The sequence below is a fragment of the Uloborus diversus genome, chromosome 10, assembly GCF_026930045.1.
Source record: "Uloborus diversus isolate 005 chromosome 10, Udiv.v.3.1, whole genome shotgun sequence".
Lineage (NCBI taxonomy): Eukaryota > Metazoa > Arthropoda > Arachnida > Araneae > Uloboridae > Uloborus > Uloborus diversus.
The window spans coordinates 27,917,659-28,061,837 of NC_072740.1; the positions used below are offsets into that span (position 1 = coordinate 27,917,659).

The 144,179-nt window shown below is 31.7% G+C and overlaps 1 protein-coding gene across 3 annotated transcripts; it reads right to left on the reverse strand.

Moving 5' to 3' along the window:
- Positions 1-6,012: 6,012 nt before the first annotated feature.
- On the reverse strand, positions 6,013-103,356 carry LOC129231859 (tripartite motif-containing protein 2-like). Of its 3 annotated transcripts, none has more exons than XM_054866240.1 (7): positions 48,688-48,901; positions 32,066-32,245; positions 26,833-28,330; positions 21,124-21,474; positions 8,553-8,707; positions 7,555-7,695; positions 6,013-6,353 (listed from the first exon to the last, which is right to left on the reverse strand). In XM_054866240.1, the coding sequence occupies exons 1-7, from the start codon at positions 48,712-48,714 to the stop codon at positions 6,201-6,203; spliced, it is 2,505 nt and encodes an 834-aa protein (XP_054722215.1). In that variant the 5' UTR covers positions 48,715-48,901; the 3' UTR covers positions 6,013-6,200. The 3 variants fall into 3 exon arrangements, with proteins under 3 accessions (XP_054722215.1, XP_054722216.1, XP_054722217.1); XM_054866241.1 differs by lacking the exon at positions 48,688-48,901 and adding an exon at positions 42,429-42,449; XM_054866242.1 differs by lacking the exon at positions 48,688-48,901 and adding an exon at positions 103,159-103,356 and having other exon boundaries at positions 6,015-6,353.
- Positions 103,357-144,179: the final 40,823 nt, after the last annotated feature.

Here is a 144,179-nt window from a genome sequence, read left to right on the forward strand (position 1 = left end):
AACAAATTATTTGAATTATAAGCGGTTCTGTTTGTTTTTCTTACACTCTTTAATAATCAAAGTCATATCATTTGTTTTTATACTTTTTAATACTGTTTTGTTGTGTCTGTAGTAAAAGTTCTTTTATACAAGGACTAGAAAAGTATTTTTAGGGGGTCTGACTTATTTGTTTCAAGTTATTAGCCCCTCCTTATATTTCATTTTTGAAAGCTCTGAATTGTTTTGCCTTGCAATTAAATATGCTCTTTTCAAAAGCATGACTTATATGAACATTTTTTATATACCAATGTTTTATCACAAAAAAAAAAAGAAAAGAAAAAATCTACAGATGAAATAATAAAAAGTAAGAATATGATTTACAGTTATTTTCTCTAAGTTATCAATTTCTACAACCTGTAAAAACAACCATAAAACTGAAAATACAGACAAGGTGGACCATGTTAACTTTATCTTATGTTCTTATAAATTATCAGCGAGTGATTCATCTATGTGAACATTCAAGGTAAGTTATTTTGTGTTCTTGTCTAGTTTAAAAGTTTTGTTTGGACATTTTAAAAGTTCAAATTCCACATGTTTAGTGCTCTTATATTCATAAGAACTACATTGGTTTTTTAATCTCCTGTTTAATTTTTTGCTAAAAAAAACCTAGTATAGTTTGTTATATTTAATTTCTATCAAAGTATGAAGTATTTCAGTAGCTTTGTTTTTGGGTAAAATACTAATAACTAAAGAAACAATTTTTTGAGGTACGAATGTTAGTGCTGCTCATTAGGTTTAGCCCTTCACAACTACTCATTTTGCAAAATTACAGAACTAGGTCTGTTAAAAAAAATCTATTTTTTTTTTGTTCTGATTTCTTTTTTCTTTTTTTTTTTTTAATTCTCTTTGTTAGGTTAACATTATCAACATTCAAAATAAGTTGAATGCTGGCATAGTTTTGAGGAAAGTTGACATGGAACAAAATATTTTAGGTATGCATGTAATTGATTACAGATCTAGTACATTTAGTTTTGAAGGAAAGTCAGTCAAAAAATAGTTTTAAAGAAAATACATTGATAGGAATTTCACAAATTCATCTAAGAAATAGTACACAGGAAATGTTTTCAAGCAACTAAGATGATAAACATTCATTGCATTGGTTCACTATGTGTGTTGCTGTTATGGTTTAGTTTTGCTGCTGTATTCAGTGCATGCCTGACTTATTCTGATTTTTTACCCAAGGAATGTTATGTGTAGGAGTTTTAGTTTTAGATAAATAAATTTTATGATGATGCTAAAGAATTTTGCATCTGCAATTGTAACAATTAATATGGTTGCATTGAAGCGTTGTTGGATCACTCATGAGAACTTGTCTTCTATAGGTTATTTTCTAAATTTTTTAAATTTTAAATCCAAGTACTTCTATGTTCCATGTTTTTTTTAAAAATAGTTTAATGTCTTTTTTGTCCACGATACACAGGCCACAATTGTGAAGTAGGAACTGAATGTAGATTGCATATTACCATTAAACTATTTTTAAAAATGTATAATATGTTGGTGAAATGCCATTACCGTCCCTGTCAGACATTTGTCAACTTCACAATGTGTTTAATGCAGCATGGAAATGCTGTAAAAATAATTGCTTTCATGTTATGGTATACAGATGACTGTCTGCTATTAATTATAGCCAAGATTCTTCAAATATTTTGTGTATTTTGTTAATACATAATTTTTTATATGCCTTCCATTTTTATTCAACAACTACTTTCCAGATACAAGAAGTGTCAGTAAAAATTATATATGGAACTGATTACTACAGAAGTAAATTCGAGAGAATTAAGAACATCTCTCTTGACAATACAGTAATATTTAATTTTTGAATCGTCTTTTGAAATATCTGAATGTAATTTCATCTTTAAAACTCAGTGTATGATGTCATAATTTCAATTTACTGTCCTACTAATTATCTTTCAAAAAATTGTAGATTAATAAAAACCTTTTACTTTTTCTAACTTATATATTACATGATGTATGGAAAACTAAAGAAAACAAGTAAAATAGATTTCTATGTGCTAGATCTCAAATGCTTTGCAAATATTTTCTCCTTCATTACTAATACCTTAATTTCACCACAATTCTAGAAATGTTTTTTATCAATTTATTATTCAGCATTTTTGTTCTATCTTTTCTCTTAAGGTGCCCATGAGTTTTCTTCTATTTTTGATTAATATAATATATATGTATATATATATAAAAATTGCCTCATAGTTCTTAAACTCATTTTCAAGTAAGAAGAAAAAAATGATTTTTTTCATGCTCTTAAATGCAAAATAGCTACCAAAATTTTCCTAAATTTGTTTTTGCTGATAGTTAATTTGAATAGCTAAATGTATTATCTAGCAGTAAAAAATTATATTGTTGACACAATATAAATTTTTATTTCATACTTGCTTCTCTTAAAATTTGAATGTTGAAAAAATCAGTTATATCATTTGTCTTCCAAGCACTGATTGCAGTATTGCTTGGTTTCACCAGAAAGTCTGAAATCATACTATTGTATTTCCCAGTTTATGTTCTTAATGTTATGAAAGCTTTTACAGTTTTATTTATGGCTGAAATCTACTTGTGAATTGTTCAACTTTCTTTTAATTTGAAGATTTTCATTTTTTAACTTTCAAAGTTTATATACAAACTTAAAAAGTTCACATAAAATTAAAGGATTTAATAGGTAAGTTCAATTTTCCTTCATAATCAGTACCATAAATGCCTACTACTTTGGCCCAAATTAAGAAAAGGTACAACGTTCTCTGTAAACCTTCAGAAAGCAGTTTTTAAACATATTTTGGCAGAATCAGTTAGAGAGCAGTGGCAAGGACTCAGTAGTGTGTGTCCAGCAGTTTGATTGCTCTCCACAAGGAGCAACACGACTGGTTTGGTGTTCCTTGTGCTAACATGTGTTTTTATAACCTCTCAGACTTTTACATGCAGAAGCAGTTCTAGTATATCAGCTGAAAGTTTGTTAACTACCTATTTATGAACACTATTCAATACTTTATGTAGTAGCATAGTTGTACTTCTCATTTCTGTTAAGGTTTTTATTTTAAAATTTCACAGTTACAGCATATCTCCTCACCTAAAAATTTTGACCTGCTTTGGCCCAGCATTAAACTTAAAAAAAAAGCAGAGAAATTTGAAAAAGAAAAGAAAAGCTAAAAGTAAAACTCTTAACAGGAAAAACAAGAAAAATCCAGGAATTCTCAGCAACGGATTGCCACTGAGCGATTACACTCAACTCCTCAAGGCTCAGTTACATGGCTTTTATTTTAAGATAAAGATGAACTAAAATTTGCAGGAGGTTTAGAAAACTTTGAGCTAGTTGCATCTACTTTGTTTAATGCGTTAGAAAGTTTATGGAATTGTGTTATTGTAGAATGGAATGAGCTCTATTGTCCAGGGATAGCTGTTTATGCTAGAGAAGAAGCTTGAGAGCATGAAACAGACCAAAAACTTTTGGAAGTGACTGAAAATGTAAGATCCTTTGTTTTACGAATAGTATTATCTTGATGAAATTATTAAACCTCCAAAACTGATGAAAAGAGGACTGTTGTCCATCGGTAATTTCTGAAACAATAACAAGGCATGCACACACATTTTTAAAAAATTTTTAATTTCCTCAAAACAAATATGTGTGACTCAAACCTCTTGTAAAATGTATTTTTGTTTCAAACAAATAGTTTTCCCCATGAACACACCTCTTTCTTTGGTTCTAGTTAGTTCTACAATGGTTTTACATGGGGAAAACCTTTTTGGATCAAAGTAACCCAAACATAAGGGGGTGACTTTCGCCCAAATAAAAGACAATTAAAAATGGTCAGAATACTTTGAAATAAAGTGATCAGTATTCAAAAATTAAATTAAGAGAACTCTAGATGTGTGAAAAAGGTTTCCATAGCTTGGAAATATGAATAGTTACAAAATTATTGTGTGTGAGAGAAAAAAAATAAGAAAGTTTCCAGAATGTGGGCTAAAGTAGCCCGCGTTAAAGGTATTTAAAAGTCTCTTGCTGGCATTTCATTTTGTTCTAAAAAATATTAGTTTTAATCCCATTGCTTTTGTGTATAATAACCCTCTGACTTTATGCCTTGATTTGTATGGGTTACATAAATGTAGCAAATTTCGCTTATCCTTCAAAATTTGTGGATGTTCTGCTGTTTTAGCGTTTAAGTATCAGTAATTCATTTTAGTTTTTAATCAAGTTTTGGTATATAGACGGAGGATGTTTTCTGCAAAGAAATACGCTATATTTTTAAATTTCTAAACATACATGTAGATTTCGAAGCCAACAGGATTAATGTGAGCATAGATTTCTTTTCTGTGTTATGCTTTTATTGTAAAAATTGTTTTGAGATAACCGTTTAATAGAAAGATGTTTTAAAAGTATTTTTTTAGTTAGTACGTGTGTATTTTTGCTATACTTTAATCAAATACTTTTTGCATCAAATAATCTTCTGTGATTGCCTCATGCTTATTTTATGTGTCTGGCACGGTAATCGTTTAGATGAATTTTAGATAGATGAATAAGCGTACATTTCTGAATCTGTGATACATCTTTTTATATCTGTAAATATACATGTTATAGAATCTCTTGTAGTCTTTGTTCATGTAAATAGCATTTTTCACATGCATTGATTTTCATCAATAAAAATGATCAACTATGCAATTTATTTCATGTATGTGAAGAAAAAATCTCAGCATATTTTTTACCCTTTCTGCTCTCATAAAGGTATTGAATATTTGCAAGTATTTTGTTGCGTCAAAAAAAGTTTTTGTTCTGTAAATTCTTCAAAAGTTCTTTTCACCTGTCTTTAGTAGTTAAATTGCTACTTATCCTTTAATTTTCATAGTAAAATATAAATGATTTAGTTGCTTTTTTTTATGCAATATTAACTACTCTGAGTGTGAAATAGTACTTAATTGATATCAGTTATTGTAATCAGTTATCAATCTGTATTTACATCATTGCCTCAGAACAGCAGTGGATATCTTACTGTTGTTTCTGGGATTACTGCCGTGTGCAGGAAAAAGGCAGTAACTGCAAATTTTTCATTTTTAATTTTTTTTGCATTTTTGTCATCTATTATACATTATCTTTATTGTACAAGCTGACTTATTTGGTTTCCGCTGAAAAAAAGATGCAAACAAGACGTCTAATACCAACATTTCCCTATCGTTAGCATTGAATCCAGAACGCGTTTCTTCAAATATCTCGAAAACTCATTTCTGCAGATACTGCAGTTTTTACCTGCACACGGCAGATTAGATGTCTAATGGTTGCTCTGAGGTGACGATATATACATGTACAATGAGGCTGAGTAACATTGTGAACACTTTTTCACATATGTATATTATTGTTTTCTATATTTTTGCTATATATTTGCATTTATTATATTACTCATCTCAAAAGAAAGATGATGTTCAAATGAACATTAACATAATAAAGTTATCATCTCAAATTAGTTGACTTTTGTTTATGTCTAAAATTTATATTAATTGGCTAGAATTACATTAAAAAGTAAATAGTATTTAGGAAGCTCTGCCCCTGCTTGTTACACTCGCCAAAGGTATATACCACCTTTAATTAACTCTTTTTCAGTTTCATAGCATGTTTATTTTTTAATTTATGTTTCAACTTATAAAAAAATCATATGGTAGTTTTTTGGCAAAACCGTGACATTAATTGAAATGGCATGTATAATTTCAAAATGTTATCTCAACCGGTTACAAAATTAATAAAATGAACAAACATTTTTTGCATTATTGCTTTTTTTTTTAATTTTCAAATTTTGAAATTTATGTTTCATGAAAAAATCTAAAGTGATTGGAAAACTGAAGGTCTTTTTTGATTCAGTGCTGGAAAGTACATGATAACGGTTTAACAAATTCAAGTAACATGACACTACCAAACTTTTGCAGGTTAGTTCTTTTAAAAAAATGTATTTTTGATTTTTAAAAATATGCAAAAACTTTAGCAAAAACATTTATTACTTTCAGCTTTGGAATTGTTGCATTTGTATTTGTGAAATTATTTCATTCATCACTTGTCATGTTTTATATTTTAATTGTGTCAAAACATACATTTTAGATGACATATAATCCATTGCGAGTCATAGGTGAAGTTGTAGCCTTTTTTTACTTTTCGGGGTTTCATCTTAAATTGGATGTTATTGAAGATACTTGTAAACTTTGAAACAATGATTTCCGGAATCAGATACAACCACATTTCCATCAGATGTCAAAGCAAGCCCTTGAGGTCCATATAGAGGATCACCAAATGTGTTAATGAAGGAAAGGAATGAACCATTCATATCAAACACCTGTTGAAGAAAAATGAAATAGTTTAATATTTTGAAAAACAATGATAAAGTGAACTAAGGAGCGAATACATACACAACTAATTTGTGTACAATAAATTTTACACACAGCAAGAGATAAACCATAGGTGCTGATATGTAAAATTTTAGAGGGAGGGGGCCAGTAACGGATACAGAGGAGGGTCACAGGGGTCATGACCCTGTGACCCTACCCCAAACCGTCAACAATATTATCTGTCCACATTGTGTTCAAGCACTTTGTACATAAATTGTAAACAATTAGTTTATCTTTTTAATTCATTACTTATTTTTGAAAATAAATATTTGAACTACCGTTTCTTTGCTTATGAAGTCAATTTGCAACGTTTATCCCCAATTAGGGGCCTTATTCCTGGCCAAGTTAATGCTTTTTATTGAACCCCAAGCAGTTTCAGAAATTTTTTGTACCCAAAAACCCTAGGTTCGTTCATAGGGGCAGGGTTTTATTCTTCAGCATGACCCCCTCCCTAAAATGGTTTCCTGTATCCGCCTGGGGGGAGTGGTGGGGTCTAAGAAAAGTTATGTGTTTCAAAGCTTTATTTTAAGGAAACAAATTTTGCGTTTTTTTTCTGTTTACAAAGTAATAAAAGAAAATTAAATTCGTGAAAACTTTCTGTTTTAAAAGTCAGACGGCCTTTTTATTTTTATAAGCGAATTCATATTTTATTCACATTGAAAATACATTGTTATAAATCTAAAAGCAAAATTGTTCAGATTAAAATTATAAAAAAAATTTAAAATAAGGAAGATTTTAATAACATCCATTCATTAATGGCTTATGTTGAAATGTTTTGAATGATAATTATGCTCAAATTTAATTAAAAAATTTACAGTACCAATGCCTAGAAGCGGCTCGAGCCCCTCTCTGCTCCCCTTATGGATGGACAGGGATACAATTCAAAACTCAAAACAATGGCAAACGGTAAACTCCACATGGTAGATTTTACTTGAAAACATCGTGATAAAATCATAAAAAGTGCTTCGTATTGGTAGGTAATTTACTTATTTATCTCTTTCAGGAAATAGTTATACAACTTAGCTACTACTTTCCAAAGGTTTTTCTTTTTTTTCCCCGGTACTGCTATAGTGGTATCACCTAGTATCAAGTTGCTTTGTTTACCTTTGCTATCACTTCTCATGAAACGGACATATTCTTTTTAATTACCTGTATTCTGCAGTTTCCCCAATCTGCAACAATGATATTGTCTTGTGAGTCTATGGCAACACCAGTTGGAGCATTGAACTGCCCATTGCCTTCCCCATTTGATCCAAATGATGATAAGAATCCTCCTTCAGAGTCAAAGATCTAGAATAAATAAATAGATAAAAATTAAATGAAGTAAGAAAGAAGCATTTATGGATTTCCAACTACCACTCATTTAAACTTCTACAAAACATAAGCAGCTGACTATTAGTTCACTGTGAACATTAACTAATATTTTTTGCAATGATTAAAACTAAAGAAACTCTTCAGTTTTATGCAATGAAGGATTTGTACGACGAATGGAAAGTTTATTAAAAATGAAAGAATGGTTTTCTAACTTACAGGGAGGTTAAATGTTAAAAACACAATCTACTTGAGTGGATGTTATTTTGTAATGTTTTTTGAAGTTTTTTTTAAACATGAACGCATTAAGCGTTGTATGTATAGTTTCAATTGTAAAAAACTAAGGTATAACTCTCAGTTTAATTGTTTTAATATATTCAATTGCATTGTATAGGAAGAATTATCTTTTTGTGCACTCTTTTCGTTGATGTAAAAATATTTTTATATTTGAGTGCATATAACACTGCACTTAACGCCTCATTGTAATTCGTATTGTAACAATAAATTTTGTCAGACGTTAGTTATACTTCACCCAGATCTAGCATAACAGTATAACTTGGCAAAGTAGTGAAAAAGAAAACGTGAGGGGGGGGGGGGCAGTGCAATGAAGTCAAAATCTGAGGACTCTGTGGCAGAAGCTTTGTTTCGTATGCGTGAGTTAAACGTTGTCTTCAGAATTATTTTCTTCTCTTAGTGTAGTAACTTTTTCCTGTGTTTGTCCAATGGCAAAGCCAATTTGTACATGGTTCTCCATGTACGTGAACCTGATTAGCTTCTGTATAAATAAAAAAAATTTAAAGTTCTTTGTAAATGAGAGCACACATTAGAAAAAGTACCTTTACGCAGTGGCTATGAAAATCAGAGACAACAATCTGGTTTCTACTATTGACGGCTGCATAGTGGGGACCAGTAAAACGGCCAGGCTCTGAAGGACGACTCCCAAACTTGTAAAGAAGTTTACCATTCTCTTGAAAAACTAAAACATTGTTCCCTAAAAAAGAAAGGGGGAATTTTGAATTTAATATATCATCTATTTCATATGAACTCATTTTCATATGCAGTAAAATAACTGTAATAATCTTTTTCAAATAAACAAATAAAAAAGACACTATAAGAAAACTTTTTTTTTTTTTTTGTATTATTAAAATGAGATTTTTTATAGAACTTTGACAGAAAATAGTGAAATTAAATGATAGTAAAACAGTCGACAGGGTGGCGTATTGGTAAGGGATTGACGCCTGATGCTTAAGTTTGTGGGTTCAAACCCGGTGGGTTTTCAAGCTGCTGAAAATCGTCAGCTTCCAATCGTACGATTATGCGACTTGTGATCCTTTGAGCATCTATTTGGCATGACTGTTTTCGGATAAATTAAAATGCTCAGTTCATTTTGCATCACATTGAGAACCTCCATCTTGTGCTAAAAAAGGCATGAAAATTCTCAAGTGGTTAACCATCTGCGATGTTTCAACATGTAAGAATGTACGAGGAGACTAGTCCACTAGGTTTTCAAAAAGTGAGGAGCCAGTATACAACCTTATCTATATACATAAAAAAAACAAAGAATATGTGTGTATATATGTATGCTTCCAATATAAATCCAATTTTCATCGGATCTGGACCAAATTTTGCAGGGAGATACTTGGGCACCTGAAAAAGAACGTAGGGGGGTTTTCAAACGCTAAAAAAGAACCGAGCCGTTCTAATTTTAATTTTTGGGCCCGAAAATGGCATTAAATGGCTCTTTCTCTCTTACCCGAAATATTTATCCGATCAGTTCTAATTTAGCGCCATTTGAAAGCCCACGAAAAATACCCCTAAAATTGATTTAACTTCTTCGAATTTCAAAAAAAAAAAAAAAGAACAAGACTGTAAAATCACCGGGGAAAAATTTTAAAGCATTTTTAAGCCTAATTGAACAGAATTTCATTTCGGAAAATTATCGTTTGCGCGAACTTAATTTGCGCGTTTAAATTAGCGTGAAAACAATTCAGAAGGTTGCCACTTTTTTTTTTTTTTTTTGTCTACTGTAACTAGATAAAATTTTGTTTTCAGGTAAAACTCACGCCTTTTGATTGTTATTTGGCGATTTATCTTCTTTCTGTTTCTTTATACTGCCAGCAGAAGATAATCAGATACGTTGCGTTTAAATTTTTCGGGAATTTTTGATTTGCCGTTTTCTTTCTTTGAGAATGATTATTTTGACAGGGAATTTTACATTATTTTTTGCTCTAATTGAAGCCTGATTGTTGAACATGCATCACTTGACATAACTTTTATTTTCGAGGTAGACCGTGTAAAGCCAGGCAACGCAGCTAGTTGGAAATAAAACACAATATTAGAGTATAACAAAGTGTCCGGTAGCTAGTTTTAATGGTTTTTTACCCAAATTCCTTCTATTTAACATGAAGTCATACTCATAGTCATCCTAAGCATTACCACATGACGCGGCAGGAATGTTTAAACACTTCAAATGTCGGGAATCGAACACTTGCAATATCACCTAGAGATGGTACCGACCTGAACTGTGTGAATGAAAAGCAGATGACCTAACCACTAGACCACATAGAAATTATTATTTTTAATAATAGCATTCGGATTTTGAGGAAGACTCTGACATTCTGACAGCAAATGCTTACATACGGCTAGCTGAGGAATTTATACAGATATCTAAAGGTCCGTCCACCAATGATGTCACGCTTCGAAGGGGGTGCGGTCGTAAAATTGTGTCAGTTTGTGACAAGGAGAGGGAGGGAGTAATAAACAGTGTGACGTCACGCATTTTTTTAATAACAATGTGCTGAAGCAAAACAGTTTGACATGTGGCAAATTATTACACAGGGGAAGGGAGGTCATTTTTTTTTTTGGAAAAAAAGTGTGTCATCATTTATGAACAGCCCCTAATATCACTTTGCCACGTTTATAGATATAAGTGGGAAATTTTTGAGTCACGCGAAATATGTATATATTTCCAGCATGATTTAATGTTTTCTGAATCCTTGTTACTGTTAACGACACAGATAACTGTCATTCGAATTGCTATAGTTATATATAATATGATAACAATATATGAAAGAATTATTTACTACAATTGACCCTTCTGAGGTTATTATCATTACTTCAATATATGAAACGGAATTTATAAGCGCAGTGAGGCCTCGGTAGCGCAGTTGGTTGGCGCGTCATTGTAGTAATCCCGTGATGGTGGGTTCGATTCCCGCCCGTTGCCCCCTGGTTGTAACTTCCTTCTCTGTGCTGTTAATTTTGTCCTACACTATGTGCCTGTATTGTACTATCTGTCATATTGGACGTGAGTTCATAAACGGGTCCTGTAAGTACACGAACTCGAAATGTATGTTGTCAATAAACCAAACAATAAGCTCAGTGTTACACACCGCAATGATTTTCGGGTTTGCCGAATTAGATTAATTAATCCTTTGTAAATTTCATCGAAATCATTTTGAATGACATGAGGCGTATTGATGTATTTGTGTGGGTAATGTATTCAAGGTCGTATCCTTTACAGCTGATTAATTTACAAAGCTGCTATGTTTCAAGAAATACATGGAATTATTTTCACGAATGTATAAGAAGTTAATTTGTGAATATATGTTCAAAAACCTTGTACAGTTTCATATGTGTTAATAGGAAATTTGGAATATACGATTTGTTCATGAACTGAAAAAAGAAATTTGTTAGTTAATAGTCCCACGTAAATAAGCCGGTTGTATTACTTTTTCCGTTGAGAACTTAAAAGTGAAATCGGGCATCTATATTTAATTAATTTCAAGTCATGCGTCGAGCGTTATAAATGTTATGTTTCACACACATGCATGGATCGGGCGAAGTCAATTCAGTTAACTCTCTTTCAGTATAAAATCGATTTATCCTATTCTTATACAAACCTTTTTTTCCTCAAAAAAAATTGATAAATAAATAAAATAAATAAATACAATAAATAAATAAAAAATATGTAAAATAAATAAATAAAATAAATAAATACAATAAATAAATAAAAATGTAAACATAAATAAATAAATGGAGGGGAGAGGAGGTTACTTAAGTTTAAGATCGCATCTCACCCCATTCAAATTCTGAATGATCCTCATGTCACTGCTGATGAAAAACATTTTCACCTATGGTGTTTAAAAAGGGAAGTTTAAAAGTTATATTAAATGCGTGAAAGCTGAAATGAAAGTTCAGTTAATTCTTATGCAATCAAAATTTGATACGTGATAATTTCACAAATCATTTTCGAAGTATACTTCATTCAAGCGGTTTAAGGTTTAGAACATTAAATTACAATTAGGTATACCCTCTCTGAAATCCTTTTAAAGGTTGTTTAAAGAGTTGTTTAATGTGAAAGGCAATTTTTATATTGCCTGCAATGATAACATTTTATTAAAAATTCATCGTTGTAAAGTATCAAAATAATTTTAACCATTAATGTTTTAATTTGTATTCCAGTGTCATTTTAGATCTAAAGACGTTCATTTTAATTACACTTGAAACCATACAGATTGTTCACGAATTGAAAGCTGAATAGCAGCTGCATGAAGATTGTATCTACGTACATTGCAAGAACTATATAAATAACTAGTTGAAAAAAACTATTCATTATGTACGAAAAATCACTCAAATGTGGATCATTCCGCTTCAAATCACCCAAATTTAAAAAGTCAGCCGTGCCGTCATGTCTCAAATTTTGTCCATTATTTTTTTACGAGTAGATATCTATGAGACAAACTCAAATTATTTTTTTTAGATTTTTGAATAAAAGTTAAATTTTGAAGATTTTTTCAAAAATTTGATTTTCGATCACTTTTCGGATACACCATTTTCTTATGAATTTAGAAAAATCTCCCTAATTTCTTTGTTTTTGAATCAATTCAACAGATTTAGGTATCAATTTCTAGTTAAAATTTTTTTCTTTCAGTGTAAACACCAGAAAGTACCTTATAAATAGTAGAGTGATACCACTCATCATCTCAAGTCAGATTTTTTGTTTAAGAGTAGTAAAAGTGTTCACGTCTACAGCTCTTTGGAAAATTCGATTTTTTAGTGAAAAATAACTTAAACATCGTAAAATAAATGCTACTGTTTGAGTTTTTTATTTTAAATTGCAGTGTCATTCGTATTCAATGTCAAAAATTCAGTGTTTTAGGTCGTAGGTGTATTCACTACGTTCAACATAACGCAACCAATTTGGAAATGAAATCGTTGGGTGTGTGACAGTTTAGAACAGTGAGTAGTACATAAGAAGTTAGCCGATTCATTAAGATTGGCTTGAACGTAGCCATTTTAGAAATTTGTTTAGTGTGTGCTTGATTTTGCTAATTATTAACTATTACAAATGAAAGAAAAAAAAACTGTCCCTCTCCCCACCACTTTTTGTTTTGTTTTTCTTGTAGACTGGGTTAGAAAAATTTTATACTGGCAAATTTTTAAAACGCGCCTCAGATTCCATGAACGTTCATTTTACTTTTATTAAAGTAGTAGACGCGTATAATTTTTATAATTTAGTAGCATCTTCGTTTGTAATTTACTGTATGATCTTTTTTTATTTTTTACGTCTGCGGTTTGTTCTTGGGATGTTTTTTCTCCTTGAAATATCGTAAATTGAACCACTTTGCTCTTTTTTGTAGAGTATGAGAAAAAAACCTTTTGTATAGTGAAATGCAAGATTTTAAAAAGATTTTATTTCAATTAATATCCTTTTATGCACTGAACTGTTATAGAAAAAAAGCTAACTTAAGTATTTTAAATAATTTTTAGCGTTGTTTCTTTAGGTAAAAAAAAGTCTCTAGCTTTTAGTATTTTTGAAGTGTATATTCGTGATGTTTCTTGTTGTGTTTAAATGTTTTTTTTTTAACCCACACTATGCCACACCACATATTTGCTTGGAAAAATCTTCACCAAGAAGGATATACGACGTGTGTACCTAGTTGATGAAATAGAGCTGGTATACATTCGATTCTTGGTAACTCCTTTTTTGAAAACAACACTAAAAAACCAGAAAGGATTAGTGGAGCATATGACATTAGTTACGCGAGTATTTTGTATATAACACCTCAGGCGTAAAAATTAATGCAGTGGGAACACTTTTTTTTTTAAATCAAGCAGTATGTTAGTTTTTTATATGGTATTTTTATATCGCATTTTTACAGCAAGGCTATAATATATGTTTCGAGCGCTAATGATTCGCACAGGTCAGCTAGTTTTTATTGTTTCTCAAATTTGTTTCTATGCAGGAACGCCGAAACTTCTTTAATACTTTATCACACTTCATAAGTACTGTTTTGAATATTTTTTTCACCACTATCGACGAAAAATAAACAAGCAAGTCAAATGTTGACTGTTATTAAAAAAATTAAACTTAAACAGCATGAATTTTTAATTTCTTCTGTAGGAAAATAAACAGACCGTCTACGTTTCGGTTGTTTTGTCGAAAAACGATTTATTCTGTTTTTATTACGCATTGCTTTGCTGCATAGCATCCAGAACCATTAGAGGGTGGTGCTAATAATGCAAAAGTCGTGAGTTCGAATCCCCATGGGTCGTAAAATGTCATTTCAATGACTTATTTTCTTTAGCAGAATTCTAATCAAAAATTCCACGATTTTTTTTTATAAGAAGTCATTGCGGGATTCTGAACTGCAGTTCTGTTGTTGTTAAAATCAGGTAAAATAAAACATTAATTTTTAACATGGTAAATGGCAGAGTAACCTTTTAAAAATATCTTAACAGAATAGAGGTATCGATGTCAATTTGTTTTGTTACTTTATTGCACATTGCTTTGATGTATAGCATCCGAGATGACGACCTATCAAATCAGTTGGTGAGAACTTTCCTTCAAGAAACGTGACCATGGGCTCGATCCTCCCATGGGTCAGAAAATGTAGCTTTTGAATGGTCAATTTTCCTCAACTGAATTCTGAACCAAATTTACATGAATTTATAATCTTAACTCATTAGGAGCAGGATTTTGAACCACAGTTGTGTTGTTGCATTAAAATCAGAAAAGAACACGGTTATTTTAACGTGGGAAGTAACAGTATCACATATACATTGGACTCGCGCTACAACTGGAATTGACTTACGCGGAATGACTATAGCGAATTTTTCACGAGAAATGAATTATAGAGCTAACGCGAATTTCTCGCCCGCAGCACGAAAAGTTTCGGAATGGAATCGCGCTGCATAAGTATTGGCTCCGTTATTAGCTACTATATTGGTTTCATTAATGGCCTTCCGTCCCTTTAGCATCACTGAAAGCGGAAGTTCAGATACCGTTCTAGCCTGAACATCGCTTTCTCATTCTAAATCTTAAAGTTAAACCTAAGAACTCTGCTTCATCTTAAGCTAGGGAAGAGAAAGTTTCTTACAAATAAAGAAAGAGTGAAGATCCCTGACATGCATGACAAAACTTATAACGATATAGTCAGCGACACAGCACCAATCTTCATCATCTTCTTTTTTTTTAAGTATAACTATTATTACTCTATCTGTACAGTAGTACAATGTTGCTGCCTTTCATTATTATTATTGTGTGCTATACATATGGTATTGCACTTGAAGTCTCCCTCTCTTCCATTTATCAATTTAATGCATCATAATAGTATTTTGTATTGAATCAGGCAGTTAATTTTTTTTTTCTTTTTTTTTTAAGTTAGTTCTTTGTGTGGAAAACGTTGACACTTGAGGAATACTTCAAAGCAGTTTGAGGGGTATTCACAAGTGTCTGAAATACTTGTATATGTTTATCAAAACGTCGTAAACATACCCTTTTTTACAACGCGAAATTTCGACTCACGAGGGGTCTTGGAACGCTTCCCTCGTGTAAGTCGAGACTCTATTGTATGTTATTTCTCAAAAAAAAAAAAAAAAAAAAAAGGGGGGAGGGGGAGTGGGGTGCGCTCTAACTTAAATAAAACTTCGTCAAACTTCAAAAGTAGGACATCATTGGAAAGATTTTTTCGCCACTATCCACGAAAAATAAACAAGCAAGTCAAATTTGTTATTCAAAGAATGACACGTAAGCAGCAAGATTTGTGAGTATCTTCTCTCGAGCGTGAATACTTAGCCCGGATCAGTCCCATTACGGGACGCGGGAGCGTCCCGCCCCGCCAAGGAAACCAAACGTCAGCAGCCAACAGAAGCAAATCCACCGCCAAAGACGAAAGGAAATAAAAGCGACCAAGACCAAGATTACACGACAGAACAAGTTGGGGTTTTTTGGGTTTTTCACCCCTCTGTATCTCAACCCTATGAAGGCCCCCGGAGTTGATTTTTGGTACACTCAATCTCTAGTGGCCCCTGACGCCGTAAACCAAAATACAATTCCCTGGACCATCAGGGGGAGGAGGTATTAAAGTTATAAAATCGCTGTTTAAAAAAGTTTTCGCTTTCTTTGACAGGGCTACAGCCCAGACGAAAAAAGGAATCAAGCTGAAATTTCGCACACACATTCCTTGTGCCCTACTGATGTGCCTTTTGTGCCATTTGACCCCCTCCCCTTCCCCCTCGTTTTTACCCCCCAAATTGTACCTTCCCGGGGTTCTATCACAGCCCCCCGGGGGGCTACGGTAATGATTTTTTGTATACATATTCTTGGGGGGCCATTGAGTACATATACAAAAATTCACCCCCCAGGGACATCATGGGCCGGAGTAAGTGAAGTTTGAAAATCACTAATTTTCCCTAAATTATTACGTACTTACTCTCAGTTCATAGGGTTTGTTTATCTCGGACTGCAATTGCAAGGTTAGAACAGATCTAACAGTTATTCCAAAGTTGTCTTAGGAAATAAAATTCAATCAAGACTAAAACATATCCAACAGTTGCAACTAGACGTTAAATCGCGGATATCACAAATTTGCCACAGCGACTGCGCATGAGTGCAGACTTAGCTCATTGGGCTTTCTGTTTTCAGATTCTATGTTGTTTGCTTATACTTAAGCAGAGAAACAAAATAATGAATGAGATTAGAATGCTGCCCCCCCCCCCAAAGTTTTGCCGATACGAAATTTCCTTCCCCCTGTTTTTCAGTTTTTATATATTTATGGAGGGAAGAAATTTTAAATGTCGGCGCGAAACTGGGGTTAAACCATTACAATATTTTACGTGACAAATTATAGGAAACTGTACGCATATGAATACGGCACATATAACTTTTTAATTGAAAGCGAAAAATAGCACTTTTTTATTGGTTTGCTTATTTTCTAAATTAATGGATTTTTCACAAACAACACATAATGAATTGAAAATATATGAATTACGTGTGTGGATATCCGTGCTTTGCAGTAATTTGTTAGCTGAAAAAATTTTTGCAATTAATTTAAGCAAGACTTTAAATGAGCTTAGTCCGCGCGCAACATGCGCATTCGCAATGGCAAATTTGGGATATCCGCTATTTGACATCGAGTAAAGTTGTATAGATCTTCTGACACATTCAAATTTAAAATATTTAATGGCTTAGTTTTTTTTTTTTTTTTGCTTGGTGATAACATGCGTTATTTCGTTTTTTAAATGAACTTTTAAACAAAACTAGGTATTAAACAAGACAAAGACTTCTATCAAGAAAAAGATAAATCACCAAACAATTAAAATTATCCCATAAAACGTAAAATAATCCACGATTTGAGAAAAAATGTAATTAAACAAAAAGTGAAAAGCTAGATTAAAATAGCCCTCAAGCTGTAAAACATTTAAAGAAACCTTCATGAAAATGTTGAATAATCTGTCAAATAAAGAAACTGTAGTAGAATTTATTGCGAAGTTGTAAAATGCTCGAAAACAATATAATTTAAAATATAGTATTTTATTATCCAAGAAGTTTTCTTTGAAACAGAGAGGATACAAGAATTGCAATAAAATTTAAACCGTCCAATTCTCGCAAAATGAACGTAGAATCTTAATAGTCAGAAAATAATTTGACGTAAAATTAGGCTAGCCATTATTGTTCCTTAAAAACACAAAACAGCGTTGTTTCAATTGAAAATTTTCTGACTTGAAGTTCTTGATTCTAAAAATACAGACAAAGTAGTAATATCAATGCAAAAAGATGTGATATCTCATCAAAAACAACCCTGTTGTAAAAATGTCCCCGCCAAGAAAACCTTTAACTTTTCCGCACAAAAAAGAAAACCTGCATCCTAAACCCAAAAACCCTCAGCCATAAAAAGTTATGATATCTAGTTTGCCCGCCAAGTATCTACCAAACTATCATCCTCCCTCTTCTCCTTTTTCATCACAGCTACTTCCATTAGAACCTCCTCCCACCTTCAACTCCTCAGAAATATGGATAGATCTTTTAAATTGTTTATCTTGTTTGGCGGGAAGCTTTTTAAAGTGGTTGCTTGGTGAGCAAAAAGCTTCCCGCCAAACAAGATAAACAATTTAAAAGATCTATCCATATTTCTGAGGAGTTGAAGGTGGGAGGAGGTTCTAATGGAAGTAGCTGTGATGAAAAAGGAGAAGAGGGAGGATGATAGTTTGGCAGATACTTGGCGGGCAAACTAGATATCATAACTTTTTATGGCTGAGGGTTTTTGGGTTTAGGATGCAGGTTTTCTTTTTTGTGCGGAAAAGTTAAAGGTTTTCTTGGCGGGGAAATTTTTACAACAGGGTTGTTTTTGATGAGTAAAACTTAACGAGAGGCAGCCCTACGATCCTAACGATACCTAATCATATTCATAAACTTCGCTTTCGAAATTGAAACACGTGAGAGTAAAAATAATTTGAATCTGTCGCACACAATGAACAGACTATGTTTTTATCAATGAAACATATAACAAACAAAAAAGTTTCAATAATATGAGCACTTGCATCATTTTAATTAAGGGGTCTAAGGACCTTTAACCTTCAAAATTTTTGATTTTCTGGAAAAAATATATGTTATGCACAATTTTATTCTGAACAACTTTATACCTTATTTATTACCTTACGCTAAAAACTTTTCAAGTTACCGTAAAAATATGTAAACTTTCCCTATAGAGATTTATGTTAACAGCAGCTGTTTGAGCCGTTTTCTCGTTTTGCGCGCATGATATCTCAAAAAGTTTCTTATATATTTCCATAAAACTTTTCATGCATTTTTGTCTAGTATATTTTTATGATTTGAACCTAAATTTTAACTCAGAATGAAAGTTAATATTAAAAAAAAAATTTTTTTGCACAAAACTTTGGAAATTTTAGATATTAACTTATAAAATTTCAAAAAAATAAATAAATAATTAAAAAAAAAATTTTGGTTTAGGTCATAAATATAAACCAGATAAACATACATGAAAAGTTTTACGGAAATATATTAGAAACTTTCTCAGATATCTGCGCGCAAAACGAGAAAACCGAAGAAACCGGCACCTAAGAAAAAGACGCTTAAACAGCTGCTATTAACATAAATCTCTATGGGGAAAGGTTACGCATTTTTACGATAACTTGAAAAGTTTTTTGCGTATGGTAATAAATAAGGTATCAAATTGTTCAGAATTAAAATATGCATAACATATATTTTTTGTGGAAAGTCGAAAACTTGGAAGGTTAAAGGTCCTTAGACCCCTTAAGCAAGGGAAATACAGGGTGGTTATAATTAAAATCACCCTATTTAGACCCCTCTAGTGACCGTTCTACGCATCGGGTTTCGATGAAACTTGGAATATAGATTATATAGACCATGGGGAGTAGGATTATGCAATAAAAAAAATTAGTTCAAAAATCTACCACCAGGGTAGAAAAGGGCGCATGAATCAAATAAGACGGAGACTGTGACACAAAATCAATTTTATTTACAGAATTTGTTCAATGTGCATTCCATCTGCGTCAATCACGTGCTCAAAACGTGTTATAGCATGAGCCACAGTTGCACGAAGGGTTTCCCTATCAATAGCATGAACATGGCGCCTTATGCTGTCCTTTAATTCATGCACCGTCCGTGTATGCTTCCACCATAGACCCGATCTTTCAGGAAGCCCCACAGCCAGAAGTCACACGGATTTAGATCCGGTGATCGCGGGGGCCAAGCTGTAGGAAAATGCCTAGAAATTGTCCTGTCATCACCGAAATGCATACGAAGCAGTGCCTTTACTGGACGAGCAATGTGAAAGGGTGTACCATCTTGCATAAAGACAGTTGAGTCCAAACACACTGGTTGTTGCAAAGCAGGAATGACTTGCTGCTCAAGAAGTGCGCAATATCGGGGACCTCTGACGGAACACCTTTTAGGACCTAGGAGCGAGGTCTCCTCAAAGAAATAGGGACCGAGGATGAAATCACCAGTGAAACCACATCATATGGTAATGTAATCGAAATGCAGTGACTGTTCATAATCAACATTGTTGTTGCCGGAAGTTTTACGTATGTAGAGCGCAGCCTATTGTCGATTTTTGAACTATTTTTTTTATTGCATAATCCTGCTCCCCATGGTCTATATAATCTATATTCCAAGTTTCATCGGAATCCGATGCGTAGATTGATCACTAGAGGGGTCTAAACAGGGTAACTTTAATTATAACCACCCTGTATAAGAATGTCTCTTATTTCGTGTTACCACTGTTACCAGGAAATAAAAAACCTACGATTGTAATAATTTTTTAAAAAACTAATAATAACAACAATAACAACATGAATTCATATATAACATTATAAATATCTACGATTTACCGTCATTTAAAATAACAAACAGAAATTTTGAAAATCTTTAGGAATAAAAAAAATTGCATTCATTACGGCAACATTATTTTCAACTTCCGGCAGTTGAAAATAGGCAAATAAAAAAAGTTACACTTATAAACATGGGTATAATTTTCAACTCTTAGGAAAAGTGTTCGGAACGGTATGTTAAAAGTTGCTAATCCAAAAAAATTATTAATTAGTAATAGCACAGGAAGTGAAAAAGAGCAATATCTATATTTTTAGCGAGCTTTGTTCTATGATGAGACTGCGTATTGTTCTCTCACCATTTTCAAACCTACCCCAGGCATTTAGATTTTCTTGTGGCAGCACTACCATTTGACGCCCAGTTTCCCTACCAGATGGGGGCAGCTGATTTCATTTCGATGTAAAATTGCCCTAGAATTAGGAATTTGATTTTGCCAAGCTTATTCAAGGTCAAAATCAAGGGATCTTTTTACGTGCCGCATAATTATGCGATTTGAACGCTGAAAAATTTTAGCAGCTTGAAAATCCATGGAGTTGACCCGGGTTTGAACCCGTGGCATTAGGCATAAGAGACCACCGCTTAACCACTACGCCACTCTGTCTACAGCGAGGTCGAATCGGTATCCAGTTTTTAAAAATGCTGTCTCTTATTTCCTCTGTCTTTCTTAAGCCAAAACTCTAAGAAGAAATGAATTACTGCGTAAGATTTTTTTTTTTATTTTGATTTTTAAATAAAATAAAAGATTTCCTTACCTTTGTTATCCACTACGATAATATGTCCATTCTTATCTACGGTCACTCCTTTTGGTCCCAGAAGCTTTCCAATTCCAATACGTGAAACATATTTTCCGTAAGAGTCAAATATGCTCACCCATTTGTTTTCGTAGTCAGCAACTACATAATTTCCATTAGGTAAGATAGTTACTCCCGTTGGACGTTGCATTTGTCCCGGGGATCGTCCTCTGGCTCCAAATCTTAAACGAAATTCCCCAGTTCCTGAAGCAAACACTTGAACACACTGGTTATTGCTGTCCGCAACGACGATCTTCCCGTCACTCGTGCAACAAACTCCTTGAGGATTCGTAAATTCACCTCTTCCACGGCCTGTAAAAATTATTTTACGAGTTACACAGATGAAGTGAAATGTTAAACTCATTAGGGACATTCCCCGGAAAAACGGACATGTGTCCCCTACGTGAAAGCTCATGCATATCATTAATAATGATACTGTAAAAGGGTAATGAACAAAAATCTGTATAAAGAAAAAAATGCCGCCCGCCTTGTCTTGTGGTCAGAGAAGTCTGACTGCGGATGGGGAGGTCCTGGGTTTGAATACCGACTCGGGCATCGATGTACTTTCTCTCGCCAGTTCTTGTGCTTTCTTTGTGTTAATGTGTTGTTATGCTGTGAATGGTTGCCTACCCTATAAACAGGTCTTAATGGCGTATGCGTGCTCTGGAAGTCGGGTTTCATACGAAAATACGGTATAGTTAGAAAAGTGAAGCAGCGCTCCCCAAATTGCCATTCTAGCTGACAGGACACAAGATAACAATGAAAATCTGTGATTTAAAAAATCACAAACGTATGTGTGATTTTTTTTAATATAACATTTTGTTCATTACTCTTTAAGATTATTATTTTTTATTCAAATATACAAGCTATCAACGGGACTACACGGCGGCTTTTTCGTTGAATGGCCTGTTAACAAATTGTTGACGCGTCATTTAGTACTAAATTCAGTTTCCTATCATTAAGTTATGTTCCTGAAAGTCTAAATTCTTGTTTCAAGCCGTGATCAAAGTCATCAACAGATAATGTTTTTAATTATTTGAAAGAAAAAATTAGAATAAATTAAAGTTATTAACAAAAGAAATAATGAATATTATAAGAAAGAGCGGGGAAATAAAGCTTATACGGGGGTAGTAGGAGATAAAGTGAGAACAAATAATGTACTCGTGTTTTGAGCTTATTTTTCACAGAATTCTAAAGAACCCGTTTTCTCTAAGTTTTTGACAAAAGGGAGGGGGGGGAGAGAAAATGTAATTTTAAGGCATTCTAGTCACAAAACGATTTAAAAACAAAAATATTTTTAGAAGAAATAAATGAATGTTACTTCTCATAAGGGTTAATCGAAAAATAAACTGTGTCACTAAAACATATTAGTTCTTACGTTGGGGGAAAGCGAAATAACAAGAGACATAACGTGTATTGAAAGAAAAACTCAATAAAATTAAAAAAACGAAAAATATCAGCATCAATTTTAAAAAGAAATATATTTTTCAAATAATGCTTCTCGGTGCTGAAAAAAGAGCGCTTTCTCCGTGTCTTCTTCATGAAAGAAAAGAAAGTTTCAAGATAGTCATTGAGCTTTTTTTTTTTAACTGTTTTAATTATTTCTTTGCCGTTTTTTAATTTTTTTTTTAATTTTTTTTTTTAATTTTCAATGTCTTCTTCCAAAAGAGTTTATTAGAGACATTTCCAAAAGTTTCAGCAAAGTCAGCTATTGAAAAGTTAGAACACTCATTTAAATGAAAGAACAATCAACTGAACTAAAGCATAAAATTTTCAGGCCAATGAAAAATTAGAATAATCATTCGAATAGAAGAGTAATCAATACAGCTAAAGCCCTACAAACATTTAAGTAATTATCTTCATCACGGTTACGAAGCCACTTAATCAATGCAAAAACGCTCTACGCAGATTATGAGTAAACGTTTATTAACCAGGGCAGCGGAGTCGTAGGGAAAAAGACCAACTCCAACTCTTTAAAATTTTAGAACCTTTGACTCCGACTCTTTTACATCACAATCAGTACAATTCCACGACTCCGACTTTTACTCCCCAGTTCTGGCAGAGTTAAGGACTCAGAGGGAAACTGGCCGACTATGACTTTTGAAATTTTAAAGTTCCCGACTCCGACTCCCACTCTACGACTCCAACTCATTCAGCCCTGCTATTGACTCTATTCAATTGAATCATTTAGTAAACAATTTTATTCCACTTGGCCAGTATCCGATAGTAGAAACCGCGCGACGCTCGTCGCAGGTTGTTGAGGAGATCTGCTGACTATTCCTGAGTTAGAAAGATTTTTTTTTCGCTTTGTTGAATTTAAAGTAAAATAATTCAGTTCGTAAAGATACAAAAAGAAAAGTAAAAGCAAAAAAGGTACTTTAATCTATGGAGTCCTTTGTGTCTGAGCGGTTAAAAGCGCGTGCTCCAGCAGCTGCCTGTTCAAGTTTTCCATTATTTTTTAAATTTGAGCTCACGTTTCACTCAATTTTAAATTTCGCATTTTTTTCCCGATATGCCTTGGTGATAGTTTATAACAAGTATTATGACTAATCTAATGCTGATTCAACTTGCAGAATATTCGGGAGTTTTTTTTATCTGGGTCGCAGACAGCTGAAAGAGAAAGTTACATTATTGGAGAAAAAAGTAACCGCGTAAAAAAAGGTTTTAGAAAATTTTTGATGGCTCTGTATGGTGGTTAAAGTGGTGTACTTCCAATACATGAAATACTGCGGAAGATAGAGGCTTTTGGCTGTCAGCGGATATATTACTTGTAGATCTAATTCACATTTAAAGAAAAACTAGACTTCAGTTTCAATAGTCTATCCGAAATCTCAGGTTTATTCTTTTATAAGTATAGCAAAAAAATGGAGAAAAACGGAAAAGTATTTCACTCAACCGAGATTACGAAGGTTTACGAAATAATTTACCAAACTAAAGTCATAAAACTAGCAATACGACGAATGCTAGTTTTATCACCTTGGTTTGTTAACGTCGACATAAATCTTCACCTTAAATGGAGAATATAAAGACATTTTGACCTTTTGATTTTTTTAAATGCCCATTGACTTTATCTAAATGGGTGCTGATTTCAAATGTTGAAAGCATCGAATGGATGAAAATATTTATGGCCTTGATTAAAGAAAAGAGCTGCTGAATGTTAATGATGTTACTTATCGTTGAGGAATTAATCAATGTTTTATGGACTCATTTCTTCGAAACACCTATGCATAAAACAGATGTTTTTTTTTATTTCCTTTTTTTTATTTTATAGAGGAAACACGTGGAACAATTTTTCTTTTCTAAAACATTCTTTGATTTAATTTCATACATTCACTACCTTGATTTTTGCATGTAATTTTTTGAAAATATCTTCATTATTGACAGAACGGAAAAATAGTCCATTAAATATATCTGAAGAATTGTTGAGAATAATCGATGGCTTTTATTTCCCCTTTTTACTGTGCAATATTGATCGAAACACCTTCACAAGCTCTAAAACTTTTTTTTTTTAATCTGTGACAAATATTTTTGTTGACACTTAGAGGTTTCCTATCAGAGAAAATTCAAAGATGTATTTTTTCAAAATAATTCCAACCTTCCCAAATTTTATCGTAGCAAAATTTACTACCGAAACTAAATAGTATACTGATATGGAGTTACCAGCGAGGACCAAGATGGGCCCATTGTCACTTTGACATCCCGGCCCCCTCCCCCCATAAAATTTTTTAAGCTAAAATTACTCCAACTCCTCCCCCCCCCCCGACTCTTAAGGACCGGGACTATAGTTTCCGACTAGTCTGACACAGCCTCTCGTCAGCCCTGTCAAGAAGTGATTTCCATGTTCATCGTACGAATGAGCAACAAGCAATTACATGTATGAATTTGAGTCAAAAATGGTAACTATTTAATGTAATGAATTTCATAAATAACTTTAATTTGCAGGTAATGTATTTGATACTTTTGGTATAAACACACACACACTTGGAGAATGAGCGGCTAATGTTTAGTTTAGAAAAACTTTCACTAAATCAGAAGTCCGAACATTTATTCCCGTTTTTGAGTTTCTTGTCTCGAAATTAAGAATGTGTCGTTCATGAACGTGAACGGGTCAAAAAGACCTAATCCTTAGAATGAACGTACCAGTACAATCTCCTAAAAAATGAACGAGCGTTCTTTTAAACGGTTAACAGTTTGGAACATTGCACTGATGCATTTGGTAAAATCGTTCTTTTTTTTCTTTAGAATCATCTTAAAACTTTTAACGACCAATCTCTCTTAAATTTCCTTTTTTTTAGCGTAATAATTTTTTTTTCTGTATAATATGTTCATTTATAACCATTTTTATTTTCTGCTTCATTCGTCACTCTTTAATCGTTGCAGTTCATTTGCAGTTTTTAATGTGTCCGTTAGCTTATTTGGGCTACTAACAAAATGTTCGAATATTCCACTTTCTTTCCTACTCTAATTATTAGAATAAATAAATATTCCCCCCTCCTCCCATTTTATTAAGAATTGTCCTCGGATATTTTCCTATGGATACTTTCGTATACCTTTGAAGCTCCATAATATTTTGCTGAGTACTTTGCTTTATTCAGTTCTGATGCCCTGAGTGAGCTACCGATATATATTTTGTTATTTTAGATTAAATTTGCAATTTTTTTTTCTGACAACCAAAAATTATATTTACAGATTTATTTTTTTGTTTTTATTAAATGAAATTTTTTAGTATTTAAATTTTTACGAGATACTGAAATTGAACTTGCGACTTTTGCAATGAAAAAGCAAGTATTTTACCACTTGGCCACCGAGAAATATCTTACAAAACGAACTATAGTTGCTTAATGCATTTAAACCTAAAAGAAATGTTTTTGATTAAATTTTTACTGGTATATTTTCCTACTTTTAGGTTGTATTAGTCGCTGTTTCTTAAAAGAATATTACTGATCAAATGAAACATTTTTTTATGTATGTGGGTAACTCTGGCAACTCACTAGCAACTTTTAAAACAAATTCCGTTGTTTAAATGAACAAGTTCAATGAACGGGTAAAAGAAATGGACGATCCTCTGATGAACGAATCATTAAAGAGTATAATATTGCCCACCTCTTTTCGAAACCCATTAAATTGTTGCGCACATCACCCCCTTCCCCCATTCCCAGTGATCCCCCCCTTTTTATACTTATGTAATAAACTGCTGGAATTAAAAGAATTTTTCAGAATTTAATTGTATCTAACAAAATAAATAAATAAATAAAAAAGAAAAGATATAAAATTAATAATTACTCCTGTTGAATTGTATTTGCTGAATTTATCTTCGATGAAGCTTAATAAATTGAGATTATTTGAGGCAGTGAGAAGCAAAGGGATGTAAGTGGGTTTTATAAAGTTTACAGTAAAACGTGTTTAAAGTTCCTGTCCTCGATAGGTTTTCATTGAAATTTATTTTCTGTACAGTGCTGTATAGCAGCACCTATTACCAGGGCTACTAGTACCATCTCTTGCCCCAAAACAGAAGAGATGTTCACTTACCATTTGTACTGGTTATCTCCTTTTTTATTTTTGGCACTTACATCCCTTTGGATTTCACTACCTCATTTTGTGATACGTTCAGAATGTAAAAATGAATACATCAAAATCAATTTTAAAACTGCGAAAAAAATTTAACTGTACCTCTATTTCCTATTTTTAAAATCAAATCATCTTCTATAGCATTGTTTCGTAACCTAGAGCCACTAGAACGGTTGCTGGAGGAAGATTTACTTGTTCTTTGCCTTACTCCAGTAGTGCGTGGGATTTTAGAGCTCACTGGTCGATCACTTGACGAAGACTCTTCTTCTATATATGACTTTACAATAAAAGGACTTCCATATATGTGCTGTCCTAGGAACTTGATACTCAATTGATATGTACCTTCCTTGGGTACAGTATAGTGCATATCATAGCTACCATTTTTTTGGTCCACAATTTTAGGCTTGTTTGAGAAAGAAAGTTCTGAGGAAGTTAGCTCTGCTTCAAATACATTGCCAGCATTTCTAACAATGTCTCCTCTTCGGTCTTTAGCGGTGATAACAACTAGTGTTTGCTTGTTGACTCCACATAACTTAAGACCTTCTCCAGCAGCGGTACATTGATGAGCTACTGCACTTGTTGTTGTCACACTTCCCACACTTAAAATGGCTAATTTTGCAGCATCAAACCCTTCTGACCTGTAAGTAAGAAAATCATTTTCCTCTGGCATTTTTTGGATGCGCATGTCTGCAAAGTCTTCAAGCTTTTCCGCCATTTGTTTGGTAACCAGTATGACCTCAGTTTCACTTCCGTAGCACAAAGCATTTTCCGTAAATTCGGAACTGGCCAATATGTTGGACAAGCACATATCCAACACATTCTTTTGTTCTTCTAATACATTGCGCTTCTTTGATGCTAGTTGATCCAGTTCATGTATTAGTTCATTCTTTCGTTGCTGAACAGCTTTCTCTAAATTATCAAAACAGTCAATAATCATTTGGGTATTTTTGGCATGCTTGTTTGCCAACGAAAATGAAACACTGCTTACGGATTCAATAGCTTCCTTTAACTCGGGTACATGTTCATAAGCTTTTTTCAAGAGGTCCCGTAAACTGTTCTTCTCGTCTTTTACAGCTTCAGTGAGTCGAGCGGTTATGTGTCCAGCGTGTTCGATGTCAGTACATGTAACACAAATTGCAGTTTCGCACTCTTTGCAATAAAAGCGTAACGATTGGTTTATATGCTTAAGGCAAGTAAGTAAATCTTGTTTATCAGCACCATTTTCTTTACCTGCCGAGTGGTTATTAATCCTATTATCATCCTCATTAAATAAGCAATTATCACCTAAAGCTACAAGGGAGTGCATGCTGGCATTCGGATCCTCTTGATGTTTAGTAGCACATCGTTGGCATAAGTATTGGTTACATTCCAAGCATTTGGATACTCCACAGCTCGATTTATATTGGCAGTTTCCGCAAACTGAAGTTTGTTCTAGAACACCCATCAAATTGTTTATGAGAAAATTGTTCTGTAGGCCTGAAACGCCTTGTTTTGGAAGTATAGACTGCTGTCTACAAAGAGGGCACGAAAGAGTTAAGCTTTCAGGAGGTGTATATTGTAAAAGGCAGCGTTCGCAGAATGTGTGTAAGCACGGGAGCATCTGAAAATACAAAGAAATTGAGTTAAGTTTCGGCAAAAGGATAATTATAAGATGAAGAATGAGCACTTGTTTGGAAACAATTAAATTCAAACATTTCTCTTAATCAACTGTGGATAACAATGGCGCAACGAAGGGGTGGTTTTGGGGATGAAAACACCCCTAAAGCCATTGGTTTTAACATAAATGCAAATTCTAATACAGTAGTTTACGCATATAAAACGGCTCTTTTGATCAAAAAAAAAAAATCCCTTCAGAACGTTATTTTGATTTAAAAAAAAAAAAAAATCCCTTCAGAACGTTATTTTGATTTTAAAAAAAAACCCCTTCCACTTGGTACTTTTGATCAAAAAAACCCCCTCCAGAAGGTATTTCTGGCTGCGCTAGTGGTGGATAATATATTTAATAATTAGAAAACTTTAAAATCTGTAATCGTATAAGAAGGTATGCAAAACAAATGATAACAATGCAAAAAACTTAAATTTTTTAACTTTATATTTACTAAGAAATCGACGACCTTTTGGGGCAACAGAATGCAAATTATGAAGAAATCTTAATAAATTGATATTGACCACGATTTGACCATAATTAAATGAAACCCATCTCTTTTTACATCTCCGTACTTAAATAATAGATTGAAGTGCAAATAAAAAAAATATCAGTAAAAGCAACAGACATTAGATGGATTATCTAGACCAGCGCAATAGTGAAAGAACGAGCTGTTCCTCACTTTTTTAATGTCAATGAAGAGATACGTGAAAATGAGTTATGTAGCTAAAGTGTTTAAAAATACATTCCACGTGAAAAACATTTTTATTACTATTATTTTAAGTTTTACACATATTTTTTCCTTGATTTATTTTTGATTTTAAAATTCACTTGGTTTATCTAAAAAGTATGTTAGCTTTCATTTATGTTTCCACGTCAATTTGAAGTGTAAAAGTTAATGACGGTGAGTTACATCAATTTATGGATTTTATAGATAGGGCAATTATTGATCACTTTCATTTCATATTATAAATATGATCAGAAAAAGATGATGTATACGTAATTTCAGTTGCGTTGGGTGATAGTTAATGTTAGTTAACTGCAAACAATATCAAAACGTTAAGAACACTGGAAAAAATAAGCGAAAGGTTAATGAACAGGTTTCAAAGACATTTGGATATTTTAAGGTGTTGAATTTTTTCTTTTTTCCAAAAAATCATCTTGTCTGCTGCTTAATGAGAACTTGTGGGGTTTATTTATTTTATCTGCTCTATCATTTATAAATCACTGCTATACCACTTTAAAAATGCATTTACACACAAAAAAAAAAAAAAAGAAAAGAAAAGAAAAAAAGAAAAAAGGTGAGTATCATTTACCCCAGAAATGATGAAGAAATGATCCGATCCAGAGGCAATTTCTGTTCACTGAAAGTTATTTACACCCCATTTTTTTCTGGTGCTTTTTTTTTTTTTTAAATTGTCGTTTTTGAAATGAAATAATTGATGTTAATCATTGTTTTGCGTTCTCACGTTCAGGAAACGTGTTATAGTTGTTAATAAAAGACAAAAACCTGAAATTTTTCGAATTAAAAGCAATTTTAAATCAAAAACAACAGAGGGTGCCCATATTTACCCTTTTTTTATAGACACTGACTGGAATAAATTTTATACCGCTGCAAAATTTAATTAAGCCACCACCAAATACGGTGCTATTGGAGTAAATAGGGGAAAGCCATGAACAGCGAATTGCACAAAAAGACAAACCATCTAGGATGATAACGATATACTTAAAAAATGATACACTAGTATATTATATTTTATTTATGAAATTCTAAGTTTTTGCACCATTATGACAAAACTTCTTTATAAATAACGGAAATACGTGCTCTAAATTTACACATACAGGCATTTAAATTCATAACTATGAATATGTGTGTAGTTGAGACTGTAGTTAAGACTTAATTTTGAGCATATTCTGCGTATTTTTATGATCAAAAATCAAACAGCTTTGCAGTTTTCTAAAGGCATGCCAAATTGAGTAATTTCATTCACAGGAGCTTTCCAATAATTAAAACCTTCAAAACCGAGATATAGTCTCATAGCAAAATAATTTTAAAATGACTGAAAAAGAAAAATTAAGAAAATCCAATGAAAATGGATTTGGTGATTCTGGTTTTAGCAATAATGGCCATTCCTTTTTCAAATTCATCTCCACTGAGTATTTTCATTTATAACTAGTTCAATCCGCATACTAACACATGCATGAGCATGCGCACCCAAGTCAGTGAAAAATTATTCACAGGCAGCTTATTATTTGGGAGTTGTCCATAAATGATGTCACACTATTTCAACATTTTTGACCCTCCTTTCCAGAATGCACTAAGTGTCACACTTCACTACACTCTACTATCCTCTCTATCCCCACCCCTTGTCACATGTCACGCATTTTTCATAAACATATTTTTATTAAAGAATGTGTGTTGTCAAACTTCTAGTTACCCTCTCTTTGCCCCTTGTTCGTGAAGTTGTGACAAACTGTCGCAACTTCACGAACCCCCCTTCTCCCTTAAAGCATGACATCATTTGTGGACAGCATTTTATGTTTTTTTTCCAAATTGTATCGATGAATTGCAGCTGCTAAATTTTAAGTAATTGCCCCAACTACACGTGAAACGCATGTTCTATTTATTAACGCCTATCTAATATATTTTCTAGCGAAGAATGTTTAAATAAATTAAAATAGCACCATTAGTTGTGGCGAAATGAGCTGCGAATAAACGCTGGTGGAGGAAATGGCAAGAGTTAATGCCTTTACAAGACAATAACCTCTGTGTTGCAATAGCTTCTGGAAAGAAGTTCATTTCTCATAGCAAAAACCTACGCGGTTCACCGGTCATAACATGCAAAAAAAATAATAATGCGTTTACTTTATTACTGAACAGGTTGAAGAGTTAGTTCTCCGTGAAAAAAATAAACGCACAAAATAGAAAACGTTTTGCGTGGTGTTTTATTTTGTCTTAAGGTGAAAATGAAAACGAGCGTCTTTTTATACCCTAAAAGAGCACCTGAACTCGTTTCGGTGGTTTGTTACCTTATAATAGATAGCTTGGGGGTTACCTTGAGACAGGCTATGTGACAATTGGGACCGTACCGTTTGAAATTTTTGACTAGTTTAAATATTGCACCATTTTTGTGCTTGTTACGGTTTAGGAATGATTGTATCGGGTGCCAGGCAAGTGTTGCTACATATTTGGTCATTACTTTTTTTATTTTGATGCATTTGTCATTCTGACATTAAGACTGCTATCTTTTTATTGTTATCATAGCAAAAATCAAGCAACAGGTTATTAGGAAACAAGCCTTACAATGAAAATGTATTCACTTACACTTATAGTGTACAAAAATATTTAGTTTCTTGGTGTGGGGTAAATTATCAAGGATTTGGCGAAGTTAGAATATGCTTGGAAAGTTATAAATTATTTTCATCACAAAACATCACTTCATAGAGAAACACAAACCACTAATCTTCCAAGATGAAAATCTGTTGTTTTTTGGAAATTCCGAAGGAAAATACTCAAAAGCTCGAAAGAAGAAGTCAAAAAAAAAAAAAAAAAAAAAAAAAAGAATGGAACTTTATTTTATAGAAAACATTTCATGCTTTGAATAATATTCACAAAAAACAGGAATGATTTATCAAAAAATAAGAACTATAGCAGGAAATACGTTTCAACACTTCTGATTTTTTGCTTACCTTGGGATTGACAAATCTCCCCATACAGATGCCACAGTTTAAGAACTGCGCTTCACCACTGTCCCTCGAAGAAACCAGACTCTCTGTATCATCGTCTGCCATACCTTGTTTAGATGACCAGTGATCGAGAATAAAATCACAGTATCCTACCCCAGGTTGGAGAGGGTGGCAGTCGCCAAGCTGAATAATAAAAAAAAGTTGATCGTAAGTACTTTAAGGAATTCTCAACAAGTGAAGATTCAAAATATCCCTTAAAGAAACATTAACGCATGAGATGACAGCGGTGCCCCCACCCAGGAAGGGTCATAGCGCAAGCAGCGCCATTGAAATTTTTAGGGAGGAGGTGTTTTGGGAGGTATTTTTCACCTTTTTGGGGGAGGGGCTCTTACTGTTTTGTGGGGCTGCGCGATATTTAGGTGGGCCTCCCCCCTTGTACTTAGGGGGTAGGGGCACCCCTGGAGATGAATAGTTTTGGCAATTGACTAATGCTAGATCACACCGATTGCGACAAAAATAATTTTTGTCTCAGACATTCTGGACAGTTGAGTCTGCATACTTACCACGCCCCTATCGTTGCTAATCACTTTTACCCATTGGTTTTCACTTATTCCATTACTAAAATGAACTTTTACCCAGAAGAACACAATTTATTGATTTACCAAGAGTCTATTGTAACAATCGTACTTTTTTGCTACTGAAATTGGTATGAAGCCATCACTGCTTGTTAAGATTTTTCTTGAACAATAGCATAGCAATTAATATTAAAACGTACTTTTTTACTTTATTTATACATTCTATATTAAAATACCTGAAAGTTTTAGTTATGCGTAATCGTCATTAAGAGATGACTTTTTATTTTTATCCTGTTACTTCACGTGAAATAATGAAATTTTGTAAATTGAAAGGTGCATTTTGTTGAGTTTCAATAGCAAATTTTGTAAGTCGCGATATGTTTAAAGCATAAATTAGGGAGTTGAATCAAAAGCAACTGATTTAAGACTTCGGGTAACCCGGGGTAAGGGGTAGATAGTTTGTTCATGTGCTGACTTCTAAAACGGTTTACTCAATAAATGTTGAAGAAAGGAAGTTTATTTAAGCGTCTTATCTGATTAATGTAAGAACTAATCAGCATTTGAAACAAGCATTTGATTTCAAAATTTAGATGCGAAAGAATCACTAAGAAAAAGTTTTTTTAATGGGGGGGGGGATCTGAATATTGTATGGAATTGGGCACAAGGATAAGTTCCAAATATTAGTACTTCAATCAAACAACATATAATATTGACTAAATAAATTATCTGTTAATCTTCATAACCCTTATTCATTCACATATAACCCTGTTATCAGCTGAAGACTTGAACCACTCTTGCTTTAACGAGCAAAATACTCGCCAGCTGTTTCACAAGCCCACGATTCTTAAACTCACATCAATTATCAACTTTTTTTCCGGCTTAAAAAATTATCAGCTTTGCTTTACACCAAACTTTCGTAACAATTTCACTCAGTTTTCAACAGTTCTTTTAATGACTATTCAGAACATGCTATTGGAAACGGACGATCCTTAAACCCCTACACAAAATAGAGTTCCCAAGACAGTACCGATTTCATATGCATACATAATATATATTGCATTTTATGCATGTATATATTATTCTAATTAGCTGAAATATAAATGGAAGTAGTACACCCACTAAAAGGGTGAAAAAATTTGACGTCAACTTATTAAAGAGTATCAAAGAGAGCGCGTAGAAATCTCCATATCCCCCGCTGTTCCCTTTTCTCAACTTGATGTTATTATCGAAGATTCCAATTTACTTAACCACGGAGAGCATCCAGGTGTTACATTCAAGGATATCGTCTTCGTTCATAGATTGTCCAGCTATGGGTGAAATATTTACTTGATTCCAATTTTTAGCGTCACTCCCTTCGTTGCGTATAACGTAGCAAGCAGGTGGTATGGTGTGACTGCGTAGAATGAACAGCGTAGGTATAGTTCAGGATATTACTTAATTTTTTTTATAGCCGTACCAACGAGGCAAATAAAGGGTGCATCCATACCAATTTTGGTTTGGGATGCGCATCGGATTTGTATCCACGAAGTGTGGGAGGGTTGAACCAAAGCTTAATTTTATTTGGATAGGGATAAGGGGGCACATGTGAACAGTTTTTTTTTATTTCTTTATTTTTCAAAAAATATTAGCAATTTCTCAGAAGGAAATTGTCCCCATGATTGAATAGTCTTTTCCTTGTATCATGTAATTTTTTGAATTGAAAACAAATACAGGCGTCCCTCGTAAACAACGGTACTTGTACAACACGGTTTCGATATTACACGGTACGAGACTTGAATTTAGAACTTCTGGTTTTGATATAACACGAATGTCATCTTTAAAAAAGATGAAATTTCATTTTTGTTTAATACATTCTGTTAATGGTTGAAAACTCTAATAAGTTTTTACTTTGTTTTTATGAAACTTGGTTTCGAAATAATATGGTATACATCCCTTGATTTACATTATTTCTAAGTCTCGTGTAGCACGGTTTCGATACAACACGATGCACATTGACACGATTTTTACTTTCTACATGGTTAATTAGCGTAAAAAATAAGTTAAAAAGTTATTTTCAAAAAAGTCTCGTATAACACGGTTTCGATACTACACGGAACGAATTAACCGTGTTATACAAGGGAAGCCTGTATATATATTTCTTTACTTCATGGTATTTTATAAAAAAAAATCCTCCATTGTTCACGTCTGTCCATGGGGCATATGCAACAAATGTTGTATTCGAGTGCCACACACACACACACACACACACACACACACACACACACACACAGAGAGAGAGAGAGAGAGAGAAAGACCGTAAAATGAGGTCCAAAACATTTCTTTCCTTTTTAAACATGCCATTGCAATTTCTCACTGTCAAGTGGTAATATTCATACAATCACACTGACAAGAACGCAACGTTTAAAATAAGTAGCATTATGCACTGAAACACTTGTCAGTAAATCTTCTGAGTCAGAGACAGAATATATGTTATCATAAAAATCGGTACGAAAACTTAATTTTTTTTTCTTTGTCAGTTTTATCGAGGTCAAACTTAATTAACGCCTTTTTTTTTGCCAGACTGGTACAAATTATTTGACAACTGCACGAATATGATTTTTCATTTTGAGAATGTGGGCCTGAGACGAAGCATCTTCATTTTAGCTATATCACATTTCCTTTCAGCTAAGTTTAAAATGAAAATGAGGCACAAAAAATTCAGAAATTGATTATTTCATTTAAGAAAACTTTCGTAATTTTTTACAGAAGGAAAAAAAAACTTTAAAAGGAAGTAAATTAGTCACACAAGTTTCGTCTCTGTGAGGTTTAATAATGCTTAAGAAACTGAATATTGCATTTATAAGCTATTGGAGTTTGATGAAGAACAAATATAAATTTCGGTTGATTATTTCGTTGTTTTCAAGATTTGGTACTTTTTGATTTCTTATTTAAAAAGACAAGCCTAGAAAGAAAAAGTTATTATTTACTGCAAAACAATGTATAAAGTATTGAAGAAAAAAAAAGTTTTTTTTAATGAATTTTAAATTTTGAAGAATTTTAATTAAGTGGAGTAATTGCAACATGTAACGGAGCTTAGGCACGTAATCCACGACATCGTGAAGTTAAATTTTTAACCAGGGTAAGTGAAAGGAAATATTGAAATTTTATTTTTCATTCAGACGTTCTATTTAATCTTCAAATAAATTAATGTTATTAAGTTGCAACAAATATACATTTCTTTTTCTACCCCGTATGCCTCTTTTTACCCCCCTCTCCCCTACAGTTTTTTGGGCCAATATCTTTGTAACTTTAACTTGAGTTTAATTTAACTTTTGAGAATCAAGAACTAATTTTATTTAATACTAGGGTGCAGATGAGCAAAATAAAAGGTAAAAGATGGTAATTCATCCTTAAATACAAAAAATTGCTACAAATTGCAAACACGTGTTTCAGGGTTTTAAGGAGCCCCTTTTCTAGGCAAAATAAGTGAGCTTATGGATGAAAAGGCATTCGACAAAAGCTAACTTTTGTTATCATTGAAGATCTCAATTATTACCCATGATAAAATAACTGCAGATTTTCTTACCAATGATTCACATATTTCATTTCATATTATTAATATTTTTATTATCATGGTAAATAATTTAAGTGATGTGCAATGGCGCAAGAGTGTCATAGCGCGAAACTACGAAATCATTAAATTATTTCTAAGTCGGTGATTGCTGATGATGAAAACTACGAGGAGGAACCCTTTTGTTAATAATACATTATTATGTAAATGCTTACTTATAATTCAAATTAAAAAAAGTTTCACGCATTATTTTATCTGATTTATTCGAAAGTAAAACCACTACTATGAATACAAACATTGCTGTTTGAAGACCATTAATCATCGCAAAGTAACTAAAAACGATGATAATTACTCGTCATTATGAACAGAAGACTTGAAAAATTATGCAGTTAATTTCACTTAGAGAGCTCATGAGGATTCAGAAAAAAAGTCAAAGAATAAGAAGTTGAACTGCCTCCTCCTTTTGTCGCTCCATACATCATGTTCTCAATATGGTATCAAATCGACATTTTTCATTCTTGCTTGACGGTTCCGCCTAATAGTGACAGCTAAGGCCAGGATGGGATAGCTTAAAAATATGTAGGTCAGTAGTTTTAAACATAATTGTCTGTTTTGAGGAAAGTAAACTAAAGCGGGAAGGATTTGATTTATAAGCGATGATTTGTGCAATGGTTTAGCCCTCAAGAAATAAGAGGGAAAGCATTTGCAGTGATGCTCCGATCTATCGTTCCCGGATCCATCGTTTTCCCACATTGATCGTTTTATTTCTGCGGTCCACGCACAAATTATATATAAGTAACGTTAATGAGAAACCCGCATGTAACGTTATTTGAAAAGTTGTTTTCCCTTGTTCATCGTTGTAAAATAAATCTTTTCGAGTTAAAAAGCCAAAAAGGACGATTTTTTTACCTTCAATTTTTCAAAAATCATGGCTTTTTTAACTGTCAAAACCATTATACACGAAAATTTGCTTTTGAATTTTAAGGTATGATTGAAAACCCTTACAGTTACTGTTTTCTCAAATAAGTCACACTTAATTTTATACAACATCAATTAATTTCTGTTTCAGTTTCAAAAGCAACACATTATTTATTAGAACACAGTAAAGAATAAATAGATACACAAATCATGAAATTTAACAATAAAAAGTACTGGCATATATGCTGCCTTGGGCAGGTAAACGGCAGTATCTACTGAGGTGAGTTTTCGAGATTTTGAAGAAACGCGTTTTGGATTCGCTAGCAAAATCATTTTTTTCCCTTTCAAACAAATGTTTGACATCTATTTCAACTTGTTCAAGCTCATTTGACTGATTAGAACATAATTCATCAGTAGAGTTAAATAATGTTTAGATGTTTGAGGTGTTATGTGGGTTACACGTGCAAACTGATATTTTAATTGTTTAGCATATATTTACTGCAGTTATTGTTTAAATCTATCACTCATAATATGATAAATTTTACTATGTTAACATGGTTTGAAATGTTTTAAGTTAATATCAACTAAGTAAACAACAGTTATTTTGATTTCATTGTGTTTATAGTGTCATATGGATACTTGATGCTTGGAATCATGTATCCCTCTAAATGAAGGAATCAAGTATCCCTAATATGCGATTTTTACAAACATACTTGTTCTTTTATTAACAATCAGTGGCAATTCACTAAAAATATGTCTCAATTATTAAAGGCTATCTATACTTCAACATTACACTTCGGAATTTGTTTCAAGTTGTATTTAATGGATAATGTAAACTTCGAAATGTTTTCCCTAAAAAAAGTTTCCCTTGAAACATTCAGACGATCATTTCTTGAGCTAAAACAAAATGGCTGAAAAAAAATGTTGCCAGTTTTTATGTACAAGTATAACTTCAATATAATTTTCAGGTTTCAAATCTCTACGTAATGATTTTGGTACATTTTTGGCTTTGAGATAATGTATTCCCAGGGATCAAGTATCCCCAGTCTCCCCCAAGTCATCGCTTTCCTGCATTCACCGTGTTTTTCCACATACCTTTTGAAAACCAGTGGATCGAAGTTCTACTAAATAGGAATATACGACGATCAATATAACCATCAAACGTTTGGACGACCATGTAGCAGACAACCTTTAGAGAAACTCCTTTGACAGTACTATACGGACTTTGCTGGTGATGATTCTGTTCCAACGTTAACCATCCTTGAAGGAGGTTTTCACCGCTTCCTTGCGCAGCTGAGAGCTAGAAAGTGTTAAGTCTCACTAAATGGCAGGATGCGTCCTAGAGAAATGATTTTGTAGTTCACGCCTATACCATGTTGACAGCATGTGTTAGTGCTCTTAGTTCATATAAATTCAATCTGTAATGCCGTCTCAAATTTTGTCGGTGAATGAAAGATGTATTTTTTCTTCTTTATCCCCCCCCCCCTCTTTTAATTGACGCTGGTCAAATCTTTTTAAGACTTAATTTTGTGTACGAGATATTTTTAGGAACGGTACTTAAATTTACTATTGAGTCATACAGGTAACATTCAGATTGTTAATAATTTATAGTTTCTTTTTTTTTCTTTTCAAAAAATGTTTACTAGTATTAATTATATTAATATTATTATTAATAATAGTAGTAGTAGTAGCATGTACAGTGAAACCTCCCTTAACGGACACTCCCGAATAACGGACACCTCTAATTAACGGACACATGTAATTCACTCTGAATAACGGACACTCCGAATAACGGACAGTTATTTCACAAAAAATTTCCCTTGCGATCGTAGCACTTCCGGGTTTTTTTTTCTTTTCACAGAATATCTTAGCAACTATTTGCATTACAAAGCTTTTCATCCTCCACAACTGATATCCCCCCCCCCTCATTTCCTTATCACTGTTTCTTGGAATTAAAAGGGTGGTAATGGGCAGAGGCAGCGATTGGGGCTTAAACGTTGGGGGCAGAAAAAAAAAAGAACTAAAAGGCATGGTACTTTTTGCGGGCAGCAAAAAATGAAAAAGAAAATTAAAGTCATAATTTTGTAACGGCTAGTTTTGAGAGTATTGAAGCAGATAAGTGAAAACTGATGTCAGTCTAACAATTAACGTACGTTTTTCTTAAGATTTTAATGAATTTTGTACACAATAACAATTCAAAAGTTACGATAAAAAAGAGGAAATTGGGCGCTTTTTCTAACTGAGGCTCTCAGGAGATGCAATTGAGCAGACCGGCGCCGGTAGTAGTCGGCTTTATGGCGCCGTGGTTTCGTTGGGTTGTTTAATTTTTAGATATGAAAAGGATTTGCCCATATTCAAGGTCATATTGCCAACTGTCAATCATGCATCATGCAATAGTGATACTCGAGATAAAATAAATTAACCATAAAAAGTGTGTGTGTGTGTGGGGGGGGGGGGTGCTCCGCCGAATCGCCGCCATTGGTAATGCAAAAAAAGAGATGTCAAACTGTTTTAACTGTTTACTTTAACTAATTAAATGCTTTTTAAGACAAGTGTGTGCTGTCAGTATACCTTTATTAAGAAAAAATAGATTAATTACACTTGACGTAAAATGTAGTAAACCTTTCGCATTTTTTTCGATTGTGTTCTAAAAAGGGAACAACAGCCCATTTTGAAAAAGGTAAATTAAGTAGTTCCTCCCAATAGCGGACACCTCCCAATAACGGACAAAACTTCTAGTCCCTTGACTGTCCGCTATTGGGAGGTTTCACTGTATTTTTTTTATATGTTTCGAAAATTTGCTAAAACTACATATTTTAATTTCTCTAAATGAAACTCTTCAATGTTTTTAGCCACCCTAAGATAGTAAGTACCCTTACAATTATGCCTCTTGACTACTAAGAGGGCATTAGATCAATTTCGGCATCTACCATTTGATAACCATGACAACCAGACGTTAAATAAGAAAAATCGGACGAAGACTTACCATGTGAATGGAACAGAACTTTTGTTGTCACTGTCCCATACCAATGTTCGTGAAATGGAAAAAATAGAACGTTTCTATATTTCTGAAGAAGAGGATACTCAAAAAATATGGCGAAAGAAAGATCATCGTTGATTATTATTATTATTATTATTATTATTATTATTATTATTATTATTATTTTGTTGAAACATTCCAATCAAAATGTTGATGACAGTGCAAATATCGTGTTAATATTGTTTTTGTCTCAGAAACGGCCTTGCTCGCCTTATGCAAGAGCTATACGGACTTTACGATGAGAGTTAAATTTTTTCGTTACCACTGACTCTTCTCTAAACTATCCACTGCTAGCCAACCGATAAAATGATTTTTTATCGATTTATTCGATAAAGGTCCTTTAATATTTGAACATTTATATTTGTGTTTTCTCTTATGCTCGGATGAATCGTCATTTTGGAATTCCACAGAACAACCTAGAAAAAACGTCATTAGATCATTTATATGTGCAATGAAAGTTAGCCTATTCTTTTCTTTTGGAGATCGTTGTGAATTATGCGTAAAGAGCAATATCGTAAGCCGCACGTTCAGTGGATTTCAATGTATAAATTTTATGTTAGAGGAAAAGAAACATTGTTTCTGAATAAAATATATCAATTCTACATGATTCATGGGATTAATAAAAAAGGCAAACATACATACATCTAGTTATATATTTCTTCGAACATTTTTTTCAACCGCAATTTACCGACGGTACTTTTAACTACAATTTCATTTACAAATACTTAATCAGCACAGTGCTGAAAAATTTCAATTTCTTAACTTTGGATTACCAAAAGTCCTTAAGAAATAAGAAAGAAAACCTGTGCAATTAATATTTTAATTTCCTTTCAATTTGTGATTTAGGATGTGGTAAAATGGTGTATGGAATTTAAAAGGAAAAACAGTAAAATCATGCACAAATCTTAAAAACGATTTTTACGAACACAATAACTTTTTCTGCGTGTTAAATTATCCATTTATCAAATGTTAAAGTAATAAAGAAACCTTCTACCGTAATACATGGGTTAAATAAAATAATCATTAATGTGAAGTAATATAGTTTATTTTTTGTCGTCCGATAATTTAGTCGATTATTATAGAGTGTTTGAACTGCATACACTTATAGTTCAATTTAGCTTTTGTTTGAAATCTTTAATTTTAATTTAATATTTTTACAAGGACACGATGGAAAAAAAAAATGTGTCTTCTCCTCTTTTGGATTAAAATACAGCTATGTCGATAAGAAAAGGAGATCACCGGTAATAATCCTCCTTTACTGATTTCATGGTATTAAGTCTGAATAATTTGGTTTTAAAGAGAGTGAATTTACAGTCTTTTCACATCATTCAAGTAAAAATGACGTCAAGCAATAGACAAGTGTTTAACATGCTGAGTTACAAAGCGGAGCACGGATAGGAAGGTAGGATATGCAATGATACTATCAACAATCCGCCAACTATGTCACAGAGCAGTGAATTGCGTATCAGTCGTCATATCTCATATCTGCACTTGCTCTTGAAGGGATCTTCATTTTCGATATTTAAGAGGCATTTATCGGGCGGAGATCAGGATCCAGTTTTGTATTCTTTAAAAGTTACTCTGTAGACAAGCTCTTGTCTTTTGTGTTAATCTCTTTTCTATGCAATGCAGTCATTGTAATCTTTGTCTATTTATTATTATTATTTTTTTTTTTACGGTTATGTAGGATGCATAGTTTTTATTGGTGCACTTGAGATATCCCAGATCACTTCTTTTACAAATAAAACATAGAAGTACGCTATCTGCAGGTAGTGTTTTTTCTTTTTATCAAGGACTTGTTAGACATTGGAGATTAATAAATGAATTTAACTTCTAGTGTAAGAAATTATATATATATATATATATATATATATATATATATATATATATATATATATATATATATATATATATATATTTTTTGTTCATACAAAGTTTCAAATTTAGAAATCAGAGACATATCTAACTACTAAAATAAGAAAAAACGTCATAAAGCTCAAATTGCAGATTACTGCAGACACGTGTTTCGGCGTTTCAAGGAACGTCTTTTTCAATGCAAAAGAAATCAGTTTATAGATGAAAAGACTGTCTTTTTACCCATAAGCTCATTTCTTTTGCATTGAAAAAGGTCTGCAGTAATCTGCAATTTGAGCTTTTTGACGTTGTTTCTTCTTATTTTGCTATTTACATTTAACTTATATCTAACTACGTTTGTTTGATTATGTAATTGCTAAGTTGTACAGAGAATATTTTCGTACGAAAACTAATTTTGAGATCACTTACTTTCATTTACAGAAATGCTTTCAATTTCGATAAACATTACTCACTGTGAACAATAAAGGGTATAAGGCTCACAATACATAGCTTCGTTTCCATACATATATAGAAGCTCCATCTTGTTGAAAAAGTAGATTAGAATATCGTTAACATGAGCATGGGTAGTGTGAATTTCTTTTATCATAAACCGCTTGACATGTATCCTTCAAAATGGTTTACACTTGAAGGAGTGTACTGATAATATTGAAATAAGATAATATGACTGAACCTTTTTTTCCTCCGGATCCAACTGCTTCTTTTGAAACTAAAGGAGTTTGGGCGGAAATATTTCTATTTTCTATCTCATCCATATATATATCTGTGTAAATCATTGAGGGGGGGGGGGGACGTTATTTTTTCAGAAATTATTTTGGCATTTTATGAATAAAGTAGATGAATATGAATGATAGCTGTTATGAGACAAACAGCTTCACTGTGATAAACAAAATATCAGTATTGTAGAATCTCGATATCTGAAATTCTTTTAACCGAAACCTCGTTTAACCGAGGTCGGTTTACTGAAATTTTATTTTATTAATTTTGGTGAGTAAACAGTATATCATTTCAAGGTCACCAGCGACGATCCTTTCTACAGAGGGCACTAAACTATCTATGCATTTCTATCACTTCTGCATTCTTTTCCTCCAAAAACACCAGTAAATCTTTGGATCACTAAATATTTGTAATTTTAAAAATGCCATTATGTTGTAAAGCGATCGACTATGAAAGTAAAGCGTTGTTCTATTAAGCACCTTATTATATTTAAAGTACCTACTTACGTTTAAAGCTAAAGAAAAAAAGTGTAGTTGACCGTATTATTAATAACACATTAAAAAAAACTCACTGTTTTATGTGTTATTAAATTTACATTGCATTTTCTGACTTGTGTGACATTTATTGAACAAATTTGTTTATAAATTACGGTAATCGGGTAACGGCAAGAAGTAACAGACATGCTTAAGACATCGCTCTCAGGTTAACTCAATTTTCTGAGCTTTTTAATGTATTGAGACTTTTTAAACTATTTTTCTCTCATACAACTACATCTCATCTAACGTCGGCTGCTTCTGGATCCTCTGAATTAGTTAATTTTATTTTTATTTGCTCAATTTCGGAAAAAGGTCCGATCCCCAGTAACAGATGCCGAAAAATCTGATGATATCCAGTAACAGATAGGATGAGGAAAGGATAATAATGGACAAAATTTCTTTTCTCTCTGCGCAAAAGCTCTTTATGTTTTGAAATAAATCCTTATTAAATTTAGTTAAACATGAAACACCAGCTGACCTCGTGGCGGCTGTTCGTCACCTTCCACCACTGCCTTGTAAATATCAACTGATTCATAAAATTCACTCTGATAACACTAGATGGTTGCACTGTATTCATGGGCCACAGCAACATCCGTTTTACCCGTCAAAAATTCTTATTATTAAATTTCAAACTTACGACTGTCTGTTACTGGACCATTGTCTGTTACTGGTGCCGTTACCCTACTATGGTTAAAAGCATCACATGTAGTAGTCACTTTGTAAATGTGAACATCTTTAGCCAGAGCTCAAGTTTCAGGTATCAACTGACAGCCATTTTTGAGCGCTTCTTTTATCCGAAATTTTCAGTTTATCGATGGTGGTCTAGTCCCAATCACTTCGGTTAATTGAGTACTACTGTACTGCGGACCGATTCGATCATAAGACATATAAGGAATTGAAATTATCTGCTGCCCTCAGACCTTCTTGGCAAATCTTGTTAGTTAACTCCCCCCCCCCCTTTTCCACACAACCGTTGATAAGGTCATTCTTAGGAAACATGTAGCTTCTTGAAGTAAGATCACGGAAAAAATAAATACAAGCAATAAGCAAAAATATTCAACTACAAATACTACAAACACAATGATGTGATGTCAATAAGAACGAAAGGAAAGGCTTTTTGCAGTTTATTCCGTACTTTAAAACGTGTTCTATACAAAAAAAAAAATGAATGAGAATGACTTTTATATTCTATCAGCAAATTATTTCAATTATACCTTTTTATCATTTAAAGCTGATATCTAAGCGTAAAATATGAAATATCTTTATTTTATGCAAAGGAAAAACTGTATTTAATTTTAAAACTATAACATTTTCCCCCCCTGAAACTGTAAAGCATAATGTTTCAGTAAATTCCAACTGTTAATGAACTTTTTAGTAATAAAATTTTAAATGCAACCAACTTTTTTATTATAATATTTGAGCATAAATACGCATGGGATGCAAATTATAGGACTGAATTACAAGAAACCTTTCCTATAATGTAAAATTGCGAACCTGAATAAAAAAAATAAACAAATAAATAAATTAAAAAGCAAACAAGGAAAGAACTGTCCTGTCGTGCTAAGCGCAAAAGTGGTATCTGCTGTGGAGCTCAAAATGAGAAATTCACGAATAAAGTTTTACAACTCGTTTCTTTGATTTGCGACTTAATTAAATGTTCAACTCGCAGTAGTTGTTTCGTAAATAACTTATCTAACCTACATGAGAGCGTATTTTTATAAAAATCTTAATTCAAAAGTAATGAACGCAATTACGACAAATTTTCTCTTCAAAACCTTTCCATATACTAGGTTAATTTCACCGTAAGTGACTATTACTAGGCATTTTTAGGGATATCTGTACAGATACGATTAAAATAGCTTAGTAAAACGCGCTTAATGTATCATTAAATAATACTCTGCTTTATTTGGACTCATTTGCCGCTTTATTTTGTTAATACAAATCTAACAGAATCTACCTTCTGAAAAATACCATTTTCAAAATTTCGGTCATTTAAAACTGTACACCATAATAATTATTTTCCGTTCTTTATATTCAAAGAATGTGTTGATGCTATCATTTATAATGTTTTAATTTCTAGATTCATTTTTACCCAGCATGAAGATAATTTTGACAGCAGACGATACTTAAATAAAAATATAATTGGCCGTGGAAAGAAATGTGTGTGTGTGTGTGTACGTGTTTTTTTTTTTTTTTTTTTTTTTTTTTTTGCATGAAAGAATTAGATATGAATATTTTACATGCATTAAGAATTTGCATTTTGAATAAAAATTTAAATAGAAAAAGCTGAATATTTACTTGAACGTTTGTGCAAAGTTGCATTAGTTTTTATTATCGACCTATATCAACTATCCTACGGTAAACTAATTTTAGTACTCTGTTACAATAAACTGCTACATTATTCAATGTGCTGCTTTACTGCGGTATAAAAGTCATATCTACAAATTACTAAGTAAAAAAGTGGTAACTGCGCTGATACCACTTTAAAGGCTTAGTATTTGTCACTTACGTTCAATTCCCTTAGCAAACTACGCAAAATGTCAAGTTACGACTTTTTTCTTAAAGCTTTTTTTTTAATATTTCGCCTTCACAAATCGCCAAAGAACTTGAGATTTAGGTAAATTAAATTACTAACGACCACCTGATGACAATAACTCAATTTTGATAAAATGTGCAGATACCACATCCGTGCTTAGCACGGCAGTATCTTTATACGATACAAAGGGAATATTTTTAAGCCTTTCTGCAGAAAATATATTTAGTTATTAATCGTTACCAAATAAAAAAAGTAGTGCAAAAATTAAAAAATAATAATAATAATAAATTAAAAAAAAAAAAAAACTTCTTAGCGAACCATTTATATCAAAAATAAAATCGCTTGCAACACTTGCCTTTGTGTGTGTATGTGTGAAGGTTGGGAACAAATTGGTTAGAATAGCGTATTTCAACTTTTTTTCGTTGCCCAACTATAATAATAATAATAACGATAATACTAAAACTGAAAATAATAATAATGAAACTTTTAAACGAAATTAAAATTTGTCTTCTCAATAATGATTTATAGCAACAACAAAATCATGGGCGCTTTGAATTCTCTTCATTTTGGTTAACTCAATCAATTTCTAACATTCGTAAATATTAAGTCTATCAATAAACAAATTTCGAGTTTAAAATAAATCATTTTTTATTTTTTGAAACAATAATTAAATAAATTTAAAAAATAAACATTTAAAATCTGATCCTTTTTTTAATGACAACGTTTAAATTTCCCCCTTACCCTTAAATACCCTTAAAATAGGGATGTTGTGAAATTTTCTTTTTCTTTTTGTTTTCTTTGTTCTCCATGATTTACGTCTTAAGGTGTTGATGCGCACATAAATACAAACTGTACACTGTTTGCTTCTTTTGTAGTACTGTACACGTTATACATCAAAAGTTCTTGATCCACGGGAATACATTGTGCTCCACCTGCTTAACATACAAATATTCTGAAAGATAGTTGGCGTTTGGGTTAGGGTTACAACTAATGTACTATGTATCAAGTACCATGCTCCGGTTGGTTGGCCATGATATTTCCGTGCCGTGTACCAAGAATAAAAAGCTCTTTCCAATAAAGTTTTTTCGAAGCACAAATCTGCTTATTCATTCAGAATATAAGGTTCGAATTTCGGCGAAGAACCTAATGTTGCCTTTTGAACTGCTCAAATTTGAACGAAACACTGCTCAAATCAAAAAGTAAAACTTGGGAATGAAGTGCCCTGACCGACAACTTTCGAACAAAAAATGTTTTGTTCGAATTAAAATACTCCCTGAAGCGTAATAAAGAAGGAAAGGGTTGTTAGGCAGACAGACCGACTGACACACATCTCTCGATTTCAAAACTCAACTTTTAAATTTTTAATTCTAATATCAATACCATTATTATTTAACGATAGTTTTACTACACATTATGCATCTATTAATAGTCGGGTAATGTAGGGCGAAGTACCTGAGATACCTTAAATTTTTCAAAATGAACAAATTAGAAATTTGTTTTGAATAATTGCAGTACACAAGGATAGAACAATGTGTTTTGTTATAAAACTTGAATTGAAACATTATTTTATATTTTTTTCAGTAAATTTGTTCCTTCCATAAAAAATGGAAAACTTTCGAATCGTTTTCGTGGGGCAAAGTGAAAAATAAAATATTTTTCTAGAGAATTTTTTTCTGTTTGATTATTGAAAATAGTTTTGATCAATGAAAGAATAAATAAATAATAAATAATTAATATATACAAAAAAATAAATGAGTGAATAAGTAGTGAATGAATAAAAAAATAGCTGAATGAATGAATAAATGAGTGAATTTTAAATGAGGGAATTTAAATGAACTAATTACTAAATAACTGTAAGTGATTTAACAAATGATTGAATAAGTTAATGAAATGATCTATTTAATTTTGCCTTTTCCACTTTGCCCCGCATACACTTGACAAATAGTACCATTTAAAATAAAAATAAACTTAATATCAAATAAATACTGCATCGAATATTAATAGGTCTCAATTAAGATTTAAAATGTTTTCAACAAGAACAATATCATTTTATAATAACAAATATAATTTTTGACTTGCTACAAAATATTACAATATGATTATCAGTTTTTAAAAATTTTTTGTAATATCATATGTTTTTATCTTTAGAGATAACTTTTTCCTGACTGGCATTGAGTACATGTATTGCTACATAGTTAAAATATTAGCAAGTAGCTGTCGCTAAAACAGAGTAAATACATATTTCCCATTTCACTTTTTTCCACATTCCTCTACTTCGTAAAGTGGTGTGTGCTGAGCTAAAAGTAGTCTGCTACACGTACTGTTATAAAACAAGCAGCGCTAATATAAGTACAGTTGAAAAATGTCTCGGAGATTTAAATACAATTAATTTCTATTTTTGAATGAAAAAAGAACAATTTGAAATTAGTTACCTTCTTATGCATTCGTCTAATCTAATGATATGAATTTTTAGAAATATTTTTTTCACTAAATATTTCATAAGTAAAACACATGTGAAAATGTCAGTAAAATTTTCAAAAAAAAAAAAAAGTTATGCGATGTTTTTTTTTTTTTTTTTTTGAAAAAGGAAAATTTTTTTCATCCCGATTTTCAAAAAGTAACACAAAAAAGATGTTGACCCTTATTAACATAAACTGTACAGCAGATTTATGAGTAACATTTTGGAATTTTGTTGGACTCACTCTGTTAATTGTAGACGTACTGTCGAAAAAATCAAATCTTAAAAAATACGAAAATTAGAATTTATATATATATATATATAAATAAAAAGTGTACTTTGTGTAATTATTTTTATTTTCCAAAAGAAAAAAAAAACGTACAAAAAGTTAAACCAAATAATTCAAATGCTCAATTCACGTACCTTCTGAAAATACGTAGCTAGCATCATTTTGCGTCTTAGATTGAATCGAGCTTCAGGCCTTTGAAGTTGGAACCGTTAATGACATCCCCGAAGATAGAGAATAAAGTGAAAGCTGTAGACGGTTGTGTCAGGTTTTAAGTTGCTAGAGCAGACGTTTCATGGAACATGACCTTCTGACAAACGGTGAGAAATTTTCAGGTGGGCAGACATTCACTGTTGATTGACGTTCGGCTCCTACGCACACTTAAAGACCGTAGTAAAACTTTCCAATGGTTGAATAACCCCACGGGACAGGGTCGAAATCGTAACTGGGTTGGGTTCTGGTAATGAAGTTTTTTTTTTTTTTTTTTTTTCATGCATTGTTAACATTATTTATTTATTTGTTTCTTTCCCTTCTATTTTTTTTAGAAATAGGAATTTGCTTCTTAAATTTTCAGGGGATTGTTATCGCAATTTAAAAGAAAAAAAAATAACTTTGAGAACATAAATAAATAAATAAACCTATTAGGGGTTGCAGGAGTTCAACTGAATCGTTCATTTGCACCATGCATTGTTAGCGTTATTTACTTATTTGTATCTTTCTCTATCTCTCTCTCTCTCCTTCTGTTTTGCTTATGTTCTTTCTTCCTTTTTCTTTTTGAATAGAAATTTGCCTCTCGAATAAACCGGGGACTTTTATCGCAATTTCTATACATTTTTAAGCATTGAAGGATAAACTTGGTAGAGATTGCAAAAGATCAAATAAATCGTTTATCTCGAAGGTTTTTTTTTTTTTTTTTTTTTAATGCAGTCAAAATGTAAAGGAGTTGAATTGGAGAAGGGCATACGAGGCAAAAGATCAGGTAGACGTAAGAGAGGATTTATGAGAATTTTATATGTACTGTCATAATGCCAAAACTGATTCATAAATTCAACTTCAAAACCCTAATCCCAAAGTTAAATTCGTTTAAAATCATACAGTAAGTGTAAATGTAAATAATACCTCCTTGTGTCTCTTCTCGGCTGTTAATGCGATAAAATATATTTGCATTACTGGATGATATAACTGAACTGTTAAAAAATATAGATAAAGTATTACTGACAATTAAAGAAAAAATACTGCAAAGTACAAAAAAAGTCAATTTTTGGGTAATTTCACAAAAATGTACGGTTTATTTGCGAACTAAAAACTGTAAAGGAACGTAGTTAATTATAAAGACATGTGAAAAGGTTTTTAAAGTTAAAAGGAAACGTCTTATTGGTAATAGAACAAGAATTTTAAACATTTGTATTTTCATGAAATGTTCTAAAATTTAACCATTTTTTACCCTTTTTTTTTCCAAACTAGCTCGTTTCCCGGCGGATAAACCTTAATATTCTTCAAAAATAATACTAGAAATGAATTTCTCGGGTGTAAATACATAATATCCAAAAATGTGCAAGTCGATATTTAAAAAAAAAAAAAAAAAAACTAACGCATGACATACACTAATAGATAGTGAAGAACTGTTTCAATTAATTACACTATAACTAGCTGCCTACCCGGCGTTGTTCGGGCTACCTAAAAAATGAAAAAGATGTCCAGCAGTTGAAGTTTTTGTAGTACTCTGACATCAGTTTCAAACGCGTTAAGGTTGATAACGTGAAATAAAGTATTAAGACTTCATAAATACCATTAAGAATTAATTTAATACCAAGTGATCAGATTCCAATTAAGCTTTAGTAAAAAACATTAAAAGCAATATTTTGTTCAACACTGTTTCCATTAAAGAAATCCAAACAATCTTAATTTAACGTGTTCTTTTAACTAAACAGGAAGAAAAAAGAGAGTTATTATAATTCGGAAACTCACCCATATGAAGGGAAAAGTCAAAAAAAAAAAAAAAAAAAAAAAAAACATAATCAGTCGCACATCTTAAACTTACCGAACTATGAGGCTGGTAATGATAAACTTACACTACACCAAATAAATATGACTAAAGAAATATTTTTCATATGCTGAAAAGAGTTAAGAACGTTGGCTGTAAAAAATTAAAAAAAGAGCAAAACATTAAATAAATATTATGTCCGAATAGAGCAACCGATTAACCCAGTTGATTGTTTTGATGACTTTATTCCCACTGAAACAAATATTAAAATGTTATTTATTAACAGAAACGTAAAATGGCAACAGAAAGAAATAAAAATCATTGCTTAGAATAAAAGAGAAACGAAGCTAATTTACAATAAATTTCTAAACGAAAAAAATGCTTTGGTTTTAGAGGAGTTTTAGGATTAATATATTAGAATAAAAGATAAATGAAACTAATTTAAAAAAAATTCTAGATGGAAACGTTGTTATAAGATTTGGACAGCAGCCAAAAAAAATTCCTTTCAAAACAATTATTAGAATTTTATTTGCTCACTCAAGTGCAAAATGGCAAGAGGAAAAAAATAAAAATACTTGAATAACGTAATGTTAATTAATGTTTTAATTAATATATCCGCTGATTAAAGTCGTACAATTACGAGATTTGTCTTATTGTTTTCTCTGGAAAATTTCGAATCGATCCGTACCTCGTTCGGCTCTCGACTCGCATCGGTTCTCGAGAAGATTGAGCTTCAGATTTTCAGACAGACATGAACAGATTTTAATTGTATGGATTGCAATTACCTACCAAAACAAAGCAGTAATAAGACCGGTATCGTTTCTAAAACTTTCACAAGTCAGGTTTTTTTCGTTTCAAGAAAGGTTACCTATTCGAAATAACCCATTCAAATATATTCACTATGCTTGAGAAATAACCGCATTAAATCGAAGAAAATAAATGAATAAATAAATAGATATGAGATTTACAGTAAAGAGTAAAACGTACAGTGGCTCCCAAAAGTGTTCGTACACATTGAAATTTTTTAGTAAAACCAAAATAACTCAAAACTGAATTCGAATATTAAGTCCAATATTTTTTCACATCATTTCTATGTCATTCTAAATATAACCCATTGGTTTTTTTTTTCAAAATATTGACGGGTCTTCTTTTTGAATTGGGTCAGAAAACGAAGAGACAGAGAAGTAACACGCCACAAAAATCATCGTACACTCAAATATTTTCGAATAAATTCATGATTAAAATTATCATATGCCGTTTTATTAATAGTTTTGCATTGTGTTGACATTATAAGTCATTTGGCTTTAATTTTTTGTTTATTTATTCCTTAATATATTGCTTATTACTGTAAAATGGCTGGTATTCGTAAAAATCCGCAAACGCCATTCAAAATTTGAATTTTTTTCCCACAGTAGTGGTAAATTGGTTTGAAATGTCTCTAAATTAGTTAATTTATTTTTTTGTATAGTAAAGTGCTTGATAAAATGCTTTAAAGAAAGGAATCGGATCGAAAACAAAGTAAGAAAAGGTCAACCGGCAAAGTTGACAAAGCGTGATCGTAGATTTAAAGTTAAAAAATTTATGAAAAATACACATTTGAGTACTAAAAAAGTTTCTGCAAAGTGAAATAAAACATTTTATATTTAATTTTCACCTAAAATTGTCCGCCAAGTTCTTTGATTAGCTGGATTAAATGGGACCTCTTCCCGCAGAAATTTTCTTGGTCGTGCGAAAAACAGAAAGGTTACGCTTTTCGTCCCAAAATCAATGATAAATAAGCTAAAAACAGTTTAGAATCATGTCTTACTTACAGATAAAAATTAATTCAACATTTTTGGTTAAATTGTTGTTCAACTGTAAGTAGAAGAAAGAATTAGGAACTTAATCTTAAGAACGTAGTTGGATCAATTAATCAGGACGGTGAAGGTGTTTTAGTGTGAGGGTGCATATCAGCATCAGGACTTGGTAGTTTGTAATTTTTTGATGAAATAATGAATCATGCTGTTCCTTTAAATATTTTAAAAACCAATTTTGAACTCTTAGCGAAAAATTTGGTTATTGGAAACAACTTTGGTTTTTATCAAGATAACGATAAGAAGCACACGGTTTTCAACGTTTGCGTCTAGTGCCTCGAAAATTGTCCTAAAGTTTAGAAAATACCCCCTCAATCTCCAGATTGTAACTTAATGTAACGTATTTAGAGATATCTGGAGGTTAGATTACGAAAATAGGGCTTTAAAACGAAAATAGAGCTAGAAATAGTAATACTCGAAGTGTGGTAGAACACTTACTCAGAAATTACGCTAAAAAGAGAAAGAAAAAGAATGAAATCTATTCACAGACGTTTAAAAGGTGTTATAAATACTGTATGATATTCTACTAATTAATAACTTAATCAAAAGTTAGATTATTCAATAATATATAGACATTTTATAAAGTGTACGAAGACTTTTGTGAGATAAAATTTCCGGCACTTTTCGGTTTTTGATATTTAAAAAAATAAATTTTAATATTTTTTAAAAATTTTCATGCAGTTTTGTTAAAAATTGATCATGGATCTTATAATTAAATACCTATTCCGAAATATTAATTCTAACCAATGATTTGGGGCCTATTTCGTTGAAAATCGTAGGTGTACGAAGACTTTTGGGAGCCACTGTACACGTTTCCGCAGAAAAATAAATGAAAAAATCAATACTATTACCGCATAGCTTTTGCAAAAGTATTGCATACACTTGTTTTAAGGAGAAGCCCCTATTTAAAAGAAGAAAGATTTTTAGCTTTGGTCTGCTAACAGTAGTTTCAAAGAAATTAATATTGGAAGCTCAAAGTTTTCTACAATGGAAAAGAGATTCCTTGTTACCCCAAAATCAACATTTTTGCAAATTTTTGCTTTAATTACGTTGGCTCGAAGGCTATTTTTAATGTTACATCAATTTCGTTTTGAAGAAATAAAAGATTCTTCTTACAATCGATACTACCAAATATATTTATCTAAAATATTGTTCTGCATTTTCTTTAAGAAATGTTATGAAGACGTAAACCAAAAAAAAAATCAATGTATTAAATACTGTGAAAGCACTTATTTTTGCGAGGCTTTGATTTTCGTGGTCCCGTCGTAATCGTGAAAAATTTAGCCTCGCGAAATATTTTTTTCTCAACTTTCGGATCTGTTTATATAAAACTCGCGAAATTTTCAGCACGCAAACTCACCGATATATTCATTTTCGTAAAAATGACGGCTTGCGAAAATGCAACCCAAATTCAAAAAAAAAAAAAAGAATATCGGAACTGTTTAAACAAAACTTGTTAGTGAGTCGGGTTAAATGAATGCATGCATGAAGTAAAACATGTTATAAATGAATGGGTAAAACAATTTCAACAATCCTAAAGGTATTATTTTAGCAATTAAAGAGTCCTTAACACATTTGAAAATCATGTTGATTTTATATGGGTCAAAAAGTTAGAATGATCTATTCATTTAATGTGCATTTGTAAAGTAATGAAAATATTTGCATGCCTGTTAACTGCGTAGGTTGTGACAAGTATAAAGCTTAGTGCTCGGAAATTTTTATGTTATTCTTTTGCTGAAAATGAGTCGTCAATGATAAAATCGGAAACAAGGAAATCACTTATTGTGTCATTGTTTAAAGTTAGAGAAAAACAGTTAATCTTGAATTAAAAGAACGATTTATTATCTACGTTCTCGAATATTTTTAAAAAATATAGAAAGACCGACCAATTAAAAGATTACCGAAGTATATAAACTAGGTAGAAAGATTGCAACAACTGATTGAGATAAAAACAAATTAAAGTGAACCGTCAAAAATAATTGTTTTAAAAAATGCCTCTTGCATCCATAAGTATTGGAAAAAATCTGTATTTATTGTGCCCAAGTCAACTACACTCAGACTATTGCATAAACTGCAGTTACAATTGCAGGACCTCGAAGTAAAACCAAAGATGAACATGAAGCAGATACGTGCCCAGCTCTCCTGGTTATTATTTGTATTGCTATTATCATTATTACCATCATTATTGTATTTATTATTATTAATATTATTATTATTATTATTTGCAATTATTGTTCGTAATTTATTATTAATATTATTATTACTATTTGTAATTATTATTAGTAATTTTTAATTATTATTATTATTATTATTATGGCTGTTGTTGTAATTATTATTATTATATATTACTAAGAATTATTAATAATTTATTATAATTATCATTATTATTAATTGCTTTTTTAGTTACTATTATTGTTATTATTATTAGTAGTAATATTTTATTATTATTATAAGTATTATTATATTATTATTATAATAATTATTATTATAATATTATTATATTAGCATTATAATTGTTATTATTATTATTTATTTATGCAACTTCGAGACCAAATGACATTTCGAGAATCACCCAATGATGATGATGTCCAAGTACATGTTTTTGAAACGCGTTTCGTCAACGGAAACAATTTCATGGTTCAGAAATATAGCACCAAACACATCAAAATGTTCTAAAAAAATAATAAACTACTGAACTAAGTAAAAAAATGGAATAGAATTAATACGAACTGACGCTAAAGAATAGCATAGAATATGAATGCTCAGCGTGGGAGTTTGAAGATTAGCTCCAGTGGGCTTTCATTATCTTCTCATTGAAATTTATTCTGGTATTTTCCTAGTTTTTATTTCTGTTTTTTGTCGTTGATTTAATTGAAAAGCTTCCTTCGTCCTCAAGATAAGGAATTATGTAACTTCTTGCGTTCACTTTATTTATTGAATTACACACAATTCAAATTTGATTCAGCTTTTTTCTCTTTAAACAAAAGTTTTAAGCTACAAAAAGTGACTAGCCGTACAGATACATTTTACAACTTGAACAGTTCCTGTCAGCAAAGCATTTACAAATGTTGTTGAAATGATTATGGTTAAGGACTGTGAGAAGATAAATGTCTAATCAGTCCAGTCTCAATTTGCCGAATCTTGGAAAAATATTTATTTTTAGAGGAACAACATTTGGTAATGTGGGACTTTAAATGAAAAAAAGTTCTTTGAACCCTCTAAACGCGTGTCAGCAATGCTTAATGCTTTTCCACTTTTTTAAAAGAAAATTGAGGAAATAAACCATTCTAAGTAGCATGTTGTAATATTTAGGATATGCAGTAGGTCGACCTCTGTAGTTACAACTAATGCAAAACTCTCTGAATTTTTGAAATGCTTCTAAAACTTTTCAAACAAAAAAGTGGAAGCTCTCCTTTTCAGGGAATGTAGTGCTCAATTGTACTGATCAACAGTCAAAATATTAAAAAATTTAAACTTGGCATTCTTGGAAAAAAAAATAAATAAATAAGTTTTTTTTATTTTTTTAAAGATTGTGGGGGGAGGGGATCAAACTCATATTTCAAAACGGTGCATATCTTTTTAAACAAAAAAATTAATAAAACAAACCGCAACAAAATATGTTGTACCGTTCTAGAGATAAAGAATTTAAAAGATTTTACCGAAAATCGCTAGTGAGAAATGATGCCTGAGACGCCATCTTTATTGACCTGTATCTCGGCCCAGGAATTTTTTTGGGCAAAACAAAAAAAAAAAAAAAGTATTTCTCTTTTTTTTATGAATTTTAATGTATGTTTAATTCAAAAAAATCCGAGACCATCAAGGTACGCCCCTTGTTGAATTGACATGAATTCCACCAAAAAATATTTTTAATGACAGAACCATTCTACCATAACATTACCATTTAAGTCCGTTTGCAATAACTTTTACCGTAATTGATTCATTTCAAGAACTTCTTCTGGTTAAAAAGATGTTTACTATAAACAATATCACTTTAGTTTTTGTACAATAAATTAGTTTTCATTTTGATGTATAACGTAGAGTTTCAATTCCTTACAGTCCCTCGAATTAATATTTTTTTAGTGAATTTGTAATAAAGATTTTGTTACATAAATGATATATATCTCTGCTTATTCTTTTTCAATTAATACTGATTATCCGTAATATGAAATATTTTATCTGATGAAAGCTGTTAAATTTTTTAATGTAATTATGCTTGTATACTATGTACCTGAAGATTGGTTTCCTTACCGTCCTTACGACTAACATTATCTTAAGTCCCATGAGCAAACTATCTATTTTAGTTTGCTTTACATTAATCACCATTCTATGTACAAGATGGCTTCACCTTAGACTATAGATTTTTTTGCTACGTAATTAAGTGCATTTCGTGACTTTAAATGCAAACAATTGTTTAAAAAAAAAGCTGACTGTAAGCTTATAATTTTGGAATTCCACTAATATATAGAAATTTTCCTTACCGTTCCTTCCTTACCGTCTTTGCTACAGACATCTGAATGAAATGAAGGTAAGGTTTTTAAAAGGAATATTAATAAATTACAAATTAGAAACTAAACTTGTAAAATTAAATTGCATATTGCGACAAATATGCTGAACTTCGATATTTATGGATTCTTCATTATAACAGAGGTTCTCTAAGTCCAGGCCATCATGGACTCGTATCTGACAACGTACTAACTCTGTGGATACCCCCCCCCCCCGTGTTATTCTATGCATTTATTCATTTTCCATATATCTGTTAAATCTAGTGTATAGTTCTCATTACTTAATATTATTATTTTGGAGTGTGGTAGAAAAATTAATTTAAAAAAAAACATTATCAAATGATTTCTATTACAAGTTTACAAGTAATAACAGTCTTTTTGGGTTTGTGAGCAAAACAATTTTAGCCTTGTTTAAGTGAAGTCAATCTTCACATTAGTTGCGTAACCATAACGCAATAAGATCTTAAATAACAAACGAAAAGATAAAAATATATTTAACTACGCAAGAGGTAAAAAAGAGAAATACTTATGGCCATAACCTTTTTTTTTTTTTGTAGGTCTAATTTTGCAAATCATTATGTCAATAATGTATACTCGTATTTCTTTACAGATGATTGAATTTATTTCTTTAATTGATTATATCCGAGGTTTTAGGAGAAATAGTAAAAATCAAACTCAAGGCTCGTTCAATATTAACTGACATTACTCATTTTCGTCTTCGTATATAACTTCTGAAATCCCAATGGGAAGATAAGTCTGTCAAACTCATCTTATTCACTGTCAGAGAGGATATAAATATCGGCAATAAAAGGGTTTCTCAATTAGTCATTCTCTTTGAACTAAATATGACTACTCTCTCTGCGATTGCAATTATTTTACATTTTTTAGCCGGTTATCGCAGTGGACCCCCTGGTATAAGCTCACGGACCACCAAGGGTTCGCGGACCACACTTTTAGAAACTCTGTATCTAAAAGTTTCTCAGCTAAAAATTTGCTAATACTTCACGTTTTCCTTTTAATGTATTGTTTCAATTTTAAAATATTTTTTTGAATCAAGGAGTTATTGTTGATCAATTTTTCTTTTGTTTATGCTTACAAATCATTAAAGCTCTCATTAGAATCGTATATTGATGCCACTAAATGTAGGAAAATATGGACAAATGCAGCAAGACGTTAAGAACATATTCAACATAATGAAGGGGTAAGTCCTCAGAAGAATTTATCAAACAGTATCAAAGAAACTAAACTACTTTCCGTGATACAACCAAGGAAAAAGAATGTAAACGAAGTCAGACATTAGAGCAAAATCGTGCATATTACAAAAAAGATGGGGATGAAATAGAAGCAACCAGAGAAGCAACAATCTAGAATCTTCTTAAAAAATACCTGCTAGAAAACGAACAAAACCTGAAACGGAAAGCTGAAGGAAAGTTAAAATTAATTGCTCAAATGAGAGCACGGGAGTAGAGAAGGTGAAGAAAAGTATTGAAAGTAACTTTCTATAATTAAATTTTGAAAAGTAATTAGAAAAAGGAGAAGCAGGAGCAAGATATGACCAACTTGTATCGTATATGAATCAGTCCAGTGATAATTTCTTCTGGCCAGTTAGACAGAAAATCATCATAACATATCAGTCATTAAAATTATATGCGAAAGTCAGGACACCCCAAAGCTAACATTAACCTTGTTAATGCTTTAAAATTAATACTGTCGCAGAATAGGATGTTCTTTTCAACTTTTTTTTTTCTGCTATATCCTCATTTTTATTATGTAATTACATGTTATTACACTTACTGTTCCTAAATATTTTTTTCTATCCTCAACCTAAATGTCTTTTATAAATGATTTTCAAATATTTCAATACACAGATATTATTAGTATTATTGAAGAAAAGTTTTACACGTTAAAATATTTTAGAAACTCAATAAGTTTTCTTTTTCTTTTAAAATTTTCTTTAGAGTTTTCGTCAGCTTTTTTTGTTTGTTTTTTAATTTTTGTCATGTTTTTTTCTCTTATTTTTTTCATCGCCTATAATATTTTCACTCCACTTCCTTTTCCTTTTCTACCTTCTTTGTTTTCAGTTGAGATTTTTTGAGTACATATTTAAAGAAGAATAGCTGAAATGCCTCAAAGTACCTCACATAATGAGAATTACAGATTGCACTTTAATCTACATGGAGCCCCACTGTTTTTTGATCGCTTTTTTGACATCATTTCTCACTATATTAAATTAAAAAAAAAAATGTTCAGAATCTATAACGAAGCAGCCGAATTTGTGGGAAGAATAGGGCAATATGCCACGATAAGTCAACAAAGTGAGGGTATCTCGAGCCGCAGCACAGCACTATCCTATTCCACCGTTTCCCCTATGGCTAAATAAAAAATAAAAAAATTCAGAAATGATCATACTACGTCAAACTGAGCTATATTTTATGTAAAAAGCTCGTTATTTTATGGTTGAGAGCAGTAATATGTCCTCTAAAAGCATCTTGGTTTCCATCCAAACGCTTTTTATTCAAGCGTTGAACTGAATCCAAATTGGAGCTTATGCTTTGAAAACGTTTCAAAATTGTCGATCCATTCAATCAATATTGAATTGCGCATAGGTAATGGCTAAGTTCTTTTTTACCTCAAATCATGAAATGTGGATTTCTTTTTCATTTTAGTGGTTCAAGGTTTCTTATTTGCAAAACGTTTGATATCAATTAAAATGTCGCAAAAAACACATTCTATGTTTACTAAATATAACTTCGAAAACGAGCTTTTGAATGTTAAGGTTTTTTTAAGCAAAATGTGAATGTAGAACAAATGAAGGAATTTCTTTGTTCTTGTTTCGGAGATCTAAAGAACACTTTTATTGCAACTATTCAGCTTCGCAATCTCAAAACTATTTTTGGCAATAAAACTGCCAAACCCCAGAGATACGTGCAAGAGGTAGCACGATGCCCCTTAGAGAATGTGTTCCGTCAATAATACATTCAAAATAAAGTTATGTGCAGTTGTAATATTAAATTTTGTGCATGAACTTATCTATATTTCCCTTAAAATATCAGCATTAGTTGCCTTGACCAGCTCTAGTTTCAAATTTTGATTTTCCGATCGTGCTACTTGTAGTGATCATATATGGTACTGGTAGGGGGGGGGGGCTTGGCCTTACATCAGTGTTCAGAGGTGGAGGGGCAGACCCTGAAAGGCTGAAGTCTCTCGCTAATTCGTCTAAAATAATAGGGTCTTGAAATGGCCGCTATAAAATGAGTTTATTGTATTGCCGTGAAGTACGTATTATTGAACTTGAAGCGAATGACGAAGATAATAATATTAAAAGTAATTGAAGGGCTTGCTACGAAAAGGAGATAGCTCCAACTTCAATGCTTGCAAAAGGTTTGAATTGGAGCTTGAAACACTCACACCGTCCTCTTTTTTATAATTTGATGTATGTTTCTCCTTGTATGTCTCATTGTATGTTTCTCACTACAGTTATGAAAGAGGAGTCATAAAAAAAAAAAAAAAAAAATGTGATTTGGTACTTTAAGCTTTAATGCGGACCTTTTGAAAATTGTAATTTGAAGTTACTTTCTTTTTTGCAAAAAGCTCTTCAATTCGTAAGATTGAAAATACCACAGTATTTCTTTTGCGTGAAAAAATGTTCAAAGCAGACAAATGTTCCAACAGATGTTCAAATACGTTATTAAAATGCGCAAATAGTGTATTAGCAAGAATACTTTAGTTTTTTTAAAATATTTTTTTAGGTCTCCAGGTTGAAAAACTACCTTGAAGATTCACTATTAATATGGTGCGTAGGAAAAATATCTTTTTCCCCGTTTCTTTGGGATTGTCAATAAAGAGTCATTAGTGACTGGCGGCTTTTTTTGAAGATTTCCCTGTGCAAGTTAACGTGCTCATTTAGGTCAAAACCTTACTATTGCGAGTTTAAGGTCAAAAAGGCTGCTTCACGGTTTCACTCGCATGTTTTTCTTTTTTCACTTTCTATTGTGTAGGTAGTTTAAACTGGTAATTTGCGGCGAAAGTTAATTGTTTAATGAATCTTAGATATAGTCATTATGTTAAAAAGCTTGAGAAGGCTATTTAATTTTATGTTTGTTAATGAGTGTTATCAAGGTTTATCTGCACAAATCAATCGAGGGGACAAATTTGATGCTAATAAATCATCGATACCCAGGAATAATGAATTTACATGAATTGAAAATCCTTCGACACTAGCATATTATTATGCTTTTAAAAATTCATTAAATTAATATTCTTTTACTGTTATTTGATTTTAGCATTATGAAGTTCATTGAACTAATAGGAAATAGATCTTACTACGATTTTCTCAATTATTTTCTGTAGTGCATAGTTTTTGTTTTTACGAATGTGTACTTTTAAGCAAATACTGTAGCTTAAGACTCTATTTTAAGCAAATTATTTACGCTTACAATTTTGGTAACAGGTATCGTACATTTCATTTGTGTTAATTACTTGAAAATAAACATAATTATGCTTTTCATTTTCGAGTTTATAAACTGGAAGGAAACGAAAGTGAAATTTTGGATCAGCATTTATAATGTATATCTATATATAAACATTCACACACCTGTACATTTTCCTTGCAAAATGTATCAGCTATGAAGAATACTCAGAAAATAAAATCGGTCTCGGGACAGTACAGATCGAATACTTGCATCAGTTGCTGAAAAAAATCATAAAGCAGTGAGTCATAAAGCAGTGAAATTTTATATATACTAATATATATTTGCGTGAGAGTTCTCCTATAACTTGTCTTTGAGTGATTTATAAGCAAGAAAAGTTTTACGATTTATTGAGAAAAGCTAAAGAATGAATTTCAGTATTATTAATTATAAAGATATTGCAAAGCCATAGAGAAATGTTTACGTCTATAGCTTGTTCGTGTTTAACCGGCATGACCTATTCTCCCAACCGTTGGTCCTAGATTTATACATCAAGTTTCAAAAGTGGTCAAAATAAGATGGAGAGTAAGATACTAAAAATTTCAAAGGGGAAAAAAAAAAATAAGTGAAAAAATACGAAATCTGACTTTTTATGTGGATGACCTCCAGGCTCTCTCATTCACAGTTAGAGAAATCGCAAGCAACAATTTAAAAATTAAAACAGTTTTTATTATGCATCAACGTCAATCAAAAGTTTCCTGTCACTTGTTTTAAAGTAAATTTAATTGATTTACACTAATGTCATTGATAAAGGGTTTACTGGGTAAGAAATTAGCAAATGCCGCTGTACAAAAAAATTATAGTAATAAAAACAAAGTTAAATGAACAAATTTGCAGATACTTAGATCCCTATTTCGAGGTTTTGGGGATCCCCTTTTCAATACAGAAACGTATGACCTTCTTTTGGATGTAAAAGCCAAACAGTTTTTGTAGAATGATAAAATGTAGCTTAACTTTTTCTGAAATCACTTAGTTATATGCCTGATTTTCACGTAATAATTTAAATCAGAATAAAATAGTTTCTAGCTTTCATCTACACTAAAAAAAACTGCCCGTTTACAAGAAAATATCTAGGAAACTACTGCTGAGTTAAGGTCTCTAGTACAGCTCCTTCTTAAATGTTCATCCAATTCGGAGTTGGTCGACCGGGACAATTTGAAAAATCAGGTTAGTTGACGTTGCATGACTCTAATATAACATTATAAGGCTCGAATGTACCTAATATCAAGTAGTATCCATGATTAAAAACGGGCTGATGTGTGCATTACATGACTTCCTTTTATTCCAATTTAATGATAGTGCAAAGTGCTCCAATTTGGTGCAAAGAAGCACTTGAAATATTTTCACCCCAAGTTTGTAACGAACCGAAGCAAAAAAAAAAGACGTTTTATACAGATAAATTTCCCAATATTGGCAATTTTAATGTGATTCAATGGTTAACTCTCTAAACATGGCCAAATTGAAACCAAATTTAAAGAAAAAAAAAACGCCAAAATTTTCGCTAAGTTGGCGACAAAACTTAGCCACCAAAAGCTTGGCGATATATTGCCAACTGTTTAACAAATTGACCACTTGAGTTTGCATTGAAATTAACACTGATTTTCCCCCAAAAAGATGTAAAAGACCCCCATTGGAACATCCGAATGCAACCAAAAGAGGAGGTGCACAACTAGGCCCTACTTGGAGTCTACGTACTAAATTTTCTAGGGCATATCGTTTTTGAGTTATGTGAGATACATATGCACGTACACACATAGGCACATACATACGTACATGCGGACGTCACGAGAAAACTCGCTATAATTAACTCGGAGATCGTCAAAATAGATATTTCGGATGTCTATACGTTCTTAGGCATATATATATTCACGTGTAGTCGGGTTGAAAAAAAAAAAAAACACAATATTCATTCGGGGGCGAGCAAAATGGAAATTAAGGCCGATTTTTGAGTGAAATTTTTTCCGCGAATATAATACTTCCTTTGCTATGTAAAAGGAAGTAAAAAAATCGGGATGACTCATACATCGCTTTTTAATTGAGCCTGTCTGTAAGGATCAGGCAGGTTGTGATTGTTGGAATTTTTAATTTTCTTTATTTTCACATATGTTGTTCCTTGTCTTTAATGTAATGTAAATCCAAAATTTGAACTTTGTCAGACTTACCGTTTTTGAGCAAATATTTTTTTTAGTTTAGGAGGCGTGGCACATTTTGTGCTGGTTTTTCAAATTTGCAGATTTAATGTGCTTGTTGCTTGACGCGTCCTTATAATGACATGGATTTTCTAATGCCATATTATGTTAGAAAATCATTGTCATTATAAGGACGCTTCAAGTAACAAGCACATTAAAATCTGCAAATTTGAAAAACCAGCACAAAATGTGTCACGCCCCCTAAACTAAAAAAATTATTTTCTTAAAAACGGTAACTCTGACGAAGCTCAAATTTTGGGTTTACATTACATTCATGATAAGGAACAGCATATGTGAAAATAAAGAAAAAGAAAAATGTCAACAATCACAAATGCCTTAAACTGCCTGATTCTTACAGACAGTGGCTCTTAACCAAAACGACCATTTATTTAGTACCGTACATTCACGACTATAAACTTTAATCTCTACTCAAGGGCCAAAAAGTTAAATTTGAGAGGAAAAGAAGCTTCACTTTTTCTTATGACACTACTACTAATTCATCCTGAAAATTTCAGGAAAATTGAAGGTGTCTACTATCAGGCTCCCGTAGACTTTTCAAGCTTTTTTTTTTAAAAAAAGGCTCTTAGTTAGCGTTACTTTCAGAATAAGATATATCGTTGCCAGAAATTTTTATAGAGGCCCAGTTTCCAAGGTTATAGAGAGTAATTTCTCGTATTCATCCAGGCGCTGTTTGGGGGAATCATTGGGAAGGGGTCAATTAACCCATGGCTTTGAAGAATTCATGTTTTTACACATAAGTGAGCTTTGTTTTGGGGTTTTCCGATAGAATTAGCATCGAAATTACCCCCTTTGCACCCCCTCCCCCCGAAAAAATTCAAAATGATGTGCTTGCTCTAAAGTTGACGACAATTTGAAATATTTTACTTTTGCGCGTTAATTTAAAAGAACACTACTCGCAAGCATTTTTTCTCTTTATTCCTATTTATATGCTCTCCCAACATCTTTAAAAACAATATAATTTTTCCTTGAATTGAAAGATGCATGCAGGACTGCCGAGAGTCAAGGCTGGCCCCTGGCCCCTTGTGCGTTTGGTCACCGGAAACGAGCCCCCCTCTTACAGAAAACTTATCAAACTTAAACTACTTCGATTCCAATCAGCCCCCCCCCCCCTCCCCCCTCTAAAAGAATGGGCATCTAGTTTCCGTCTAGGTTGACATGCCCTCTGTCGGTCCTGGGAGCATGATCTTTCTGAAATGGTTATCTAGTTTCATGCATGACTTGGATGTTGAAATTTAAATCTAAATAATGAAATAATTGCTAGCGAATAATGAAATACTTGCTAAACGAATATTTTTATAAAGGGTGGTCAATGTGTGTGTGTGTGTGTGAATGATGTCTCACTTTTTTTCAACATTTTTAACCCCCTCCCCTCTTTTTCACACAGTGTAAAACTTTACCTTACCCCCCCCCCATACAAACCCTCCCCCCCGATCTGTAGTTTTTTAAATGACGGGCCTACTAACGTGCTCCCTCCCCTTGTCAAGGCTATATCCAGAACGTTTTTCGGGAGGTGCCGGTTTCGCACATTGCCCTAACGCACACACATACATACACACGTCTTTGTCTCGTTTTTTAATATGTCCCGCTGTTTTTATTTTAATTTTAATTTCTTATTATATATTTTATTCAACTTGAAGTGAGAAAGTTAACAGGAGAGTGGCCCTTTAAGTGGGATGTAGAATATTCATAATTTGGGGTCGTCCGGGAGATTTCTCCCCCGGGAAATTAGGATTTCCTTTGAAAAATAGATTTACAAATCTGTATTTTGAGGCCTTATATGGGGGTAATTGAGACTACAAAAATATGAAGAAAAATATACAAACAAAACCTTTTAAAAGTTATGTATACAAAAAATAGTTTAGCTCACGAAAAGTTATCTAGAAAAATGTGCTGCAAAAACGCGATAATCGTGACAAACGTTCTATAAAACGCGAGAATCGTGATTTTTGAATTTTTCATGCAGGATGTATCAAAGAGCTGAGTTAGGCTCATCTTGGTAATCAGATACTAGCCTAATCGGAAACTAGGCGCCCGACCGTCCGAAATCAGCGTAGTGTAAGTTTTATAAGATATTTTTTTTTTGGGGGGGGGGAGGGAATGTCTACCAAACTGACACTGCCTTGGCCTTGGACGGCCCTGAATTGAATTCGGGAACAGAGCAGGAAGTGCTAAAAAGTGTCTAAATTTCAAGTATGCTTCGCAGCTAATGAGAACGTGAATTGCTTATTCCGTATTTCTTCAAATTTTCACTCGTTTATTAGTTACATAATTAAGAATTTTAAAAACTTATTATTTTCCTTTCTGATGTAAGAAAGTAAAAAAAAAAAAAACCTTTCTTCTGTTTTACGTTACAAAAAAATTTCGGCTTTCGGGGGGGGCGTCTCCCCCCCCCCCCCTTTCTGGAGACGGCCTGCCCTTTCTGGAGACGGCCTGCCCTTTCGTCACAAACTGTCACTATTTCTCTCCCCACCTCAAAGCTTGGCATCATTTGTGGACAGTCCCTAATGAATTTTCCAGATTGTATTGCGATCTCAATGAGTTATAAAAAGCGTATGGATCGAAAATAACTACAATATTAGAATCAATGGAATGAAACTGGTAACAGACACTGCTCCGCTCCTACAATGTAACAAAAAGATACTCAGATCGATCATTCAGTGACTCAGACAACGTGGCGCCATCTTTCTGTCATTAACTAGACTTATTTCGGCGGAATTCAATGAGATGAAAGGGGAAAGTCGAGCTTCTGTATGCTCTCCCATGCAGATTTTTTTGGAATTCATTAAACATCAAAAAGAAGAAATTCATCCTCTTTTGCGTGCTTGCGGCACTGTCGGTACCAATTTTTTTTTTTTTTTTCGCTTAGTCGATACATTGGTGTGCTAAACATTGGTGTGTATTTTTACATACAGGAGAAACATAAATTATCAAAAAACTGAAACCAGATTAAAAAAAAAACTTTTTTATGCTTTATTATTTGAAAAATGTGGAGAAACAAAGGCGGGAGGGAACATTTACATTATTAGATTCAATTGATTTGTTTTTTGAATGCAACATAATATTTCTAATGACAAACGTACTAAATAGTAACCTAAATTCAAATTCTTAACGTTATTTAAAACACACACACAGTACGCATCTCATCTTCCATTTGATCATTAGAAAGTTAGTTTTTTTAATTGGTTATTATTATGGTATTTGTGTTTTCTATCTTCGTCCTTTTCACTCCTCTATATTTCACTGCTCTAAAAATGTCAAGGAGTATTTTCATGTCTTGAAAAGAAAAAAAAAGCACTAGATATATCTCTGCACGCACACGCACATGTACAGTAAACTCCCGATTATCCGCTGCCTTTCAAAATTAAAAAAAAAAAAAAAACCCACCAAAAAAAAAAAAAACATTTTTTCAGCGATGATATTTTTTTCCAGCGATGATTAACCGAAAGTAGATAAATGCACACATTTTAACTAAACAAGAGCAAAATCTATTTTTAGACATTCCTATTCCTCCCCCCCCCTCTCTCTCTCTTTCAATGTCATCAAAGCTTCCATGCTCACTCTGAAACCTCCTGATTTTTAGATCTACACTATTTGCCGCTATAAATCTACTACTGACTGCTTTAAATCTTTACTACTGACTGCTTAAAATCTGCACTACTGACTGTTTTAAATTTACACTGCTTGCTGCTTCAGATCTACACCACTTACTGAACTGATTTTTAGATCTACACTGACTGAACAAGGCTTATTCGAAAAAACTCCCCTCCCTTGCAAAATTTTTACGCTTATGTGTGTAATCCGTTTGCAATAATGAGCGATCCTTCTTTAGATTTTACGTACATTTTTTACACACACACTGTTATCAATTTAGCTACAAGTTAAATGCATGCAAGTGTTATTGATTTTGTTAAGCTGTTACATACACTAATAACGTTTTTTGCCTATTTTGCGGATTATCCGCGAATTCGCTTATCCGGGGTTACCGTGCCACCGTATTCCGCGGATAATCGGGAGTTTGCTATATGTATATATTAGGGCGGTTCAAAAAAACTTAGTTGCAGCTAGAGTCCAGGACACTCCCTACTTTCTTTTAGACTTGCTAATAGTATTGTGTTGTAAAAGTTTTAGCTTCTTTCTCAAATTTTAAGAGGGTGCTCAATGTCCCCTTAATTTACCATTAGCCATTGCGTAGAAAATGCCACAAATTTAGAAACATTTAATTTCCCCAGGTGTTTTTTTGTTAATAATTATTTTATTGCAATGTATATGTATATTGCTAGTGTATATTATAATATGTAGCATTGTTTTTTCAATTCAATGTATTTCTTTAACCCCCCTCCCCATACTATGAAGTTTGGAGGAGGGGGTTGAGCACCCTCTTTTAGTTGTAATAGGAAGCTAAAACACTTCTAGTATAATACTATCTACAAGTCTAAAAATATTGAGTGGTGTTATGTTATCTATGAGAAACCTTTTTTTACATGTATCGTTGAACCACCCTAGTTATAAATATATATGATTTTTTCCCTGATATTTTAACTAGTGTAAAATAAAATGAAATCTCTCCTGTCTCTTTAGCAAATCAGTCAGCGCTAAACTTGAGCCAAACTTCTTAGTAGCGGCAGAAATATTTATTGAAAATGGACACTTAAAGGATTGTAAAAAACGAAGAGGAGTCGTAAAACAAAAAGCAAAAAAATTCAAACCTTTTTAAACACTTATTTTTTCAGATTCTTTTTTTTAAGAATCTCTCTTTCTCAATGTCAAAAATTCGCATTATGATTCACGAACCACGCCGTATAACAAGCAACTGTATTCGTACAAGCGAATGTGACAAGTTAATCGCATCTACGTCATATATGAAACGAACCAAAAGAGAAAAGTTTGAAATGCTCTTTTACGGTTGCATTTTGATTTAGCTTTTACATCGCAACGTGGTTAGAATGATGCAAATAACAAAAAACTAGTGTCGACGGACTATTACTTTTCGTTCTCGTGCATATGTTATTTTATTACAGTATTGTTATTATTACTCTTATAGGCAATAAAACATATTTTGCATTATCAGAAGGGAGTTTACATTATTGGGCTTTTACAAAAAAGCTATTTTAGATCACTTTAAAATTATTTTTGTCAACAGAGATTTTTATAAAGCATGATTAAGTTTTAGGACCAGACTAAGGCATGGGCACGTGGGGCACAGGCCCAGAGCACCAACATTTAGGAAAGTCGAATCTGGCTCTAAAGTAGAAAATAAAATTGAGTATTTCACTATAGCAAGAAGCAAATAAGTTTTGAACAAAATATTTTCGCTTTCAAGTTTTTATCTCTTTCGCAAATCCTAAAGACACTCCAGGCTTAGCATTATATATGCACTATTAATACATTCAGCAGTTATATAGCGGATACTATTGATATTTGCGTCAAACTGTTACCATGGAAAATTTGACATTTCACTAATGTATATTCATCATACATTTCTTGTACATAACTTCCTCAAACACAGCGCAGCTGCCTTAAATACGAAAGTATCAAAATATTTTATTACTTTTCGAAAAAGGATACCAAATAAACCCCTCATGTTCATTGTCCTCGTAATCAATAGTCGGGCCCTGGATACCACAACAAATTAAAAAGAGATAAAGTCCAGGGTTCCTTTTATTTCTCGCCAAGTCTTGAAATTTGGCACTTTTCTTACAATTTTGACAAACTTATATTTCGATACTGGGGCATGAGGGCAAATAACTTTTGAGTCTAAAACATATCTCAATATGTTCTTTCAATTGCTACCTATTTAACTATGTTAATTATTACACTATTCATGCTATTCCCGGGTCATAACCCTTAATTACTGTAGAAATTTGTCGCTATGGAGAATCCTTAACATATGCTAGTGTAACCTTATTATGCGGACTTCTGTTATCCAGATCAATCCTTAACTGAATACACTATGAGGTCAACAATTAATTGTTCAAAGTTGTATTTCAAACTAATTGTTTGTATTTATTTAAAAAAAAAAAAAAAAAAAACTTTTGAGTACACTCCTTTAACATTGGGAAAGCGTCGTGTTCGAAATAATTTCCTCTTTAAAAAAATGCTGTCAAAAATTACAGCTGTTATTAAGATAAAGAGTTTATTTTTAATTTTAGCATCTTGTTTTATTTCTCAATATTAAAATATAAGCCTTAAGAGAAAAACCTTTCCTGAAAACATACCATTGCCTTATCCACGAATTTGAGTAAAGTTTTACTTTAAGCAATTTTTGACGAATTACCGCATTGCTTCCGGTAGATATCTGATAGCTTTTAAGCAAATAGTACGTCGGAAGTCATCTGGGCGTTTGTTTGGGGACACAACTTATTTACTTGCAGTACGTGAGTTTTTTTAGCAGAGTCAGAAAACTCACACTCGTATTTTTCAATCATCGTAATTGCGTGTTCGACTATAATGATGATTTCTGTATGTATGGCATGGCATTAAAAAAGAGTTTCCAGAATATACAGAACCACTGTTTTTATCACAAACAAATGGTTCCTAAAAATAGTTTCCGTTTCCCTGTTTCAAATTATTTCAATGGCGAAGTTTGCTTCGCGGTTCAGCACCCGTGTAAATAATCAGTCTGAAATGAGCAAATAAAAAGCATTCAACTGAAAAACGTTCAACCCTGAGCGCTACTCGCAGAAAGGTGTAGAACACAGGATGAGGATCATTCAGGCAATTCTGGTACATTTTGCTTAGTTGTTGGTACAATGTTGTTGCATTTCGGAGTTTGAAGGGAAATTATCATTATTTTATTTATTTATTTATTTTTTTTTTCAAATATGCGGATATCATTCTACAGCTAAATTGAGTGAAAGAAAAAAGCAGAAAAGAAATTGCACGGACATAATCATACACCAAAAAAAAAAAGGAATTGGGGCATGAAGTTAAAACGTAACTGCTCCCTTACTGTATAATTTTGCCATTCCTCGTCAACTGTGCGGAAAGAGTTGTTCTTTGATTTTTTTTTTCCCTTTTTTCAAGGTCATTAAATCGTAAGTTCGTTTCTTTTTTCTGAATCTGCGAAAAACATGCTAAAATTTTGGATTTTTTTTCAAGATAGCTCAAGCCGAAATATAGCAGAAACCTAAATTATAACCTCGTTGTGCTCTTCCGTTCTTTTTATACGATGATGACAAGCTACATTTTTTACCCAACAGAAGTGCGACATATTAGATTTGTGGAAGAATAATGCTGCGTTATTTCCATCAGAAATTTTAAAGATGTTGTTGAAGGTTGTGAATATCAATGCTTATTTTATCTCCAATACTCGTCTTGTAGTATGGTTCAAAACTTTCATTAAAACAAATGTCGTTACATATATTTCACCGGCCCTGTATCATCGAATAAAGCTAGATTTTAAGCCCTCTTCACAGTGCCCTTCAAATATAATGCTGACATATATTCCATAAAATTCATATCTGAAAAGCTACTTGATACTGTTGTAGTTTTCTTTAAAGCAAACATGTGCTTTAAAAAAAAATTATTTAAGTATTAACTATATCCCACTCATCTGATTATGTACTTTGACACTGTTGCAAGTATTAACTTATTTTTATTGTGAATTTTAATACACTCAGCTAGTATAAAACTTTTTTTTTGAGCTTGCTAGAACTAAAAAAGTTTATGAAAAAACAAGTAATTTTAAAATTGATTTTAAATGCACCTTTAAAATGATAAAAATTAGCACAATAAATAAACAAATAGCATTTGACTCAGAAAATACCAAGTAAATCACACTTTCTGTAAAAAGGAGACATTTATAGTAAAAAATAAAAAGGCTAGTAAATTTTCTATTAGATTTTTTCTATACTAAGATAATCGCGCATATAAAGAAGGTAATATTTTGCTCAATCCGTTCGCTTGAATGTGACATTTTTACTCACGTGTTCGCACTTTATTGCCGGAGTTTTGAATTTTAACTTTTAATTGTGCTACATTTGAATATAAGGAACTATTATGTATCATGATGAGAAGTATCAATTTTATAAAAAAATTGTTTTTAACTTCATCGAACTCAAGAAGCGAAATCAATCTTCAAAATGTTCTCCCTCTCTCTTTTTTTCTTGTGTAAAATTGTTTGAACAGTTCAATATTCGGGATTATTAAATTGATTACTTCTTCCTGCAATGGCTTATATTAAATATGATTGAATAACACTTTTAAAAAAAGAAGGATTTTAACATGAATTTCAACAATCTAATTAGATGTAGCACAATATTAGACAAGTCCAATTATGGGCTCAAAAAATCATTTGAATTATGTAACATGTTCAGCAAAAGGTTTAATTGTCCGAGAACAGGTGAAAGTCAAATAAAAATCAGCTTTAAGTTAAAAACAAATAGTAATAATAATCCGCTTAAGAGCTTGCTGCTGTCCTTATCAGATTGAAAAAAAAACGGTTAAGCTGTCATGGACTGCTGAGCCACAACACATTTATATGATGAAATAAATTTTTGAAAAAAAGCCTGCGTTACTTTTGTTTCTTATTTAATTTAAAGATAACTCTGGATGCTTAAATAGCAATAGCTAACTGAACTTATTGCTGTGTTACTTCATCTACATTCAATTAAATATGATTATTTTATATTTTAGTACAATTTTGCGGTAATTTGGAAACAAATTTGATATTACTATCTAAAACGCATTAATATTTGCTAGTAATATTTTTATTTTTTTTCCAAAAGTTCATAGAAAGCGTTTACTTGAAAAAGAGCACATCATAATTCGCATTATGTTTTCGTTGAGTGACTTCCTGCGACTTAATGCATGAAGACACTAAGAAGTCTAATTGAAGAGATAGAATTAAATCTTCCGTACCAGAGTTTCAGGCGTAAAAGGTCAACAAGCTGAATGAATAATCCTTACTATAAAGCGAGAAGAAGAAACCATCTCTATGAAAAAAACTAAGATGATTTTCACCGTCTGTCGCAGTAGCAAAAGAACTTACTAAAAAATTCCCTTCCATTCTAATTCCAATATTCATTAAAGGGACTTCTAATACATGCAGAAAATTCATCAAGGTAATAATTGATGCTAAAATCTTTTAGGTAACCTCCAAAATAATATCATATTTTTTACAATAAGTCAAAAATATTTCTTATCTTAAAACGCGTTTGGTTCCTTTCATGTTGAGCCCCCTATTTGTAGAATACAGTTTTTAAAAAATGCTATTAGATCATTCTACGAAGAAGTAAATAGTTTCTTACAAACCGAAGGAGAAATTTCTAACTGATACAATTTTAATAATGCCGATAGTTTCTATTAACACGACTACCATTTAGTTTCTTCACCCTCTGAACTAAAGTAAGAGCTTTGAATGTGCTAACATAATATAACATTTCTGTTACTAAAACCTCGGTTGACCTTAAGAAAAGCTTTTATGCTTTTAAAATCTGTGCCAAAACAAAAGGTTTTGTTACTGGTTTTACATACTATATCGGTGCATGTATGTACCAGGATCGATTCGGACAAAATGGCCATCGCAAAATTTTAGGCCAGCTATATTCCATGATGTATTATGTATGGCAAAACTTAATATCCAGCAATAGCTGTGTAATTTTATAATATGAGAGAAGGTAGTGTTGAATTCGTAATTAAATTAATCACTTATGTTTGAACTTAATTATTACCTTATTAATGATAAATGCTGATGGTGTTGTTATAAAATTTATTATCTTTCACTAATAATAGTAGAAATGTTTAAAACTGCAGTTTTTCAATTATTTCCTTGCCTTGAGTATTCAGGTAAATACAGTGGTCATTTTGCCCTACCTACAAGCCTAAAATGTTCACTTTGTAATATTTTTTTTTTTTAATTATTATTCAGAGAAATATTGACATGGCTTCTAGTGCACTTCATATAGGGTTTCAGTTTTTCTTTGGTTAAAAAAATCATTTCACTTCATGTGGTCATTTTGCCTGAACTTCCCCTACTTTTCACTTGTCCACTCTCTTTTCGCTGACCTCACTAGGAGGGCTGCTCCAACCCTGCAGGCGCAGCCGTCTTCGGTGGCAGCCTAGCGTTTGGCGATGGTCTAAGTGGCCATTTGACAATAGCTTGGCGATAGCTCTGCAACTTTTGTGCCAGCCCATAAAAGTCCTAGATGCCCGGAAAAACACACGGCATTGGAATGGATTTTAACGGCATATATTTTTATTCATATTTATGGTTCCTTAAGCTGTAAAGGAACACGAACGGGTGAAATGACTTCAACACTTTCCAAATCCCCTGTACCCTCGGCGAAGAAACAAACGTCTGGATAGAAAGCCTGAACAGGTGCCCTCCGCAGCTTTGCCTATGGCTTACACAATGACTTCACTATTTGTCGTTCCGCAATATCAATTAACAACTATCGAAGGAAATGCTAACGCTTCAGTAAACTTAATTAACGATGCATAGCTTTCTTGATCGTAATTTAAGGCCCTAACAAAGGGCCAATGCGTCACTTCTGAAGCCTACATAACTTACGAATAGAATTAATTCATATTCATTAAGTACAAGTACATTGTGAGAAAATTTGTCATTTCACTCATTTCACTAATATCTGAAAATCTTTTACTAAACTTTAAAAAGGTTTTTTTTAATGTAAAAAAATACGTGCAAACTATATACATGTTTTCTTATATTTTCCTGACGAATATTTCATCAGTCCTCATGTTATAATTTGTACATTTCTTTTCATGTGGTTGACTGATTTATAATGTTTATGTTAAACGGAACTGTTTTCATTAATGATCTTTAAAAAATGTCCTATATTCTTCAAATGCGAATTTATTTAGTTTTAAAAGAACGTAACGAATGATAATTTAGGGGCAGTATATTACCGCCGTGAATCACCTAGAAATCAATACTCTTTCTATCCTTTTTTCTCTATAGTCTATGGAACATATAAGGTTGGTGGGCCAAAGGTGGCTAGTGTTCCTTTGTTAGACTACCCCCAAAACGTAGATTTTTTTTTATCACTAAAAGGTGGTACTATATTGTAAAACATGTATCTCCAATGCAACTTGCATAGTTTGAAAGGACTACCTTTGATCGGTCAGCTTTATATTCAGAGTTTCCACTTTTAAAGAAGAATAGTTAAAAAAATTTCCAAGTAATAATATATTTCGATTCACATGTGTTTAAATTTCTAGAACTTTGAATTAAGATACATTTTCTGAAAGATTATTTCTTTCTCTTTAATCACATTCATTTGAATTCACTTTAACTTTAATACATTTTATAAATTAAAAATTCTATGTCGTACAGATGGTGCCACCCACAACACCCACAACCATGTTACCAAGGGGCCACTTTAAGAAAAAATATGTAAACCAATGCAATAAGGTATTTTTCGGTGCTCCACTGTATTGTTTTATTTTTTAATATTACATAATGTTCTGCTATCATAAAAAAAAATCACAACAAGTGAAGCCATAACAGCTTTGAACCGAAAAAATATTTTCTGTAACTTATTTCCTTATAATTTCGTAGTAATTTTTTTTTTCTCTTCTAGAAGTAAAAGAAGTTTGCCAATTAAGTTTCATCCATTTTACAAATGATTTCAAAACATACGCCTTCTTTGGAACACGATGCAACAAAAGTGGACCATCAACTACAATTTTGAAATCGTGTTACAAAAATAGTTAAATGTTATGTTACAAGAAAATTACACTTGATATGTGTTGCAGATAAGTGTGAAATTCAACATTTAAAAATTAAAAGCTAGAGCAAAAATGCAATCACTAACAAATACTTATAGAAATAAAGACTTTAAAAAAAAAAAAAATATCATAGCCTATTTTACATACTCATAGAACTTTACTTTTGTCTTAAAGGCAAATTTTGCAAGAGTTTATATCAATTTGCCGAAATGTAGGTCTCGCGCATACTTAATCAATCAGAAATCTGAGATAATAATCTTAAACTAAAAGCCTAACCAAATGCTATTACAAAGTTTTAATTTATTTTGAAAACAAAAGGATAAGGATATTTAAAACAAATTTTATGTTTGTGATTTATATGTGTGTGATCGAACACCTATTGACTTTTTAACTCTCACTCCTACTCTAACTCACTTAGGCAACATATTTTTCTTCATCATTCTGTTAATTTGCCTGTAGATATCTATTTTTACAATTTACAGTGTTTTCAGCCTATTACGATAACTTTCTCATAAAGTTTTGATCAAAAAACTACTGCAAACCAGTTTCAAGGTTCGATAAACGAGGTTGAGTTAAGTAAAAAAACTATCATTAAAATTTTACATAAATTAATAGTAAATACAATACCTGAAACTTTTACTACTGCAGATTTTAGTTTATGCTATTGATTTGAACAAAAAACATTTATCAAAAATGTCCTTATTTATGGACACAATAAGATTTAAAAAAAAACGAAACAGTTAAGTGGTTAAAAATAAGCATAGGATTTCTTAGAAATTTTGCATAAGAAGACTAAAAATATCTACTCCAAACACTAATTGAACTCAACTGGTATTGCAGTCTAATGGCTTCGTCTAGCAAGACAGACGATAGATTATAATAACCTTTTGAATTCTGGTGACTCTAAACAAATAGAGTATAAAAGAGAACATCTTTATCAACATCTACTCCAGTTTCCTTTCTTCTCGGACAATTCAATGGCGAACGTAACGCCAGACACTAATTTCTGTTTGCAATTAGCTTGTCTTTTGTGTTTGACGCAAACGTACCGCACCCGTCTTTCAACTCGGTTCAGATCGATGAACTGAAGTTTGACATTCATAAAGCTTTCACGGTTATTTGAATTTATTTTGACATTGAAAGTTAATTGTCTTGTATTACTTTACGAGCACAACAATACAACAAGTACATAAAGGTTTAGTTCAAACTTGTAATCCACCTCTTCATAAACATAGCAGACAGTAAATACAATTAGCTCGAAAAAGTATCACGTGTTTGGATAGAAGGAAAAACATGCAAGTACAATATTAAAAGCATCACTTGCAGTGAATTTATAAAATAAATAAAATAAAATCAGTTTTCGTGACAATAATTGCTTTTATTTTTCTTGCATGACATTTTTTTCTAACGTGCTAAAAGTAGAAGTACTCTGAATACTGATTTTCACAAGTGCCTCTAGGATGTGAGGTCGACGACAGTTGCGACAAGCCTAGGGGGGTTGTGAAAATGCTTTTTTAAATAAGAAAATCGTTCAGTCTACGAGTTATTTATTTATATTTCGAAACATTTTGAACCAATAACGCAATTGCTGCATCTAAATTATAATATTAGAAAATAATATTTTTCTTTCTTTGTGAGTTATATATATATAGAGAGAGAGTTTATATATATATATATATATATATATATATATATATATATATATATATATATATATATATATATATATATATATATATATATATATATATATATATATATATACATATATATATATATATATATATATATATATATATATATATATATACATATATATATATATATATATACATATATATATATATATATATATATATATATATATATATATATATATATATATATTTATTTATTTATTTATTTATTTTATCTTTATTTACTTTTTTTTTTTGACTTTAACCTATCATAAAGGCTTAGAAAATATTACATCTGTTTCAGATGTAGAAAAAAAACTAAATTTATACTGGACACTCACTGGGAGCAAAGAGACAAATTACAGTAGTATGTTTGCTGTTTGTTTAACGTATATAATATTTTATTATGTGTACTTCCTTAGTACACCTTGCACAGTAACATCTAGCTTTTTTTTTTTTTTGTAAGGGTAAATTACCCCATCAAACCATTAAAAGAATTGAATAGTTTAACCTGAAGCTACTCTTTTCCTTCGTATTACACTAATTCTGATAGGCTTAAAAACTGGTAACTTCTAAAAATATTTCTAGAATTGGAAATTCTTCACTTGCTGCAAAATATTTCTTATCTCTGCATAATGTCCAATAATGTGACTCTTTTCTTAGAAATGTAAGCAACTGATAGCCCTTTTAGCTTAAATGATTAACAACATTTAAAAATTTAAAGAGGACACTTTTTAGTTTCATTTGCCTACATATTCATACGCTCAACTTGAAGTATGAAGTACTTTTTACTGTTTCTCAGTTATCAGTTCTACATGTTCTGTTAATTTCTGTCCTGGTTTTTCTGTCTTTTTCTCTTCAAATTACATTTCTGAAATTGAATATGCATGGAGAGTTGGACTTTTAAACTTGTCGCATTAAAAAGAGTGGAACACATTGAAGACGTGAGATTTATCTGTTTAAGAACGTATCTACCTTAGAAATTATTTGATTATTCTAATTTTTGATCAATGAAAAGGAATGAAATATACCTGTTGTATGTAATTCATATGATTATATTATTGTATAATTTTATCATACATATGTCCCCCTTCCCTCCCCAAAATTATTTTCTTTCTTTATTTATTTTTAAAGCATCGATAAAATGATTTATAAATATTACAAGCAGATGAACAAATGTAAATATTGAAATATAAGTTAGAAAAATTTTCCTGTATTTTAAATTCAAAAAAAAAAAAAAAAAAAAAGGAAAAGGAAATTTTTCTTCGTTTTAACAAAGTGTGAAAATTACGTTTTTTGTTAAAAATTAAATATTTCAAATTAGTAATCAAAATTAATTGATTCAAAACCTGCTATGAAAGCAATCTGTTAGCATATGTAAACAAATTTAGGCCCAAAAGTCGTATCTGAGTTCAAAATGAGAAATAGCCGTTTAAAGTTGTGCGGTTCCATGTATTTGATTCCAGATGGAATTTTTAAAAAATATTTTCCACTGGCATATGACCATAAAGCATTCTAGTTAGGTGAAATGTTTTTTAACAATTTTATAATTTCTCTCGTTAATTTATTATTATTATTTTTAAATAAATGTTAATTACTAGTACAGTTTGCATGTATGAAATGGATTTTTTTGGAGGGGGTTCTTGCCCCTTGTTGAAAAAGTTAAAACTTGTTGAAAGGGACAGACTAAAAGAAAATTTTTATATATATATATATATATATATATATATATATATATATATATATATATATATATATATATATATATATATATATATATATATATATATATATATATATATATATATATATATATATATATATATATATAGCATCAGTTTTCTTGTCTTCAATTTTTTTCTAAAGAATAAAACAATTCTTAAAATGCCTAGTGAATAAATAAAAAGTTCTTTATTGTACCATAACTCTTAGCCAAATGAAAAAAGACAAGAAAAACAAAGAAAGAGAATGTAACAGAAAAATGCATAATAAAACGAAGATTCTTCAGCAAAAACAAGCTCTCTAATCTTCCAGTAAGCTCGTAGTTTATTTAAAATTCTTCAGATGAATTATTCTGTCAGATTAAAATACACGTGACTGAATGTCTGAAAGCGAGAGGAAGTTATTATGCCTCTGGCTGTGAAAAGAAGAGGGAAGGGGAGTAGGCCCTACAGCAGTCTTCTTTTTGTTGGCGGAAAAGCATTTGTTCAACAAGTCGAGCGTATCTTTTGATGTGTATCATTTGTCCATATGCAGAGTAGAAGATTCAACTCACTATAGCGAATCAGATATTCCAACTTTATAGATAAGAATTGTACTGACTGCGTTGGGGATGATTTCTGGCTGAAAAACTGACACCTTAATATCAGTTTGAATCAGCAACATCGTTGATGATTACGGAAAGTGAAACGTTTTTGACAATTCAAGGCGTTTGCGTTACACCATGATGGGGTGAATACCTTTCAAGATCAGCTCAAATATCCGACGTAGCATAAATAAGCTTTGATAAAAGGAAAGAGTCTTTATGAGTTTAGGAGTTTGCTTTCCAATTTATGATCTGAATTCTTATCAATGCAAAAAATGGGATATATGGATAATAGGGTGGACTTTTGATGTGTATCATTTGTCCATATGCAGAGTACAAGATTCATTTCACTATATCGAATCAGATATTCCAGCTTTATAGATAAATATTGTACTGACTGCGTTCGGGATGATTTCTGGCGGAAAAACTGACACCTTCATATCGGTTTGAATCAGTAACATCGTTGATGATTAAGGAAAGTGAAACGTTTTTGACAATTCAAGGCTTTTGCGTTACACCGTGATGGGGTGAGTACCTTTCAAGATCAACTCAAATATCCGACGCAACATAAATAAGCTTAGATAAAAGGAGTCTTTATGAATTGGTGTTGTTTTTCAATTTATGATCTGAATTCTTATCAATGGAAATAATGGGATATATGGATAATAGGGTGGTTCAAAAATACATATGCAAAAAAAAAGTTCTCCAAGATAACAGGACACCCCTCAATATTTTCAAACTTGTGGATAGTATGCTGGAAGGATTTTAGCTTTCTATTTCAACTGAAAGAGGGTGCTCAACCCACTCCCCCAAACTTCGTAAGTATGGGAAGGGGGGTTAACAAATTACATTGAACTAAAAAAACAATGCTACAGATTATCATCAACACTAGTAATATGCATATACATTGCAATAAAATAATTGTTTATATGAAAACAGCTGGGTAAATTAAATGTTTTTAAATGTGTGGCATTTTCTATGCTACGGCTAATGTTAAACTAAGGGGTCATTGAGCACCCTCTTAAAATTTGAGTAAGAAGCTAAAACTTTTACAGCATAATACTATAAGTAAGTCTAAAAAAATAAGGGGTGTACTGGACTCTAGCTGAAAAAAAAGCTTTTTTGAACCACCCTAATGGATAATCTGCTTTACTAGTTGACCGTACATTTTGATCAATAAATAAACATATTTGTGCCGAGGAGTAACAGGATATTGCAACTTTCGGATGTCATTACAACCAAAAGCTCACAATTTTGAAGTGAAAAAGGGGTTCGTGGAAACCAAGAAACACGTGTATTCATTAATTTGTATATTTGTGCAAAAAACTTTGGTTATTTCCCGTTGTATCTTTTGATGGCTATAATTTGTCTATATGCGGAATGGAAAATTCAACTCAGTAGCAGTTCAGCTTTATAGATAAGTATAGTAAGGGAATGTGGGACGAAGGGAAATAGTTAAGATAACTTTTTTCAAAATTAACCAATAGGAAATTTCATCTGAAAATAACAGCATATAAAGAAAGAACAACGTATTTCATGATAAAATTTGAACTGAATTATTAATTTTAATTTTTGGCACTAAATGTGTACCTTCAAAAAAAAAAAAAAAAGAAAAGAAAAGAAAGAAAAAAAAAAGTTAAAAAATTGAATTTTTTTTTTGGAATAAACTAGTTTCTATTTAATTATTAAACATATTTTTCGTCAAATGAATGAATAAATAATGAAACAGTACACTAATAAATGAATTAATCAATTAATGTATGAGAAAATATAAAGGAGTGAATAATTTAGTGAATGGATAGGATAATGTGTGAATGAATGAATAAATGAGGGAATGTACATTAATGAATGAATGAATGAATATGTAAGTAATTCAATAATTGAATGAATAAGTAACAAAAAATGAACTATTTACTTTGCTCCCATCACTCTGCCCCGCGTGCACTTGACAAATTGTACTAAACATTTAAAATCGAAACATGCCTAATATTATCGAAATAAGAAACTGAACTGGATATCAGTATGTCTCAATCTATATGTGTAAAATATCCATTACAAAACCTTATCATTTTATAAATGTATAAAACTAATATGGGAAATTTATTTTGAAAATTACAGTACACAATGAAAGCATAAGGTATTTATAGTAAAACTTGCTTTTTTTTTTGTGGCAGTAAATTTGTACTTTCAAAAGAAAAAAAAAGGAAAGTTTTCTTTTTGTTTTTCTATACCATGGGGCAAAGTGAAAGATAACAAATTTTTCTCGTGAAATCTTTTCTACTCGATTATTGAAATTTTTTTTATATCGAATGAACGTGTAAAGCAAAGAAGAATAAATGAATAGATAAGGTAACAATAATGAAATAAATAAATCGATAACGAAACACTAATAGAGTAAATTAATTAATTAATTAATGTATGAGAAAAAATACGTGAATAAAAAAGTGAATGAATAAGAAAATAAGTGAATGAATGACTAAGTATAATTGAATTATTAAACGAAGGGATCTAAATGAATTCATTAATAAATCTATACGTAGGTTTTTTTAGTTAATGCTTGAATAAGTAAACAAAATAAAATATTTCACTTTGTCGCATCCATTTTGCTTCACATGCACTTAACTAACTGCGTAAAACATTTAAAATAGAAAAAAGCGTAATGTTGAATAAATAATATCAGCACCGAATATTGGAAGGTCTCAATTAATATGTGAAATGTTAATAACAAGAGCCAACAATTTTCTGTTATATATAATGAAAAAAAAAACTTTGTTTAAAGAATCTGGCGTTTTGTTCCTCGTAAAAATTTTATAAAAAATAATTTTTACCCAACTTTTATTGAAATAATTAGTTCTCCGTGCGAAACAGAAAGGTAGCGTAGTTGTAGTGTTCAGAGATAAACAAAAATTAAATACCTACAGAATTTTCTTGTCAATAATATGTTTCTTTACTATCATGATTCTATGATTTAACGTTCAAAAAAGATTTTATCATTATTTCACACGGGGAGCTCAAGTGAAGGAATTTTAACTGACGCTTTAATTAATGTCCATGTAAAAAAAGTCGCACAAAGATGAGACTGGGTAAAATGGATTCCTTTTAAAACTTCTAGTTTTTCGGTACTTCGATCGACTCTCAATTCCCAGTGATTCTCGAGGAGATGAGGTAATAGGCAGACAGACAAATAGAGACGCGCGCTGATTTTAATAGTAAAGACTAGGGTTCTCCAACCCTTGCTCGCTTCGCTCTTCAACCTTTGGGCTACAGTCGGGAAATTTTCGGAATGTTAAAATGGCAAAACAAGTAGTCTAATAAAAAAAAACCCACGAACAAAATATGAAAGTTCAAAATCTTAAACAGATCTTCAATTCAAAATTTCTCGCGATTTTCTGAAGGCTGTGTCCGCCAATTCCTGTGCAGAGTTCGGGGGTCCAAAAAAAAAAAAAAAACACATTTACTTCAGTCCCGGTAAAAATATCAAAAGAACTCCCAACGCTTCTACCCAAAGATTCTTTTCATTGGGCTACATTTACAAGTAACGACTATTGTACATAATACAAATTTTCATGCACAAACATCCTCATTCAGTTTATAGCTAATTTTAAAAAGCAATTTCAATCCCTCTTTATGTGAAACATTTAATCTATAGTTTAGTAAATACATATAAATACTGATTGGCTATTACTCATTCAATTTAAGCGAGAAATATAAAATAAGTTATCTATTTTCCAAATAAAATATGAATAATTTCATTATTATGCATAAATAACTATCGAAGTCTCTTGATTTCTCATGAACTTTATTTTTGAAACGCTTTTTGCAAGGATTATTAAATTGCAATTTGTTTTCAGCAGGACCTACTTCGTTTCATCTGGATGAATCAAACTCGAATCTGTGATGCCATGATGTAATTTTATAACATTCTATTTCAAATCATTTTTCTATTGATGAATTTCGTATAGGAAGGAAACTAATGGCTTTTATAGAAAATAAATCGAGCGGCAACTCATTAATATAAGTTCATAAGGATTACAGAGAATGGCAATGAGTCGGAACTTTTTTCTTTCAGTTTGTTCACTAGAACTACCTTATTCCCACGCTTGAAAAAATAGTTTTCTTCAAATGGAAATTTTATTTAGAGCAACAAAAAAAGTTTCTTAAAGAAAGGAAAGAGTTAAAGTCTGCCCATTGCTCTCGCTTAGAAACTAAACAGTTCCCAAAAAACCCAAAAAATATGTAAATATGTGAAGAATAATTGAAACACACACACACACAAGGGCAAAATGAACTTTTTACTCCAGTATGTGAATGGATATTTGTTGTTAAATTTGAAAAGAAAGTTTTACTGGAAGATTGCCTGCCCCGTCTCTCCCCTAATGCTACTACTAGTAGTAATAATAATTATTATTATTATTACAGAAATAATAGTAATAATAACGATAATAATACTACTACTAATAATAGAGATAATAATAATAATAATAATAATAATAATAATAAGTTATCGAAATAATAACAATAGCGATAATAACAACAACAATGACAATGATAATATTAATACAAACATTACCTATAATAATGATAAAATTATTACCTATTATCGTTAATATTAATAATAATTAATGCGTAATTCAGCGAGAGTCCCTGTATAAGAGTATAAGTATCCTAAGTACCTTTAATAAATTAAAGCTAACATAATGTTAAGTTAAACTTTTGGATTAGTTTAGATAATATCAAATGATATTAACCGCAGACACCTGAATTTCGCCTTACACTCAATATTTTTTTTCTTAATCCTATCAGTTGTAAGTGAAAAAAACAAAAAGAACCCCATATTTGGTGCTTTTACCCTGTCTCTTTATCTATCTAATAAGAAAATACGGAGATAAATATACAAAATTTTATTTTATTCTGCCAATACTTTTTCAAAAATTGCAATATTGCGCGCAGAAAACTACAGCAATTATGATACATAACAACAACAATGACAACATTAACATTAATAACAACAAGAACACTAATAATAATAATAATAATAATAATAATAATTTAAATTATTATTATTTATTATTATTAATGATAATAAATTCGTAATTCAGCGAGAGTATCCCTGTATAAGCATCCTAAGTAAAATACCTTTAATAAATCGTCGCCTCAGAGCAACAGCAGGATATTTTACTGTTATTCCTGGGATTAGAGGTCTTACTGTTGCTCTGAGGTGACGAAATTAAAGCTAACATAATGTTCGGTAAAATTTTTGATTCAGTCAACTTAATATCAAATAATATTAATCCCTTACTCCTGAATTTCATTTTAAGCTCAATATATTTTTTTTCCTTTCTCATATTAGCTGTAAGTGACAAAAACAAAAGGTACCCCATATTCAGTGCTTTTGCTCTATCTCTCAGTCTGACTACCTATCTCGTAGAAAAATACAAAAAGAAATATACAAAATTTTATTCTCTTCTGTCAATACATTTCAAAATCGGCAGCAGGCGTGCAGAAAACTACAGAAGTTCACTTTTACGATTGTCACGTGGACTCATATTATGTAAGTTTTTGATGTTGCCAGGTAAAAGTACATCAGTAAAACGTGATGAATGGACATAACTGTAGCATTCAGAATAATTACGAGATAAGCGTAATTCGAAAACAATAGGGGCTAAACAGAAAGCGCATGAAAGCAGAAATTCAAGTTCATGTTGTTTAGGAACGCGTGGGACAGCGTAGGAAATATAAATGCAGCCATTGTTACAACACCGGCAAGGAGAAATAATGATTCAAATTTAGTGACATGCCTGTTAACTCTAAAAGTTGATTCGAGTTGCTTTGTTTTCATCTGTCAACATCAACACGAGTAGAGTGTAAATTGTTGTGATATTGCGATAAAAAATAAAATTCATTTCTGGCTTATTTTCAAAAATATTTTTCAACATTACAGTAATGCATTCGGGACAAATATAGCATTAATTTATTTCACTGCTCTTTATCTTCTAATTTTAATATTTTTTTTCAATCAATGAAGTGATAATCGTTTATTTATTTATTTATTTTTTACTATTTTTTTTCTGATTTCTTTGTAAGAAGTGAAAAGGAAAAGGCTTAACAAGGTGTGTTAGAAGGACCGTCAGTCAAACACTTCTTTCATTTATCTTACATTTTATGCAGATTTCGTTGCAACTCTAGTTGAATTAAGTAAATATAAAATATGAATAAAATTAAAAATGCGTCAGACGTACTTAAGAACATTGTAACTTCTGGAACCAGGCATGCAGACAATCTAAAAATTCATTTTGGTGTTCCAGTGTAATCCATGCATGTTATAATATATTAATTAGAGGTGAAGTATAAGATGTATATAAAGCAGTTGCTTTCATAGCGCATTGAAAACAAATTAATTATTCTCAAAACTGCTGTGTTTCTATGAAATTTGTTTGCAATAGTATACATATTAGACAGTGTTTTTAAGCATCATTTCGTTTCATAGCGATTTTCATATTTTAGTTAATCTATATGTGATTCTTAGTATTTGAGAAAGTGATCTAAAATATGACTTCTTAGGTTAGTTTCATTTCTGTACCTCAGAGCCAGACTAGCGTAAGTCATATAATCGCTACCTTACAAGAGAGAAGAAAAACGTTTGCCTGATTCATACAAAGGAGGGTCTTGCTCTCTTTTAATGCGGATAAATAGTTGAAAACGATTTTTTTTTTTTTTTTTGAATTACGTTCACATGGCTCGATGCAGAATAGGCTTCTACATACAGTGCACTAATAAACTGAAAATCGCAATTTTTGGACTTACGCTAGTCTGGCTCTGAGGTACAGATTTGTCCCTGCATATACAATCATTCGGGGAAAACTATGAGCTGGAAGAATACAATATACTGCCGTGATCAAGTAAACGGCAGTATCTGCAGAAATGAGGTTTTGAGATATTTGAAGAAACGCGTTTTGGTTTCAATGCTAACAATTGAGAAACGTCGAAAATAGACGTTTTTCTCGCGCCTTAAAGCGTAAACTAAATAAGCTAGCTTCTGCAGTAAAGCGATCGTACAATAGATGAAAAAATGCAAAAAAATATAAAAATGAAGAATTTGCAGTTACTGCCCTTTACCTGCCCACGGACGTATACTACTAAATATGCAGGAGCTGTGCATTGAATCAATTAATATTAGTAAGACATTTATGCGTTTAGCAGTTATTACCTAAGACAATGCTCGACAAATACCGGTTGCTAAGTCGCCTAGATTTTCTGGACTAATCTGTGAATAATTTTTTTTGCCAATTCTAGTTCTTTTCAGCAGTTAACCGAATATGTGAATCTTTTTTTTTTCTTTAAACCTATGGACGAGGTTCAATTTCTAACGAACGATGTGGAAACGCCCTATGATCTCAATAATTTATTTTAACGCATAAATGGTCTGAATTCCGTCCAAAATGTGTAAAATCACGTTAACTTGAAAAAAAGTGCAGGAGCTGCGCTCCCGTGAGCTCCTGAGCCCTGTATGAACCACCTCAATATTATTTTTAAACGACATAATGTTGTAGGAGAAAAGTGGTCGAAATTCTGTGCTCTTCACTTCACCGAGTTGTACTACCTTAAATATAACCACGACCTGTGTCTGATTTTTTTAACATGTGAAACATAAGTCATCCAAAATTTGCTACACAAAGCATCTGAGTAATTACTTTCTTTCAAATAAATTTAGACAATAAAACCAGAAAACTTGCTATGAGCAGAATTACAGCATCTAATCAAGCAACTCTGCTCACCTCATCTGCAACGAAAATGTACGAAATTGAAAAATAATTGCGAAAATTAAATAATAAACGCCAGACTTTACTCTTGAGTCTTTTTCAAACCCAGAAAATGACTTATAACATATTACAAGTTATTAGGTAAGTTCGTATTGAATGATCCTATTTGCTTCATTTAAAGAGCAAACCATCACAGAGTGTCAAAAAAATTCAAATCTAAAGACAGAGTCGACGGCTTGTACTTTGAAACAATGGTCTTGTATTAGGTAGTAGAAACAACAGGGTTATTCCATTTTATAAATATTCTTAGATCTTTACGGAAATGGACTGGATGGTGACTGAAGTGATTGTCTAAAATTGATTAGTAAAATAAGGTCTGCTTTCATTAGCTTTGTGCCAGAAGTGCTGAAGCCAATCAAAAAACAAATCTCATTTATCCATCTAATCTAAAAACAGCTCAAAAGTACTCATATTTACCTCCTTTTTGAAGCTAAAAAGTGAGTCTGAAGCTCAGATATATAGACTTCGGAGGAATGATGAACTACTGTGGAACCAAATTGTTATTTAAATGGACGTCATTAAAGTTTTTTGAAAATGTGCTGTATATTAATCATTAATTCAATATTCAATGATGAAATCATGAAACCCAATATTAAAATTTTTGCGCTCGTAACATTTAAATATCTTGCAAATTGTTACTACGCAGAATTACTCCACAAGGGTCGCATGTGCAGACAGACATTTTACCATTTTTCTATGCTGTAGTACTTCTTAAAACGTGCTTATACATACGCAGAACAAATCACACAACGTCCATAATTAACTGCAACAAACGAAATAAACGTTGAAATGTTTGTAGGAACAATTTATTTTAACAATAAGATTGTTAGAAGAAACTACAAGCGACAATATTATCACACTCCCAGACAAAACAAGTATAACGTCCATAATTAACTGCAACAAACGAAATAAACGTTGAAATGTTTGTAGGAACAATTTATTTTAACAAAAAGATTGTTAGAAGAAACTACAGGCGAAAATAAAATTTCTCACTCCCAGACAAAACAAATAAGTATAATGTCTTCTTCTTCGCAATAAGTCTAGTGGCAGTTACGTGCACACGACCACTGTGTTACATGAACACGGGAAGACTAGCGTGCTGAATTAAACTACCATTGCTTTCCATAATTGTTCCCATTTTAGGGACATTATAAGTTTTAATTGTTGCATTAACAAAAGTGTTTAACTTCTTTGTTGCCTTGTTGCTTTAAAGTTTATGCTTAAAAAATATGTTAAAAATTTAGGATGGAATTTAGAAAAATGATTACAAAAAAAAAAATAGGATGCATAACATCGAAGTTTTGAAAATGATAAATGCTTCTTTTTTTTTTTGCCTGTGGCTCCTAGATTTTTAGAGAAATAGTCAACTTCTGAAATAAGAAATTTAGAGTTTTCTGCTAAACAGAAGTAACGTTACAGAATTAACACGTAAAAGCTAAAAACATTTTCAAAGTAGATCATGAAAAACTAAAAACCTTTATAATGATTTTTGGTTTCGGACACTTAAAAACAATTTTGAATTTTCTTTCACTTCGCTGATTTCAATCCAATGAAGTAGAAAAATTCTGAAGGGGATAATGAAGCAGTATTTAAAGTCTCATTGCTTATCAGCTTCAAACGCACGTGGAACTTCAGAAAAATCGTTATTAGCAAACTTTTTCTTTCTTTCTTTTTTTTTTTTGGATACAATCGCCCTGCACTAAACATAGAACCGGAACTAAACTTCTGATATTTTTTCATTTTTCATCTGAAAAATGGTGTGTAAGTTACGCTACTGAACAAAGAATAATCAGCGCAGTCAATCATTATTAAAACATTGAAAAGATCAAAAGTATACGAAATATGAAACAGTTTAGAAATATCTAAAAGTTAATGCTTTTTTGTAGGGCTAGAATAAACGTAGTGTTATGTAGTATGTGTATCTTCTTCATCAATGCTGTACATTTGAAATTCGTGATATATTGCATTTTACGACACATTAAACGCTTAGTTACATGTATTTACAACGATTACAACAAAATGATTAATTTTTATTTTTGCATAAGATGGTTAATGATTGCATACTTTTTATATATTTATTAATTAAAACTAAGCTTCAGCCGATTAATTGCATTACATAAGAACGAATAAAGTCCAAGATATTGTTTCATCTCAGAGAAATGGAGCTTATTTACATGAGCGTACGAGGCAATAGCGAGAGAAATTGAACTTTTCAGGTGAGGTCGTAGAATTGATTAAAGAGGCAGATAAACAAAATAGTAATGCATCTTTCGTGACCAAAAAGATCGACGGTATTTCAAAATGGCAAATATATTCGTTCTTGGAAACATTGGTAAATCACAAAAAGTCAATGACTTCTGTTTAGAATCGAAGATAAACATTTTTCTTTTTCTTTCAAGTTTGCACAATTTTTCAGAAATGAACTATCGCAATTAATTACTAATTACAAGGAATATTAAATTTTATTTGTAGTAGTAGTTAGTAGTAAGTAACGTAAGTAACACTGTTCTTCAAGAACTCCGTAAGCGGTGCTTATCTTCAACTGATGTGTTGTGTTAATTTGGTCTTTTTTTCTTTTTTTTTTTTTTTTTTACACATAAAAGTTGAATATCATGCAAAAAAGGAACTAACAGCATAAGAATTAGCAGCATAAAAATGTTAAGTAAAATTTTGCTTGGGTCAATCGATTCAATAACGAGCTAACACAACAAAAATAAACGACATAATAAAATGAAAGACGACAGATTCATCTACCTACTTAGTTAAATTGTATGTAAACATTATTGTAGTATATAATAACTACAAATTAAGTACTAAGCAGAAAACTCAATTATTGTAACGCGATCAAGGTAATTCCATGCAAGACGGATTTTTTATGTCCCACGCGTGATACTTAAATTTTATTTAAAAAAATTACAATAAAAAAAGGTAATGAACAAAATTTAATTTCGGCAAACCGTTTTTAATTATTATTTATTCAAAGAAATATAACTCACGTTTGAGATATGGATGTTTCTTTTCCTTGAAATGGTCTACTACAGAAATTAACTGATGAACTTCATTTTTTTCACTAAGTTGGACACAGATTTTATCATTATTATAAGTTGTAAACGGCTATTCATGTGATACAAAAGTCATCAATTGAAATGCCTATCGTCAATGGCATACACAGCACCTCGCAACTCCCGCAGCGCGGGGGGGGGGGCGCTATAAAGTCTAAGTACGCTACTGCTTATCGTTTTGTTGTCACGCATTCAGAAACTCTTCCAAATATCCTTAAGAGTATTCATACATTTTCCCTTTTCTACTCCAAATTTGTTCCTAAATGCTCTGTCGTCGCGAGAATTTACTGTTTTCAATTCAATCATCGTCGAGCAAAGCAAAATATATCAAAGCTGCGCGGTTATTCGTTTTAAATTTTTGCCAACAAAATTTTCTTGATGTTTCTAAATTGATTCAATAATTTCTGTCAGAAGATATTAAGTGCGATAACCGTACCTACAACCGTACATGTACTCAACTATTTTCTGGAGTAATAATTTTGAAAAGAAAATTGTCACTAAAATGGAAAACACGGAAAGTAATCGTAATCATAACTGAATCACGAAACAGTCCATGTTTTACTAAAAATAGTTTAGCTTGGTTACATACACAAAATAAGATTTTATTTAAAAAACCGGTGTTTAAAAAAGAAAAAAAAATCATCTCGCATAGGAACTACATAAAGATGTTTCTATATTTGATCTCAATATTTTTGAACTATTTGGGTTGTATTTTAGAAAAGTGGATTTGGTAGGGTAATGCAAAAGAAGAATGGTAGTTTAATGTGCGTAAGCTTAGAAATAAGCTTTTTTGTAGAATGTTTGCAAAACTTTTGTTCCCAAAATAACTACACCCTAAAAAAACACACGATAAGAACAAGGAAAGGGCTCGGTCAAGGAAAACGGCTAATTTTCTTTCTTGCGCGTCATTTACATTTTATTTCATTTATTTTTTAGATGTGGCGCTAAGTGCAGATTTTCGAAAAGAAACGAATATTAAGCTTTTTACAAGTTTTTCTGATTTCAAAGCCTGTTTACTCCATTTATGTGATGCCACAATGAGGTCAGTTTATCTGCAATCTTGCAGGGCTTTTGTCTACTTGTCTGCTTGTAAATTGTTTTTTACTGAAGAATCTTCTGACGGTCTAAAGCCTTGTTATATTGTACTTGTGACTTTCTTTTTTTTTTAATAATACCTTCGGGTTTTTTTTTTTTTCATGCTAAAGTTGTTGCATTCATTTTATATTTGATGATTTCATTTCCTTGTTGTCTGTTTTTTTAGCAGCAATAGTTGGATTTCTTACTGTGTGAATAGTACTTCGGAATCTTCTCATTTTCAACGTCTATAATTAAGAAAAATAATACACTTGAAGAATAATATAACATTCAAAACTCAGCAATCTGCTTCAATGGAAAAAAAATGTCGGCAGTCCGCCCTTGTTTTATAGGTACGTCGTATAGGCTACGTAGGTGTGTGGTGAAAATATAGATATCAAACAATCAATCCCTTATTTTCAGCACGACGCGAACGTTAACTAGTCATAAAGCGATGAAGTTTAAAATTCTTAATTGACGTATGTTCTCATGTCTAATGCTATAAGAATCTGTTTGGAAACTTTTTATACGATGTAATTTAGATCGTTCAGATCAATATAGTGCTATTATATTTATAAAAAGTTCAAAAAGCGTAAGAAATGCATTTGATTTTTTATTCATTTTTTAAAATTATTATTGCTCATTTTTCATGTAGCAATTAAATAAAATTTATATTCTTCAAGAGTAAAGAAATATTTATATGCAAGTTTGTGAATTTTTCTAGTCATGTAGGGGAATAGAAATACTGTGACGGGTGAAATATTTTAGCAATTTGCAACGCCACCTATTTCACAATATCTTAACTATGTTATTAAGCGTGTAGTTGATTCCAGTTTAAAAAATAGATACCTCCAAAGCTCAAAGTATATCATAATATAAGTTATTTTCATAATGTGACACTCTTACTGTATTATTTTGTGGCACAACAAAAATATTTTTTGCTATCGTAAAATAATAAAGTTCTTGTTATTCATGTTTCAAATATTAACAGAGGTCTACTGATGTTCACTGTAGTATTTATGTTTTTAATAATTGGGGTATTTAATTTTTCAATGTTTAATACAATTTGTCAAGTACATGCGAAGCAAAGTAGAATAATAGTTTATTTCGTTTGTTTAATCATTCATTTATTAAATAATTTACTTATTTGTTAATTAATTCATTCTCTTTCATTCATTCATTCACTTACATATTCATACATTGAATAATTTTCTTCTTAATTTACTATTTTACGTACTCATTTATATTTACTCATTTCTTGCTATAATTTTCAAAACAAATATCCATTTTTTTTTTCATTTTGAAATATGTAAGTTATCTTTATTATTTCACTTGACCGCTACTATTAATTTCCCTAACTTAACTATTCCTCTACTTTCAAATTTAAATAACAAATAGTGCAACATGCTAATTTCCCCTTTTTAATTTTCAATAAAAGTATTTTTATACGTTAGATAAAGAAGAAGCTTAATGAGAGTTTTTGACATATTCATAAGAGAAAAAGTCTATTGTACGAGACATGTCTTTATATTTTGCTTATATGAGCTATTACCAGACGTCACATGCATTAAAATTATCCACATCTTATGTATCTATTTTCACCAAAGATTTATAATCGTTACGAACGCTATTGAATAGATCAATTAGATAACATCTCAAAACACAATTTCCAAGAATAAGCTATTTTTGCCGTAAGACACTTTAAGAATTTTTTAAACATCGAAGCTTTTAACTTTTGCTTTTGAGTTCAGACGCTGATATAATATTTTCTTTTAAAATCATCTTGTAGGATCTTCGCGCATGAAAAAAGATAACTTGGTAATTTCAGAAAAGTTTTTTTTTTTTTTTTTTACTCTTAAACTAGCATTAAACGTCCTCGGAAAGTAAATATTTTTCTTGTCTGCGACAATAGTAATAAAATAATTCATATAACATCCACTTTGTAAGAAATTACAAAAACGCTGAATCAGACTCAAGGATGTTAAATATTGAGATAATTAGGAAAGTTGTGGAATAATTATGAAAAAAAAAGTTGATGATGAAGGTGGCTCATGAGTTTTCTTCGCTTAGAAAATAGTTTGCAGGTTTTAACTCAGTAAAAGAATTGGTTCTTACAAATCCTGTGTTTCTCTTGACAATGTATATAAAATGAACAATTTTATGGTATTTTTTTCCTTCTCAGCCTTAAATAAAACTCTTGGAGTGTGTCATAAAAGTTAATATATTAAATTATTTCTATTGTTGTAATGTATTTAGTGTTTTAATTGTTCATTAAATCAAAGCGCTAAAACCTTTCTACTATGCAAATATTACTCTTTTACTGTTCTGCATGTGTATTGATTTTCAAAATACAAATACTACCAAAATTAAAATAAGTAGCAATGTACTTTTCGTTGAAGAAGGACAGGTGTGAAAGTCGAACTGTATTAATTTGAGGGTGAGGGGGTCTAAATTCATCGTTTTTAGAAATAATGAACAAAAAAATAATTAAAGAAAAATATTTTTTTAATAAACTCAGTAATAATATTTTCATTGCTCTCTTTTAAAAATCAGACAAATTACGTTATGATTCAAACAGCATGTGTGTATCTTTCAATGGCTCTACGCAAAAATTATACCGCAATGGTACTACGAAAAATTATACCGCAATGGCACTACACAAAAATTATACCGCAATGGCACTACACAAAAATTATTAAATATTGAGGTATTCATCGTACCTTACAATGAATACCTCAAGTTCTTAAGTTGGGGAATAATAAATTTAAAGTTCCGAATCTGCATTTTTTGGTTGCACTTTTAAAAATACTAAATCTTAATTATCAGCAAGCTTCAGAAAAGTGTTTTAAAAACTTTAATTCGTTTTTAATGTTTTTCAGAATGTTTCATGAATTCATTAAAATTAATCCCATTAATCCCTGTTTAAAAAGAAGTTATATAATCAGTTATAAGTTTCTTACACACTAAATGAAAAGAAATGTTGCAGAATTGAAAATGGTTATTTTCAATCATAAAGTTACTCTGTGGGCAGGAGCACCCCCGATTGGAGATCACGGAGGACAGTGTAACCTTTCAAGAGTTTCCTTATTCGGCAAATTTTGTTTGACGATTCGGTAAACTAGGAGACATAATAGAAATATTGCAATTTTTAAATTCCTAAATGTCCCTTTTCATTAGATATATGTATGTGTGCATACCCGTCACGAACGAATCCAGATATTGTTCAAGGATCGGGAAGTTGATTTTTTAGTTTACCTCTACTGCGTATCTAAGTTACACATGACGGGGAGGGGGGGGGCGGCAATACATCATTTTTATCTGACACAACTAAAATACAAAGATTTATCCAAGGAGGTTTACAAACGCTATTCCTTTTTCTTTCCGTTGAAAGAGATATTCTAAAATTGCGTTTTACAACTTCAATTTCGTAATAATTTCGGGAAATGTTTCGAAACCCCCTCTCCCTAATATGATCGAAGGTCGTCTAAAATTACCCCTTTTTGGAACTTTTCTGTTTAAAAAAAATTACCTGAGGAAATTCACTGAACCCATTTCTTTCATTAGCACTGCCTGAAATGTGTACAATCGCGTCATTAAGACTTAAATTTTCCAAAATGTCCGAGGGAAAGCCTCCAAACTCGTCCTCCAAATATCACCAAAGATCGTCTGGAATAGCCCTTCTGAAACCTCAATTCCAAAAAAGTTCCCGGATGATCCGAACCGCATTCCTTTCCTTAATGTCGTCAAATATGTGTTTTAGAACTTCAATTTGGAAAAATTGCCGGTGCGGGGTCCCTCAAGGGAGGGTCGATAACCCCCTCGCCCCTCCCTTGTATCCGTCCTTGATGCACGTATTTTATCATTTGGCAAAATTTGAAGTTCCATTCGGCAAATTGAGAATTCTCCCAAAAATTCAATTCAGGGCACCCCTGTCTGTGGGAGAAAATACAGCGAAGTTTCGCAACTTTCTCACTAATCGAGATGTTTCTTTCACAGTCCTTGGTACTATGATATTAATCTTTTAAATAACAGGGGGAAAATCGAAAACTAGTTTTATTCAAATCCGATTATTAGCATTGACAGTAGTTTTGAATAATTACATAATATTACAAGCAGGAAATGGGATAAAACAAACTTAGTACTCAATTCTATTGCACAATTACATTCCGATGACATTCAGCTTCAGCTTTTGTCAGGAATGACCTCTCAAAACACAAAGTTATGTAAAAAAAAGAAGATAAACACTTCATCAATCACTATCAAGATATTTAAGCGCATTCAGTTAATGTACCGAAACATAAACATTTGTGAAAGAGTCACTGCTCGATTTTTGTTACAAAAAGTTTTTTTTTTTGTTTATTTCTTTTGTCATTAATGCGTATAGCTATAGCGTTTTATTAAGATACTAGCGGTACCCGCACGGCTTTGCCCGTAGTCGAAAATTAAAAGGTCATTTGGTTCGCCTGTAGATTTACAAATAATGGATGATGAATTTCTCACCAATTTGCTCGTACATGTTACGGTTCAACGTTATGATAATTTGGAAATTTACTCGCCCACGTTATGATAATTTACTCGGTAAAATGTTCTTAAAATTGAAATAGAAAAAGAACAAAATCGAATTTTTGAAAAATCACTTCGAGGTGCACTTTTATGCTATAAACTAACTATGTGTAAAATATCGTGAAAATCAGCCGAATGGTTTAGGCGCAATGCGCGTCACAGAGAGACATCCGGACAGATATCTCGACAGACTTGCCTTTACTTTGTTTTTAATTCGAGAAATGATTGTTTTTTGTGTTTTTTTAAACAGAAGAAAATTTTTGTCAAAAAGACAACTAAATTGGTATATTCGAAACAATTAGCATGTTCATCAACTGCAGATGCCAGATGAATAATCAAAAGTGGAGTAGCGTTTTTTGAAGCGATGCTTTCTTATGGGACTTTGGAAGCCACAGTGAACTGGAGAAAAAACGACATAAAAAAGCGTTCCACATGCTTGCACCTTCAAAGCGCATGCGTGGAGCTTTATATATATATTAACTCATTTAACAATTCATCTGTAGCGAAGCCGCCGTGGCTCAAACGGCTAGCGCCCTCGGTTGTTAATCAGAGGGTTGGTAGTTCAAACCTACTCGGGAGAGTTATTTGTTTTTAATTTAAAAACAAATGCCAGCCGTGGGACTGCAGACAAAAGCTATGCTTTTATTGAATAACATAAACTTATAATGTGAAGGTATAATGAAACAACAAATCGGATCAAGTTTGAGTCAAAACAGTTAAATTAATCTATTCAACATTCTCAACGTCAACATTATTAAGTTAACGTTATTTAACAACATTGTAATGTCCCGTGACTGCCATTTTTTATACTCTTATTTCAAAGTTTTTCATTTTTCAGTTAATAAAAAACAGAAGTGTGAACATTCAGCTTACGATTCAATTCTTTTATTTTTCGAAATATCAAAATTTTGCAACTCAGCGCTATTGAATAGTTCACCAGAAAAATGAGAGGGTAGATTTAATTTTCAAATTTTTTGAAATATTATTACAGTAGAGCATGGATTATCTGAGACAACTAGAAGCGGAGGTGTTCGGAAAATAGCTCGTTTACAAAATAAACTATTTGAGGCATAGGAGCAAAATAAGTAATAATTAAAATAATATTAAATATAAGTAATTTAATGTAATTAAATTTGATTTTAATATATTACAATATTATTATTGCTATTTATCAAACATAAGTAATAACAATATTATACTAATTAAAATAAAAAATCAGTTTAATTAAAAACGAAAATGCATATGGGATAAACCGACGAGTTAGCAAACTGAGCACTCCTAAAGAAACCAACTAGAAAATACTCTGTTTTTTGACGAGCTGGGTATGGTCATTCACTGGTTTGATACACGTTTTTATTTCAACCTTTTCAAAAAAAAAAAAAAAAAAAAAGAGAAGAAAAGAAAGGAAAAACATTCGGCACACAATATCTAGCATTCAGACCCTGATGGCATAAAATTGAATTTTGATATCTTGAATTCAAATTATGCTTTCGCAATCACGAATTGCGATAAGGACCTATTAAGTTTCTTTTTTGTACAAACGGCAATAATTATAGTAGAGGCAAATAAAAAAATAAACACTTTTGTTTAGTAGGTAAAATAAATAAAGCACTATAACTCGTCTGAAGTAACACATTAAAATGAGAAATCTCTATCTACTTTTCAATGTGACTTAAGTTGGCAGTTTGTAATTAAAAAAAAAAAAAACATTGAACCGAAACATCAAACTAGAAACGAAGCATTCGTATTTACGAAACAGAAATTCAATCGCAATGAAATAGCCACGCAATTTAATTTAAAAGTAAAACAGCGTTTCTATGCGTTAATAACATGTGAGTGTGTATGAATAAAAAGTAGTCAATTTGATTCGTTTTCTGTGTGTTATTTATTCTCCAAAATCGTTTTTTAAAACTAAATATGGAATCCAATTTCAGTCAGGAATTCAACTTATTCCATTAGAATCCAAAAATCCAGTATAATGTTAGCATTTCAAAGAAAAAATGATACAAGCAAACTTTTAAGAGTATGTTACATTCCATTAAAAAAAAAAAAAAAAACTGGCTAATTCTGGAGCATGTTTTGAAGTTTAAATGCATAACACTTATAAATTAAAAAAGAAAAACGATCATTCAGCAGCGAGCAGGTCAATGGCAGTATTTTGGAAAGAAAAAGTTTTCGAGTTATTTGAAGAAACAAACTTAAATGAAATATTCAAATTTTGTCACTGGTAAAGAAAACTGTTTTAATACAGCGGAAAACCAAACATATTCGAAAGAAAAAAACTGAAAAGATAATGACACAAATGCATACAAAAAAATAGTAATGATAGTAATAACAACACTAGTTGAAAAAAATATATAAACGACAAATTTGTTGATGCCCAGAGCAGTATTACATTATATTATTATCTAAACAAAGTATAATATCATTTTTCAAATGGTACCTTTCTCAAAAGACGTTCATTGAACATTTCTTCCGTATTTGTTTTTACTCCCCTTTGCTACGCAACAATATATTTTCTCATTCTTTCTAGACAGTTTAAATATTTGCCTTTTCTCATTCTTTACTTTTTTTACATAGTTTTCGTCTAATGTGTTAGTTGAGAGTAGTGTATCCTGTTGATTGAAGCAACAGTTTTTGATATACGTTGGGGAATGTGGGGCAAAGTGAAATAGTGAAGCAAAGTGAAATGGTGACATATTTACTCTGCTTTTAGCGCCACCTGTTTAGTAATATTTTAACTATGTATTAACACATGTAGTCTATTCCAGTCAAGAAAAATTACCTCTGAAAATCAAAGGATATAATAAAACAAGCAATTTTTAAAAATTGATGCTCATATTGTGATATTTTGTTGTCAGTCGTAAATTATTTTTGTTATTATGAAATGATAAAGTTCTTGTTATTAACATTTTAAATATTAATTGAGACCTACTAATATTCTGTGCACTATTTGTTTAATATTAAGTTTATCTGTATTTTAAATGCTTTGTACAGTTGGTTAAGTGCATCCGAGACAAAGTGAAATAGTTCATTTCAATTACTTATTCAATCTTTTTATCAAATCACTTACGTATTCATTTATTTATTATTTCATTTACATTTCTTCATTTAATAATTCCCTTATTTATTCATTAATTCACTATTTTATTAACAGATTTATTTTTTCTCATTTATTAACTTGTTTATTTATTGATTTCTTCGCTAATTGTTTCACTTTCCTTTTATTTATTCATTCATTCCTTTATTTACTCATTTATTTGATCAAATATATCTTTAATAATTGAATAGAAAACATTTCATTAGAAAAATACCGTAAAGTGGGGCTACTTAAGCCTCCAGGAGCTCAATGAACCCATGAGAAAAAAGTGGTTAAAATCCGTCTTGGTCCTATATAACTCAATGTATAGACTTAAAAATCTTTCTCCATGACAGGTAGCAGTACTAAGTAGAGGCTGGATCATGGAACAAACTTTCTGCTATTCCCGCCTTTTTCTGATTGAGGTTATGATTGCAAGTTGTCTAAACAGTTGCTTTTTGTGTCTGCAAATTTTCTCATGTAAGTTCATGTAAACATCTAATATCATCAAGGTCAAGGTAGTTTTATGTTTGCATTCTATTTCTTAATAAAATAACAGCGTTTTAAGGTTACAGCTATATAATTAACACAGTAACTAATATAAGTTAGTAGAAGTGCACTGGTTGCCTTAAAATAGGGTTACTTGAACCCAGCGTTCAAACAGCCACAAACCACATATCATCACAAAATTACGATAAGTAAGGTTTGTAATCTTTTAAAATAAAGAGGTTAGTTACTATTTATATCCGTTTTTTTGCAGATCTGGGGATAAAAAGGGTCTGAAAGTAAAAGAGAACCGTTTGAAGTAGGAAATAATGCGGATTATTAAGAGGCAAAATTACAATTGTGTCCAGATTCAACTAGTTCCGGAGAAGTGTCTTAGAGAGTGGCATCAGCCCATTTTGACTTAAGTATATCAACTCTAAAAAGTAAATTAAAAGGTCGTTCACAAAACAAGCCTGGGCATCCTGTAGTATTTAGTAGCTGGGAAGAGCAGGTATTGTATGATATCAGAGAAAAAAGAATTCACCCAATCCATTAAAATGAGGGGTTTTCATTATTTCTAATGTTTAAATAATGAGCATTTCAATTGGTTTTAGCTGTAGTCAAATTATGTTTCTATTTGATAAATTATGTTTGCCTAAAAATATGTTTTTATGCATACGTTGATTTAATATTAATTTATATAAATAATTTGCTCACTAGAATGTACGTTTTGAGTTTATTTTTCAAAATCATTGGTCCTTCTTGATACCACCACCTGTTTTACAGCTTTTTCTAATGGATTTGCTGAGTGGGACCAAGGAGCCCCAGCGCGGGGCTACTTGAACCCACTTTTTAAAAATAGAAAAGAAAAATATAAAAAGTTTAAAATGTTGTTTAAAAAAGGCTTTAGGTGGTAGCAGAACGTCTGAAAAGTGGTAAAAACAAGGTTATCAGTTCACATTATGGGTTTAACAAAGCATTTAGTGCAAAACTCGCAAAAAGTATGAAATTTCGGGTCCAAGTAGCCCCACTTTAAGGTACTTTATTTTTTACTTTTCCCCATGAAAAAGAGAAGTGAAAATTTTCCAACTTTTTTTGGAGGTGCAAATTTACTGCCAAAAATAAAAATAATGTTTCAATGCAAGTTTTATTATAAAATGTATTGTTCTTTTTTATGTACCGAAATTTTCAGAACAAATTTACCACTTGTTCATTTTGAAAAAAAAAATGTTGTCTTAACTATTTCACTTTGCCCCGCCACATTCCCCTACTAATATGTATCAAATATTTTTGTGTCGTATAAATCACTCGACTTGTATTTTGGACCCTTTTTTCGTCAATTTCTCCTTTTACGGTTGTAGCAACAATACATATTTGTATTTTAAAATTTTTATTCATTGTGTTTTAATATTTTATTGAAACTCAAATGTGAGTTATACATAAGTGTTATTGCATCTTGGATAACTTTCTGAATAGAAATACATATGTCCATAAATGATGTCACACTTTTTGCAACATGTTTGATCTCTCCTCTCCCCTCTTTGTCACAAAGGGTCACACTTAACCTTATTGCCCCCCCTCCCCCCAACGTCACACATTACGCTATTTTTCATATGCATATTTTCATAATAAATGCGTGATGTCACACTTCTTGTCACCCCCTTCCATTTCTCACAAACTGTCACAATTTCACGAACCCCCTCACCCCTCAAAGTGTGACATCATTTGTGAACAGCCCCTTAAAATATTTTCATCCAACAAAATTTCAAAACTATTCGAAAATGAAAGCGAAGGTAAGAATAAATCTAGTTTGATTAAGAGAATAGTAGTTTGAAACCGATTTTTAATATAAGTAAAAGAACATTTTTTAACTAGCAGTTTAACTACATTCTATTAATAAACGCTTTAAAATAATTTGTTATTGAAAACAGATTCATAATCACATCTAGATGAAATACAAAGTCACTTAAAAAAGACTTTCTGTATTATTTTTAATTTCAAATCTGAAATTATTTCCAAAAATTCTTGATACTAAAATCATAAACGAGATAGTATTTAAAAACATAAATTAAAAAAAAAAATTAGCATTTCATTTTTAAATGTGTAAAACTGGAATAATATTAATTTATCAGCTTTCCATATAGTTTTTTTAAATATTTCACAATGAATGTACTTATGTGAATGAATGAATTCACTTTATAATTCTACATTTTAACTTTTGTAATCATACCATTTTGTAACGCAACAATCAAAGAGGAGCAAAATTTTCCTAAATAACTAAAAAGTTCCAAAAATTCATTCGTCTTGATACTAAAATCGTATAAGAAATATCAGCTGAGAACATGAATTTGATAACATAAATTAATTTCCTATGAATATTTTACTTTTATAAACATGTGTTGCTTGAATAATTTTAATTCATCAGCTTTCCAAATGTATTTGTTAAAATCTCATAATAAAATTCACTTCAAATTTTTAGCTTTAAGGTTCTCTAATCCAACCATATTGTAAAGCAACAATCAGAGAAGAGAAAATTGTCCAATTAATCAAAATATTCCGAAAACTAATTCGTCTTGATTATAAAATCGTATCAGGGATGTTATTTGAGATCATCAATTTGATAACATAAGTTAATTTCCTATGAGTATTTTCTTTTAAAACATGTAACCCTAGAATTATTTTTAATTTATCAGATTCCCAACTTTTTTTTAAATATTTCATAATGAATTTCATTTCGTACTTCTATATTCAAGCTTCTCTAAACACAACATGTTGTCAAGCAACAATCGAAGAAGAGCAAAATTATCCTAGTCAATCATAATTTTCCACACATTAATTCGTCTTGATACTAAAATCGGAAGTGAGATATTAGTTAAAAACAAAAATTTGATAACACAAATTAATTTCCTATGAGTATTTTGTTTTTGAACGTGTTATGCTTGAATAATATTAATTTGTCAGCTTTACAAATGTATTTTTTAAAACATTTCATGGTAAATTTTTCTTTAAATTTGTACATCTACTCTAACTCCTAAACACTCTCTAATATCCCAAAGTTTTTTTAAGCACATCATGTTGTAAAGCAACAATCGGAAAAGAGTAAAATTATCCTAATTTATCAAAATTTTCCAAAAATTCATTCATTTTGATATTACGAGTATAATCGTAAATGAGATATTGGTTAAAAACAAAAATTTGGTAGCACAAACTACGAATATTTTATTTTAAACAATTTTAATTTTTCAGCTTTCGAAATGTGTGTGTGTGTTTCTTTTCTTTTTTTTTTTTTTAAACATTGCATAACATAATTTTCTTCATATTTGTACATGTACTCTAATCTCTAAACGTTTCTCTCAACACACCATGTTGTAAAGCAACAATCGGAGAAGAGCAAAATATCCTTCTTTAACAAAAATTCTCAAAACTTGATACTAAAATTGTAAATGAGGTATTAGTTAAAGTATCAATTTGATGCCATAAATTAATTAAAAATTAATTTACAGTGAGTATTTCATTTTTAAACAAGTAATGTTTGAACAATTTTAACGCATAAGCTTTCCAAATGTATTTTTTTTAAATATTTCACAACAAATCTCCCTTAATTTTTCTACACTTAAACTTCTCTACTCACACCATATTGTAAAGCAAAAATCGGAGAATAGCATAATTTATTGAAGTAATTATGTTTTTAATGTCATTTTGTACCTTTTTCCGCTATGACAAATAACATATTTTTTAAAGAATTTTATCATCCCCCAAAATAAACTAGTATGTTCCTAAAATTAAGGAAAATCTAACTATAAATTACCGCTACATAGAATTGGAAAAAAAAATTACCTCATAAAATCCTTCCTTTTTAAAGTGGTGACATTTGTAGAAACAGGTATCAAAAATAGTTGTTGTGCTTTAAAAAATAGCATCATTCAGTTAAAGATCTATGAGCTCTTTAAATGTTATGCAGATTGACATAACATGCGGATAATACCGCTGATATGTAACAATTTTTCTACGCCGATGTGCGGTTCAGTACGCGAAACCCGGCAACTGTATATCACTCCAATCGTCATCTTGGTTGGAACGGGAGTTGGAGATCAATGGTTGCCAAATCTTGGCGGTTATATAAGTCGCCAAGAGCTGCACACTAAACTGCATTGGAGGGCGCGGTTTAATGAAACCTTTTCTCTGGATAGTGATTCACGAACGTAACCGGAAATTTGCAAATGAGAAAAAAAATCGCTCTTCGAAAACAAACTAAAACAAAATCCGATAATGTACCACACGTGTGCTATGCATTTTTGGTCTCAGATAGGTACTTTTTTTTTGTTGGTACTTTTCGTGTCGAATGTTTTTTGTAAATGAGTGTACAGATAATTTGTTGTTTCGTGTTATGACATATGGATAATCTCAAAGAATAATTTCCTTCAACGTTTGAAAAAAAAAGCGATTTGAATGGATTGTGGAGTTTTTTACATGTCTTGTTTCAGAAGGATCTACTATTAATAAATTTGTGGCTAATATAACTATTACCGAGGTATACGAAATTTTTAACTTTCAAAAAAGGTTAAAATTCTAAAATTTAGCATCTCAATATTATAAATAATACTATTTATACATTTATATGAAATTTATGTATTCATATTTGGAAAACAATTCTCGAAAATTAACAAAAAGAGTTTTTATTTTCCCTCGGAAACATTAAAAATATTTTGAAACATTCCGAACGAAGTGAAGCACCCAAACGGCTCTTTTGAAGATGTTATTAGAGGAGCTCCCAAACTTGTTCGAGTCACGGCACCCCTTGAATAATAATAATTTTCTTGCGCCACCCAAATCGCATCTCTACTACACTGCAAATAAACCTGCACAATTTGGAACACTTTGTTTCAGAAAAAGTGATCTTAATATGTGAATGTGCGCTATGAAGTGTTCTGAATAAGTTCCGTCAGAAGGAAAGTGTTCTGGGTAGTGAACCTCGAGTGCCAACACATGAGTCCAGGCAGCAGATGGTTCGACAACACAATTTGAAAACATGTTTAGTCACATTTGGGCACACTTGTAAAATCATTGCTTTCTTTGCTGCAATGAGAATGGCTAGATCAAGATTGGTTGGTTGTACTATATACTGTATATATACACTATTAAATTAAATGACGTTATTTTTACTGTAAATTTCGTTACATTTTTTTCAATACCCTCACTCATAAACTTAATTGAAAGAACTTTGTGCTACGAAATTGTGACGTATTTCATCACGTGTGCCAAATTCTGCGAAGCTACGCAGAAAGTATTAGTAAACATTGATGTCGATTTCAGAATTTTCATCTGTAACTAATATGGTATGATTTGGAATAATTTAATGCAAGTTACTTATTTCTATTACTATTCATTACACTATGCTTAAACATTTGAAAATTGACTTAGCACTCGCAGATCGCTGAGCTCCATATTTTGCGTACATAATGCGTTAGCATTTGTACATTAAGCACTTGTACATCTCTGAGCATTCACATTTTGTTTAAAATAAACTTTTATTCATCATACTATTTAAGTTGTAGAAGAATCTAAATAACTAAATTTAAAAATTATACAATTGTAATCTAGATGTTTGATCATCGATTATGCTTGGAACAAGGATCCCTAACATTTATTGTTATTTGTTACACTTTATAAATTTATGAAATATGAGTTTCACAATTTAAATTTAACACAAATGCATAGTAAAGCAAAAAAAAAAGATGTTTGAATTTCTACTCTGAGCTCGAAATATATGCAAAAAGTTATATCAGCTGTCTTGATATGATTTCTAAAACTACTAAAGCTTATACAGGCTTGTATAAATGTATGTGTGTCTCAGTACATATATCGGGCCTGGAATTGTTCAAAAATAGGACTGGGAAACAAAAGGTTTAAAACCACTGGTTTAGAAGATAATTCTGAGAAATTTACCTTTTTTTGCCTTATTTAAATCAATTTTTCAATTTGCTGTTCGACACGTTAATAAAAAATTTTATATTTTGAAAAATGATCATGTCCTGTTTAAGAAAAGTGTACAACTTGATGAACTAAAATTAAATAACATATGATGAAAATTTTGACGAAAAACGTGTAATTATTGCATAAGTAAAAAGTTCATTCTGTTGCAGATATTAAAGAAATATTTCAATATTATACATATATTTCATGCAAACTATTTAGCATTATAAAAGAGAGGCTCAGGGGGCCACAGACTGGAATACTCGAAATTTTCAGGGCTTTTAATTTAAAAAATTCTAATTTTAGCTTCAATAACGCAATTTTAGGCCATATTTTTAATGTTCGGAAAAAAGGTGTAGGAATACCTTCCCGAGATATTTGTTGAAGCTGATGTTTTGAAAATAACGTTTAAGCTGTCTTTGGGTGATGTAAAGGTGAGAAAACGAGGGAGGGGGGGGGCTAGAAAAATGAATTAAACTGGAGTTTTAAAATTGCAATTTTATAGTCTTTAGTAAGCAATAAGGGTAAGAGCTTCTATGAATGATCCTCTCGATAACGATTCAGAGGTGAAGAATTAAGAACATTTTAAGGGAACTTAAGGGGATATCCAACCTTAATGTTTCAAAATTTAATTTTGAAAGTATAGTTTTAAGTTGAACTTGAAGATGTTAGAGGAAGGAGACTCGGAGGATCTCGCAGTAAATTAAAAAAAAGAGAGAAAAAACTGATACCTTAAAAAACATTTCAGCTATATTTGATGATAAAAGGGAAGGAAGGAGGGGAGGGGGATCTAATTCTAGAAAAATATTATCCAAGAGAATTTAGTGTTAAAGGGGGCATATATTATTTGTGTTCAACTGATAAAGTTTATAAATGTAAAAAATAGCTTTTATAAATTAATTTTTTATTTAATTTTACAATAGAATCGACTTGCATGTAAAAACGAGGATTCTGCAATACAACTGTCCAGCAATGTGATGTGAATTTTAAAATCTGTACATGTGTCAAATAAATTAATTAAAAAAATATTGAGTTAAATGATTATTAAGTAGTAAAGCTGCAAACGATTTCTGCAGATGCGTTTCAAGATTCCCTTTTGTTGAATAGAAATGAACATACTTCTGTTCAAGCTCGAGTTATGTAAGAATTTTTTCTGACGTTTGTATTTAAATTTCCAGACATTTGAAACTAAAAATTCATTTTTTAGTATTTTGAAAAGCTTTGAAACAATGAACCTACCACACTAAATTTAATTTAACGTTCGACTGAAACAAAAAAAGTCAAAATTGATCAACACTCAATTAATTAAACTTTTTCTCAAAGACGATGAGGATTCCGCAATACTACTTTCAGCAATGTGATGTAAATTTTAAAATGTGTATTTATGTCAGTTAGGTTAATTTTAAAAATATTTCGTTTTACGACAATATGTGTTTAGTAAACAGAAAAATAGGAGGTCAGAGGTTCTAAGTGCATCAGTTTAAAATGTAAATTAAATACTTGTTTTAATTTTTAGCTTCATTAGAGAACTTATTTCTTCATTGAGACAATTTAACTTTTTTAACAGCACTCTGTATTTCAAAATATAATTAAGCGAGTTTGACCAGAAATTTCTGTGAACTAGTGTTTTTATTTAAAGAAAATTGCACTGTTGAAAAAATTCAAGTACAACTGAAACATTTTAAGTTGAAGTGGCCCATTCAACTCAAACATAATTCGATCCAATCGAATAAGACTATCTACCAATAACACAGCCAAAAATTTGCATTTCCTCATCCAGTTGAAATTTCTCACTACGCTACTGGTAGATAGCATTCCATCGAATTAAACACAATCGAGTTGAATTTGCCATTAATAAAAAGCAAGTTACGTTTAATAACTTTTGATTAACCTAATAATCGGATTTTCACAAAATTTTGCTCCAGAATTAATTTTTCCAAAAAAAAAAAAATACTGAAATAACAATTTAGAAACAGTACCTAGTGAAATAGTTGTCGCTCAATTTTTCACCAAGTGGACGTCCATTCATAACATCATATCAGGGGCACATTCAACCTAACATAATTGATGATTTGGTTCGAACGAATTCTATCAATCAAAAGTGAAACCAGAAATTTCTTTTACTCCACCCAGTCTCGCTACGTGACTGGTACATAGAATTCGATCGAATCGAACATAATCGAAAAAAATATGCTTCTTAGTCGTCATTGAAAACTACACCGATTTGGCTAAAAAAAGAAAAAGTGTTAACGCTTCTTTTGGAATTTCTGTGCACACCAAAAACGGAGATGCACAACAAGACTCCACTCAGTCTACATACAAAATTTTAACTTATTACGGCGTACAGTTTTTCAGTTATGCGAGATACGTTTAATCCAGGGGTGAATTCGTGCCTGGTCTTACTGGAACGCCGTTACTTTTCAAGAAAAAATAATTTTACTTCCACACAAAACTAGCCAAAAATCGTTCTTCAATAATTTATCATTAGGGTTTTTGGTACTGGAACATTTACGAATTCACCTCTGATGCATACGTACTTACTGACGTCACGAGAAAACTCGTGATAATAAATTCAGTAATTATCAAAAATGGGCATTTTCATTGCCCGTGCATTCATATGCACTTGCAGACGGGTCGAAAACACTAAACATACATCTGGGAATGAGTTAAATGGAATTTTTTGGCCTGATTCAAATGAAATTGTTTTTTTTAATTTAATGCATTTACTCCTGTACTTTGCACAAGGAAGAAAAACTAAATACTAACTAATTGTTAAATCCATCTTTGCAGTGAAGTTTCACAGAAATGATTAGTTATGAAAGAATTTCATTGCATTTTAATGGTATAAAAGAACACTACTTTTTTTAATGATCATTGATCATAAACCGAGCAATAGTCTACTGAGTAGCTAGGTAGTAGGAACGTAAACAAATTAGATTTATAGACAGTAATAAAAAAGTTTTTGTTCTTGAGGAATTATTTTTTTTTAAATTAGTTTATATAACCATTTGTTTTTGATACATTTTTGTTTACTTTTTACATTATTGATTGGTTTTGAAAACTTACTTATGGGAATTTATATTTCAAATTTAGTTATCATTTCTGTAGTAAATATGATTTTGTACTACAATTTCCTGCTACTTTTTTTACTCATTTGTCATTTTGCTGTAAACTATTCAAATGGTTTTGAGATGCCATTAGATTTTAAATTTTCAAACTTATAATGCAGATTAGTAATCATATTCACTCAAAGCATAAACCCATCTTCAAGCCGGCAGTCTCAACAAAAAGGAATTTAGTGAGTATTTTTTCTTTTTATAAGCTTCTTTTATAATTGGGTAACACACATTCTGGGTGCATATTAGTGATCAGTAATTGATCCGAAATATATCCTGAAAACTGTACTAAAACGTGTGCCACAAAATGTTTAGCGCAAGTGTTCAAAAACCATCCTTTTACACTATCCATGAAATGTCTAAAAAGTGCGCTAAAAAGGATATATATGTTCCGAACAGTGTTTCTAGAAGTGTTTTGAAAACTAACCGGAAAAAGTGTTCTAAAAAAGGGGACAAGTGTACGCGTTCAAAAAGTATTATGACATCTGCTGACAAAACGGTTCTAATCACTATTACAAAAATAGTGTTCTTAAAAAGGAGACAAGTGTACGTGTGTAAATAGTGTTCAACAAGTGTTTGATTACTTGCAGTGTATATATATACAGTCAACTCTTAAAAACTCGAAGTCCCAAGGGTCCGGCTAAAACCTTCGAGTAATCGGTAGTTCGAGTTATCTGAAATTCCTTTCCCTGCCTTCTGAAAAATATTTTTTGTTTTCTTTTTAGTTGATTTTCTTTTTAATTGATAGACTATAACACTTACAGTTTGGATAAAATTTATTATTGGTACTACGTGAAAATATCTTTACAGATCATAAATAGAAGATACTTTGAAAAATGAAGTTATTTTTGACTATTTACATTTTTAAGCGCATCTTAAATTGTCATAAATTTAGTACATTGTAGGCCAAATTTCATTTCTCTTAATTTCAGTTTGCATTGCTTTTAAACGTCTTTGGTTCTAAAAGCAGATTACTTGATTCCTGAAGAAAATAAAGAATACTTTTTTCAATTTTTGCCAAAGTTTTAAGTCTCTCAAAGATTATTTAGCAATAAAATTTTAGGTCGTCAGCCACGGCAAAAGGTATAGCTTCTCACGCAATCTTTCAACACTATGTGCATTAAGGAGCATTACTGTAAATAAATTATCCCCCTCAGCTCATAAACAAAGCAATGTGGTAAGGGGGGTGGGATTTTCTTTTTTACTTCTTTTGACTGCATTTTTATGCATAAAATGAAATCGAAACTCTCTTAAAATCTTCGACTTAAAATTAGTACAATCGGGCAATAGAGACAACTTTGTATTACATTAAATTATTTCGGGACCGAATGAAAACTTCGAGATAATGGAATATTCGAGTCATGAGGTTTAAAGTTATCGAAAGTCGACTGTTTATATTTATGCCATGGGAAATTCACAGCACGTTTTGCCTCTCTCTGCGATCCTCATTTTGGAATCCTCTGTGTAAGTCGGTTCCCAACAATCCCTACATGAATATGTTTATGTATTATAATTGCATTCGTTATTCACAATATGATTTACAACCAATTGTTGTAGGCAAGGCTTAATTTTTAACATAAAACTCTAAACTCATCAAAACTTAATTTCAAACGTAAATAGCCTGAAAAATGCTCCATAAAATCCTATAGTAGTGTGAGAACTCAGCTCCAGTGAACTTCCATGCAAATTAAGCCCAAATTATAGGGAGGATTGGCACCAAAGTCCATTTGTGCAACCAAAGTTTTCTCCACAGCTTTTATATAGTAGATGCACACTAGGGTGGTTCAAAAAAACTTTTTCTCAGCTAGAGTCCAGGACATCCCCTAACTTTCTTAGACTGACAAATAGCATTATGCTGTAAAAGTTTTAGCTTCTTACCCGAATTTTAAGACGGTGCTCAATGACCCCGCAATTTAACATTAGCCGTACCATAGAAAATGTCACAAATTTAGAAACATTTAATTTCCCCAGCTGTTCTTTTGTAAATAATTATTTTATTGCCATGTGTATGCATAATACTCGAGTATATTATAATATGTAGCGTTGTTTTTCATTTCAATGTATTTTTTAACCCCCAACCCCATACTGATTAAGTTAGGGGGAAAGGGTTGAGCACCCTCTTTCAGTTAAAATAGGAAGCTAAAATACTTCCAGTATATTGTTATCCACAAGTCTAAAAATATTGAGGGGTGTCCTGGTATCTAGGAGAAACTTTTTTTCTTACATGTATTTTTGAACCACCCTAATGCACACATATATTCGCGATATAGTTTTAATCTAAGGGTTTTGAGGAGATCAACTCCCCTCCTCGTTGCATTCGCACATGAAATCCTCTTCGTTGTATTCTTGCTTAACAACACTGTGACTGCATTTAATATCTGAAAATATTTTCCCATATAAGGCAGTGAGAAGCAAAGGGATGCAAGTCGACTATTTTAAGTTTCGAGTAAAACGCGTTTAAAGATCAGATCCTAGGTAGGCTTTCATTGACATTTTTTTCTAAATCATGCTATACAGCAGCACCTACCAGGTCTACTAGTACAATCTCTTGCCCTAAGACAGAGGAGAGGTTCACCTACCATTTGTACTGATTATCTCCAAATTTTTAATTTTGCCACTTGCATCCCTTTGCTTCTCACTACCTCATATTTGGTTACAGGATGAAAGGGTAGCTTGAAAACTAGCTAACTCGCAAGATTTATCGATGCTTAAGATGACCCATGCATGTCCTGCTAATTTACATGCACCTCGTTCCGAATTGAAAGGTTGACAATTCGTCAGAAATTGGATGGTTAATTTTGCCTATTTAAGTACATTTTCGTAAAACTGAATGAACTTAATGTGACCCTTCGGGGCAAATAATTACTAAATCTATTCACTGCTCAGAAGAAAAAAAGAACTGATTCAGAGAAAAAAATAATAATTTTGAAAGCACTTCAGCGACTTTCATTGCTGCTCAACCATAAAACGGTGATCAGAAGAAGTGGAAGTGGAAAGAGGGAGACATTTATTGGAGAAGTTATTCAGCAATTGAAAAGTTTGAGTGAAGCCTTTCTGTTTAAAGCTTCCCTCAAATGGAAATCAAGAGGAAATATAAAAATGAGAACAGCAGATTAAAAACACATTTATCGTCCATGTACAATCTTTGAATATGCCAATAGAAATAAATTCAACTTTTATTGAAATTACATCTGATCTATCCTTAAGGCAAGAACTTTGATAAATGCCTTTAGTGGAGGTCAGATGTAGTTTAAAAGATGAATATTTTCAGCTATCACTTCAGTTTCGGAGCATGGAAGATAAGATAAGCAATATCAATTTTAAAGTTTTCAAAAAAGACTAACCTCGGATTGAAAATCTACAAAATACAATTTACGCGTACTATATTTTACCTGATAGTTTTGAGTTGGAATGATACAATATCTTAATTGGACATTCATTCACATTTTTGTCGGAAGGGCGCAAACACTGATCCTGAAAACAATTGGGCTTGTTAAACTTTCTTTTAGAAACAGTTATCAAGCTACGTTTTCCTAAAAAAAACTTAACTATTAAATTAATATAATTAATTATTCCCTGAAAATCAGTCCTCCATCAGTATCCCTTTAATTTTTAAACTTTTCTGTTTAAGGAGGCGTGTTGCAAAATTTCCACAGCTGAGACTTCATTTGAAATTATTTGTAATTAATTCACTTCTTATGAATATTTATAATTCATTACCAAAAACATATTCATTACTGAAAATACTTTATAAAATCAATGAAACTGATTCAGATTTGTAATGAAATCCTAAATCATTAATTATCCCAAATCTGTTTAAAGTACATTAATAATACGGGTTCCATTTAGAATATAAGTGCATTTAATACTTGTTTATGTAGGGAAATGTGGGGCAAAGTGAAATGGTTAAGATGACCGAGTTTTATCAAAATGAAGAAATTGGAAATTTAATTTGAAAATTTCGGTAGATGAAGAAAGAACAAATTATTTTGAATAACACTTGCATTGAAGCATTATATTTAATTTTTGGCAGTAAATTTGAACCTACAAAATAAATGAAATTTTTTTCACTTCTTTATTTCACGGGGCGAAGTGAAAAATATAATATTTTTCTAATCAAACATTTTCTATTCGAGTTTTAAAGATTTTTTGATCAAATTAATGAGTTAGTAAAATGAATGAATAAATGAAAAGTCAATGAAACAATAATCGAATAAATAAATAAGTTGATAGGTATATGTGAGAAAAAATAATGAATGAATAAAACAGCGAATGAATAAGAAAATAAGTGACTGGATGAACAAATAAGGGAATTATTGAATGAAGGAATGTAAATGAAACAATTTATAAATGAATACGTAAGTGATCTGATAAAAGATTGAATTAGTAAATGAAATTATCTGTTTCATTTTGCCCTATCCACTTAGGCCCTCATGCACTTGACTAACTGTACAAAGCATTTAAAATACAAATCAGCATCATGTTAAAAAGAACAAATATTAAACTGAATATTAGTAGGCCTAAATTAATGTTTAAAATATTAATAACAGTAACTTCATCATTTAATAATAACAAAAATAATGTTCGACTTAATTCAAAATAATCCAACATGAGTATAACTTTTTGAAAACTGCTTGTAATATCATATTCTTTGATTTTCAGAGGTAATTTTTTGTTGATTGGAATAGACCACACGTGTTAATAGATAGTTAAAATATTACTAGATAGGTGGCGCTAAAAGCAGAGTATATATTTCACCATTTCACTTTGCCCCACATTCCCCTACTTGTATAAATCTAATTTGACATTCTAGAGAGCAGGAAGGAAACTTTAAATGATGGCGCGAGTGACCACCATATTATGCAGCCAGACAAACACATACAGCTCCCCTGTTCGAATATTTGTTGAAAATGGATTTGTATTATGCTGCAGAAACACACACACACACACACACAACTAAAAAAGTATAAGTTTTATGGTTTAAAAGTTAATAGATCATACATAAATTTTTCCATTAAATTCTAAGCTAGCTAAAGTCAAAAATAGTTTTTAAAAACCATTAAAAATGATGTTTTATAACTGTACAGTGTACAAGCACCGCACACAGTCGATCAGCTAATTTACAATGACTAGTTTACAGGAATTGCCACATGCTTTAAGCCCCTACTTGACACAACTATCTTCTTAACGTAGCAAGAAAATGCCACGGTGTACAGTGTAGCCCTTGCTCTCCCCAAACTATAGTGCCATTTAAAACAGCATTTCTCAACCAGAGTTTCCCGGAGTCCTAGTGTTTCGTAAAATATTTTTTTAACTTCCGTTATAAATCAAGAGACTTTATTGCACTAGTTCTCTTTATCTAAAACAGACAGATTTGGGCCCTACAGATTTTGCTGCAGGGGAACTCTAAATTTATAGATCCGGGTCTGCAAAAAGATATCATTTTTTGTATTCATTAACATTCAATACAAGTGTTGAGTTTAAAAAATATTGCTTTGTAAATGTATTAGTACACAGATTATAGGGTTCCTTGACATTTTTATACTGCCGGAAAGGTTCATAAGAGTGAGATCATTGGGAAAAACAGGTTTGCACTATTGTTTGGAAATTTTGCAAATTTGCATTACCCTCCAATTAACTCCTTCTAAAAAAATGTCATCTTAATTAAAACGCATTTAGATTTATTACAATTGCACATTTTTTCATAGAGATCTATGGTATTTTTGTAGAGCACGAGAAAGAAGACACGCAACATGCTATACATTATGGATTCGCTAGATCATTTTTCCTTAAAATGCAGAATCATATTAAAAATGGTTTTAAAACATTTAACGTAAGTTTCGCCATCAATAGAGTTCGAAATAGTAAGTTACTATAGCGTTTTTAGGCAGATCAGATCATACTCTTACATTTAAAACAAGATTATAGATATACTTTCATGTAAAGACAGTTATTTCAAGACACTTAAACCTGCTTATTTAAATGTACAATGCACTTGAGCTCAAAATCTTTTACACTGGAGAAGAAATTTCATTTCAAACTTAGCTTATATTTTTCTAAATATGAAGCAAAACAGTGAATTTTTGAATAAATTTACGTTTCTGAAACGCTCATCATAAAAAATACTTAAAATATTGCTTTGAAATACTTAAAAAAATAGATCACGTAATACTTTGCTAAGAGTATGATTTTATACATAAAAAAACGAAAGAAAGTTATCTCTATTATAAAAAAAAAACAAGTGACTTTAAGTAGGAAAACATAGAAAGTACTTTTAAAAGTTCAATGTGGCTTTAAGGGGGTCCGGGACACAAAAATCGTCTAATTTTGCAATTTTTTTTAAATCATGTGTAAAATTACTCCTTTTTTTTCTGCTTAAAAGGACGTTTGAATCTTGTTTCTATCTTAAATAGAACGAATGATAGAATTATTTTTGTTGCATGCACCTAACTAATGTGTACTTAACTTTAAAACTTTAAACGCGTTTTTCTCCATGATGCCATTTTTCTCGATTTCTGGCATTCAAACTCTTATAAGTCAGGAACCGATAAAGATAAAGTAATAAAACTTGGAACATATCTTTTTCAAACAGTTTACTTTAATTTTTATTCGGCGACTTTGAAAAGAACGTTTACTGCAAAAATTATAATTTTTTTAAAAAAAAAGTATCTTCAAATTTTTCGAAATTTTTCTTCAAATATTTTTTATTTTTTATTGAATCAATATTCTTTAAATCGCCGAATAAAAATTTAAGCTTAGACATTTGTGCGTGATTTATTTTTAAAAAAAAATTGAAAATGAATCAAGAATATTTTGAGTTATAGCAATTTAAAGCAACCCCATTTTTTAAAAAAAACTAATTAAATTGAAATAAAAATTTTTTTTTTCATATTTATGTTATGATTTTTCTTATTAAATAAATGGTGAATCAGTACAAAAAATTTCAAAACTATAAAGTATATAATAAAAAAAATTTCAAAATGTGTCCCGGACCCCCTTAAAATTATTTCTATGTTATTATAAAACTATCATCTGAAAAATTGCGACATAAATCACAAGCCCGACTGAGTCTCCGCGTGAAAGACGCGTGACTTCACTTTCTGTCTGTGAAGGAAAGATGAATTAATGCCCTTTCAATAGGTTTGAGAATGACGTGCTTGAGGCACAAAAGTAGATTTCTTGTGAAGAAAAAACTCTTAGGTACAAATTTAAATTAAAAAAAACTCATGGTAAAAATAAAATACTGATAAGTAAATTTTTGAAGGTTTGAAAAGTACCCTCCATTTATGGTTTTGGCAGGAGACATAACATACAGGAGTTCGAAAAATCCTTAACACATTTTAAAAATTCATAGAAAAGTAACAATTTGTCCTATGAATATGCGGTTTGCGCTATAATACTTCACAGGTTCAAGAATTATTTTATAATTTAGTTTGAAAAAAAGGAAAAAGGAAAAGAAAAAAGTGTAATTAAAAGTAATCGCTGTACCGTCACAGTACGAAAAACAAACGTCATGTGAGGTGTTTAATCATCTTATTAAGCACATCGAAACGGTACTCAACCTCATCCCATGTTCCCAAACGGTACATACATTGAACTGTAATAATGAAAGGTATTGCTTTCTGTTCAATGAAATAATTCAGTTTAATAAAATAATGAAAGGTATTGCTTTCTGTTTAATGAAATAATTCAGTTTAATAAAATAATGAAAAGTATTGCTTTCTGTTTAACAAAATAATTAAACACCTCACCTGATGTTTGTTTTTCTTACTTCACGATACAGCGATTACTTATGATTATACTTTTTTCTTTTTCCATTTTTTTACGATATCATCAAAAATTCTTGAATATGTAAAGTATTGTGGCACAATCCGCAAATTCATACGACAATTTGTTGCTTTTCTATGAATTTTTAAAAATGTGTCAAGGACCTTTCGGACATCCTGTATAATTATTGCCTACTGCAAATTTAGTTTAACATTCATTGCGTATACGGAAAAAAAATGTGTCTATAATATTTAGATAAGCCATCAAAATTAAATAAATTCATCTCTCGTGTGGTTTCAAGTTAACTCCAAGAATTACTAATATTGTTATTATTATTGTTATTTTGACTTTGTAAAATTTACTCAGCGGGGAGCCTTCGAATATGCAAAGGCTTTTGTACGAACTTGCACCACTTTTACCACCCTTATGTCAGGGTTGAAATTTAAAAATTTATCTTTGGAAAACTTTTTTGATCTAAAATTAGTCATCTTGATACCTGTATGATCTTTGGTAGATACAAGGAATGTAAGAAAAAAGAAGCCATCTAATAATTTACGCCACTCCAAAATCAATAAATGAAAACAACTCGTTTCAGTTCCACCCTCGTTTTGTGTAGTAAAAATGCAATGTTTATTTTTTTTTGTTTCAAACGAATCTTTTACCTTTTTTTTTCATTTACATTACTTTCTTTCTTTAAAAAATTACTTATCTGAAACGGTGTCCGCAGTAAAAATTAGTATAAAGGCAGGGATCGATTTACACACTTGGGTGCCCCGAGGCACTGACAAATGTGGTGCCCCCCCCCCCCCCCCAAAAAAATGAAGGTAATTTTTGGATATTATTTTGATAGAAAGATAACTCTAAAATAAATTTCTGATTTTCATGTAAGAAAATTTTTTACAGTCGCAGATGGAGAAACTATGATGGTTAAGGTAAATCATAATGTGCTTCCTGCGTTCCTTTGTTTTCTCCTTTGTTTTCTTGTAGTAAAATCTTCTATAATGTCCTTATAATCAAGTTTGGCGGTCAAACGTCTTTCTATTGATAATAGAGCTAATGAAGATAATTTACTATCAGAAATGAGAGTATGCAAAGGACACTTAATTCTCTTCAATAGCAAAAATGATCGTTCTCCACTACAACTGGAGATTGGCAAAGTCAAAAACAATTTCAGGGCTGTATCTACATTGGCAAAAGTATCTATTTACCAAGTTTATGGATTTTTTTAAACTTTTCGGTCATTAAACGTTCTTTTCCGATGATTGAACTAATATAAATAAATTCATCAGGTAAAGATTTCTCCAAATCCCAGAAGTAAGATTTTTAAAGATCTTTTGCACTTTCTCGAATATTTTGCTTGTCGCATTTAAACAAGCAAGAAAATTTCCTTAATATTCCATCATAGGCTGACATTCTGAATTTTAGTTTTGTAATCAAATTATAACAGATTACATAAAAACAGGAAACCTTGAAACTTTGCTTAGAGTCTAATATGACTTCTTCACATTGTCTATCATAAAACTATTTTGGGATTTTTTTTCTGTCTTTTTGCTCAAAAAAAAAAAAAGAAAATGATGACAGACATTTGGTGCTCCCTTTCCTTTGGTGCCCCGGGTCCGGGCCCCGAATGCCCCGCCGAAAATCAGTCCCTGTATAAAGGCTTTATTACTTTCAATTGAGATCTTTTGGTTTCAGTATGCAATTTGTGATTCAGACGAAATGCAATGCAGAATCTTTATTATTATTTTGAATAGAAGTTCCGTGAATCCAAACAAAGAAGCCGTTCCTTAAAGTTGCCTCACTGTTTCTATACACCTGTGCAAAAGAAAGTAACTGAACCCTAATGGCTCTTGAGACATAATTCGAGTCCTTGACTTCTTGTCACCTTTGGTATTGCGTCATAACGGAACTTACTGCAAATAGGAGCTTAGGACTTACGAAGTTGAGAGTCTTAAATTACCCAAAAAAACTTCGTTCACTCCCTTGAACAATGATTGATAATAGCAGCGAACTTCCTCTAACATTATTTTACTACTCTAAAGATGCATTTTAATGTCTTAAGAAAATATTCCTGAACTTCATTGATCTTTTCAACTGAACCACTTGACCTATTTCGTGAGTGAGGCTGGAGCCAAAGTCCTGTGATATTTCGTAATTTTGACATATAACATCATTTCAAAAAATGCTGTTTTTGTTCTTAATTTATCCTTTTTAAACTAAACCCATGCGTATCTGTTCAAGTTAGACCTTTGAAAAAAAGGCGGAAAAAATAACTTAATTAAGAACTTTTAAGTTTTTACCCCATTGAAACTTTAACTAACAGCATTGTTCAGCTTTGCACGATTTATCTAAAAATAGAAATTGTGTCAGCGACACAGGTTCAGCAAATTCGACAAAAAAAAAAAAAAAAAAAAAAAAAGTAAAATGTCCCATCAATGGGTAGAAAAGAGCAAATTTTCCGACTCGAAATTTGTATTTAGACCTTTTCGAATTGTTTAAAAATCCCAAAACTTCTGTTATAGTTTTATATTAACCAGCATCAGGCGCGATCTTTCCACGTTGAGAGCAGCAAGTATTATTGAACTAAATTTTAAAAATTTCAGAAAATTATTTGAAAACTTAGATTAATTGTAATTCTAAAACTTATGTAAATCAACCTATCACAATTTTGCCACTCGATTGTGTTCCACAAAAGCTATTAAAACTGGCAGAAATCACAGAAGATATGTAAAAAGAAAAACGTGAAAACTAAATCCATTATTCTTTTTGAAAATATAAAAAAAGTCTTCACTTATTTTTCCTCAAATAACAATGATTATGAAACAGACAATATTTTATTAAGAGAGATAACTTTCACTCTTTTTTTTTTTTAATTTTTCATGCTTGTTATTTATTGCTTTTTTTGACAAAAATATCGTCTGCTACGAATCAGAAATTAAACTTCATTAAATCATTTGCGTATAATGATATTGCAATATGTACAGTGGCTCCCAAAAGTGTTCGTACACCTTGAAATTTTGTAGTAAAACCAAAATAACGCAAAACTGAATTCGAATATGAAGTCCATTTTTTTCACACTATTCCTATGTCATTCTGAATAAAACCCAGTAGTTTTTTTTTTTTTTTTTTCAAAATATTGCCAGATGTTATTTTTGAAATTTATCAAAAAATGAAGAGACAGAGAAAAACTGCGCCACAAAAGTCATAGTACACTGAAATATTTTCGAATAAATTCATGATTAAAATTATCATATGTGTTTTTTTTATTATTATTTTTGCATCGTAATGACACTGTAAAATCATTTACCTTTAATTTTTTGTTTATTTATTCCCTACTATTCTGCTTATTATTTTTAAATGGCAGGTATGCATAGAAAACAACAAATGCGATTCGAAATTTGATTTTTTCCCTCACAGTAGCCATGAATTGGTTTGAAATCTCTCTAAATTAGTTAATTTATACCATTCCATAGTGAAGTGCTTGATAAAATGCATTAAAGACAAGTATCGGATCGGAAACAAGGTAAGAAAAGATCAACCGGCGATGTTAACAAAGCGTGATCGGAAGTTTACAATTTAAAAAAATCATGAAAAATACACATTTGAGTGCTGAAAAAGTTTCTGCAGAAATGAATGAAACATTTTGCGTTTAATTTTCACCTACAATTGTTCGCCATAAGTTCTCTGATTAGCTGGATTAAAGGGGACCTCTTCCCGCAGAAATTTTCTTGTTCGTGCGAAAAACAGTAAACTTACGCTTTCTGTCGTAAAATCAATGATAAATAAGCTCAAAACATTTTGGAACAACGTCTTACTTATAGATGAAAATAAATTCAACATTTTGGGTTAAAATGTTGTGTAATTGTAAAAAGAAGAAAAAATGGGGAATTTAAGCTTAAGAACTTATCTGGATCAGTTAATCAGGATGGTGAAGATGTTCTTGTGTGAGGGTGCAAACAGCATCAGGACTTAGAAATTTGGAATTTTTTGATGAAATAATGAATCATGCTGTTCATTTAAATATTTCAAAAAACAATTTCAAACTATTAACCCAAAATTTGGTAATCGGAAACAACTTTGTTCTTTATCAAAATTACAATAAAAAGCACACGTTTGCGTTTAGTGCCTCAAAAATTGTCTTTAAGCTTAGAAATATCTCTCAATCTCCAGATTTAAACTTAATGGATCATATTTGGAGATATCTGGTGGCTAAATTACGAAAATACACCATTGAAGCGAAATAAAAACAGTAAGACTCGAAGTGCTTATAATTCTAACCAATGGATAAGGGCCTATTTCATAGAAAGTCGTAGGTGTACGAACACTTTTGGGAGCCACTGTATATACACTGCAAATAAACCTGCACAATTTGGAACACTTTGTTTCAGAAAAAGTGATCTTAATATGTGAATGTGCGCTATGAAGTGTTCTGAATAAACTCCGTCAGAAGGAAAGTGTTCTGGGTACTGAACCTCGAGTGCCAACACACGAGTCCAGGCAGCAGATGGTTCGACAACACATTTGAAAACATGTTTAGTCACATTTGGGCGCACTTGTAAAATCATTGCTTCCTTTGCTGCAATGAGAATGGCTAGATCAAGATTGGTTGGTTGTACTATATACTGTATGTATGCACTATTAAATTAAATGACGTTATTTTTACTGTAAATTTCGTTACATTTTTTCAATACCCTCACTCAGAAACTTAATTGAAAGAACTTTGTGCTAAGAAATTGTGACGTATTTCATCACGTGTGCCAAATTCTGCGAAGCTACGCAGAAAGTATTAGTAAACATTGATGTCGTTTTCAGAATTTTCATCTGTAACTGTTTTGGTATGATTTGGAATAATTCAATGCAAGTTACTTATTTCCATTACTATTCATTACATTATGCTTAAACATTTGAAAATTGACTTAGCACTCGCAAATCGCTGAGCTCCATATTTTGCGTACATTATGCGTTAGCATTTGTACATTAAGCACTTGTACATCTCTGAGCATTCACATTTTGTTTAAAATAAACTTTTATTCATCATATTGTTTAAGTTGTAGAAAAATCTAAATAACTAAATTTAAAAATTATACAATTGTAATCTAGATGTTTGATCATCGATTATGCTTGGAACAAGGATCCCTAACATTTATTGTTATTTGTTACACTTTATAAATTTATGAAATATGAGTCTCACAATTTAAATTTAACACAAATGCATAGTAAAGCAAAAAAAATAATGTTTGAATTTCTACTCTGAGCTCGAAATATATGCAAAAAGTTATATCAGCTATCTTGATATGATTTCTAAAACTACTAAAGCTTATACAGGCTTGTATAAATGTATGTGTGTCTCAGTACATATATCGGGCCTGGAATTGTTCAAAAATAGGACTGGGAAACAAAAGGTTTAAAACCACTGGTTTAGAAGATAATTCTGAGAAATTTATCTTTTTTTTTTTTTTTTTGCCTTATTTAAATCAATTTTACAATTTGCTTTTCGACACGTTAATAAAAAATTTTATATTTTGAAAAATGACCATGTCCTGTTTAAGAAAAGTGTACAACTTGATGAACTAAAATTAAATAACATATGATGAAAATTTTGAGGAAAAACGTGTAATTATTGCATAAGTAAAAAGTTCATTCTGTTGCAGATATTAAAGAAATATTTCAATATTATACAGATATTTCATGCAAACTATTTAACATTATAAAAGAGAGACTCAGGGGGCCACAGACTGGAATACTCGGAATTTTCAGGGCTGTTAATTAAAAAAATTCTAATTTTAGCTTTAATAACGCAATTTCAGGCCATATTTTTAATGTTCGGAAAAAAGGTGTAAGGATACCTTCCCGAGATATTTGTTGAAGCTGATGTTTTGAAAATAACGTTTAAGCTGTTTTTGGGTGATGTAAAGGTGAGAAAACGAGGGAGGGGGGGGGGGAGGTTCTAGAAAAATGAATTAAACTGGAGTTTTAAAATTGCAATTTTATATTAGTCTTTAGTAAACAATAAGGGTAAGAGCTTCTATGAATGATCCCCTCCGATAACGATTCAGAGGTGAAGAATTAAGAACATTTTTAGGGGACTTAAGGGGATATCCAACCTTAATGTTTCAAAATTTAATTTTGAAAGTATAGTTTTAAGTTGAACTTGAAGACGTTAGAGGAAGGAGAATCTCGCAGTAAATTAAAAAAAGAAAAAAAAACTGATATCTTAAAAACATTTCAGCTATATTTGACGATAAAAGGGAAGGGAGGAGGGGAGTGGTCTAATTCTAGAAAAATATTATCCAAGAGAATTTAGTGCTAAAGGGGGCATATATTATTTGTGTTCAACTGATAAAGTTTATAAATGTAAAAAATATCTTTTATAAATTATTTTTTTATGGAATTTTACAATAGAATCGACTTGCATGTAAAAACGAAGATTCTGCAACTTGCCAACGAAAAAGAAAAAGCTTCCTAATGCTTTAAAGAAAATCAGGATCATTTATTAGGTTTATGGTATGACACCTTCACCCCAGCTTTTGATGACACAACACTTTTTTTTTCAGTTATTTTGTTCTTTTTATCGATACGTTTGATTACATCATACATTTTACAGCCTACTCTTTTAATTATTAATTTTGAATTCAACAAAAAATTTAACTATTTTTAAAGATCATTTAATTTTAAAAATAAGTGTTTACATACTTATTTTTTTTCTTTACAAAATGAAGGTTGAAATGATGTTACTTTTTTAATTTATTTTTTCTATCTTCAATAAATACATACATGTATACAATGCTGCAACGTATTTTATCTGTCGATACTTTTCTTCTTTAGCATAGTGCTTTTAGATAACCTTATAATTTTTATAAAGAATTAAAATCTTGGATTTAATAGGTTCTAATAATTAAAAAATAAATTTATGTAAAAGTGCTAATAAAACAGTCTGCTGACCACAGAATACCCTCTATTTTTAAATTTTCAGGTCTTTTAAATTTGCATACCTGTAATAAAATGTTATTTACAATAGCATGAAAATTGGTTTTAAGAAATTGGATGAATTTTTCAAATTATTTTTGGGAAAATTAAGAATACGGAGAAAGGTAAACTAACTCTCAGAAACAAACTATTAACTGTGCCAAAATTATAAAAGTAAAAACAAAAATAGAGAAACTGGTAGCAATATAAATAATCATTATGGTTATCAATTGGCCGATAATCAACAGCGGATTGATCAGTAATCGGTAATCGGCCAGTTTGCTTATCGGCGCATCCCTAATGCCTACGAAGTGATTATTAAATGAATGAGATTGTTACAACTATCATAGTTTTGAGTTTTCGTCTGTTTAACAAAATATAATTGCTTGGTGAAAACTTTTTTTTTCGTGCTGAGCAAAACATGCAGTGAAATTAAAATTGTCTTTTATTATTTCTTTTTAACATTTACATATAAAGTAGTTTAAACTAATTTCATTACACGTACTACCATGTACTTGGTTGTATGAATATTCACTAGCATTTAAAATTTTGATTTCAAGTTTTTATTGTTGGGAAAGAAGGTGCAAAGAGAATGTGATGCAATTACTTAAGATGACTTACCTTTTTTCAAAATGCACAGATTGGAAATTTGTTTTAAAAATTATTGTACAGAAAGAAGGGACAGTGAATTTTATAACAAAGCTTCCATTGAAATATTATTTTTCATTTTTGGCCGTAAATTTGCACCTTCAGAAAAGAAAAAGTGAAACATTTTCACTTTCTTATGTCGCAAAGGAAAAAAAATAAATATTTTTCTAATGAGATATTTTTTGTTTGATAATCAAAAACATGTTTCGTTGAGAACAAATGAAATAATAAACGAATAAATAATTAAAATATTTATTTAATATATGAGAAAAAATAAGTGAATAAAATAGAAAATAAATAAGAAAATATGTGAGTGAATGAATAATAAGTAAACTACTAAATGAAGGAATGTTTTTTTTTTTTTTTTTTTTTTTTTTGACTTATCTCGGGCATGTTTAGCAATGCTAAACAACCCCCATGAATCCAAATATCTGCAAAAAATCCAAGAACAGCAATGGGTCACTAAGGACCTCGTCCTTCGTAAAACCCAAACAAGATAGAATGTGCTCAGGTGAAACCTCTCCAGCAGAGCACCAGTGACACTCCGGAAAAGTCTTGATATTCCCAGAGAATCTAAGAGCTTTTGTGTGGCCACTCAGGAATCTCGAATATGTTGTCTGGAGGAGTCTACCCTTGAGTCTAAAGGACTCACCAGGACATTTTGCAAAATACCAGGCGTGTCTGGGAGGTGTTTTAAATTGGCGATTGAGCTCCATTTTTGAAATTGTGGAGATCTCACTGAAAGTAAGATCTCCACAAGGGCTCACACCCTCCGCAGCAGCAGATCTAGCCAAAAAGTCAGCTCTTTCATTACCCTCAACTCCAACGTGGGAAGGGATCCATTGAAAGTGAATTGTATGTCCTGATGAAAGAGTATGTAGTAGACTCAGAATGTCCAGGCTGGTCTTGTCGCCCACATTACTCCAATTAGCGAGGTGCTGAATTGAGGCACGACTGTCAGTCAAAATCCAGATTTCCTGGAAACACTCCTCCCGCTGAACAGCACACTGCAGACCCTTCCTGATAGCAATCAGTTCTGATCTAAATACTGAACAGAAATTCGGGTTTCTGATTTTAAATTCCAAGGCCCCAGAGGGAGTAGGAATGAATACTCCACTGCCCGAAACGCCATCTTCTCCCCTGCTTCCATCTGTATAGATTTTCAAGGAGAAAATGATGAAGGAATGTAAATGAATTAATGAATAAATACGTAAGTGATTTAAAAACTGAAAAAATTAGTTTAGAAAGTGAAATATTTCACTTCACTGCATTCATTTTCTCATCTGTGCACTTAACAAACTCTATTAAATATTTAAGACCAAAACATGCTTTATGTAAACTAAATAAGTACTGCACTGGACATTAGTTGAACTCAATAAAAACTTAAAATGTTAATAACAAAAACTTTATCATTTTACATTAACAAAAACTATTTTTGATAAACCACGAAATATTATAGCATGAGTATCAATTTTTAAAAGTTATTTGGATTATTGTTTTCCTTTATCTTCGGAGCTGTTTATTTTTTGACTGGAATCCACTATATGTCAGGGAACATAAAATATTTCGAGATGGCACGGCAAATCGTAAAAATATTTTACCATTTCATTTTGCCCAGCTATTTTGCTTTGCCCCGCTATTTCACTTTACCCCGATATTTCACTTTACCCCGATATCTCACTTCACCTCGATACTTCATTTTACAATGATATTTCACTTTATCCTGATATTTCACTTTACCCCGTATTCCCCTGAAATTTGATCCACACAAGATATTTTCCCTCCCAGCAAGTTATGCAATCTCAGAAAACACAATGTGGCAAAATGGTATTTGCAACAGTCAAGTTCTTGATCATCCAGCGTATAAATAAAAATCTTCAGAACAAATAATTATTCGGTTGAAAAAATAATCAGTGATCCGCGGCAGTTAAGACGCAAACAGTAGAAAACATAGCGAGAAAGTGAAAGTGGAAAAAATGCATTCATGAATATTTCCACTGAGGTCAACTAGCAATCAGTTATAGGCATTATTTTCTATTTTTCATGGAGGGTTGATTAATATTAAACGTAATGTGTGTGAATGTTTGAAAAACAATTTCCATCCCTCTCACTACTATACCCAATCAGTGTTTTACTGAATATCAGATAGATGAAAATTGAAATAGAAATTGTTATCCTAATTTGAACCTGGAAAGTAAATTTCTGAAAACTATAAATATATCAGTATTTAATAATGAATCAAAGAATCGTTATCTCTTTATATCTGACTAAAACATATACTATCATATCATACTATCACATATTATATGTCTATTGTAAATTTCCTGAACCATCCAGATTTGTTTTTTTTTTAATAGTAAATGTATTTTTTTTCCTTTATATGATAGCAGAGATCAGAAACCTCATTTCATCATTTGATGGATAAAAGTGTTTTTTTTTTTTTTTTTTTTTTTTTTTGCAATTCTAAACTATTTCACTAGAATCAGTGAAGCTAAAATATAATAAAATAGGGTATATTTGTAGGAAAAACATTTGTGGGAAACAAATATTAGGTAACTTATGAAATACCACAACTCTAAGGACAGTTTAAATAGAGGTGAGAAAACTGCTCGCAAGCTTAAAACACTACTAAACCTCCTGGTAAAAGAAGGATGAGAAGTGTGGATAAAACTACTTAGGTCTTTCACAGCTCCTTGAGAAATTAAAAGGCTATGGGGATGTAAAATATGTCCCTAAATTTCAATTTATCGGATACCCATATTCACCTCTGTCCTGAAAATGTAAATAATGTGAGCGATTTTACCAGGATCCCCCCCCCCCCCCAAACAATGAAAAAAAAGTTATCAGGGAAAATGGAATCATCATTGAATTGGATTATTAGACGCTACAAAAATGTTCCTCGAGCGAAATACAGTGGACTCCCTCTATCTGAACACTCCCTAACGTGAACACCCTGATGTTCTGAACACATTTTGATGATCCCGGCAACACTCCATATACATGCACTATCCAGCCTCCTTCTATAATGAAGACCCCCATAGTCTGAACACTTTTGTTCGGTCCCATGAGTGTTCAGAATAGAGAGAGTCCACTGTGCAGTAGAAAATCGTCTGAAACTATGTTTTGATTTACGTTAAAGCATATAAGTAAATAAATAAGTAAATAAGTAAATACAACTAATCACTTTACAACATTATGAACTTTTTAAATTTCATAACGCAAACAAACTTATCCATTATATTCAGTGAAAAAGAAAAACGCATGTTTTAAATTGGAGCCAAATATGAGGTAATAAACAGTCATTTTAAATAAATTTAACAGACAAAGCGTCAAACTTTTCGAGCATAAAAACAATTTTCACGTGAAAATAAAACAATTAAATACATAATTAAAATTAATATAGAGTGCTAAAGAACAACTCTGAACTTTTTCTTTGAAACTATGTAAAAATTTCATTGTGTTGAGAAAGTTATTTTTTACCATACTGACAAGGAACACATACGATGGTAATTTTGAAACAGAGGAACTAATCAAGTACACTTGAAAAACGTAATGTAAATGAAGAATTTTTACTTTTGGGAATCTTAAAGGCAATTAGTTTAAGGCAACAATTGCTAATTTTAGCAGTTAAATCGTGATTTTTGTGCGATAATATTTGCAAATTTTTATGTAACGAGCTTACGCTCGGAATTGGGGATATATTACCAGAATTATAATTATTTTCAGGTATTGATTTTTTGGAGGATTTTTTAAGGTTCAAATAAGAAAAAAAAACATTTTTTTTAAATTAACAATAAATAATGAATATTTCCAAATATTAATGGTTTGTCGCACAGAAAGCAAACATCCACAAAATGCCAATTTTCTTAAAAGTAGTTTCAAATAGAAAAATTCCTCATAGAGCGACTGTCAAAAAGTTTTTAAAAGCCCCCCCCCCCCACACACACAAACACATTTAACCCTTCTGTTGCAGACTATCAATGGTCATGACTCAGGTACGATGAAGCATTTTTCTTTTTAATCTGACAACTTAATCATTTTTTGAGCCTTAAAAAATCCTCCAAAAAATCGATATCTAAAAATGATTCTACCACTACTGGTCATATATCGCCAATTCCGGGCAACCTTTCTTCAGTCACGACTGAGAGCATGCGTGTTTCGGCTGTTACTATGACGACATGACGTCACGGATCACATGATGAAATGCAGTGGAGCACAAGAGGAAGAAGAGTGGAAAGGTGGTTTTCCGAAAGTGCGTTAAGATGCTGTAGGTAACTGTGAATTAGCTCAAGTGTAAAGTGTTGGGATAAAAACTTAACTTCTTTGTAAAGTCTCATTAACTTCCGCAAGTGCTTCCCAAGTCTAGATTATTCAAAATGGCTCCGAATTAAATCCACTTGCTTTCATGAGGAGTAAGGATGCATCAGGGGTACCCCCCCTAAGAGCAAGGGCGCACCCCCTCAATATCGTGGAGACCCCCCCCCAAAAAGCAAGAGCCCCCCAAATGAGAAAAATACCCCTCAAAACAACCCCCGAAAAATTTCAATGGCGGTGTGCGCCATAACCCCCCTTAGGTGGGCACCCCTGGGTACATGCATGTAACCTTACTGTTTTCTTGAAAGCAGTGGCGTACCCTAGAGAGGGATTGTGGGCTTATGCCCCCCCCCCCCCCATTTTACATCAAAATTATAGGCATAAACGCACATAAACAAGGGCATAAAATTGCGCTTCTCGGACTACAATTTCGAAACATTTCATATGACCCATTCATATGAACTTTTCATATTTTTCATGGAGGGGGGGGGGGGTGCTCCATGAAACATTTCTCGCTACGGCACTACTTCAAACGACCTCTTGATTAAAGAGCAGAGAAAATTGAATATCAAAGCTTTGTAAACTAATATTTACAAAGTTATTATTGCATCTTCGTTTCTTACAAAACCTTAACAAGGGGCTGTCCATAATTGAAGGGCGCGGGGCAGAAATGTGACAAGCCACAAGGAGTGACTTATCGATCAAAATTTTTGTTTCTCATAACTAAAATTGAAATAAACATGACAATGGATTATGTCATTTGGAGAAAAACATGTCTGGTTCGTATTGCAGAATATAGAATAATACCTTTGAGATATTCGACAAATATTTTTAAAATCTGGAAATGGTCCTACTGAAAAATTCACATCACATTCTTGCCCCGAGTCCTTCGATTTATTTCACTTTTGTTCAACACTTTGACCCCCTCTACTCCCCTCTGTCACAAAGTCACACTTCACCTTACCCCTCCCTACCTTTGTCACCTGTCACGCTGATTTTCATAAGCATATTGTTATTATAAAATGCGTGATGTCACATTTCATGTTATCCCCTATCTACCCCTTGTCACAAACTGTCACAATCTCGCAAACCCCCTCCTTCCCCCCTTTAAAGAATGACATTATTTGTGGACAGCCCCTAAGACAATGAGTGGTAAGGAATCTGTTTTTTGTTTTGTTTTGTTTTGTTTTCTTAAACATATTCTATGAATAGTAAAAAAAGAACAATAATATTAAATTATAACAATATGATTAAAATAGATTTTTATGACTTGCCCGTGATTACTTTTTTTTATTGTCATTTGCAATTTATTGCAAATTTGTGCATTTATTACATTTTTTTTTTCCTATTCATACACTGTACCGATAAGATATTGATTCATTTATTATTTCCCTTAATGTTTTTAAATTAATTTACCTGTACCTCGCTGTCATAGGAAATGTAATTTAAAAGTTTACCAGGGTATGTTACTTGTATGCTTTCGCATATCAGTTGCACGATAAATTCAAATAAATTGCTTTCAAACAAATTGCTATACCCGGAATATTTTACTTTCTCTAAAACAGTTACGAAGTAAACGAAATTTGCGTTGAAACCTAAAAGTGATTTAATTTCAATTCAAATTATTAAATTAGAATGTTTACAGTCATATCAATATCAATGTTTTTTAACAAGTGGGGAAAAAAAGCGCGATTTTTGTTTGGAAACTAAAAAGTTCCGTTTGTTGTGCTTCACGTGGTGTGTTTAACAATACAGAATCTTGGATGATCCTAAATAGTATTTTAAGATTGCATTTTTTTTTTTTTAATTTTACCGAAAAATACTTTTTGTCTCTTTTATTTCAATTGTTATGAGCTGTCATTTACAAATAAAAGTGACGAATGTAAAAAACGTAACTTTTTATGACTGCTAAGGTTTCCTGTTTTTTTTTTTTTAAATAATTATTTTAAAGTACTAAAATTTCATTGCTAAAATAAAATTGAAGGCCCAATTTCAGAAAAACTGCGGTGGTGTAGCATCCCCACACACCCCATGCGTAAAGATGGGGCTGAGGCTGTGTTTTGCGAATTTGCGTTATCCCAAACACATGAGCGCAGTATTTGCACTTTGCTGCTATCAGACAGAATAAATGATATGCCCGTCGCTACCATCCACCACTCATTGCTGGACTGACCGACTGGAAATGTGCTTTTATTGAACGATACTAGCTTATACTGTTTAAGCTGGTTATGTTGAATTCATAAATTTCACTGTATTATATGAAACTTAATTACATTTGTTATTTCAATGTACCTTCAACATTACAAGCCTATGTATTTTTTTTTATTTATAAAAATAGTTTTACAATTTATCTAAAGCAATGCCTCCGTGCCGCAATCGGTTAGCGCGTTTGGCTGTTAACATGAAAGGTCAGTAGTTCAAACCCACTCCGGTGACTGATATGTTTTTTTTAATTTAAAAAAACAATGGAGCAGTAACGGGATTGGGATTGACCAACAGAAGCTATGCTTTTATTGAATAACATAAGCTTGTAATGTTGAAGGTGTATTGAAACTACAAATCGAATTAAGTTTTGGTTAAATTTCTCAACTTCAACATTATAAGCTTATGTTATTCCGTAAAAGCATAGCTTCTGTCGGCCAGTCCCGCGACTTCCATTTCTTGCTTTCTTTCTTTCTTTTTTTTTCTTACATTTACAATAATTTTACAATTTTACCCGGTAACATACCTAATGACAGTGTCACTCTAAAGCAAATATTTCCAAGATCCACTCATCAGTTTTCATGTACGAATATCCAAGGACATTTTAAAAAATTGATGTCATTGAGACTCACTTTTAAATGTAAGTTAGAGAAAAAAATTCCCCTTATAACAGTTTTTTAAAACAATAGATTGGATTGATTAAAATAAGTATAAATCCCCTTGGGAAAAAAATCTTAACCATCTTGGTTATCTTTCATACGAAAGAAATCAAGTTCAAAGTTTTCTAAAGAGTAAGAAAATTATAAAACAAAAAAACGTTGGAATGTACTGAGTATTTTTTGGAAAATTGCTCTTTCGCATATACCCGAATGCAGTGGAGCTTATCAAATGAGACCACCCACTGAGAAATAAAATTGTTTTTTTCAGAGAGGTGGTGTCTGAAAGACGAAACAAATTCTTTATTTTCTTACCACATCTAACAGGAAATTAATTTTCTGTCAATATGATGATTTCAACGAGTTTTTCTTTTTTATGAAATAAATGAGCGTTAGTTTAACCTGTTTCTCTTACAGAGACAGAAGAGGCAGTGTTTAGATTCACCTCGGGAAATAATCTGAATCCCTTCCGATGAAAAATGGCGTTTCATGACTAGAAATATGTGGTTCTTCTATTAAGGGTCAATTAACACTGAGTCGACGGCTAAAAATCAAAGAACAAAAACAAACAGTCTTCTAGTTTAGAGCTGGTCTCTCCATAGAGCTGGTCTTTTTGAGAGATTTAATTCACTGTAGTTTAGTGTTTTTAATTATTTCCGATGTCAATGCTCATACTTACGAATCGATATATAGCTTCCCAAGGAGTTTTCTTCGTTTATCCTTTTATTCACTATTCTAATTTTGAATTGATAATATAGTCCGGCTGCGGTAACTTGATGCTCGATCTTGGACGAGCTGGTTTATGTTTGAATTGAAAGAAGAGAAATTCTTAGATTAGCACAACACCAATAAAATCCTGTCCTTTACCCTAATCAGCATTTCTCACCCCGATTTTAACAAATAAAATCGTTTAATCATAAGAGAATCGACAGTCAACTTATCAAATCCAGACAATAGTTTAATGCTTACAAAAAAAAAAATAATTGTGCCTTTGAGTGTTTAATATTAAAGATCATATACGCTTGTCTTGCTCACGCACTACTCAAGCAGTATAAGTAGCATTTTCCGCCTTTTTATACAATATTGAAACGCGAATGGCTTACCATATGAAGTAGTTTCTGCAAAAAGCGTAGAGGCACATAAGATAATCCAACATTGATACAAATTGTGGAAAAAAATAGTACGTTCGTGTAATGGAGCAAAATCCCACTAAGCATGACCTACTCTCGTCGAGTTTCCGAAAATTGTTACCATAGATGAGGAATAAAAGTTGAAAATAAAACGTGAAAGTAAGAATTTCTACCTTTTTCCCGTGAACTAATCAGAGTTGCCAGCGGCTGAAAGGTGCCTAAAAATGAGTAATGTACCTTCATCCAGTTTCCGAAAATTGTTATCAGAACTGAAGAGTAAAAGTTGAAAAGAAAACGTTAAAGTAAGGTTTCCTACTCTTTTCCTGTCCCTAGGGTAATTTACTCTCATTGAGTTTCCAAAATTGTCATCTTAAATAAAGAGGATAAGTTGTAAACGAAACGCTTAAGTAAGGTTGACTACCAATTGCGTGTGAACTAATCAGGGTTGCCAGGGGCTGAAAGGTGCCTAAAAATGAGTAATTTACCCTCATCGAGTTTCCAAAAATTGTTATCATAAAAGAAGAATAAAAGCTGTAAAGAAAACGTTAAAGTAAGGTTGCCTACTCTTTTCCGGTCCCTAATCAGGGTTGTCAGGGTGCTAAAAGGTAACCAAAAATGTGTAATTTACCATCATTGAGTTTCAACATAAGTTATTCAAAAAATGTAGGTAAAAATATTACAAAACCGATGGTATGGGGTTGCCCAAGCAAAAGTGATCCAATCAGATTTGTCGCTATTTGGAGTTTCAATAAGTGAAGTTTCAAATAGCGACACCTTTTAGCCCCGTACAACCCATATTACGGACCCGAAAAAGGTAAGTAACCTTACTTGCGTTTTATTTTCATTTTTTACTCTTTAATTTACGATAACAATTTTCAGAAACTCGATGAGGATAAATTACTCATTTTTTTTGCACCTTTCAGCCCTTGGCAACCCTGATTAGTTCACGTGAAAGAGGTAGAAATTCTTACTTTCACGTTTCATTTACAACTTTTACTCTTCAGCTATGGTTACAATTTTTGAAAAAAAAAAAAAAAAAGAGCGTAGGTCAAGTCTAGTAGGACCTTAGACGATAACCCTATGTCCCTCCTATGAAATAGGAGCATGAAATCAATTTTCGATGCTAGAAATTTTCGGTTGAAAGTTGCAAGGAAACTGCTTATTTAATTGCAACTTTCATTGTAATTTATGAAAAATATCATAATATTTGGTTATTATGCAGTTATACAGTCGAATCAACGCTTTTTCGATGCGCTTGGAGCTTAGACACAAAAATATCTGCAAAAGTTTTATCCCGATATGGACCTCGAATTTCTCTCTCTGTTCGCAATACCAATAACTAAATACAACCCACTTACCAATCATAATTCATTTTTCGAATCAAGCATTTAAGACAATTTATAGGCACTGTAAAAAGATTCCGAAACATTACTGATTATTTTCGTGTAACGTTTCGTGATTTCAATCGTTTCTGTCCACTTCCTGGAAAAATCAAGTATCCTTGTCAAAAAGGTTTCCTGAATTGCTACAAGTAGCACGAATGCGGACTTCTCACTGCTGTAAAAAATATTTTTAGCTCCCAGTTTAAATATTAACTGAACGTATTTATAAAGTGTATCGGCTTCAGTTTGGTTACTGCCCAGCCGGACTGATTAAGCTCCTAAAGGGAGTGAAAAATTCTGTGGACTGCGCAGCTTTGCAAAAATTGCAGGAATGTGAAATTCTCGATACTTTCTTGCAATTCTGTCTAAGCTTTGGCCATGTTTCCAATCCTGATTTTGGAACTTCCTTGACAGATTAGGAAGGTTCTAAGGTATTACATTATACCTACCAAAGTTTATTCTAAAGTTCCACAGACGCGACTGGCTTTAAACTATCCCGATTCCTATTCCTATTCAGAGTCACAACTGACTACAACTGTATTTATGTCGAGGACTGCATACTAAGTGCCTCACCTCCATTATTTTATATACCGATAGATGGCAGCACCATCACCGGATCGAACAGTTAATGAGAATTTAGAACTAGTCCAGGAGCTAATAGCTACCTGGTGCTAGCACCCCCAGAGGTATCGTTTCACTTGGAGGACATTGAGACCACGAGCATATTTAACGTCGCCGAGCCCCCTTTAATGACGACGGTGGGTCTTCGACCATCGAGGTTCGAACTCAGGACCCTCCGGCCCCGAATCCGACACTCTACCGATCGGGCTACCACGGCCCCTGGCTTTAAACAGGAAGATTTCTGAATTTTTCGGGAGGCTTCCAGGATAAGTTCCGGAAGCTTACTTAATTTTAGCGGAAAACATTCCTGGCTTTTTCAGGATATGTTACCGGCAGAAATTGGGCACATCAGCTGCCCATTATTTTCCGGAACGTTTCTGAATCGTTTTTACAGTAAGGTGAAGGTGTCGTTCATGAACGACACCCTATAAATCCTTTTGTTCGGGTCTGAAGGATCGGCTTCTTAAAATAAACGGTTCGGAACGTTGTTCTGATGCTTAAATTGAACTCTTGTCACACTTCGTTCGTTCATTTAAACAGTAAATGTTTTTGAACACTGCAACCTACATTTGTTTCAGTTTGTTTGTTCATTCATTTTATTACTTTTATTAGTCTTTTAACTATACAGGCGTTTCTCGTGTAGACCAGTACGTGTAGAACACAGCTTCGATATTAGATATTACACGGTACAAAATTTGTGATTATTATATCACGGATTCGATATTACACGGTACAAAATTTGCGATTATTATAACACGGAATCGATATATCGATATTCGATTCGATATAAGCGCACGGTACAAAATTTGCGCTTATTATAAGACGATTTCGATATTGCAAGGTCCAAAGTTCGCGATTATTATAACACGGATTCGATATTACACGGTAGAAACTTTGAGTTTCATATTGCGCGGTTTTGATACAAAGCTATGTTTAAAAAAGGAATTTCAATTTCGTTCAGTTCACCGCAGAGAAAAAAAGTTTGAAAATGATTTTTAGTTGAATTTGGCAACCGATAAATAAAAAATGTTGCTATAGAATAATTCTATTTATTTTTTTTTTATTTATTTATTCTTGCATTTTTTTTTTTTTGTTTTTTTTTGTTTTTTTTTTGTTTTTTTTTTTTTTTTTTTTTTTTTTTTTTGTTTTTTTTTTTGTTCTTTTTTTTCGTTGCTGTTCAAAAGAGCTTTATTGCTGATTTTCTTTTTCACAGTTTTTTTTCTTTGTAAATGAAGTTCGTAAGCTTTTTTTTTTTTCCCCTTTCCTCTTTTTTGTCCATGAAAGTAAATAGCGTGTTTTTTATGTTTTATTGAAAGTAGAGCGATATCTTCAATTTTTCCAAGATAAGGTAAATCTTGAAACTGCCACTTTTACCAATCCTCCTTCAATTTTTTATATGGAGTTTCAGTGAGAAAAACACAGAAATAAGGTAAACTTGCCGCACCCAGAAGTTGCAGACCAAGGCAAGTGCCCTGACTTACTCAACCTACTGTCACTACTAATACTTTTTGTCACTTTATTCCAATTGTTATGAATTACAATTCATGTCATTCATGTCATGTGAATTGTCATTCTCAAATAAAAGTGACAAATGTACAAAATTATTTCTACTATTTAAGAAGCCGATCGCCTTGTCTAGTGGTCAGAGAAGTCGGAGTACGGATGGGGAGGTTTCGGGTTCAAATCCCAGTTCGGGTATAGATGTTCTTTCTCTCTCCTGTCCTCTGATCTTTCTTTGTGTGAATGGGTTGTGAATGGTTGCCTACCCTATATACGACACGTGTGTATTGTGGAAGTCGGACTTCACATCAATTTACGGTACAGTTGGAAAAGTGAAGCAGCGCACCCCAAAAATTGCCAGCCTGGGCTGGCACAAGACAACAAAGGAATTTTTAAGACTGCTAAGGTTTCCTTTTTTTTTTTAATACATTGCTAGAATGGAATTGGTGGCCTAGTTTCTGAAAAAGTGATCCTAGTTTCTGGGGTGGTGTAGAACCCACTCACCGCACTAGGTGATGGTCCTGTCCCCCAAACGTAAAGAGGGGCTGAAGTTGTCTTTTGGCTGTGTGTTTAAATTTAATCATCATAATCAACATCAGCGGGACTTTCCTAGTAATTCCTATAGCACGCCAATTTTTCCAATTTATTTTCAGTGCCACCTTTCATTCAGAAATATTTCGAAAAATGCTCAGCTCCCAATTTAACTATAAAAACTATGGATGGATTTAAATGGGATAATTTAACTATCCCAAAAGTGCCTTTTTTTTCTATGGATATCATTAGATGAAGGGTCTTTTAAATGAAAAAAAAAATAATGCAGAATATTAGATGGGACATTATTACAAAATATTTCAGTGACGTTTTATTATTTTTGAACAGTGCGATGAGAATACTATTTTTTTTTTAATCAATGCTATTACAGAAATATTATTATTATTTTTTTTTTTACAAAATAATTGCACGCCTCATTAGTTGGAACTCTTTTCAATGTATGCCGTCTATTGTTGTTAAGAGACTTTATTTTGGAGAATTTCGATAACATCGACTATGATTTTACTGCTTTTTGTTGATGAGTGTTATGCAATTATGCAATCAATCAGTTTGGCATTGTTTCCAAAGAAATGCAATTAATGTTCAAACGATGATAAAATACTTGTGCCATGTCAATACGGTACATTGAGCATGGTTTTATATCATTTACCTCTTACCACGCATAAAAAGAAAGACGGAATGTTTGATGGACGAGAGGGGAAGCAAGATTTAAGAAAGAAAGAAGTTTCTGTTCTTGAAATTAAAATCTAATGCGCCGTGTTGCGTCGCTGAAATGAAAATAAACAGTTATGTGTACCTCATTCAATTGCTTAGTCATATAATGAAGATCGAAGATACTTTAGATTTTCACGAAAAAAACGAGGTTCATTAAACAAAAAAAAAATTAATAAAAAAGTGCTTCGACCATAAAGCAAAAACGTAAAAAAATAAACATGGTTTCGGAAAACTTCCTGTATTTTTAAACGACAACTAAACCGGAAAAGAAAATATTTTGGAATGAAACGTTGTTTAGAGTGCATTTAAAACGAAGGAATATAAGAACTAGGGATTGCAATGCCGCTGCCGGACCAAAAATTACCGGTATTCGGTATTTTTAAAACGTGATACCGGGATACCGGTATTAATACCGGTATTTGAAATTTCTCAAAAAAAAAAAAAAATCTTTAAAGTGTATCGTTTCGTTTCGTTGCCACATTTCACAGTTTTGTGCAAAAATTGTATTATTTTTGAAAATGTATTGGGAACAAATATAAAATGAAGATACAAATGTCAGAATAAAAAATCAATAATAGTAAAAAACATAATGCATCTATTGAATTATCTCTAAGCCTGGAACTCATTTAGTGCTCAACTTTCCTACAGTTGAAAATACTCTTTCTGAATTCACGCAGGTCGGTGGTACTGTTAATAATACGCGATACACCTCTCCTAATTGTCTAGAAGTCTTTCATCTTCAACTAATTCGGTCTCTTGCATGTTATTTTTGGAAAAATCCTTTTGTGTGTGTGTATTTCTTGCATTGGGTGTACTATTTTATAAGTTTTTAAAGATTTATAGCTAATTGTAATTTCTTTCCATGAGACGATACTTTTCCAATATTAACATCATTTTCTCTTAAGCAGGAGAGATTTGATTTTTAGTATTAGCCCTTTGGTTTGAAATTTACGATAAACTTGACTAAATTTGATCATGTTAGTTTCTCATATTCGTTTTCGTGTTCTTTCTAAAATTCTTTAGAATTATAATGATGTAAATATCTGAAAATATGTTTCAAATGATTATGCTTAACCTCTATGCAAATTTTCAAGGCACTATATAATTTCTAAATATTAACTTGCCAAGTACAAAGCGAGACATGACAACAAAACAATATCAGGACAACAAAATACTATTTGTTTTACTAACAAGAAAAAGTTTTCTGCCAATATTCAGTACAGTTTAAGACAAATATTTAAAGAAAACATCATGAAGTATTACTGCAATTGATGGTTGAGATAAATTATTCATAGAACAAATGCATTCGAAATTACACTCGAAATTAACTTTCCCTAAAGGGAAAGAGAGTGATCAGGGAAATAGAAAAAAATAAAACATGGTGTACAAAAACGCTCAAAAATGCGAGTCATCTGACTATCTAAAAACGAAAATATCATTTTGCAATCTTTCCACTACTTTTGTTTAGTGATATTCTATTTGCTCGTGCTTTTGAAGCCAAATTTTTGCATCAATATATTGATATGATAGTTCTGTATCACGGAAAAAGAAATGTAGGTCATTCCATAGAGACGAACGTAACATTCAGAGACTGTTTTATTGCATATCATGAGTTGAAAACGTCTAATGATCATTTACTTGTGGTTTTGTGGAATTTTATGAAAGAATAAAACTTATGTGTAAAATTCATGCAATAAAACGCAGTATAAATCACATAAGTTGGTTTTTGAAACTAAATTACTATAGTGTGACGAACGTAACATTTTTGCAACCTTGAATTTGCAACACGAAATTCAGCTCTAAATTTCTCTTAAGTTTAGGTAGATAGGGGAAGATTGGACGGTTGTACCTACGGACGTTGGTCGGGAAATTCCGGGTATCGTCGAGAGAGATCCTAATTGGGGTTCAACGTGTGTGTCACAGCCCTCTCCAGAACCCCCAGGAAGTTTCAACGCCATCAAACGAACATTTAAGACATTTTTTTTGGTTTTAGTAGAGTCTAAGTAAAAAAAAAAACATGAGCAATTTCTTTTTTTTTTTTTTTCGTCCGTCGTGGATTGTATTATTAATTTTTGTTGTAGGTATCATGATTCCCTATATTTTGAAGGTTTTGTTTCTGATTTTTAATGTTGTAAAACTGTGGTCCTGTCGATGTGACTGCCTTGCAAAACCAAAATGGCATACCTTTTTACCCAAGGGCACACGACCATGTGTACCCACGGACAAGAATTTTTAGTCTCCTTGGGTCACACATGAGTCTTCTTACAATGTGAAGTACCTCAAAATAGTGCGTTGTCATCAACGTCCGAAATTTGTTTTCAATGATGATGATGAATTTGAAGTAGGGCTTGAAGTTATAGTGTTGAAATAACCCCCACCTGTTGTAGGATCTACAGGCCGTCAATTCCACCTGTTTTATTTGAAGTCAACTTTTCTAGATTGTTGTTTGTTTAATCTAAACTGAGTTTTTTGTGGTGGTTTAATTTTGGTTAAAGGTTTCAGTTTGCATATAAATTGAAGTTGTTACGTAGATACATAGAGAGCCATACTATCATGAATCTAGTTATTTTTTGTTTAAAATCATATTAATTATTCATAACATCATTAATTCTCTTAAGACTCATAACTTTTTTAAAGAGTTCACTGATGTTAAAGATTAAGGAAAATTAAAAGAAACGAAAAAACCTTCGATTAATTTTCAAAGTTTAATTTTTGTTGGAGATTTTATTTAATGTTATTTTCAATAGATGTTTAAAGTATTTCAAGATAAAATGGCTTATGAAAATGTATTGAGTTTAATTGCGTTCTTCAGACCTATTTATATATTATTATTTTTTATATGTCCATGGGTACAAAGGCACCCGTCCGCGGGGTGAACGGGTTGTTATACCCACGGACAAAAAAGGTGGTTTTTAAGTTTTTTTTTTTTTTTTTGAGGTTGAAAGCTTTGAGATTTTCACCTGACAAAAATTGCCAAATTAGATGATAAGTTGTAGATTCTGCCAGATTTTTTTCCCCGTCGATTATCCATTTCCAGACACCAGCAAAAATTGAAAAATAAATTTTGTCCGTGGGTACAGCAGCTTCCCCTATTATTGTAAAAACTACGTGTCTAAATATTGATTAATACGCAAGCACTGATACTTTGCCTCAAAAGTAACACTTATATCGACAATTTTTCAAGATGGATTAAATAAATGCTTTTTTATTGGCTTTGTGCAAAATTAATTTTTTTCTCCTCTGTTTTGAAGTGAAACTTTTATATGCGAGAGCTTTGCTTTTCTAATCTCCAACCTTTTTGTGTGACGGAAGTAACCTAGTTGTTTTTTTTTTATTGTTTCCAGAAAAAAATGAAAATTGATAGAGTTTAAATTTAATTTTATTAATAAAATTAACAATTTAATCTCAAGGCTTAAGTAAGCATATATTTGTGGATTTTAGTCGCTTTAAACGTTTCAAATAATGCAGGTTTTCGATCATTTCTTTGATTCAAGTTCAAGAGCGTAATCCACATTGCTAAGGTTTAGCCTTGAATTTAGTTTGTTAACTTTTATTATAAAAATTAACTTTATTATTACTATTTTTTTTGGCAACAGCTAAAAGGCGAATTCGAGTAATTTTTAATTTTCTCACTGCTTATAATCTGCTTTCTTCATTAAAATATACAATCATGTTGTGAATATGCCTAAGTCAGACGCAGAAAGAACAAGAGCTTGGCGTAAGAGTAAACGTACGGGTGAAATGTCGGTTTAGAATGTAATAAAGAAGAAAAGATAAAAGTTTTTCTTCTGTTTTGGGGTCTTTACGACACACTTTTTTTTTGATCACACACAAGCGGAACTTTTTTTTCCAGAAAGCTATCAAGAAATGTAATCTTTTTTACGAAAATAACATCCATTGTAAGGATTGTTTTTTCAAGAAAGCTTCTTCCAGTAACTTTTTGACTTTCATTTCTGCCACAGTACTTCCAATATTATTATTATTATTATTTAGCAAGATAACATATAACAGCCTATTTTTTCCTGGGACTACATGGAAGAGCGTGCTTTTTGAATCTTTCCGTAAACTTAGCATGTTGAGGAAGGCGAAGTTGCATTGGTTTACAACTCTAAACAATGCTAGCTTACTAGTTTCTCTACAATTCCTATTCCTATTCAGAGTCACAACTGACTACAACTGTATTTATGTCGAGGACTGCATACTAGGTGCCTTGCCTCCATTATTTTATATACCGATAGATGGCAGCACCATCACCGGATCGAACAGTTAATGAGAATTTAGAACTAGTCCAGGAGCTAATAGCTACCTAGTATTAGCACTCCCAAAGGTATCGTTTCACTTGGAGGACATTGAGATCACGAGCATATTTAACGTCGCCCAGTCCCCTTTAATGACGACGGTGGGTCTTCGACCATCGAGGTTCGAACCCAGGACCCTCCGACCCCGAATCCGACACTCTACCGATCGGGCTACCACGGCCCTTCTCTACAACTGATTCTCATCTCCTGACTTCTCTTTTTTGATTCCTCAATCTTCTTGATTTTTTTTTATCGTTGTGTGTGTGTGTGTGTTTTATTTTATATTTTTTTTCCCGTAATATTAGCGTACGCTCTGCTGCTTTTTTCTTGTCATTTTCTTTTTGTTTACCTGCCATTCTTGCTCTGCTTTAACCCTTTTTTTTTTTTTTTTTTTTGAGCTGCCGATTTTTTCATAAAATGCAACCCTAGAAAATTCCACAAATATGTGTTGAATATCAAGTTAACTGTTACAAAATATTATGCAGTAACATTGAAAAAACAACTATTTCAAAATATACATTTCATTCACTTTTTATTGAACTAAACATTCGAAGTATGCAGTGTTTGTTTCAAGAGATCACGTTCGTCACAATCAATATGTTACGTTCGTCACGCTGATAGCTAATTATGTAAATAAAAATTCAACATTTTAAATGCATTCTAGGAAGCTCTTGGGAAGAGAATAAAGCAAAATTTTTCTTTTTATAGTCCTATAAAAAGTCCTATAAAAAGTGTAGAAGGGAAAATACGACGTTTGGTTAGGAACGTAATAGACCGTTTAACACAGAATTCAAATTAGGCTCAAGGAGGAAAAAAAATTAAAACTCAATGAAAGAAATTAAAGAAACTGAAATCTCAAAATGTAAGCAATAACGGAAAAAAAAAAATATTTACAACGAATGTATGCTTAAAAAATTACAGTCACGTTTCTTGAATGCTTTATAGTTAAAATGTACATGGTGTTGTTGAAGATTTTCAAGCAGTAATTATTCTACGCACGGCATCCATCATGAAAAATCTTTTACGAGATTCGAAAATTAAGAATGTTATCTCTAAAATTATGCATAACACATTAATATTGATTGAGTTTGAAATTTTTGCCTGCAGGTTGACATTTTCGTGGAAATGACCCAAATACATTTAAAATATAAGTAGATCTTTGATAAGTTAAATTGAAAATTCTTTATTTTAAACCATTTATTATTTTCAGCTAAAACCGAAAATACCAGTATTGTACCTCAGCAATACTGGTATTTTACAATTACGAAATAGCGAAATTGCTCGAAATAACGGTATTCGGTATACCGGTATTGCAATCACTAATAAGAACTATTCTCTTAACACACACTCGTAGAAATACCCTAAATAAGGTGGACACAGAAAATACGCTATTCTCGTTGATCAAGCTTGGGTTTTTTGCTTCATATATTATGGGGAAATCTTGACTTACGCGAGGAATGCGAGTCACGATAAATGGGGGTGGTGACTACACTAAAATTTCTGGAGTACCTAATGTCGCACCATATCTGGTAAAATCTTAAAAGCCGCGTAAAAACATTTACTTTCAGCAGCTCGTCATGTGCTCATATACCTCCGAAACGGTGAAGTTTTTATAAAACACCCAATACTTTTATCCACCTCACCCCAACTCTTAGCGATACGCCTTACGTTTTACCACACGAGGGGTCCGCGAAGGGGTTCGGAGGAAATTTTAATACTGGAGATACTCCACTGCACAATATACAGTACTGTGCAAATGTTAACAGTACAATGCAAATGTTAATTGCAAGCATGCCAAATCGCAGTTCTTAGTGTTATAAAAGACGATGGTAAACATATGAATTATAAATATTAACTGCATTATGATTTTTTTTTTTTTTTTTTTTTTTTTTTTTTGCATTTTTGGCGAAATTTCAAAGGCCTGACGGTGGTTTAAACACATTTTGATTTTGAAACACTTTTTCTTTTTTTCAAATATTTGATATTCTCATTTTCGATTCTCAGGCAATTTCGATTGTTGAAAAAGTATTGAGTGATCCAACCACCTATGTTCGCCAAAAGATTGACGTTTTTTTGAGTGGTACTACAACTGATCCATTTGTTTCAGAAACCAACCAAGGACCGAGTTCAAAAAATTCGAAAAAGCATTTTTGTCGTCATTTTAAAAATGTTCAATAAAGATTATGACATTTTAAACTGAAGGCATACACACAGATTCAGGTATACAGTAAAACCTGTAAAGTTGATCATCCTTGTAAGTTGACTACCTGTCTAAGTTGACCGCTATTTTCAGGCACAGAATTAGATCTATATCATATAATTTAACCTCTGTAAGTTGACCACTAAAATAGTGCACCGCAAGTGGTTAACTTACACAAGTTTCATTGTATTTCGTTCAGTAAAATAGTTTTGTAGTCAGTGGTGTTCCCACCCCCCTCCATATAAACGCTTTATCATACTCTCAAGCATTTTTTACACACAGCGTTTACCCTCAAGCTTCAAAACATTTCATTTATAATTCAGATTCTATCATCGCCTTTTTAAATTTTCCTGAAGCAAAAATAGAATATTTATGTTAACCACATTTCTCACAAATAAACTTGTTTCTTTATATTTCTTAGCACTTAATAAATCAACTTGATTCTTTGAGAGTTAAAATAAAACAACACTCAGAAAGCAAAGCGCATATAATGGCAGAAACTTCAATTTTACCTGTTTTTTTCCCCCCTTCTCCCTGGAAAACCGGAATTCAATCACCCTTGGCTTATTATACCCTTGAGAATTTCTGGACATATTATGTATATGATCGCACACACATATTTTGCATAATGGATTACTGGGAGTATACTCCCAGAAAAATTAATAGGGACATCACTGGTTGTAGTCCATATTGAATAATTAAGCATGATAATATTTTTCTAAAATTTGAAATTTTGGAGTTTGACAACTTTTTGAAATAAACGATTCAATTCTAGAATAGTTCATTATTCAATTATGCAGCTTTCAATTTAAGACAATA

Bases quoted from the DNA above. Each gene is read 5' to 3' on its own strand.
- LOC129231859 (XM_054866240.1), bottom strand. From the start codon at position 48,714: ATGATGCTAGCTACGTATTTTCAGAAG. The intron at 8,708-21,123 runs GTAAGGAAATCT...TTTCTTTTTTAG, and splicing joins TATCGTAGTGGATAACAAAG to GGAACAATGTTTTAGTTTTT. The intron at 6,354-7,554 runs GTAATTAAAAAG...TTTCTTCAACAG, and splicing joins GGGGAAACTGCAGAATACAG to GTGTTTGATATGAATGGTTC.